The sequence below is a fragment of the Centruroides vittatus genome, unplaced genomic scaffold (assembly GCF_030686945.1).
Source record: "Centruroides vittatus isolate TY-2023 unplaced genomic scaffold, ASM3068694v2 contig_417, whole genome shotgun sequence".
In the NCBI taxonomy this organism is placed as follows: Eukaryota; Metazoa; Arthropoda; class Arachnida; order Scorpiones; family Buthidae; genus Centruroides; species Centruroides vittatus.
The window spans coordinates 2,740,905-2,855,768 of NW_027122227.1; the positions used below are offsets into that span (position 1 = coordinate 2,740,905).

General features: G+C 29.6%; 5 protein-coding genes and 2 long non-coding RNA genes across 8 annotated transcripts; 6 read left to right on the forward strand and 1 right to left on the reverse strand.

Annotated features, from left to right (window-relative positions):
• Nucleotides 1-3,185: 3,185 nt before the first annotated feature.
• Nucleotides 3,186-59,944, forward strand: Meltrin (meltrin). 2 transcript variants are annotated; one of them, XM_067272025.1, is made up of 20 exons: nt 3,186-3,316; nt 12,381-12,472; nt 29,228-29,380; nt 38,074-38,156; nt 38,632-38,738; nt 43,917-43,975; nt 44,064-44,153; nt 45,224-45,295; nt 45,383-45,552; nt 48,709-48,793; nt 51,241-51,371; nt 55,384-55,552; nt 55,639-55,734; nt 55,803-55,934; nt 56,055-56,227; nt 56,303-56,504; nt 56,637-56,714; nt 58,513-58,624; nt 58,711-58,849; nt 58,927-59,944. In XM_067272025.1, the coding sequence occupies exons 1-20, from the start codon at nt 3,226-3,228 to the stop codon at nt 59,612-59,614; spliced, it is 2,922 nt and encodes a 973-aa protein (XP_067128126.1). In that variant the 5' UTR covers nt 3,186-3,225; the 3' UTR covers nt 59,615-59,944. The 2 variants fall into 2 exon arrangements, with proteins under 2 accessions (XP_067128126.1, XP_067128127.1); XM_067272026.1 differs by having other exon boundaries at nt 3,222-3,237.
• LOC136976674 (biotinidase-like) lies at nt 14,230-21,419 on the reverse strand. The gene is made up of 3 exons (XM_067272033.1): nt 21,271-21,419; nt 17,753-17,960; nt 14,230-17,687 (listed from the first exon to the last, which is right to left on the reverse strand). The coding sequence occupies exons 2-3, from the start codon at nt 17,942-17,944 to the stop codon at nt 16,386-16,388; spliced, it is 1,494 nt and encodes a 497-aa protein (XP_067128134.1). The 5' UTR covers nt 17,945-17,960; nt 21,271-21,419; the 3' UTR covers nt 14,230-16,385.
• A 6,126-nt stretch (nt 59,945-66,070) lies between the features above and the next one.
• On the forward strand, nt 66,071-73,922 carry LOC136976723 (uncharacterized). Its single transcript, XR_010880972.1, has 2 exons — nt 66,071-66,190; nt 73,286-73,922. It is a non-coding gene; the product is annotated as an uncharacterized lncRNA (long non-coding RNA).
• Nucleotides 73,923-81,020: 7,098 nt separating this feature from the next.
• On the forward strand, nt 81,021-92,662 carry LOC136976665 (biotinidase-like). The gene is made up of 3 exons (XM_067272016.1): nt 81,021-81,127; nt 90,954-91,157; nt 91,223-92,662. Exons 2-3 carry the CDS (start codon nt 90,966-90,968, stop codon nt 92,522-92,524), a joined length of 1,494 nt encoding a protein of 497 aa, XP_067128117.1. The 5' UTR covers nt 81,021-81,127; nt 90,954-90,965; the 3' UTR covers nt 92,525-92,662.
• Nucleotides 92,663-93,221: 559 nt separating this feature from the next.
• Nucleotides 93,222-97,437, forward strand: LOC136976667 (uncharacterized). The gene is made up of 3 exons (XR_010880968.1): nt 93,222-93,252; nt 96,593-96,803; nt 96,868-97,437. It is a non-coding gene; the product is annotated as an uncharacterized lncRNA (long non-coding RNA).
• A 7,739-nt stretch (nt 97,438-105,176) lies between these two features.
• LOC136976666 (biotinidase-like) lies at nt 105,177-108,054 on the forward strand. Its single transcript, XM_067272017.1, has 3 exons — nt 105,177-105,278; nt 106,346-106,553; nt 106,618-108,054. Exons 2-3 carry the CDS (start codon nt 106,362-106,364, stop codon nt 107,917-107,919), a joined length of 1,494 nt encoding a protein of 497 aa, XP_067128118.1. The 5' UTR covers nt 105,177-105,278; nt 106,346-106,361; the 3' UTR covers nt 107,920-108,054.
• Nucleotides 108,055-112,762: 4,708 nt separating this feature from the next.
• LOC136976714 (biotinidase-like) lies at nt 112,763-114,317 on the forward strand. The gene is made up of 2 exons (XM_067272078.1): nt 112,763-112,951; nt 113,016-114,317. The coding sequence occupies exons 1-2, from the start codon at nt 112,763-112,765 to the stop codon at nt 114,315-114,317; spliced, it is 1,491 nt and encodes a 496-aa protein (XP_067128179.1).
• The last annotated feature ends 547 nt before the right edge of the window (nt 114,318-114,864 follow it).

Sequence of the window (114,864 nt, forward strand, 5' to 3'; positions counted from 1 at the left end):
AGTACAAATTTTATTGTGACATGCCGAGTTTCTTTATTAAGTTTATTCGCGAATAATAGAATAATTGAAAATTTACGAAAATAAGTGTACTATTATACAATTAATTAAATATGATCTGAAAGTGGATTAGAGTGATTTCTTCGATGTAATTGCCATGTTGATAGAAACAGTTAATGAAAGACTCAATTAGAGAAACTACTAATTTCAGTATCTAGTCTTTGAATTATTTTTAATCACTTAAAGCATTAAACTGTGAGGTCGCCGATCTGCGCGCAATATCAGGATATCTGAGCAGTTCTGAATCGTAAGTGGGTGCGTTTGGCACAAACTCCACAGTTACAAAACAATTGTCCCGATTTATTGTTACAACAAAAATATTTCTTACAGAAGTTCTGTTCTGCTAGACGAATACTAAAGGAAATCTTCTACAGTTCTGAATTCACGAGAAAGTTCCACGGATAATGCTGATCGGTGTCAATTACCCCGGAGAAATATCGTAGAAAGTCCTCGGTGGAGTCGTAATCCTTTCGTTGTTGTCGTTAAAGGTGATGTGAAGGTAGCAGTTTCAGGAGACACAATACAACGGGAGATTAGGAAGAGAAGCTCTCCGTATCCTTGAAAATCCGATTTTTATAATTTTCTCGGGTCCTAGATCGACCACTTCGATTCGTTGCTTTAGCTCATCTCCGCTTTCTAATTGGTTGTCGCTGGTTACCAACTGTCCATTCGATCCCAACCGAAGATGGTTGATCTTAGGACTTACATTATTCTATTGTTAAAATATGAGAACTACTCTGTTTTTTAAATTCAATTCAAACACGTCCTTTACGGTCATAGAATTTCTATCTTTTAACATTGATAGTTTTATAAAATTATTTTATAAATTGCCTTTTACATTTTTTTTTTGTGGTTCTGGAACACTTCCGGTGGCTCACAAAACTATTAATCATGAATATTTTAATTTGTTGTTTCACTTTTTATTTCCGAGGAAACTTTCTACAACGAAATCATGAAGGATGGCCACATGGCTGATCGGGAATCAAGTCCAGGCGAGCAACAGGAATTTTTATGGGCTGCTCGTCCCGGATATATAGAGTTTGTTCTTCACCTTCCGGTCTCTCCCTTTATGGACCTGGTCGAATCCACGACAGGTATAGAAAAAGGCCCTCTTAATGCCAACAGGGTGAAAAAAGAAAAAAATGAAAGAAAGAAAGAAAGAAAAAACAAAAACTTAATTATGAGAATGAAGATAAACAATGAACGAAACCAATTATAATCAGATAAAATGGTAAAATTTAGAAAAGCTTCTGACGTCTTTCCGTGATTACTTCTGAGTAACTTTATGCATTAAAAACATGTCAAAATGATTTCTGTTTGTCACATTGCAATTTCGAATTTCATTCATTATACCGAATAAATCAATATTCTTTTATATTAAGCTTGTATATTAAAATATACATTATATATCTTATGTTTCTCGTATAAAAAATTTTGATTTCGAAGTTATTTGAAATGATTTATGTTATTCTTCTAATATTTTCTCTTACGTAATTTCACCATGAATTTCATACCGGAAGATTTACGAGTGTTTATTATCACTATTTATTATATTGATCGTCGAGAAAATCAGATAAATAATATAGTAAATAGGCCTATATTAAATAATAAAATTTAATATACTATAGTCGTAAATTATTTTGTAACTTAAGTTTTTAACTTTGCTATCTGCTCGTACAGAGAGTACACGACTCATTTTGTATCCATCTTTTATATCTTAAAAGATGCAAAACTAATACCTTGTATGTCTTAAAAATACATTTAAGAATTAATTTTATTAATGAAAAAATTCGTTTATGTAGTTAAGAGAGCTCGGGGTTATAGCTGTCATAAAGAAATGTAATCTTTTTTATCAATTTTAATTTTAATTGAATATGATTTCTTAAATCATATTCAAGAAATGTTTTTGCTGCTTTTCGTTTATGTTAATAAAATACAATAACACAGTATACAACTAGTAATTTAAATTTATTTGTATCTTCTACCAAACTCAATTCCTGATTACGTGACTGAAGAAACTTACGTATCTTTTTGAGAAGAGTCGATTCAACTAAATATAGTTTTGATTATTGCTAATTGACTATTATTCTCAATACCATTTATTTTTCACCGGAAACTGTTGTCAACTGGTATTAAATTTAGAACTTTTCCAATTATGAATACATTTTCAATAGTCAAAAATATCACATCTGACATTTAAAACAATCTAAATCAATTCTAATTTTCAGAATGCAATTCTAAATATCATTTACGACGTATACGCGATTCTTAACAAAATATTAATTTTATTCTTTTTATTGTTACTATTTATTTTTATTGATTTACCATCATTTACTCCTCACATTAATCATTTAATATGCACACACAATTTATCTTTCAAAACACAGTAATTTTGTTTTTAAATAGAATTATCATTTAAATTTTGTTTTTTAAATAATTTTTTCTTTTATTTCATCATGTCATGAATGTATTTATAACGATAATAGTCATTAAAAGAAGTTTTTACTCAATTAGAATCTCAATTATTCCAGCTTCTGTATCTATGCAACGACGACGCTTTTACTCAACTTTTATAAACGAATTTAAATCCGACTGAATAAATATAATGTAGAAAGATTCAGTATAAATTTGTACACAATAATTGTTCGAGGATTGTAGTTTTTTTCATTCAAATTGCTCATTTTCGTATGTCATGCAACTAGTTTAAACAGGAAATGACGCGGTAACGAGGAATGTGGACTTAACCGACCACCCTTTTGATAACTGCAAGAAAGTATTTCGCCGATTTATTCGATTTTATACGGAGAAATCGTAAAGATAAAAAGATTACTCCACTCTACACGCCATCTTTCATAGTTTTTGTTTAGATGGCGAACATAAATCATTCGTTAAATTTTTAAAATAATTATTATTATTTAATAACCATTACAATGAACGAGTGTTATTCTCAGAATCGACCGCGACACGATTTCATTGGTTCGTGACACGCGATTTAACATTTTAAACTTATAAAAAGCTCTTTGAAAAGTTGTCAGGTATCCATTTTCCGATTAAATCTGGATGACGTCACTAATACGTCTCTCTCGGTGTGACGTGTCGACGCAGGCGTAAAAGCTTTTGACGTCAGATCGAGAGAGAAGTTCAGATGAGAGCCAGGGAGCGAAGGAAATGGAGTGGATGGTACGAAACCATGCTTTGTTAATGCGATTGGTTTGTTTCATTATCTTCTTAAGAATTTACCATACCGCCAAAAGTAAAGGTGAGTACGTAAATGGTTATATGTGCCGTCGTAAATAGAGTATGTACGATAGGATGTACGATGCCCCACCTCGAGCGGAGGACATGGTTCTCCCTTCTCCCATCTCTTGTCTGTTCTGATGAATTCGAGAAATAAACAAATCGATGTACTCATTCACTTTCCTCCTTTTTACGATATTAAATCAATTACTCTTTTTTCTCATCGATTTCATCGGTTTGTTTTGATAACCATTAATTCCCTTAACTCTACATATTTTTAATTGATTGACCTTTCTGATGTCAATTAGTATAAAAAGTTCATAAATATACATGAGTAAATTGCGTATTAATTGTCGATTATACGGAAATTGGCCATTAATTATTATTAATATCTTTTTAAAATTATCATTCTATGACTTGAAAAGTTTTTTCTCATTATTGTTTTCCTTGATAAAATTTTTCTTTTTTATGTTTAATAGAATTAAATGATATGTAATTGTCTTTGATTATATATAAGACTGAGTTTTTTTGTCAATTTTTCAGTATATATTTTTGAATTACTCATAAAATTGAATTATTTTTAAGTGGTTTAAAAGTGATGACTCTAATAAAAGTCTTGTCAGATAAATTATGGTGATAATATATACAACAGTGCTTTAATTTTATCACAAGATGATATGTTTATCTTCAGAAATTGTCATTTTTATTTTTACTTGTAAAAAGTCAAATGCTTATCAATTTAAATTAAAATATAAAAAAATACAAAAAAGTTGTTTTGATTTAACTTCTGTTGATTAGTTTTATTGTAAAAAGATTCCATTTAAACATGTTTATTTTATTTTTGTTAATAATTTATTCAATTTTACATTTATGTAAACATTGGAAAATTTTAACTGTTTTATACAGTTCTGTCGTTTGACAATTATTTTATTTTAAGCTTTAATGCTACTGTTTAAATTCGATTAGTAGTACACATTCTGATGTTTGAATAATTATTAGACTGCATTGTGAAATTTTATTACGGTACTTTATTTTAATGGTTATTTTTATTAAAATTAATTTACAATAAATATTGAAAGTATTTTACAATTGATATTAAATCTTACATTTACTGTTTTTTTTGTGTGCGTTTGTCTATGAAAAAATATTTGTTTTAAATGTATTTTCCACCAAAAAATTTATATGGATTTTCTTTGACGTAAAGACTAAATACGGTAACGTAGTACTGAACGAAAACAAATTTAAAAATATTTCCAGACAAAGATTTGCTTATTTATTGTATGATAATGACTGAATTCCAAATTATAATTATAAAATTCTAATTCTGAATGTTTCAAAGAATTTTGAAATTAAAAAAAGTAGTAAAAAAAAAAGATTAGTTTATTTTTATATAAGAGTAAAATATAGAGATGATGTAAATCTCTTTCAAATTGTTTCCTAAAGAATGTTCTAAAAAGACATGCAAATAATACAAGGCGTATTCTTAAATTTTCTTCACTAAATATATTATTAAATTTAAATAGAATGATAAATATATTTATATGATAAACTCATCAATATAAATTATGTAATGAAGGTTGTGAAAATTTAATCTTTTATTGATTTTAGCATTAACTTTTATAATTTATTTGTCAAAGAACAAATATATTCTAAAATAAATTTTTTCTTCTAATAAATGTAGGTGTACTATATATATTTTTGAATTTGTCAATTCCATCTTTAATATTTTTTTATTGCTTGAATATACATAAAACTGAAGAACTAATAATTTTATTATATCATTAATAGTATAAATGTATATCTGATGTTACTTCTTACAAAATTTATTATTTTTTGTTTACATATTCTAAATAAAAATAAATGATTATTTAAGATGTAAACTGGATATTTATATTTTTAATAAAGTTTATTTTATTGGATGTTTAATGACATACTTTATATTTTATGCATTCTTATCAAGATACATTTATTCAATGAATACAGATATTCTGGTTTTTTTCCTTCTCAAGATTCCACAAGGGCTTAATCATGGATAATGATCTGACATTAGGAGAGAATTTGGATGGTGATTCTCCTCTTGTCATCTTACACTCTTCATTGTAGTAATTAGGGAGTGTTTACTATTAAATGGTCTAGTTCCATCTAGTTTGAACTAATGTTTAATCATTGAAATCAGTTTTGTTGTTTTATGTTTTAATTCTTTATATTTAAAACAGTTTAACAAGAATCCATTAAATCTTTTAAACTGTCAAGATGTATACATTTTTTTTATTCTGTTAGTCTCAATATAGGAAATGAATATTTTATAGGAAATTCAATATATATTTGTTTTACTAATCAGGCATTAAGGTTAATTATTCTTCAGATTTAAAAAACATTTAGAAAAACAATTGTTCATTGTTTTGTTTGAATTAATTTTCATTGTAGATGTATTATATAAATCTCTGATTTTATATAATAGGTCATCTTTTTGTTGTTAATTATTGTCATTTAAAAGTCAGATTATTATCAGTATTATTATATTTATAGAATAAAAACTGTCAGTTCACTATTATTTTTATAATCGGACAAACTTCATTAAAGAGAGAAACAATCAAACAAAATATTCAGCAATTTAGAACTAAGTATCCTGTTTCTGTTTGAACTTTTACATTTAGAACCAGCTCATTTTTCACGAACCAATTATATATCAGTAATACTTTGTTATCTTTTTTTATACAGAAAATTAGAAGTAATTAATTATACTAATTTTAAAACAGGTTAATTTACTGATAGCATTGAAATTTGCCTTGGTTTAAGAATTAACCTTGTTCTTTAAAAAATTCATTGGATGTTTTTTTACACTTTTCATTCTTTGTACTTTAAACACAATAGGATTGTATTTTGAAAGTAATATTTATACTTCATGTAGCGTGAGGCAGAATAATTGTTTTTCAAAGAGGTTTATGAAGTCTCTCATGCATAATATGCTTGAACACGCTTATACAGTCCAGTCATTGCCCTATGTAAGATGACAAGATAAAGAAACGCATTTATTAGAATCATAAGTTTTGATTTATGTTATCTTGATTTGTGTTGATGAATGTATAGACTTTATTCCATCAATGATTGTAGAAATAGAAATATTTATGAAATGAATATTTGTTATAGAGTAATATAATTTAGCAGAAGGCTGATAAAAGTGAAGGGTCTCCAACAAGAAATTGGTTAAAGCTGTCTCATAAAAATTGATGGTTATGTAGAGTGATCATAAAACCAATTGAATGCTTTAAGTAATTTTAAATAAAATTTCTGATATTTTACTGGTCTTCTCATTTAAGATATCCAGAGAAAATAGTTGTTTTGCATAAAAAACATAAATTAGATAATTACATTACCATGTATTTCATGTATTTATAAAGTGACAAATTATTAATGGCTTATTATGTAAAATAGTTTATTGAAAATGAAAATAAATATTTCAGAAAAAGTAGATGAGATTTAAAATTTATATAATGAGATGGAATAAGTCCTACGTGTTTTACATATATGAGTGACTTTTGTCAAAAAAATTACAATGCCAATTAGATGACAAGCTTTCTATATTGTTTTGTCTTTGAGTTATAATATAGTGATAACTAGTTATTTTTATTTTTCGTTATTAAAACATAAGTATCATTAGATGAAATTTTAATTAAATATGTGCAGCTTATTACAGCTTAAGTCATTTTTGATAAAAGAATTATTTCCTCATTGAATTCTTTGTCAATCAGGAAAAGAGCATTTTGCTTCCCTTCATTCGCAAAAGCTGAAATTATCTTCTATTTTCTCGGAACTTCCCATATATGTCATAGTCGAACATTAAAATTTTTTAATTCTCTACGGTCTCTGTAATTCGTTGTCTTTAGCACTTATAAAGATGCCGAAGAATAGTGGCATGGAAAAGCGTCCGAAAAACAATTGGTCATCCCGCCTTCCACATCAAATATAATTGAAAGTAACGTTTAATTCGCCGCTACATCTATTTTGAACAGAAAATGACGTACAGGAAATTACTCTGGGGTAAGTTTGTGCGTGGGTGTCAGATTACATCCCCAGCTTCCTTCCCCTGCACGTGTTGGGCCATTGACCTAGTCTACCCATCATTGTCTGAAGAAAATACAGTTTTTTACGGATCATTATACTTGGAGGTCAATTTGGAACGTCTGTTCTCCAACAGACTCTTTAAACTGAGGAACTGTATTCGTGTTTATAAAAAAAAGAAGTACAATAGGGTTTCGGAACGATTTAATCAGTTAACTATTTAACTTATAAATCCCAGGGAAATTATATAATGTGAAGTGTTTAGAGTATTATATACCAGTTGTAATTTTGGTTAATAATATTCGCGCGGCAAGACTTCTTTGAAAGTAGTTCTCTTCCGAGAAAAATTTTGAAGTTAATTCACATTTAGGGATATAAAACGTTATAAACAATACAAACAGAACAGAAAACAAAAGTTTTTAGGAAATCCATTACATGATGGGATATTCAATCTCGTGCTTAATTAGTTGAAGTAACAAAACTAGCCCTTAATTTAGATTCCTGCTGTATCTAAATTAAGGATATTACTCAGCAAACAAGACCACATTGGTCTATATTTTTTCTACGAAATGTCGTACTGCTATTAATAATGTTTTTATTAATTTGAAAATGTCTGGAATCGTTAATAAATCTGAGGTGGCGTCGCCGCAGCTTTTGCGTGATGTCTTCGACCCATTTTAATTTTAATAAAACCGATTTCCATTTATCACTTCGTTCTCCAACCTGGAATCCAATATTAAATGTCTGTGATATTCCCCACAATGAATGAACACGAACAATCCAGCGGGTTGAAAAAAAAGATAAACAGTTTTTTCCTTTAAAAACTACAGATGGGATGTTCTGCACTTTTTGTAAGTATGCTACTTACGTTACATAAAAAATTGTTGTAGTGAAAACTGATATTTCCTAGGCATTTGTATGTATACGAATACGAATGTTGATAACCTTGATGAGAGGGTGTCTCCGTATCAGGGCCACAAGGGCCGGTGACTCCCACACATAAAATGACCTTGCAGATATTTGTAAGCTTCACCCTCAATATTTATATATTTTTTGTTTTTACCACATAATCGAACCTCGCCTCGTCCACCTGGTGAATTACGTAATATGAATTGTTTATGATACTATTTTTAGTGAGACATATGCATATCTATCTTAGAAATGTTCACTAGCGTTCTTTAATCTGTGTAAATTAAAGAAATTGTCTCCTCCCTCTGATGTTTGATCGCTTCCTGTACCATTCGTAACTAGACAGTGAGTCGGGGAAGAGTAATTGAACAATAAGTGCTTGTATGTGGTTCCATGGGAATTGTGTCACACCCCGACTATATAGAAAGACCTTGAAACATCGCCTTCTATCACAACTGTGGGTGGCAACAGATAGAGCGGAATTTGTTAGAAATCTCCCAAACTTGTCAACTCGAGTAGTAAAGTTCGATGACATACTATCAGGGTTTCGTTGTGGGTCCCACTTACAAATGACATTCTCACTAATATAGATCACTTACTGTTGGGACTTGAATCTTCTTTTTTATTCTTTTCCTATCTAAATCATATCTTTGGATCTTTAAGAAGTTTCGTAACTGATATGTGAAAGTAAATAAGTTGACCGAGAGATGTTACAGAAAATTATGACTAAGACCGTATTGATGTCACATCAGCGCACATTGTGGCTTGTAAACATATAAAAACGTTGATTATGAGATCTTTTTGACTTCTTTAAATGCATGCTACTATTATTTCACTTGTATAGGCATTTATATGATTGTGTTGTTTATTTTTAACATGTTAAAAACTATAAGAATTAATTAAATTATTAATAAATGATTAGAGATTTAGATGTTAGAATGTTCTATATTAAATGTAAGTTTTATGTAAATTTCTAAATGTGTCTTTGTATAAAATTGCTTTTAGTTTTTTCCTATATCTAATCATCATATCTGGTTTTGAAAGATGCTTTCACTATTTATGTGGGAAGCTCGATCTCAATAGATTACCCACTCAACGTGGTTACATAAATTTTAGAATCTTAACTAAACAGAGGCGTGCAACATAAATTCATTCTTTGAATTTCTAAAGAAATAAACAAAGACTATTTCTGGAACTTTTTAGATATTATTATCTTTTATATGATATACAATCTTATCCATCAGATTAACTTTAATACGTCAATGAAGAGTAAACTTTTCGTTGGCAGCTTTCTGATTTTTTTTCCTCAGGTATTCTTTTCTTAGTTGTATTCGTTGGCATCGATGATGCAAAGGGAGCGAAACCAGGTCAGACGTTTAATTTATCCTTCAGTTTAGTCTGTTGGGGAGTGTGTCCTTCTGTTTGCCTTAGTTGAATAGTCTTTAAAGTGATGGTGACAATGTCCTTGTTCCATAGATAACATTACTACAGCGAATGAATACTGGTGAGATAGAGGCGAAGCATTAAAATATCGAATAAAAATTTAATTTTGTTTGTTGACATACTTATAATTAGGTTAATAATTAGATTCTAGTATGTTACTATGTTTATTTTGTTTATGATTTGAGTTCACTTTCTAATGGTTATTCTTTAAGGTTTAAAGATATTCAATTCAGTAGAAAGAGAATGAATATTTACAGAAATTTAGAATTTATTTGTTAAAATTACATCGTTGTTTATATCCAGTTTTTTGTAGTCAAGTCAGTGTCTTTTTTTCTTTCTGCCTCCCAGTATATTTTTATTCTTCGTTTTTTTTTCATTGTTTGTCAGCTATAATTTTTCTATTTATGTTTTGTTATAATTTATAGTGTGTACTTTTGTGTAATCTGAAGATATTCTATCTTTTATTTAAGTACTTCTTTCTTCTTTTGTTTGATTTGGTTATCTTCTTCTTAATTAGCTTCATGAAATTATTATTAGTATTAAATATATATATATATATACATTTTTTATAGTTAAAATAATTACCATTTAATTTAAGAGCTAAATAAAGGATAATGATTTTTAGAAATATTTCTTGTAGCTTAAACAAATTTCAAGGAGTTAAAAGATTATTATGTCGATAATATAACATCGAAATTACACTTTAAACAATAGATCTATACAATTTGAGTAAGAAAATCTCTCTATTGGACTTATCAAGTTATCCAATAATTAGCGATTTTTAATAACAAACTGTGCCCATCAGGATGATTATTTTATCACATCGTACAAGTAATTTGTTGTTTTGAAATTGGACGAAAGTATTATATAAAATTCAAAATAATTCCATTTACAAATAGCAGAAATTGAACCATAATAAAAACCCGTTCTTAATTCAAGTTTAGATAGAAAATGTCATAATTTATTAGTAATGAAGAAAAATGTTTTGAACAGGTTTGGAAGGATAAATATAACAAGAAATTACTGATACATTATCTCTTCCTTGTAGTCATTTAAAATGTCGTTTAAGTAGGTTCCGGCTTGCTTATGAGTAATATTTTAAATTGGAAAGTCAAAAAGGTTTATTCAATATGTAAAACAAACTGGTTCGTTCTTTAGAAACGAAGCGTAGATGAAAAGTATTAAAAAACGGGATGGGCGTGAATTTAAACACAAAGTAAAAAAAGTACATACATAAAACACAAAAATAGAAAATATAGTCATTCTCTTCTACTTTTTGATACTCCGCCTGGAGTTAAGACTTACCTCTATGTTGTTGCCGATAAGATCTAATTTTTATCGCGAAAGTAGCTTAAATCGTACTACTCTTGTGGGTTAAAGAAAAATGTACGTAGAATATAGGATTCATCTGTCAAAATAACATTTTGAGTTTTATTTTTTTTTCCTTGAAAGCCTATACTTTACAACTGGTCAATACTCTTGGTCTCGAGTATCCAGTGGAATTACCTAGCCTATATCTTGACTTAATATCGATTGCCTGACATTGGCCAGCTGGGTGTTCTTATTTAAGAAAACGAAACAGATGATATTTGTTACAAAAGTAATGTGTGTTCTGCGAGTATTACTTATAAATAAATGCCTTTTTTTTCTTTTTTTATGTGTTCGGTCGACTGTAGTAAAGAGAGAGATCTTACAAATAAAAACACGTCTGGGTCAGCCATAGGTTTACGTTCTATTTTGACGGAAAAAGAATTTTAGAAATGTGTTACGAAAATTGTTGTAATAAATAAATTGATTTATAATCATATTTTGTTTCATTCCAATAACAAAATGCCAAATAATTTGCACGGAAATGATTTTTTTATGGTTGCATCTTTGTTTGTAATTATAAATTTTCTCATCGTTCCTCGTTGAAAAACAGGATATTTGTGAAGTATATTCTTACAAATATCCTGTTTTCCTTGTAGTAATAGCAATTAGAAATGTAATAATTTCATAAAACTCGAAATCCCAAAATTTTATTTTTAACTCAGCTTACATAATTAATTTTATTCCCTCTGGTTTTGGAAGCACTTTGAACTTTAAGTATCTTTTATAAATATTTTATAGTCACTTTGAAATTTAAAATATTACAATGCTGTACGAAATATTCGTTCATGTTATTCAAAAGTCTATAAATATGAAAATTACAGCAGCTTATAAAAATTTATAAGTTTTTACAAAGAAAAGTAGAAGTGTTTTATGAGACGAAGTGATTAAATGTTCCAAGGAAATTTATGAATAAAGTTATAGACTACTGAAGATCACTTAACTGAAAGTGATATGGTTGTGTCTCCATTCAATAAGGATTATAAAGTGGATAGAATAAGTAAGAAACAGGCGAAGGTAAGGACAAAAACTTTAAGTTAAATCAGGAAGATACAAAATCACACATACTATGAATTGCTGATGCTTGAGCTAACAAATTAATGATTTTATCAATGAATAACCTATTTTTGCATTGTAAGCATTTTTTATTTTTGAAGTATTTTTATTATTATTATTATCGCAAAACATAGATAAGAGAACAGAAAAGTTTAGTGCATTTGCAGTAGACCTAGATAATGCTTTTGTCTCTAACATATTCCGCACCAGTGCATATAGTTGTGACTAATGAATGGTTTTTTTTGCAGATGTCCGGTCGGAATTCCACAAACATTATGTCATCCATCCTAAAATTCACACCCTGGACGGAAGGGAGAAGCGGGATGTTTCAAACATTAAGGTATAATTTTTCTGCTGTTAAAATTGTATTTTAGAATGTAGCAACACAGGGGGAAAAATCTATAATATTTCATTCGATGATACAACTATGGTTTGTGCAGTATTGAATTCGGGGACGATGAGTCAGTAAACGGAGGTAGGGAGTCTAACGGTTTCTCATTTTTATCGATTTAAGAGAAAGAAGGAAAATTCAATAATTTTCAATGTGTAATTGATAAATGAATCGATATGAGCTTACTGTAGCTTGTATGGAATCAAAACCGACGAACATGATGGGTCACGTCATACTTTTCACACGTCAATGGCGCCTTAACTGAAACGGATAGGCATATACATTGTTTCGTGAGTTAAACGTTATAATCAAGTTAAAAGCACGAATAAAAAAATTCTGCGCATAAAATTGCAAATTCTTTTAAAATATCATTTTACCAAAATGTATAGAAAAGTGGAAGATTATTATTGTTAAAAACATTATTTTCTATCGAGGTGCTTTATAAATGCGTTTATTGAATCATGATTTGATGTGCTAGCGAATTTAAAGTTAGGATTATAGCCTTAGGGATGCAGTAACTGGAAAGCAAAATAAAAAAAGAACTAAAAAAGATTAGACGAGAGAAAGGTAACTAGAAAGAATACAAGCACGAATGACCATGAATATAATGTTTAAAAAATAACAGTTCTTCGAAAATTGAACTACGCTTTTGGACGTATTCTTCGTGACACGTTCACAGCTGGTGATGACGACAGACATGAACGTAACGTCACCAGTCACCCCGATCACCATTTCCTTGGAAGCGGGACGTTGTTTAGTGCAGGTGAGTCACGAGGAGTGACCTTCCTGAGATTGAGTTCAGCGACCTGTTCCGCCTTTACGGGAGTTTATTCGCAGTAGGTCACGAAACAACTTTGTAAAATAAAAAAAAAAGAGCGAGAGAGAAATTACTCGCACAAGTGGTTCTTTTTATAGGAAAATTAATGGCGCGAATACCTAAAGTTCCTTTCAGTTACGTAAAAATGCAGCGTATTTAATACTTCATTTTTGTATTCGATTCAATAAAATTACATGGAAATATTATACGAAATAAAATTGCATTGCATGTACTTGGAAAAAATATGGTAGTAGTATTTTCCCTTTAGGAATTGGCACATAGTCAAATTTTTATCATTAATTTGTGCTTTGAAATTCGTAACTATCTAAAGGAATATCTGGCACATGGAATACATACCGCAGCGCATTTTAGCGATATTTAGTAACTACATTGTAAGTTGTAGAATGTATACTCTTTCTCTTTATATAAACAATTTATATCTGTGTTTAAGAAATATACCGAAATTATAAGTTGTTAAACGACTTATTAACTTAAATTTCTCTAATTTATCGATGACTAATGTTCATCTAATAAGTCTATAATCGATTTGAAACTGCCTAAAGCTATGCCTAACAATCAGATGTAGGCATATTAACTACAAACGATAAACATTACATATTAAGCTATACAATCCTCTCAATTTAATAAAAATGCATATAAATTATGATATTTTAACTATAAAATATTAGAGTGGAAAAGAAAAAAAATAACTTTTATTTATTTTTTTGCATTCTTTAAATTAATATCTTGATGTTATCACGCATTGAATCGGCTGGAAGAAGAAGAAAAAATTCAGTACATAGTAATTAAAATATCCGTTCGTTGATCTTTGGTTTATATATTTACAGGTTCGTTTACATTCTTTGTATTTGCAATATGCCTTCAAGAAATTGTTTTACTTTTAATAATATAGTTACACGTTCGATACACGTATCGTCCCAACCAATGTTTTTCAGTTGTTAGATGTATTGAATTCTGCACTTAATGAAAAAAAAAGTATGATTAAGATATCTTCTTAAATTTTTCTGGAGAATGAAAGAGGTTTTGTTTTAATTAATGACAAGAAACGTTTCTTGAAAAGAAGTTTGAATATTCCTGCAGCGATTTTGTAATTTAATACGTAATTTATTTATTGTGAAGTATAATTAATGTTTCGTGGGAATTTCTAATAGTTTTTATTCTTATCGCAACATTTGTTTTATGATAATAGGTACTATTGATTATATATTCGATCTTTTATATTTGTAAGAACAAGCTAAAAGTTGAAGGAAAAAAAAAAAAAATTCTAACATTTCGCTATCTGCACACGAAATTGGCAATTTGAATAGATCAACTTGTTAAAATTCGTGGTCAGTTCAGAATATTGATTTTACAATTTCTGAAAGGCTTTCATTCAGAATGTTTTTTTCTTTTTTAAAACGAAATTTGATTCTAAGCTTCTCATTACTTATTTAGTCACGTCTCCGAATTGTGTATCTAACAAAAGTGCTGAACAATAGTGAAGAATTGCTAAGCCGATAGAAAATTTTTGCGCCCCTTTTATTTGCCGTTAATATCAATATCGTTAAAAGATGTGAGTGCAAATAATTGGCAATCAGTGATAGGATTTGAATTTAAATTATACTTAGAACAAATATTATATGTATAAATTTAATGAAAGAAAGGAATTCTGATATAATTTCACAAGATTTAAGGTAATTAGGGTACTTAATTAACACTTAAAGGATTAATTATTAGCTAATACTTGTAATTAGTTATTTAATCAGCATTAAAAGTGAAGCAGGCTTTGTACTAATTGATCGATTTTCCGATTATAAATTCACCATTATGTCCAGAGATAATGCACTGGTAGCGATCAAAATATATTTTGTGAACTTATCGTCATTAAAATTTTCATTCCAAAGCCGGTTAGAAAAATTTAATGAGTTTATTATCTACTTTCCATCAGTTTCTTTTCTACAAAAGTATTAAGATACAGTCCGAGCAATAATGATTTGAATGTACAGACGACCGTCTGGCTTTCTTCTCTCCTTTTTTTTCAAATTAAGAATAAAATTGAAAATATTCTCCCTAAATAGCAAATTCATTTTGTGTACCTTATTAAATAACCTAATCTTGTCCGCGTTTATACTGTATTAATTTTCTCTGAGATGCTTTTTTTTAAATTAATATGGCAAAGCATAGCTGCGTAAAGGTCGTCGACACTAGATTTTCTTAAATGTCAATGTTATTTCGATGTCAGTATTCAAGTTATATCTCATAGGAGACAATTGAAATGAGTGATGACAGGAAATAGCACAGTTTCGAAATTGTTACTTCATAATACAAATCATAACAACTGTAACCTGTTTCCTGAAGGAAAGACTGTCTTTGGTTTGCCCTTCTTTTTAAAAGTATAAATGAAATAATAAACAAAGCTAGGAGTATCAAAGTAGAAAAATGAATTTTCTTATTTTGATTTGCAAGAACCGAGTCTATTGATTGCTGAGAAAAAAGAGAGTCTAGAGCAAGTTTTGCACACGATCTGTATAAAGTATATTATCATTTATAATTATATTGGACAAATATAAGTAGTGATGCTGTTTCTCATTATTTATGTAGTCTGCTGAATCTAACTTACATTCTAATGAAGTGATATGCATTCTAGTTAATTTTACCAGAGAAGTTAGCTAGAATACAGATGACTTCATTCTAATTTTCTCCTGTGTTGCTTAATATTGATTCTTCTCTAACTTAATCAATTTTATTTTAAAGAGGACGTAAGATAATCCTGTTAACTGTAATGCAAATTACACTTTCTCTTTTTTTCTTTCTCTTTCAAAGTAGATTTAACAAAAGTTCGTTGTTGCAGTACTCTAGTGTAGAATCTCTATTTTTGATCAGTTCTCTCCTCCAGTAATGATTCTATTTTAAAATTTCACAACAGAACTTTATTGTAATTGCAAACTAATTTTTAGTTTTGCATTTAACATAAAATAAAACAACAGAGTAAAAATATTTCTAGATTATATACATAAAAAATAAGAAATCATAAAACTTTGAAAATTACTCCGGATCTCTATCATAAGATCTCCCGTATAAAGTAGCAAGTAAGAGGCTGTCAGATTCTGTTTTGAAATATAATCCATGTTCGTTGTAAACCCAGTCCTGTTTGGGAGCTAGTTGTAGGCCGCTAATAGAAATGCTGGGATAGACATATGGAGTGGTGAAATTAGCTTCGATTTTAAGCTCTTCAAAGACAGTGTTAGCTTTCGTAGGAAAGGTGGAACACGCCTTCCCTTCAAAAGAATCGCAACGCACAAGAAAACAAACTTCTATCCACCATGTATATCTTTCGGAACTGGTAAAAGTTCCATTGTAAACTGCCAAATAATAGTCTTCATCCGATAACTGTACTTTATAACTAGCGCTACAGCAAAGTCCATTATTACAAGCTTCCACGTGATTTTCCGCATTCACTTTAACTAAAGTAAAGTTGCTGAGGTCATAATCCTGGCATCTGAAGTCGTTATTGTTTGATGGGGGTCCTAGTATTTTCCTAGAACACACTCCAGAAGATATATTATTATCAGATTTTCCTGGTTCAAAATCACCAAATTCAATAATGATTGGAGGCGGAAATTCTTGAGGTGGAGTAACGCCTCTTTTTGGAACTTTAGAGATCAGTAGTCTGGATTGACCATCTGCGATATAAATGTAATTGCCAATTCCAGTATCTCCAAAAAACATTCCGCTTCCTAAAGTTCCATATTGTGGATGTTGCCTGTTAGCTGTTATAATGGTGACATTGTTTGTGATTCCCCAAGATTGTTGCATCTGAATATCGCTCATTCCTGGTAGAAAGAATTCGAACCATAGATAGGAAAATATAACAGCATCGGGTTTATATTTTTCAACCATTTGAACTGATTCTTTCCATACAATATCGAAGCAAATAAAAGTACCGATTAAGGCAAAATCAGTAGAAAATACAATAAATTCGGGTTTTGGAAGGACGTTAAGGCCATCTTCGAAATACAAATGAGTTTTACTATATCGTGCTATTAATAAACCACTTCTATTGAAGGCTACATTGGTATTGTAAAAATAGAATTTATCGTTAGGACAATCAGTAGAATTGTTGCAAGGAACTTTCGACAGAATATTAGCCAAAATAACCAAGTTATTTTGCTTAGCCATGCAACTTAACTTTTCTAAAATATATGAATTGTTGTATCTGTCGGGTTCCAAACAAGGATTCCATTGTTCAATTTTCGGATCGGGAACGTATTGGGCATCGTCAATTATAACTTCTCTTTTTGTGGATGAAAAGAGTCCATACTCAGGAAAAACCAGCAAGTCAACTTTCTGAAATTCAGTGAGCTTTAAGTATCAAACAAAAAAAGTAATTATCACATTTTGATTGCACTTACGTGTTGACCAGCTGTTGTTGCGGCTCTTTCATAAACGGCCAAATTTTTTTTAATGTATTCGGTAAGCGGATCTGTTTTGTAATTACCTTTTGCCACGTGTTCGTATACAGCGGCTTTGAAGTAGTCAGGGTCATCAACATCCTGACATTTGATTGCAACTATCAGTAACAGTCCAAACACTACGGAGAACATTGTAAGACGGAAGACCCTGTATGGGAATACATAGATATGATACTTGAAATTTATAATTTATATTATTAATGGCAGTTTAATAAACAGTGCAGTTGCGTAAGCACCAGGAATCAATTTGACTAATCGAGAAAGAATAAATAAACAAAAGATACAAAAATTATATATTTTTGTATTCGATGAGTTCTCCATTTTCTCACGCTTAGTTAAGTGTTTAAAGAAATATTATTTACTGTAAAGTAATTTTTAATTAGTGGTTCTGTTTTCTCGATACGTTTCGTTTCTGGAGAAAATAAATTTAAATTCAGATGTCTCAAGTTCTCTCGAGAAATTGAATTTATTAAATAATAAAATATATTGTTTAGAGCAGTGTTTCCCAATCGGCTTGTACTGTACGCGAAAAAATTTCACCGGCCGCAGAAAAATATTTTTATCGTAGAAACGTTGGCGCAGTTGATTTCGAGTGACATTTAAGTAGTAACTGAAGTTACTGTACTAAGTATTACAGTAACTCTCGGTAAGTATACATAAGTGTAATAAATAAGCATAATTCATAGTCTCTTATAAGTACCGGTTCACATAAAATTATGCATACTTTTAGCGGTTTGCGATGAGTAAAATGGTTGAGAGATACTGGTTTAGAGTATAGTTAAGTATACAAAAGGATATATAAAAATATATTTCATTATTATATTTTATAGGTATCTCGATAAATTTTACTCATTCTCATTTTTATTTAAGAAAACAATAATTCGAAAATGTTCGGGATCTAGGCCACTTTCTTTCTTGTCACAAATTAAATTAGAATGCTGAAGAGATGCTGTCTCTACACAGTGGCGGATACCATAGACAAAAAAAAAAAAAAAAAGTAAAAAAATAAAGTTTGTTCGAATTTCAAGAACGTTGTTTTTAAAAAACATTTTTTGCGTCAGTTTATCGGACCGTCCTTAATACGTCGTACACGTGTTAATAAAAGGCCCTCATTAATTAATCAAATATTTAAAGGTTTTGACTTTGCTCCCTCATTGGGTACTTCTGGATCCGCCACTGAGACTGCACGTATGGAGCGATATTCGAAGTATTCGTAGTATTGGAATTCACTTTTTTTATCAACATAATATTTCAGATATCGAATATCGAATTCTTTCAAGTATTCGAGTGTTTTCCCATCTCTTGTTTAACACAATAATTAATGTTATTATAAAAGCCGCAATATAGAAAGAAGCTGAAGCTGTAGCTACACAATAAAACCTTAAACATAATTTATTTTTGGGTTTGACAAAAATTTTCTATTAGTTATTTATAGTTACAATTAAAATGGGCGAATACCACCGGCGAATACTCGATTATGACGTTAAAACATAAATTCGATTACTACGAATACTTGGATATTGCGTCATATGTAAAGATAGCGCCTGTTGGGTGAAGTATCCGAAGAGGCGTTATAATATAATAATAATCTATTAATATTCTACAAGAAAAGAAGTAGATTAAATCAGGAAAGTGTTCGAATGCTTCTTTTCGTAAATAAAAGTCTAGAGTTTGTGAAAATAAGAACAATATATATTAATCTATTGCAGATGAAATAAGAATATCTAAAAAGAAGGCATTGTCAAAAAACAAAGTTCATTTCGTAGAGTTTAGGCAATTGTCTAATAATGTTGTATCGTTTATTTAATAATTCCACTTAATTGGCTTAAATACTATTTAAGTTTTTTGTTTATTTCTTTATATTACTAAATTATGTTATATAAGGTCATTAATTAAGTTTACTGAGTATTCGAATATTTGAAATCCGGTTAATATTCGAATTCGAAAAAATTGATATTTGCCATCTCTGGATAACACTATGTGTTACTTCAGTGTAACCAGAGATGGCAAATGTAAAAATCTTGTAAATGTAAAAATGTAAATGACAAATGTAAAAATTTTCAGAAAAATTATATTTCGTTGCATCTTCTTGTGTATATATAAATGAGGACGTTTGTTTGTTTGTTCGCTTTACATTTCTAGACCGTTCGACCAATGGCTACGAAACTCTACATTTACATACTTCTAACTTAGATATAAGTTTTAAATACAGTTTTATTAGCCTACAATAATTAAAAATATCTCGGATGTTATGAAAATCTTCTATATTCGAATTTAAATAAACTCAATTATATTTTAAATTAAATACTGTATTTAAAATGATGATAATGAATGTATATATTAAATACATCTCAATGAAAATTAGATGTAGGATTATTTAATGAAAATCATTTAAATTTCGAAAGTGTGCTTAAAAATTTTATAATACACATCGAAAAACGACATTGAAAACGAAATTTACTACAAACCATTCAAGAATTATCGTGTAAATTTTGCAAAAGATGTAGCTTTATTGATGTAAACATCAAATATCAAAACAAGTAAACCAGAGCGATAATTTATTATTTTATAGAAAAATAAACCTCGAATAATTACTAATTTCTGGAAAATTGGATTAAAATTGTGAGAAGAAGCGCTATTTTTAACTATGTTAAACTTCATTTACTTAAAACAAAGAAAAAATTCTTTCTTATACTTTGATGGTTGTGAAAAATAAATGTGCATTTTAAAAATTTTATAAATTATAACTCAGCTATTTAGTTTAAAACCTAGAATTTTATTTACACTTTTGAATTAAAACATCTCGGATATGTTAAGGCGAATGTTGTAAAAATATTAGCTTTACCCGCTCCATTTAATTATATCTGATAGTAAGTTTGTCACAAGTTTTAAACATCTACAGTACCCCCTTTTGTAAGAGAAAGATAATCGAATGATAGGCCTAGATAATACATTCCGTCATTGATTAGGATATGTATTGGTAAACAGAAACAGACAAGAAACTGGCTGGCTATAAATTCCGATGTTTCTAATACCTGATATTAACAAATGACTATTGGTTGATATTTAAATTTAATCTAATGCCTGAATAATTTTTTAATACGAACTTATTAAAATTTAGAAGTGCTTGATTAAAGAAAATATTGAACAGATTTTATCAAATTTGTACTAAAACTGTGTTAACTACATCGATACTTCTATACTTGCTTCTAAAATTGATTTTCATGTAACTAATTGTTCACAAATATGCATTTAACTTTTTGATAGGATACATAAAAAATCTATTTTAAAGAAAATAAATTTTAAAAATCGTATGAATATCATAGCTCAATTATATAAATTACGTGAAATTATACACGAAAATAGCTTGGACACAAATTAAACATAAACTACACAGAGTATGGGGGAGAGAAAATTTTAATGAAATTATCGCGGCGAGTTTAAGTATCTTAACTTACCGAGGAATCTGTTGTTTTCTTCTGTAAGAGTTCAGATAAATACCCACAACACAGACAGGTTCCAAGAATGACAAGAGATTCACAAATATAACCAATCGTATTTCATACAAATGACATCATCATAAATTATTAGTAAGTGTTGTGATAAAGCAACTTTTGCGAACAGGATGGAGAAAAAGTTGAAAGTAACCTGTTTAGTATTTGTAAACTACTTTCACTTTTGCTTTTTACAGACATACGCATATAAATATAAAGCTTATCACAGTTTGTTTTCCAGACAGCAGTAAAGAGTATGCATTTGTGTGAATGAGAAAAATTGCTTTGTTTTATAAATTCCAGATTAAATTTATTTAAAAAATATTATACTTTTAGAAGAGAATGACTAATGTTGTTATACTAAACAATACTTTAATCTCACAATTTAATTATTAGAATAATACAGTATTTTATGTCCGTTTAAAAAAACAGTATAATTGCTTTGAGAAGTTAATTCATATGAGTTTTTTAAAATATGATGTAATATTTTACCATTTTTTCAATTATAAAATTGTAAAATACTGAGAAGTATAAACTTGAATACTTTAAAAAATTCAGATAATTTAAATATCAATAATAAATATTTTGGATAATTGTTGATTAAAGCGGGTTTTTCCAAGTATGAAAGGATTTCATATGCAATGTTTAATTCTAGATAATATAGTATCTGTGTATGTAACAAAATATTTTATTTATTTATTTTTTTTCCACTGAACTTTTAACTACAAGATTTGTAGATACCAGAATAGTATATAAATAATAAAAATTACATTTACAATACATAAATAAGTATATCAAAGGTTACTTATGAAAATTCTGATAATCTGACAATAAATTTAAAAATAATGTAATTATCAATACTAGTTGTTAAGGGATAAGATTTTTAGGTTAGATTATTTCTTAATCTTTTATTTATATTTTCTAAGTGGCTTTTATAAAATAAAGGAGAATCTGTTTAATTAAAATCTTAACCAGTGCAGAATAATTCGTGTTGTGTGCGCCGTGTTAAAATGTTATCTGGTCTTAAAATTTAAAGCGTGTATTTTTTAAAAAAGTCTATTCTGCATTCTGTTTGCTTGTATGATGAATTGCTGAACGTTGATCATACATTTTGCCATGAAATAAAAGTAGTAAATTTACTATATTATGTCTCGAATATTTATTTGCTGGACAGCACACTGCAAAGAGTTACTTTTTTATTTATAAAACGTGCCAAGATCGTTAGAATTATATTTGAAATTTAGAAGTTGATAGAAATTAATTTTATAACGAATGAAATGGTTCAATATAAATATTAAAAGTTTACAAACAACAGAATAGGTATATAAATGTCAGTTTTGTTATAAATTTAATAAGCCCACTGTTGCTAGTTTGTTGTAAAAAATCAATACTGGAATTTAATTTAGTAGTTAATAAAGATAAGAGATGCTTGTAATTTCACAGCTTGTCATTTATCTTTGGAATATCTCATCTGACTTGTAACTTTAGAATATAAAAGATTATTTATGAATTTAAATGTTAAATATATATGCATAAACCCGTACTTGACTCGATGTCAGTTTAAATAGATGCGTGAAGGTGCCATTTTGAAATTCTATACATGTGAAATAGAAATATTCATTTAGTATTTTACAAAATATATAATAGCTTTTAAACAAAAAATATAATATGTTAATAAGAATGATAACGCAAATATTTAAAACGTTTTGCGCAAAATTCTTATTCTTACTTAATATTAATTATTTTAAATAATTATTTATTAATAAAAGGAAGATGGGTTGATTAAATACTTATCTAGAACTATTGATATACTGTAATGCTCTACGTAATGTAGGCTATGTGAAAAAACAACGCTAGGGATTACAGTTTATAGCTGTAATCCGTAGTGTTATTTTTCACATAGCCTACATTACATAAAGCATTACAATATATCATTGTTAGTTGTTATTTATACAAGAAGAAATTTGTAAACTTGAAAATGTAATAATAAATGAGAAGAATTAATCATGGAGAAATAAATGAACTATTTAGAACACTTGTCTTTTTTCGTAACGTTTCTGAATTTATATACTTTTATTCCCAATAATAATGAATGAGATTCTGCAAGTTTTCTCCTTATACGTAAAGGATGAGGAAAAAATTAAAAGATGCAAGTAGCGGTCAAAATGATTAATCTTTCTCGTTATCTGGAACTATAATTGTTGTAGAGAGTGCTATAACTCTGTAGCATAAGTTTTTCAAAGTAAATAGTAATATTAATGATAATAAATTTGCTTTATGTACAGTACATTTACAGTGTTATTTCTTTTTGAAATTACTTTCTAACGAACTGTTTATGACATACTTTCATTTCGCCCATTTATATTACTAGATTATGCAACGAATTGATTTTTCTCCCAGTTCTATGGATGTCGAAAGTATGGTATAGGAAATCAAATTAAATTTCATCCCGAATTAATTAGTTTAAAATTATATAAAAGTGAAACGGTTTCCATCTTAATGTTATATGTTTTTAAGAGCATTTTTACTCGATCGTCGGATCAAATTTACTTGTGTTTCTTTATACATATTTCCGATTAAAAGATATGTTGATACTCATCGTATCTAGTGTTGTTTTCGTTATCGTGTTGCAAATTAGTCTCGAAACTTCTGTAGAAGTAATTACGTAGAGGATACTTTATCCTCGCAACAACTAGTTTAGTAAAAATTGACTGAAATCCGAGACGTATGTATAAACTTGCTGCGAAGAAATTTTAACGTAATTTTTTAGCATGTTTATATAATGCATGCGTATATGTAAATTGAAAGAGATCAGCATAATTACTTCTTTAATGAATTTGGTTTTACCGAAATTAGTCGTCATGTTTTGAGTCGACTGAACTCAAATTGTCTTTAAATTAGCTTCGGTATAATAATAAGTAAATTTAAGATGCACAAGTCTTCCTAATTTACATTCGGATGTTATATTTAGAAAATGTTTTCGTTTTGTTCTGTTATGTTATAAGCGTATAATTGTTGGCAATTAATTAAGTTTGTTGTGTCAATGATCTTTAAGTTAAAGTGATGATTAAGAAATGAAATTTGTAATTACTGCACCAAACTTCTCGGTCTTGAATTGAAAATTTTAGTTTTGTGAGTCACATATATTAAAATTTCGAGGTAAAAAACAAAAACGACAAGGCTTACTCTTAAATCCGAATAAATACTGTACTGCTATTTTCAAATAAATATTAAGTTTATATATAAAGGCTATTTATATATGAACTAATTTGTAGAAACATCAAAATATCATAAATGTTTTTATAAAAAATAATTTAAATCTAATATAAGAATATTAGTAAAGTATTTGAGCGTGTTAATAGAAATTAATATTCTCCAAAATTACCACTTTTCGTTTAAAGCATTCGAGTAATTTTCTTAGTAATTATTTTAAATAACATACTTGTCGTTTTCTTACTTATTCTTATATTCTTTGATTATGTAATTTATAAAATGAATGCACGGAAGAATTATATCGATTATTCTAAAGGTAATCGATTTTTTCAGCTAAAATTTTCATTGATTATAATGAAGAAGAGTTCATTAAGTTTTGCCATTTTCACAACTATCATTAAATAAAATATTGGTTTCGTTTCTCGACGAAAATAATTATAGACTTTCCATAGCATTTCGGATGAGATATATAAAATTTACGCTAATGACTTGTTGCACGTGTGTTATATATTATTCACGATTGTGTAATAAATAGACGAAATACACGTTTAGTTTGCATAATCGTAATTTGTATTTACATATTCTTATAACATACTTTTTCTATTCATAAATAAAAGAATAATTAATTCATAATTTACGTTATCTAATGAAAAAGATGAAAAATACTAAAATAAAATTTAAATAAACAAATAAATTTGTTGGACCAAGTTACAATTTAATTTGTTGTCTGTAGGTTAAAACTCCGATCTGTCCATTGACTAACGTACAAATTTATCAAATGTAATATTTTTACTCGCTGTTCGTCGTATTTATTAAAAGAAATAGCTACGTAAATCTGAAGGAAAAAATTCGTGATTCGGTAATATAAAACGTGGATGTCGGTAAAATCCATAATCATTTTCGTCGAAGGAAAATACGTAAGATTAGAGATGTTTGTAATAACATATTATAAGGGCGGTGCTACCATGGTAACAGTGACATGTCTCATCTCATTACTTCGTAATTTGTTTGCTGCATTTTTGTTGTATTGTTTAAAATTTCATTCTAGGTCTACATTTTTTTCTGGTTTTTTTACAGGAAGAATATTTATTTATTACCGTGATTTACATTTTTAAAGCAAATTCGTGAAAAGATTATTATATTGTATTTAAAATGAAACGATTAAATAATAATGTCTTTCAATAAATTATTTTTGATGTACAAGTTTTGCGCAATTAGGAAAATACCCAATTTTTCAATTAACGATGAATGAATATTTAAATAACAGCGATACGTTGTAGTTTTATAATAATTAAACGCAAAACTTTCCAATGAAATTTCGCAGAATTTAAAGGATTTTCGTTTATTTATCTAAATAATTTGATATCAATAAAATGTTTCAAATATCAAAAAGTGTTTATATAGAACTCTTCACGTGATTTTGCTTAAATAGCGTGTGAATTCGATAATAACACGAACCGATTCGTCGCATTTACTATAATTATTCTCGTTAATGGATTTATTATTATTCGCTCTTCGAATTTATTTCTGTTATAAGACGAAAAGCGCTTTAGTTTGAATATTTTTAATGTTTATAACACGAATCAAACAGTTTTTTTATCGAACGTGTTTGACCCAAATACGAGTAAAAAATCTAACGAGCAAGTCGAACGTTCGGAAGGACAGATTGAACTTTGTTAATGCGATTCGCTGTAAAATGATAAGAATGGGAAAATGTTAAAGTTAAATTCTTCTCTAATTCTTTCTCTATTTTCCTTCTAAATATTTAACAATTATTGAGAATTATTGGTGCATTAATCGTTGAGATTTTTTAAAAAATCTTAATATGATCGTTAATTTTTATAATTATCTTTATGCTACTAGTAGCATATTGTACACACACGTATATCTGTATTCAGTGCTACATTTAGTTTATTGTTGTTTTATTGCCCGTTCGTTTTTAAGATGTGCTGTTACTGTATTTCAGTTCGAATGTTGTTGAAGAAATACTGACAGATAATTTTTAATATTTGATTTTATTTATTTTAATTGGATATTTAAACAAATTATAATATTTTAAAAATTTGTAGAAAATTTTAATGCATCTCGACCGAAAAAAATATATTCAGTTTTACTTGAGGTGTTTACTTCTAAGTTTAATTGGTTGTTTTGTTTTTTTAAACATATTATTACAGGAAGTTTAGCAATATTAAGTGGTGCGAAGAAATATTACTTCGGCTATTATTGTTTATTAGAGAAATTTATTTTCCTTTCTAAAATTTTCGAATAAAATTTACTTTTACTTTAAGATATGTTTAATTAAATCATACTCCTTTAACCTTTAAGTTAATATGATATTTAGTGTGGAATTTCAATCAGATTTAATTAGAGCCACAGGAATATTTAATTCCAAATTATCTACGATTTCCAATTATAATATCTTACGCTTGTGCATCTTACGATTATTAAAACACCTGGTGTAAAGTAATTTACGTGAACGTTTTAGAATTGCTAATCAAAGTTTCAAAGTTCTAAATGACAAACCACGAAACGTTGCACAATTAGATAGATATTTTGCCTCGTAAAATCGTGTATTTCTACTTTGATACGATTTCGTAACAGTAGGAAACGTTTTAATAGCAAATGAAGCACCAGTACGAATTAAATACTAAATCCCTTTTATAAAGCATTGTTTTCTTTTTATTGTTTTAAGGATGTTAATTTGTTAACAGATAATCAATTTAAATTCAAGTTTATGATTTCTGTGGTTCGTATCTTTAAATACTTTATATAGAATCTTTGATAACTCGATTTGAGATTTTGAAACGTCTCGTTCTCTACATTAGTCATATAAATGCGTAGTCTGTTCGATTAAATGAAATTTATAAAGACAGATGAGATTCATTTTCATATTTTTTTGTTATCAAAAAATGGTTGCCTCCACTAATTTCAGCAAATCTAACATCAATAAATCTATAAATGCAATTCATTTACCAACAATGTTTCAATTTAACTTAATTCAAAAACGACTAAAAGCTTTAAATGTTTTGTTAATTGCAACAACAATTGAATTATTGATGGAATTTCGTATATCACGATACACCTTCAGATAACTAATAAGAGTGAACAAATCTTAACAAGAGCTTACTCTTACAGTTTAAACACTTAAATTCACGAGCATTAATTTAGTCGAAAAAAAAATGTGTGTAAATAATAAGAATATAATAATATTTGATTGGAATAATGCACTTTCTTCTTAAGATTACGAAAGATAGAAATTTAACAGAGAGTGATTCTAAATATCTAAATAGTGTAGATGTTGTCATCGTCTGGCTGGACAAAAATACTTTTTCAATCGATTTATCCTAGTTTATACGTTTTAACATTAAATATTCAACGGCCAAAGTTTATAGAAGCGCAGTTCCAAGGAAAAGGAAAAGTAGTAATCGTTGGTCTGTAAGGTTTTATAGGGAGAAAAGTGACTCTAGAATGCAGCTCCACCCTTCCGTCTTCAATAATCGAATTAAACTAAATTAGTTAGAGAAAAATCTTTAAAAAAAAGCAAGAAATAATAAATTACTAGCGCCTTTCGATATTATAAGCGTTGTTATTGGAGTGAGACTCTTATTCGTCCCAAAGGTGGGCGACCAATTTAAGCAGATTACGAAATAATAGACAAAAGTTCGTGAAGCGTGAAGTGATAGAGAATGTGTGTGCAGTATAATGGAACAAATGAGAATTGTCCTTCCAAAAATAAATTTTCAAATAATTGACTTTTTCCTAATTATTTATATTAATCTTAATTTTACCGTAATTTAAAGTTAGGTAATGTATATTTCTACAGTACATAATGAGGATTCTAATAACTCTGAAACGCAACAAATAATAAGGTTTTAGTGCGTTATTTAGTTCTAGTTTGTAATAAAATACTGCTGCGATTAGTTTTTTTTAAAGCCACGAGTCATCGAACTTTTAAATTAATTTAATAAATTTGACCTGCTAACTGTTTAACAGTTTAAAAATTAATTGTACTTTGTAAGAATTACAATGTCTTACAACGTACAATTTTTATGAAAGTGTTTTTACACTTTATTGGTAACATTTCTGGTAGGTCAGTGTCAGTGTTATTATGCACTAATTAGGAATGAGGTACATTTTACTTTAAATAGAACAGTAAACGTTTATTTTTATACTTTAATATAATACACAAAGATAATTAGATGGAAATAGTTTTCTTTGTTAACAAGCATATAAATTGCAACTATCTGATAAGTTTTTAAATCTTTAAAAAATAGTTTGGATAAATTCTTCATGGATTTATGATACTATTTATGGAAGAATCAATCAATTCTGCTGCGAAATTGCCTTTATTTTGATTAATGAATCATGTGATAACTTTGGCATGTGATAACTTTTGTTAAAAAATAATTATAAAAAAGTTAATTGTTATCATTCTTTTTTTTCCTGTAGTTTAATGCATATTATTTTACAAAATATTGTTATAATTTAATCATTTATCATGTAACTCAAGAGAAATTATGAAGTTTTAAAATTATTTGAAAGTTTTTCCTAAAGTAATATTTAATTCTTTAAAAATGTTATATTGTTATGTTATTCATCCTTTCCTTTTTAAAATATTTATAAATTTTAATGAATTATTATAATGAGAACAGATGAGTGTGTATATATTTTTATTTATAAATTTTAATGTGAAAAAATTTCTTTTCAGGGAGAACATGAAGACAATTTGGTTATGACATTTGACAATTTAGGACGTCAAATTATTTTGGATTTGAAAATGAATACGGGTCTACTTCCTGATAGTTATTTTGAAAAATATCATCTGAATGCAAGTGTAGTTATAAAAAAACCTATGTTGAAAGTAAGTTGTGGTATCTACTGATATATTTTCCAAATTATATGGTATCATGTAATGTAAGTTTAACTTATCTTTTTTTTAAATTCTTAAATTTCAAGTAATGAAGAAAACCAAGTACTGTACATTTTAAAATTATAAAATTTTTGTATTATGCTTAGCAGAAATTTTTAAACTATTATTTCAAAAAATATTTTAAAAAAAATTAATCATTAATATACAGGGTGTTTTTCTTAAACTGACGGTACTCAGAGACATCTGTAGAGCAATCTAACAGCCAGACTGTTGCCAAATTTGGGAGAGTGACTAAGGACGACATGGGAAAGATATTCTGCAAAGAAAAAAGTACCCAAATTTGCCGGTAGGGGTGGATTTGGTGCTGTTGTAGCAAAACAGCTAAGAATTTGTTGAAGGTTCACAGACTGCACTTGTTGAAGGTTCACAGGGGACCGTTGCTGGTAGTAGCAGTGCCTAGGGAGTGTCACGACAATTGGAAATGATGCCTTCGACGGTATGGCAAGTTCTGCGAAAAGTTCTCAAGTTCTATCCATACAAGATAAGCCACCTGCAAGAATTAAAACCAAACGACCATGCTACGGTTGACATTTGCTCTGACATTTTACCTAAATTCAGGTAAAATGGCCCTCATCTCCCCAGAGAATTATCCACGGCCAAGCATCGTCCACATCTATTCTGGCAAGAAATGTCAGAGCAAATGTCAACCGTGTAGCATGGTCGTTTGGTTTTAATTCTTGCAAGTGGCTTATCTTGTATGGATAGAACTTGAGAACTTTTCGCAGAACTTGCCATACCGTTGAAGGCATCATTTCCAATTGTGCCACTCCCCAGGCGCTGCTACTACCAGCAACGGTCTCCTGTGAACCTTCAACAAGTGCAGTCTGTGAACCTTCAACAAATTCTTAGCTGTTTCGCTACAACAGCGCCAAATCCACCTCTACCGGCGAATTTGGGCACTACTTTTTTTATTCGCAGAATCTCTTTCCCATGTCGTCCTTAGTCACTCTCCCAAATTTGGTGACAATCCAGCTGTTAGATTGTTCTACAGATGTCTCTGAGTACAATCAGTTTAAAAAAAAACACCCTGTATATAGAAAATCACTTCAAAAAAACATCATTTATGATGAAAAACCTATTTATTTTTATATTTTGTTGAAATTTTTTTCCAGATTTAAAATAAAAGTGATACACTGTCGAGTACATGCTTTTGCATTTTAAATTTATGAACAATTTTTCTTCTTTTATGCAGTAAATATATTAACCATTGTGATATTTTGATAGTAATTTAATTTCAAATTTTATAAATATAAATAAATAAATAAATATTTGAATGGTCACTGAATTTATTATATAACAGTTTCTGCATTAAATTTTTCTAGTTTATGTTATTATAATAATGAATATGCTAAAAGTTGTGTAATAATGTATAACTATTATAAATTTATATTTATATATTACAACTTAATTGCAAGACTAATAAACATTTTAAGGCTTCTAATAATAAATTTTCATAATAAATTAAAATAAATGTAAAAGGAAACATTGTGCTGTAAATAGTTAAAATTTTTCTACATACCAATGACATCACATTGAAAGAAATGAATTCAGAAAGATGAGGAAAATTCAACTTTTAAATGTTGTTATTAAACATTTTATAAAACATGCATAACTTTACATAAGAAGATAAAATGTTTATTGAAAGTTTTTCTATAGATTTTTAATATTTGTATTTTAATAATACTGAATATATTTTCTTTCTTTTATGTTTCCTAAAAAGTTATATTGATATAATAAAGTTTTTCAATATCCTAAAAGATTTATATTGAAAATCTTTATTATATTTAATTAATTTCAAATTTTATATTTTTGTTACATTACATTTCAAATGTAATTAAATCTGAATAATTTAAGTTAAAAGTTAACTAAAGTACTTGTTAATATTTTAGTTTGTAATATAAACTTTTTATTGCATATTTAGGAATATTTGAAGATGGTTTTCTTTCTTACATTCATAAATTATTATATGTTGTATGATGATAATGATCATTTTCATAAACAAATAAAAATGCATATAATTAAGATTAGGAATTATATGTATATTATTTACACTATTTTATACAGTAGAACCCTTGTTATTCAAGGTAATGTGGCCCAATATTCTCTTGTATAACTGAAAATTCAGATGAAATGGATGATGACAGTCATTTCAGATTAAAAATTACAAACAAAAGATTTATATGGTATGTCATTTTTAAGCCTCTTTATAATTCAGTACCCACCAGTTGCTGAGTGGATAAAACCAATGGACACTAGGAGTTGGGCATGGATATGTGCCTTGTCAATGGGCTGGCCATGTGGAGTTTTCCAGGTTTTCTTTATGTTAGTAACATGTAAATAGGGGCCAGTTTCCCATAAAAGACTTCCTGGGAGGCATTTCCTTTTTTGGAAGATTGCCCGTAATTAAATAAATTTTTTATAATTTAGTGAATTTAATCATTATAAGAACATTTTTACACTATTTATTTTACAGTTAATAAGTTCAACAGTTTTAATAATAATTATTGTTGTTACACTTTAATACCTTGTATGAATGATTTATCTCACATCAAAATTGAATGATTAAAGGTAACAGAAAAAATAATTTTGCAATACATACAGTATTATTGTTTTATACTTTCTTATACTGTAGTTCATGTAATAAATTTATTACTCAATTAATGTTATATTTGAACTGATATGTAAATTCAACATATCTGTTATTATGTAACTTCAATTACTTAATTACATTCATACTAAAGTGTAACTATAATAATACACATTTTTATTATTATGACTAGTTGTATTAATACTATATAATATACTCCCGCAGCCACTTCGGTGGGTGTTTGCTTGCCATCTACACTTATCACTTCACTTTATCATAGACTATTATTCTCTTACCCATTCTGGGTACCCCTTATTCTTGTCTGAGCTTCAGGAGCTGTTCCATTTGATGGATGACGGGCTCGCCGTATATCTTTTTGCTTATTTTCAACTGTTTAACTCTATAGTAAATTAACACTTTACTTTCTTCAAAAATAGCTCTTAACTTATTAAACTAGCTTTCCTAAATTTCCCTGTTTATAAGGTGCCTTCTCTCTGTCACCTTCCGTCCCTTTGACTTGTGTAAGCGGATAGTCGGGTTTTTCTCCTTTATTCTGGATGGGCGTTATGCTTGGAATTTCGTGCTCTAGGCTTGCCTGTCCTGTAATTCTTTGGGACTGTTGCTTCGGTCGGGTGTACAGTCCTCCATGACTTCTATGCTAGTCCCTTCTTTTCGGATAGTGGCCTTGATCCCGGTATGGGTATCCCTCGGTTGATTGGCAGCGGCGGTTCTGCTCTGGGGTTGCCGTCTGCAGTCGGCAGTGGGCTTCCATCTTGCCTCCCGTGGCCTTCATCCACCCGTAGGTGCCTCCTTGGCATGGCGTTAGCGGGCAGCTGCACCTATCCACTGTTGCTATCGTCTCTCCTGTTTTATATATGTGCCTTTCTCTCTGCCTAACCCTGTTGGGCTTCTCTTAGCCCTCTGCTAGGCAAATAATAAAAAATAAATGACAAACTTCAAATCAATTTCAGGTCACTTCTACCATCCATCATGCAGAACTACACATCTGTTGGAGACTGAATGGTGAGAACTTGTCTTCAACTTCTCTATTAGCATCTTATCTTCTCATCTGGTAATATTTTCCAGCATGCCCCCTGATTAGTTTTGTTACCCCCTGTCTATTTAAACTATTTTGTTTTGGTTTTCCCTGCTAGCCAGGTGGAGTTTTTCCGGATTTCCTCCACCTTCTATCCCAAATGGGGGCTAGCTTCTGCCAAAGTCCTCCCAGAAGGCTGCTGTAATTACCCTTAGGGGTGTGGCAATTTCCCTAAAATACTATTCCAAATTCCGCTGGATATTATTATCGCTGGATTACTCACTGCTGCCTCTTTCTTTCCTCAGCTGCACTGAGTCACCCAGAAAAATCGGGTTAGGTCTGGTTGGTTACAAACTGCATACTGCAACTTTCCTATCAGTCTGTTTTCTTCTTAGTTTTGAATATTGTTGGTAAGTAAAATAACACCACAGAGAACACAACATGCAGAATAAAGTTTATTTTACAACCCATACACCTAAATTTATGAGCCCTCACAAGGGACTAGCTTTCTTGTAAGCCTTATATGGGACCTTTATGAGCCCACCTAGGGACACCTTTTACTAACCTACACAGACCTTCTACATAAACAACACACTGAGTAATTTTTGTGCTCATTTTAAGTGGTAAAGGGCCTAAAACCACAAAAAAAAAAATTACTATATAATAAATGATGTAAAAAAAGCTGTTTTTATATATGATTAATTCACTAAGCTATGAAAGGAGGCTTAAAAGTGATATAATATATAAATCTTTTATATTTGTAATTTTTAATCTGAGGTGGCCGTTGTCATTTTTATCCAAGTTTTAGGTTATTCAACATTACACCAGGCCACATTACCTCAGATGATCAAGGTTCTAGTGCAGCGCTGTCCAACTTATCATAGCCCGCGGGCCATATTTTCTTCACCAAACATTTCGGGGGCCAAGAAGGTTGATAAATGAAAAGTCAGTTTATGTTAATTAAAAAAATATTTTATTTATACTAAAAAGAAAACATTAAAATATTCGTAATATATTAATGAAAACATTGTGGCCGTAATTTTCACATAGTAAAATAATTTTAATATTAATAATAATAATTTAGTAACAAATTTATTCATAGTAAAATGTACTCGCGGGCCGTAAAAATAATTTGGCGGGCCGTATACGGCCCGCGGGCCGCCAGTTGGACAGCCCTGTTCTAGTGTATAAAATAACTTAGATATGGATTTTTACACAAGATATGTTAATAAGTCTTTTTACTTGACATACAGGAATTTTTGAATTGAGTCTGTTTTTTTTTTTCTAAAATTCAGTTTCTGATGATAACTGATGACATTTTGAAAATTTTAAATATTTTATTACATTTTTTTGTAAATTTAATATCAACAAACTGCATCATTATGTTCATAATTTTTTTCATATTGGTGTATGCCATCATTATTTTAGAATATTATAATAAACAATCAGTGAGATTTTAAAGAATACAGGTATATCTTAAGTTACATCGTTCTTGATTATAGGTCGTTTGTCAAAAAAGTATATGGAAAAATAAAAATCAAATGTAAGTCATTTTATTCGACTTTACGTCCGTCCGCCACAAATATTGAAGTCTTATTATCACTAGAAAAGCGTTAAAAGCACATAAAAATCATATTAAAATATGTACATTTACAGTAAATATTAATATGATCATCATAAATCCTAGAGAACGAAACATGAAAACATCTGTGTTTCTGTGTTGTCGTCTTATTTAGCGGTCTTTAAGTGCTCATTATTGGCGTTTTACACGGTAGTTCCAATATCTACCATTTGGCGTCATTGTCAGCGCCACTCAATATTGGTAAATTTAACATAAATTAGTTTATTTTCTACTATCGCAAAATAATTTTAATAATTGTATTTGTTATTTAACCTTAAAAAATCATCTTATTTTATAATGTCTTAGAGAAAGCACATTCACAGATAAAGAGTCTGTGATGTACTGTAAACATTGCCAAATTGTAAACATGTACTGTACGTGCATTCGTAAATTTAGAATACTTTTTTCTGTACTATATTAAAAACTAAAATGTATTTGTTTGTAAGCTTAAAATAGAATCTTATTAACCATATATTATTAAAAATGCATTTATAAATAAAATGCAGAACTGCAAATGGTAATTTGTGGTTTAGCCTAGTGGCAAGTAAATTCGACTCACGTCGCCTCTCCTGGAACCAATTACTGACGTAAGGCGAGGTATACCTGTATTTGATATAATGCTTATTAATCTTGTCTACTATATCAAATATATATAATTCATTAATTACTCTATTAATGTAAAGAAATTCTTCAGATTTCTTAAAAAGATTTACTTGTAAATCTAGAAAATTTAGAAATCTAATTATTGTAAGATTTTTCTCAAAAGATTTTAATATATTCATATTAAAAGTTGATTTTACAAAATTGATGTTTTGAAGAAAACTTTTCATTCTAGAATAATTCTTTTTAATTTTACAATAAAGATCAAGAATATTTTTATAGTGAAAAAAATTATGTAATTTATTTTGTTTATTTACAAGGGGAGATCATGATGTGTTCATCACAGTTTTCAATGATATTGTTTATGTTGATAAGTTTTAGCATGAACCTTTTATTGATTAAAGGGGAAAGAGTGCTTCTGAAATGCTTTCAAGAAAATTGAATTTAAAAAATTCTAGGTGATTTATGAGTATGCTTTGTGAAATGCTTCAGTGATGATTCCATTCCTCAACAGCAGGTAAAAACTGCATTAATTTGGAAAAAGTTTACTCACAGAAATATGAACCAGCAATCCCACAATTACCAGTCAGATCCACTGCTGCTAGACCACAGATTAAAAAGATTTTGCAAAAAAATTTTCATAAGTTGCTCAGGGTTATTTAACTTTAATATTCTTGAAAACATTTGAGAAGTGTCCTTTCTTCCTTTGCTTAATAAAGGTTTATACAAAAGTTTATCTACATAAACAATATCATTGAAAACTGTGATGACTAAATTGTGACCTCTCCTTTTTAGATAAATTCTTCATATGATGATTATTTCAGAATGTTTATAAGTTTAGATGATTTTATTAAACTTTTTTACTCAAATAATACAGCTTGTTCTGATTTTCTTCGTGAATTATATATTTTATTTTTGTGTGTGTGTATGCTGGTTTCTTCATAGTTGTGAATTTTAAATCCAAAAAATAAAAAACTAAATATATTACACTTGCATTATATATTGTTTGATAAGTATTATAATATAATTTACATACAGTAATTTACAGTAGCAAGCTTAAGAACACTTATACTTGCCACTGTACAATTATTACATTTTTGATGAATTATTAAAACTGTTTGAAAAATTATATTACTGCATAAAAACTGTTTTTCTTTTTGTTTCATGCTGTACTGTGGTGCACCAAGAGGAGGCCAAGGGGCCCTGGCAACCTCCAAAAAAAAGGAAAACAAACACTAGAAAATTTTATATAAATCTGTTCCTAATTAAAATTCATTTTTTATTTATATTGTGTTATATCTTCTAGTTCCTACTACTTATGAATTAGCAGTCACATAAGGTGGGGATTTTATTGAATTTGCATTAAAAATTTTTTATTCATTTACTCAGCTTCCCCAAGATTAAATCCTGAGTGTACCACTGATGCTGTTATTTAATTTTATATTTTTTAATAGAAGTTAAAGATTGATTCTTATTTATTTAAATATTGGTGCATTTTATATTAATATAATGCTAATATGAATGATATTTGAATAAGATTTGTGAACCATATTAATTAAGTGTAATAAAGCATTAAACTTTGTTTAGGTTTGGACAATTCTGTATATTTTGAAATGAAAATTTTTCATTAATTAATTAAGGATCAGATAAAAATACATTTATTGATATATGCAGAAATAAAGTTTTGAATATAAGTAATTTGTATTATTGATTTTACTTTAAGAAAATGGAGACAAATGTAATTATATAACAGAAAAATAGACAGACATAAAAATGTATTTCATAATATGCACAGCACTATATTGTTTTCGTTTAAAATTATGTTGAAACAATCTTTTCTGTCATGCTTTTATAATATAAGAATTCAAAACATTATATAAAAAACAAGCTGATAAAATTAAATGTTATGTAATGCTGATAGTTGCATATAAAGGACTAAAAATCATGCGTAAATCCAAGAAAAACATTTAAAAAAATATCAGGTGTACTCATTTGAAGTATGGTAATACTTTAAATTATCAAAATTTGAATTATCTAAGGAAATTTTAGTTTATTTAGCATACTAATAAAGTAAAACGAATATAATGATCACAAAAAATATTATGTTATTATCAATAATTAAAAAAAATTAAACTTTTATTGACAAAATTAAAGAAAATGGCCATTCAAATATGTATAACAAGATAATTTGTTTAATTACCGTTCTTTATTAACAGCTTTTTGTCATTTCTCTATATATTTTTATACATATTATTGCTATAATAAACTCAATTATTAAAAAAAAATTTATACACTAACAGTAATGATAATATTTATTACATTAATAAAAATTTCTCTAATTCTGTCAAAGTAATTGTATTTAAATACTATTAAATACTTTATTATATTCTATATTAAATGTAATATATTTTATTATATTGTATTATAAATAATTAATTTTGATATCAGCTTTAGGATAATTAGTAACATCAATTTTCTGTTTAAGTAAAAGTGTATTGTGACAAATTTTTATCTTTAACTCGTAATTTATCAGTAGTAAATCAAATTTTATTGCATAATTGAAAAGTATATAAATATTATATGATTATTTTTGTTCATATTGTTAATCAAATTAATTTAATAAATGATTGTTATAAAATATATTCTGAAAATTATTAAGAAATACTACTAAATTCAGATATATTTTGCACTGTATTTAAGTGACATTCCAATAATTTACAATTAAAATTAAATAAATTACTTTTGACTTTTAAGTCATAAGATTTTTTTACATTTTCAAGTCAAGAAGACATTGTCATTACCAAGGTCAAGTCAGAGGATATCCTAATTCTTGGGCAGCTATTAGTACTTGTAAGGGAATAAGGTGAGCTTTAAACTGTATATAAAAATTGCTTCTTGCCCTTATTGTTTAGTTTCAATCTTTAAGCATCTATAACAGCTTAATCTATACAGCTATAAGCATCTACACGAATAATTTTCCAAAAATATGATAAGTCCTTAAATTTTAGCTGTCATAGATACTTAAAAATTGAAGCTTTAAACTTGTTTTTAATGTTTTATAAGTTTAATTAAGCATATTTTTCAAATGTTAAGTCATCAATGGTTAAGTAATTTTCTAATGTAATTTTACTGACATCAAAAAGCAAATGCTATTGCTTAGGAAACTGTGGGAAAATTCTAAAGTAAAAAAAAAAGCATATGGTCATACAGTATGTGCATATGGATTATATTGATAACATCCTTTAAATGTATCAATGCACATGTGGCATTTAAGATGTTTTAAAAAACACAGCACACAAATTAAAGATTATCAGATGACATTTTAATTATCTTTTCAGTGGTATGGTATTTGATGGCAATGAAACGTATTATGTTCATCCTGTTAATGACAGCAGTCATCTTTTATTAAAAGCATCTGATTGGAAATCAAAAAATCTTACATGTGGTAAGTTTGTTTTAAAGATAATTACTGTTAAAAGATAACTAGTTTTAATTTTTTTTTATATGATGGAAATAAGATATTATAAGTGATATATTTATTCAATTTTATAATTTATAAAGATTTATTAAATACTATATTTATTTTTATCTTTTAGCATTAATGAAATTACTGTATTACAACAAGTTTTGAGTTTCATTTTAAGATATACTAAATAGATAAATATATTTTATTTAAATATACTTATCTTGTCAGAAGTTCTGTATGAATGTATCTTTATGATATCTCTGTATTTATAAAAAATCTACCACATTTTAAAATTTTTTGTTAAACAAAGAAGGCATTCTTAAATTTTAGATATAAAAGCATCATCTATATAACACATATACATTATTTTAAACACAATTTATTTCACAGTATACAATTGCTGTTATTATATTAATGAAAACAAAATAATTTTAGAAAAATGTAATATTTTTATAACTACAATTAATAAAAGTTACAATAAATTATTAATTAAAAATTTGATAGACTTTTCTCATTAGCAATGTGATTACGATTGTCAAATCAAAATTACATTCTCTGTCAAGTTAATGGATTTTAGTGAAACAAATATGATTAAATACTTTTGTTTGATTAGATTTTTGTAATGATTGCTAATGAATTATTATTTCTTTTTAAGTATTTATCAGTTTTTGAAAATAGAATATATAAAAACAGAATGTATATTGTTAAAATAAATTTTTGCTAATAATTTATGAGAAATATAAGAAGTCTATAGAATAAAAACTAATTTTATAATATATATATTGTTAGGAAGTTGTGAATGTGACCTTTACCCTTGAAATCGTCGTGCCCTCTCCTCTGCTATGCGAGGGGTGAGTGGAGTTATGTGAACTGTGTTAAGGGGAAGTGGTACTCTGGTCCTCACTACAGTTTGAACTTGTGTTGTGCTCTGATGAACATTCCTTTTTAGTCCTCTCATTCTTTGTCTTACCTCAACACCACCCTTCATCATATCTACATTCTGACATATATTAATTACAAATGAAATTTATGATTAATATCCACAATTTTTTGAATAAATATTTAATCTGCAAAATGAAATCTAATTATACTGTGTTGATCCATAATGTTGTATAATTATGTTAATGTTATCATATTAATATGATATCATCAATATAATCCATTAACATAACATAATTAGATTTCAATTTAAATATATTATAATTAAATTTAAATAATTTTGTGAGATAGTTTCATGTGACCATTAAATATGTTCTGGAATGAATTATATAAACTTATTTTTAAAAATTACACTTTAATAGATAATCATTCTCTACATTTCAGATTTAATATATATTAATATATCTATCTTTTTTATTTTAGATTAGTGTATATCTATTAAATATGATCGATTATTGTTTATATTTTAATTATACTTTATATCGGGTTATAAAGGTGAAAGTTAGACATTCTGAAAAAAAAAACTTTATTGACAATTAACTGAACAACAATTACAGTTCAGTCTTTTAGGTAATTACCACTAATATTAATCATATCTCATCACCTTTGCTGCAAACTTTCAATCCTGTAATCATGTAATGAAAGGTTTTTCTTGAAAGAAAATCTTGAGTGCCATTCTCAGATGGGTATTGTCCTTGAGCTATGTATATTGGCAATATTACCATATTGCCAATATACATAGATTACCATATTGCCAATATACATTGCAAGATGTGAAATAGATGGTAGTCAGTTGGTGGCAACTCAAACTGGTCGGCTTCTCTAAGATCATCTTTGCTCCGTGTGTTGGTGTATTATTGCAGTGGTATCAGACTTTGTCAATTTTTGCAGGTTATGAGAATACTCAAGTTGATGTGCTAATTCTCTGATGGTTAATTGTGGGTTTATTATCTAACAATTGCAGGAGAATGTTATCATCAGTGGTGGAGTCACTGTCTGGATGGGGTTTGTCTTTTAGCAAGAAATTCCTCCTTGTTCCAATTGTAACAGGTCTGCTTATTGATTGTCTTCACCAAATATCTTGCAGATGAAATTGTGAGCCTTTGTTGCATTGTGGCCATTTTTAAGGTGATGGAGTAACAGCACAAGAACATATTCTTTTGAAAGTTTCATATTGTCAGACATTGCCGACGCATGTATTTTCAATGAAATATGTGATGAAGTACCCTCATCTTATATTATAATTTATAAATCTTGGTAATAAGTAAATATTATGTTTGTAAAAATTAAAGTAATATTTTATATATTCATGTAAAGTATAGAAAAAATAAAATATTTACTGCCTCTCTTCCTACTTCTCTCTCTTCTTTTGAGATCAAAAGAAGAAAGAGAAAACAGATCATAATGAGTGAGATTTACAAGCTATGGGTATCTGAGAATTAAAGATAGCCAATAAGCAAATAATTAAGATATCAAATTGATGTGTTTGTCTGGAGATAGTGATATATTTAATTAACTAGGTATGTGGTCTGTTTATAAAATATATTAAAGTTTTGTTTTTAGTTGTTTAGTCAACATGAGGATTAAAAATGACAAATCATTTGCTAAGTATATAGTGTATTTCTGCAAAAATGTGAGAGTATGTAATATGGAAAAGTTCACAAATTGAAAATTGTGGCAAGAGTAAGAACTTAAATTCTGAAGTACTCAAGTGACCAAGAAAAACACATGCAAAAACTGGTGTTCAAAATGTTTCAGATTGGAAATATTTCTGTAGCTCCAATCTAGAGCAAGTGGATTTTCAAGGGAGGGAAGGGAAGTACAAGTTCAAGGGAAAAGTCAAATTTCCAAAGCAGCATTTGATTTGTCAAGCAATATATGAGGTTGGTAATGTGTCACTTCTTTACTTTGCGTGCAGTTCTGTGAATGGTAAAATGTACTTAGAAGAATGTTTCAAGAAGGAATCGTTATCATAAATATGTCATTTTCACAATATTGATAGTTTTATTTTGGCGTAACATAGGAACATGCCTTTATATGAAAGATACCATTTAGTAGTTGGAAAGGGTGAAGCTTGATTTTCAGCATAAAGATGAAAACACTTCAAACATTCCTCGAGTGTGTGGCATTGAAAAATTTTGGACTACCCTCAAAGATAAATACTAGGAAGGAAACAAAAGTGTTACCAAAGTTAGGTAGAAAATCAGTAAACAAGTCATAAAATATTCTGGAAACAAATTATGAAGGCTACCTGGAAAATATTCTGTCTGAGTTGAAAATGTAGGGTCCACTAATTGTTTGAACTAATATATTAGTATTTAGGTCAACTGATGCAGTTTATCTCATAATACAAGTTACGTGGGCAATTATTATAGGAAATACAATATTAATCTTTAAAAGCATTTTTATTAAAACAAAAAAACAAAAAAATTTTTTTTTCAAATTTTTTGAGGGATTTGGATGATTTGTTTTCAAGTGTCTTTTAAGAGCTTGAACCCTGCAAAAGTTTTGCTACAAATTATACAAAATGATAGGTGCTTGTGATTAACTATAATATGGAAATCTATATTTTAAAAATTCTGTAACTTTTTTTTTTACAATTGTTTTTTCATAATTTGTTTTTTGTTTTTATATACTTGAGAGGCATTGTTAATAAACACATACAAATTTACTAACTATTTATTGTTGATTATGATTGATAATTGATTGAGTGTTGTCTATATTTTTAAAGATTTTTTTAAGCAGAGGAATAATGCTTATGAAAAAAGTGTATACATGACTGCATAAAAATTAACGACCCCACTTGGAGTTATGACCTTATATTTGGGAAGCACTGTTACACACTGCTGTGTTCGTATAATGTGTGCAAAATGACTAAAAGTACAAAAAAAGTGAATAAAATAAGATAAAATAAATTGTTAAATAAGATTATCATTTCTGTACACTTTGGCTGTCTGTATTTGTGGATAAATGCCTTTCCCCATAATGCCAGCTTTTTGCAAAATTACACATTGAATAAATTGTTTCCAAAACATTAGGTTGTTATTTATAAATTGCATTTTATTCTTTAGATAACATTTAATTTTCTTTATAAAGAGAATGAATAAATTATTTCTAACCAGTGGATACATGACTTCTTACAGATAATTTATAATTTCATAACATTAATTTATTAAAAAAGTAATCTAAACTAAATTTATTATTTTAATACAGTTTGTTTGTTGTAATTATTAAAGGTAATTTTAATCTAATTTTGATGTAAAAATTTAAATTTAAATATTGGTTTTACATTATTTTAAAAGCAAAAATTAGAACAAGCTTTAAATAAATCTGAAAATGACAGTTAACAAAGAAATATTGACAGTATCTTTAAATATATATTTCAGTTTATACTTCTTGCCAATGGTATATACAAGATGGTCCTATTTAGAATTTGGTGTTAAAGCTAATTGAGATGATATCATCTGGATTGATAGCTAACTTAATAGTGAGGTTGAGGCCGAAGTTTTAAACACAAAAATGTGTATGTCAGACGTTCGGTGCCGCTTTCCTGTAAGCCTAGAAGTTTGACAATGGTGTTTGGAAAGTTAGTGGAATCATGCTCGACATTCCAAATGCCACTGTCAAACTTCTAGGCTTACAGGAAAGCGGCGCCGAACGTCCGACGTACACGTTTTTGCATTTAAAACGTCGGCCTCAACCTTGTTAATGAGAATGTAGGAAAGCAATTGAATCATTGGTGTAGCTAGGGCTTGTGGTGTTCAGAACTGTCCTTGAGCTTGCTGCCCCATGAAAAACATAACATAATATGCATTAAACATACTTAGAGAGAAAGTGTAAAAATTGTGTAACCACAGGGAAAAATTTGAAAAAAAAAAAAATAGTTAGCATTGTTGTTATCAATTAATTAAGCACAACTAAGTGCTTAAGTAAGTTGATGGTCAATAAGGCTACACTACAAATTTCTCTGTATTGTAAAATTATATTATCAAAAATATAATCAATTTCATTTAAAAACTTAATAAATAGAAACTAGTGTCATAAGAAAATTTTTTTTAGTTTAATTATATTTGTTCAGTGAGATTAATCAGAAGTTTTGTTATAAGAAAATTTTTCATAAGAACTTTTTAAATTTAAGACTTAACAAGGTTTGAAATTTAATGTTAATTTATATTATATTAAAGTTATAACTAAAATTAAAAATATTTAAAATTTTAGGTTATAACGTATCTTACAATGATAAATTAAGATCTCAAATATTGGATGGATTAAATAGAGTAAGTGCAGCAATTTACATAGTTTTAGATAATAAAATTAATTGACTGTTTTAACTTTGAATTTAATTTCTCATTTGACTTTTTTTAGCGTCGAAGATCAACAGTTTTGCAGCCTCCACCTGGCTCTGATAGTAATTCTAGATATGTTGAACTTATTCTTGTAAATGATTTTAAAGAAGTGAGTAAATATTCTAAAGAGATTTTTGAATATTGTGAGAGAATTTTTGTAATTGTAGTAAATAAATATTACTATTTAAAAAGCAATTTAATTTAACCAATATAAATCATTAATACCAGAGAAATTTAAAATACATTTAATGATAAATAAATAAAAATAAAAAAGTAAATTATAAATTACTATAAAATATATTTTATATATACATAATACTAGCATTTGGAGTTATTGTGATTGTGTTGTATTTGGTTAATTGAGGAAATATTTAAAAAGTATTAAATCATCTTATAAACAAATTATATTATATTAACTATATTTATATAAGAATATTTTCCTGAATTTTCTGAATTTACTTCAGTAAATTCAGAAAAAATGTTGACATGTTGTTATATTATGCTACAAATACATCTAAAGTGTATTTCAAATAATAATGGAAAGTTAAAAGATAATTTGTATCTTATTTAACAAGTTTGGAATTGTCAGAAATTGATTGTATTTTAGATTTGAGAGTATAACATTTTTGTAATCTATTGTCATCATTGATGACGTAGAAAGTTAGTTAATACTTGATTACTTAATACTGTTTCCTGTATTTCAAATAGTTTGAACTTTTTAACCTTATTTCATAAAAATTTCAAGCTTAGAAATATACTTTGCTTTATTATTAAAGAAAACTGTATGCTTTAGTGGTGATGATTTTTTTTCCTTGAATAGTAATTGTAAAAGTTTATTACAAAGTTTGAATAAATATAATAGATAAAATGTAAAAATTATAAAAATTTATTTAACTAATTCCATGTGTAGATAATTTTTTTGAATATGTTTAGAGAGTTTGAATTTTTTGTAACTGTCTCAATTGTACAGAATAGAGATTTTAAACTTAATTTAATCACAATTATATTATTACATTATATTATTTGTAATTTATTTACTTGTTTTAAATAAAGGGATGTATACAAAATAATTTGATTTATCAGATTTAAAATGTATTATTTTGAATTAATAAATATGTACATACATACATATATATTTATTTATAGATTATATAATTATTTCAATCAATATAATTTTAGTACAAGGAATTAAAAGAAGATGTTAACAGTGTATTTGAAAGAAGCAAAGAAATAGCAAATATTCTGAATGGTGTAAGGAAATTTTTTTCATTTATTAAATTAAAAGTTTTATTTTATTTAGAATACTATTTAATGTTTCATGCTTTATTCTTTTTTTAGTTATATACTCCATTAAACATCTATATAGCATTAGTTGGTGTCATTACTTGGACAGAAAAAGATCCTATTAGTATGTCTCCTGATGGAGATGCAACATTAACAAATTTTCTACATTATCGTCGTGAACGACTAGCAAGAGAACATCCAAATGATAATGCTCAATTGATAACGTGAGTAAAACGTGAAATAATTTTAAAAATTATTTTCCTTTTGTATGTTATCAAATTAATTAATGAAATTTTATTGTATTAATTAATGTAATTTAATGTATGTTAGAGAGTATAAAAAAAAGGAATTAAAAGAAAAGTTTTATTTTTAAATATTAAAATATGTTAGAAGTCACAATTTTCAAATTTTTGTTAAAAATCCATTGTAGTTACAATTATGAAATTAATGAAACAAAGTATAAGTGAAAAAAAATGGAATATTTGAGAAGAAATCATCTTAATTGCATTGAGTCAAAAATACAAAATGATGCCCTCAATGACAATTTTTTAAATATTTTATTTTACTTATACATTTTTTTAAAATCAAGTAATATTAATAGAATATAAAATAATAAATGCCAAAATAACAGATTAAATAAAAAGAGATTTTAATGTAGATTATATTTGTAATATTCTTTTTTTTAACTCTCTGCCCTGTGGGTGCTAAAAGGGCCTCTTTAAGCAAGTCCATTATGGGTTTGGCTAGGCCCACAATGGGGCAGCCATGTGGTGAGAGATGGGGCTCCACATATCCAGACGGACCACCCCCGAAAAATTCCTGGGAATTTTTTGCTCTATCTGGTTTGATCCCAGGTCTCCCAGAGTGGTAGGCTGCCACCTTGATCACTTGGCCATCTGCTTGTCTCTGTAATATACTTGATATTTGAATAAATTTGAGATAAGTTTGGAGCAGTAATTTAGCAAATATGGCTCTTGACAAGAATGATTACCTTAACAGATAGAATAAATACATTGTAAATAAATAATTTGTTAATGTTATTATTGTTGATTTTATTAAGAAACTTGTAGTGTCCAATGACACAAGTGTGAGAATTGATCACTTAGCCCTTATTTCCAGTGGAGAACCAAGATTTGCTAAAATAAACAGTCAATTTCTAAATAGTTCTCCAAGAGGCCAATACAGAAAGAGAAAATTGGAAATTACTTGCAGTTAACTGTATGAATTTTGGTCCCAAAAATATGAGAAATTTTCTCATTTTTTTGAATATGGTGCCAAGTTCAAATGTTAGTTTTGTTATTTCTGGCTTAATCTCAAAATTCAATGAAACCTCAAAAACATTTACATGAACCCAAATGGCATCTGTGCAAATTTTGGACCCTGTTGTGCTGTCATCTTTTGAGAAAATTTTTAAAAAATCAAAAATTTTTGACTAAATATTTTGAATGGATCTAATTGGATATTTCTAATGTTTTGGCTTTTTTTTTTTTTTTTTTTTTTTTTGCCTCCCTGTGGGCACTAAGAGGGCCTCTTATAGCAAGCCCATTATGGGTTCGGCCAGGCCCACAATGGGGCAGCCGGATGGTGAGGGACGGGGACCAACATATCTGGACGGACCACCCCCTGAAAAATTCCTGGCGATTTTTCAACTCGTCCGGATTTGATCCTGGGTCCCCCAGGGTGGCAGGCTGCTAATGTTGACTGCTCAGCCATCCGGCCGCTACCTAATGTTTTGGTTATTGATAGCATATATGATTATCATTATTCTGCTTTAATTTCAATTCAGTTTCTTTTAATTCCTTTAAAGTTATGCATATTTATAATTATTATTTTCTTACCTTTTTTAAAGACTTGGCACTACTAAATGAGGTACACCTGTTTTTTTTTTATCTTAAAGAAGCTCTTTTAATATGAAAACAATTATTTTTCATTTATAAAAGATATTTTTTCAATTTTCGTTAAGCAAGAATAGTAGCAGAAGCAGTTGAAATTTTTGTAGTTCAATTAAGATAGGATGGATATTCATATAGTTAACCAGTAGTACTCTTTGGCCACTTTAAAATACAAGCTTAAGTAGTAGTGACTAGAGTGAAGTATACATATATCTTTCATGGTTTTTGGAAAAATTATGACAACAGATAAATATGTGTAGTGTGTAAAAGATTTTACAAATTATTCTTAAAGATGCTTTTGATATGTTTAAACAAAGGAAATTTGTTTATTTTTTAAATGGATAAATTTGTAATTTTAATTTAAAATAATCACATCTACTTTCAAATTGATTTTTAAACACACATAATCTGCAGATTATTCACAGGAAATTATAGTACTGGCTTTATAAATATGTTATATATAAGTTTTATGGTACTGTCTTTTATATTTTTAATCAGTTAGATATAAAATTTCAGTGAATGCAGATCATTGTTACAGTTATGTGAATACTTTACTTGTTGAATAATGCTAATAAGAAAAACAAAAGTACTTTAATATTTCAGAATTTATTTTGATGCAGATTCATATGATAAATATAAGGGCCAATCATTTAATTCCCAGAATAATGCTAGATTTTTTTCTATATTTTTATCTTTTATATTTTCTGGAGATTTGTCCTGCTCAAAATACTTTCTCTTCATCTTTATGGACATTGTTCATTTTGGGCAGATGTCAAATAATTTGTGAGGCTCTCATGCCTTCTTGCCTTTCAGAACTTTTTCAATTATAGAAACTGAAAGAAGTCACTTGGGGCTAATTCCAGTGAATATGTAGGATTGGCAGGACCTCAGCCCAGTAATAATATTGGCTTCACAATATTGACAGTGATCTAGAGTGGTGAAGCAATCTGTTTATCATGTCATTGGCAAGTGTTTTTACAGTTTTTTACAAACAGCATGAGAAAGTTTCATTCTGAAAAGCTTGGTTTATGCTGGTTCAGAGTTCTTTCTCAGACATGCAAAAATATGTAAATACATATTTTATGCTCATGAGAAACTCCAATGAAATAAGAACTATGTTTCTCTACATGGTCCTTGCTTTAAAGTGATCAGCAAGGAGAAGCTATAATGATATTAAAAGATAAGCAAACAAAATTGAGACTAAAAGGAATTAATATCTATGATACCTGAATTAGTATCTGATTTTTATCTAAGGACACTGGTCCTAAGACTTCAGAGAGGGTGTAACTGACATGTTTTTACAGAAATGTATATAGGAAAAACCATAGGGACAATTTCATGAATTAAATGATTACGTGATTATGTATTTTCTCGTTTAATTTAATTGTTTTGATATCCATAGATGCTTTTGATTTATTTATTTATTAATTTCACTTTAATTCATATCTTATATTTAATTTTGATATAATTTTCAATTCATTTATTTAGGGCAATGACATTTGATGGAGGAGTTGTTGGAAAAGCATTAAAGGGACCAATCTGTACTTATGAATATTCTGGAGGAGTAAATATGGTATGAATATTCACCAAAATATTTCTGCAAAGCTGGCTGGAATAGTTTTTGCTTTTGCAATGCACTGTTACAAAGCATGTGAACATAACTTTAATTTCATTGCATTAACTAACTGTACCTTCAGTTTTTTTATTTTAATTTATTTTCTACCTTTTCCTTAACATTCTTCCTCAATTCTTAATCTGTCCCTTTCCAGTAATTGCTTTCTTGCCATCATCTGACTATCCTGTTTATTCTGGATCCAAATCTTCCCAAAGAAGTTTCTTAATTTCCTTAAAGGGCAATGCCAGAATAGCTTTGTTCCATTTGTATTATTACATTTGTAAGGTGAGCCTTCATTATAATTAGTTACAGTTTTGCATGATCTTAAAATTCCTTCTTGTTTAGTATGCATTTGCACTTTAATATCACTATTAAGTTAAAGTATATTGTTTTATTTCTCAGTAATTTTTAATTGCAGTTTTATATTTTTTAAATTATTTTTTGATATTTAAATTTGATAATAAGTTTAATATTAATTGCAAAAACATATTGAACATATCAAATTATACTTCTTGAAATTTATAATTAATATTGAAATTGCTAAATTATTCCTGAAATTTTCTTAATTATAAATTATTTAGTTCACATTATTTAAGTTAATAATAGAAGAAAGTATCTATTGAATATATCATGTAAATTTCCATAAATTTTATAAAAGAACAGTTCTATAATTTAAAATTATTAAGGTTTAAATTGGATGTGACTGAAACATTTAGAGCCAGAAATTGTCAAATAATAGAAAAATTGCTTTATTGGAATATAAAACTTGGAAAGAATTCAAATTTCAGTACTTTTGGACTTTCATTCATATTCAGGAAAACCCAGGAATTGTAATTCTTTCATTTATTTGCATACGTACAGTTCCTAGTATTTTTAAAAGTAATGAAATGCCTTCTAGTTTTAAGCATTTTAATCTGTTTAATATTTTCAAGGAATAACTTTAGAATAAATGAACAATTTTTTTAAGATTAAGACACATTGATATTAGACTCTTTTTTTAACCAGTTTTAGAAATTCAAAAATTTGAATCTAAATATGTTGGTTTAAAACTTTATTTCTTAGCATGATTTCATGACATTCATATGATCTGCAGAACTGTATTGTTAAGGATCTTGCTGCTAAAATAGCTTAATACATATATATATAAAATTGTTTATTGTGTAGTGAGTAGGAATCTCCAAGATTCAGACTCAACATTGGTGAGGAGTACAAGGGCCGTACAAAAGAAATATCACACAAATACAAATTAAAGGACAAAAAAAAATATTTATATATCTCACAAAGATTTGATAATTAATACACTAGTACACTAATTACTATGATTACAATGACACTTAGCCTAATAATGATAATTACAGTATATACAAAGGTGAGTACATGTTTGGATCACCATTATGTTCATTGAATCTTGTTTATTCCAACAACAAGAAAAAAAAACAGAAAAACTATACTTGAGTATGAATTATTTCCTTAATCTTCCTTCCTTAAACAACAGTCCTTCCATTCCAGATACAATCTTCCTCCCAATGCAAATGGATTTTCTCTTCATCCAAAAAAAAGGAAGTGTCTTCTTTCCTCACTAACCCTTCTGCTCAAGACCTCCTCACCTTTTACCTCAAAGCCTTCCTCTCATGTGTTTTCGACAAATCCTCTGACGAGTTGTACTTTCCTTTTTATAACCCCCCGCCATCCGGGGCTTCCACTTTAGTCACATGATGTCTTTACAACCAACTCCGAGCCAACGAGTGGTTGCTAAGGACGGAGGCATGCGACAAACGGAACCTTTTACAAATAAACAGGTATCGCAACAAGAAAGAAAATCCGATACAGAAATGGCACCGATATACAAAATATATAATTACAAAAAAAAAAGGAAACAATTTAGAGACGAAGCACTACAATTGAATAAGATGAGATTTATTCTTTGAAAGTACTAAATAGATTAAAATGTTAATAAAATTTATTATTTTTATGATTTAAATTGTAAGTTTGCAATTAATAAACTCATTGTACTTTAAAAACACAAAAAATAATAATATTAATTATGATGATTGGACAATTTTTTAAAAAAAAGTTTTGTTCTTGGTTAATATAATAAAGTTAAACTATAGTATTTTTATGGAATTTTATTTAACAGTCATTTAAAAAATTTAATGTCTGGTTAGTGATAGTTTTGTTTTATTTTGTATTTTTCTTTTTGTTGTATGTATGTATATTTCTGGAAGTTATAAGTGTCTTTAATCATTTTTATTTTAACCTAAAAATCTTTATTACATTTTAATTTTATTTGATAGTTGTAGCTAAGTAACTATATAACATTGACAAAAACACATTTTATTATTAAAATATGTTGTTATTGTATATGTTTAAACATATGGTTTATATATATTTCTTAATGAAAATAGGATCACAGTCACGTTGTGGGTTTAGTAGCAACTACTGTAGCTCATGAACTTGGACATAATTTTGGTATGGAACATGATTCTGATGAATGCATGTGTCCAGATGAAAAATGCATTATGGCTTCTGCTTCAAGGTGAGAATAAATTTTATTTTTGTAGTATAAAATAGTAATAATATATAAAGAAGAGCAAAAAAATAACATAAATTATTTATATATTTATTATTATAATTTAATAAAAAATATTACATATTTATTAGTTTCTTCCTGTGATGAAGAAGCATATAAATAAATAAATACATTGGAGTATCAATTATCCAAACACCAGTCAACTGAAACATTGGTTAACCGAAAGCATTCCAGTCAGACTGTGTCAGGACGTGTGTTGTGCTGAATCGAACGTTTTTGATACTAGATTAACTTTTAAAGTATAATTTTTTTTGTTTTTATATTTTTCAATATATTTATTTTGTTTGTACAAAATAAAGAAACAATTTTTAATGATACAATAGGCACGATTATTATTATAAAAATTTTCATTAGGCTTAACACCGATGAAAGTTCAATGCGAAGCAACACGCAACGGAGAAAAATTTCAACATGGGATATATTAATATACTATTATTGGGATATACTAATATACTATATTAATAATGTATTTTTTCGTACAAAATTGGTTATCCAAAAAATCGATTTTCTGAACAACTCCAGTCCTCAATTGATTCGGGTAATCGATGCTCTACTGTTTATATATATGTATGCTTCTTTATCACAAGAAGAAACTAATATACTTTAACATAATAGCAAAAAAGTTTAATTTTACATAATCCTTTTGATAATTTTATTTAGACATTATTAAAATATATATATACTAGCAGGTAGGCCCGGCATTGCTCAGGCAAAAGTAACGGTAGCAAAGATTAAGATTATTACATTATAGTTAGTTAACCTTACCCGTTTTCACAGAATGCAAGAATTGGGTCCCCCTGTTTCCAGACTAATTAGAGAATTTTTAGATAGGTCTAAAAATATGTTTGATTTCCCGCAAAAACGAAAAAAACTGCATCTGCGTCTTTCATGTTGCTTTCTCTTAACAATTCCATTGTTGACACTTCCATTGTTACTTAACACTTCCATTGTTGATGGAAGTGTTAAGCCTTAATCCTGTCCCTCTCCCCCGTGGGGAGGAATTTCGAAAAATCCCTTCTTAGTGTGCGTTCTTGTGACGTACCTTAACTGTGTACCAAATTTCAACTTTCAACTCCTAACCGTTTGGGCTCTGCACTGATTATTATTATTATCAACTCGTCTCGATTATATATATAGATATGTGTGTGGTGTAGGGCCTTTTGTTTGATGTTTGCTTTTCTACAAAAAATTTAAAGAGAGACAAAATGGAAAAATTTAGTCAAAGACAATTAAAACTGTTTCCCACGGACTTGTTTCCTAGTTGAAAGTGACACATTCAATGTGTCACCCAGAACCCATGAGAGAAATTTTAACTATTCGCCCCACTGTACTAAAATTCTAGCATAGTTATGGGAAAAACTCAAGAGAAACCCCCCCTAATAAAAGGGAAGAGGTGATGACAAGTGCAGGAGTCATCATCAACATCAACTCGTTGCCTAAGGTGTGCATTCTAAACCATCATTGAAAGTCATTGCCAGTTTCTCAATTGAGTCCTTCAATCATCAGATATCTGTGGATTTATCATTCCTTCATCATCTAGTTCATTCGTACGGATTACCTTCCTGATATGCCTGTTGTGCACCTGAAGTAAGAATTGCCCTCCAGAACTTTTTCCTGTTCAATCCATTTGGCTTACATCGTGTCAAGATTCTCAACAAGGTATTTATCCCCATGCGTATCTCATGTAAACTCTCTCTCTCTCTCTCTTGCAACCGCTAGATTGATAGGCTAAATGTATATCTATCTATCCCAATATATCTATTGTATTGTATCATGTACTCTTTTCCGTTGAAATTAAATTGTTATTTTTAACCTGGTATCTGAGTGATTTACTTCTTGTTTGCTGTCTCTCATCTTATTTCCATCCTGAATCTGATCACCTGTGTTTGCAGTCGCTTGTGTGACCGATCCAACACACCATTTTGGCTTCCGTGTCACCTGGGACACAGTGGTGTCAGTCCTGACAAGGTACCAAGGAGGTACTGTCCCTCCCCTCCGGTCATGTGTGTGTGTGTATTTTACTGGATTGAAATAACAGCACAGTGATTTTGAGATAAAATTTGCATGCAGTATAAAAATTAGAAATTTTGAAGTTACAATAGAAAAATATAAGAGAAATAAATTTTTTTACAGTCAGTTATCACGAAATATACTAAATTTATTTAATCTGGTGTTATTTATTAATTAAAAATTATTGAATAAATAGATTATAATATATTAATTGTATAAATGATGAAAATGTGATTTTGTAACTAAAAGAATTAATCTTTTATGTAAATATGGTTTTATTACTATTGTTGAATATATTGTATTTTCCTACAATTTTATTGTTTTGTAAAGGTTCTCTCATCATTTCATAGCAAACCACTTGTATGTAATGTAAGAAAATAAAATTTATTTTTATTATTTTCTTTACTGTTAAAATAAAATTTTCTCTTGTAACCTAAAGATATGTCTGTATTTTTCTCAAATACATTCCATTACATCTATACCACTGGCAAATTCCAATAATTGTAAATGATTGAAGTAATCAGGTATTATTAGATTTTCAAAATTTTTAGAAATCATCTGAAAATATGAAGGAAACTTATTAAATTTATTTAAACATGTTCAATATATAATACGTAGGTGTTTGACATTGAAAAATCACACACACACACACACACACACACACACAGTCAAACCTGTTTTTGTGTGGGGGATAGGGACTGCATAAAAAAAGTCTCACGTAGAAAATAACTCGAAACTGTACGAAATAACTAGGAATTGCTTTTTTAACTCCTTGGGCCTTTTTCTGCAACACCTAATGGGGAAAAAATCCTCTAAGAATTTTAATTTTTATATTAATTAATTATTTCCACTTAAATACGAATCTAACATTAAAAAGTTAAAAATAATCGTTAAATAATGATTTTATTTGATAAATATAGCTGCAGGAAGTGTTATTTCATTTAACAAGGCATGAAATTTCACACCTGCAGTCTAAAGCTGGAGGGGAGCTAACTTACTGCATCTGTTCAAATATAACATAATATTTATGGTTTTTATGCTATTAAAATAAGAGGGGACCGAAATAAACATATGAGAAAAAAATTTTTCTGAATAAAAAATGAAAAAACCTGCTGATGTCATAGAAAACAACCAATAGAGTTTTTAAAAATTTTACAGGAGTCAATTATGTTCCAATTTGATTGAAATTTTCATATACCACACAAAAAAAATCGCACAGAAAAAGACCGCACAAAAACAGGTTTGACTGTATATATTTATAGACTTCTTTTATTAATATTATATTGTCATAATGCAAATTGATAAAGTAAAACGTAATACTAAGAATATTATTTTTAGTTTGAAGATTATGTTTGTCTTCCTTTAATTGATAGAAGGAAATAAATGTTTTTAAATTTTTACCTGTCATCAACCTACGAATACATTGACAATTATAAAATATTATTAATATTACACATAAAAATAAAATTTATTGATTTGATAACTTGCTCTAATATTAAAATACTTCAAAAAAGACATCTAAAATAATCTGATAATATAAATTCTAAAAATTAAATAATATAGTAAATTAAAACAAAAACATTAGAAAATAATTATTTTATTGTATTTTTATTATTCTATTGGTATCAAATTGTATTTATTGTGATTCTTAAAATTTCATTTGATTTTGAAAATTACAGACCATATAATGAAATAATATTGAGTTATGGTTTTGCATAATATAAAGAAATTGAAAAATAATTTTATTTATAAATTATACAAATAAAATTATTAAAAATATTGACAGATTAAAATTGCCTTATTTGTGTTATGTAGTAATATATATAACTTACATATACAGTATATAGAAGCATAAACTGAATTTACTGTATTTAAGAGTTTATTTTAACTTTATATATAATTGTTTTATAATATAGTTATTTTTATATTTTATAAATTTTTTTTTTAGTGCAACAAGCCCTCATCATTGGTCCTCTTGTTCTCGGAAATATATTCATACTGCATTTTCTAAAGGCATGGATTATTGTTTAAGAAATATTCCCTCAACTATAGTAGGACCAATTTGTGGAAATGGATTTTTGGAAGAAGGAGAAGATTGTGATTGTGGATTACCAGAGGTTTGTTAAATTTCTAATAAAAATTTAAAAGTTTATTTGAAAAATGGATTGAATTTATATATATGATTTTTTATAACTAATTGTAGTTCTGTAATAATCCCTGTTGTAATGCAACTTCATGTCGACTCAATCCTAATGCAAATTGTGCCACTGGATTATGCTGTGATATTCAAACTTGTCAGGTATAGTAAAAATATTCAAAATAAAAATTATATATGCATAAAGGAATAAGAAATCTGACTTTTTCCAGGTGAAACCTGTTGCTACTCTTTGTCGTAATGCTTTGTCTGAATGTGATCTTCCAGAGTATTGTGATGGCCTTTCAGAATATTGTCCATTAGATGTTCGTGTACAAGATGGAACAGAATGCAGTGATGGAAATGTAAGACTAATATTTTATATATATATATATATATATATATAATATTATATTACTATTACTATATATATTATATATATATGACAAAAATAAAATACATAATAAAAATTTATTTACAAACAGGGTTATTGTTATGATAGTTCGTGCCAGTCACATAATAATCAGTGTCGACTTTTATGGGGCTCTACAGGCAAATCTTCCCATCTACAATGTTATGAACAGAATAGTAATGGAAACCTCAATGGAAATTGTGGTTTTGATAGAATTAATAAAAAATATAAGGCATGTCTTAAAAGGTATCAACATATGATTTTTGATTAAATTATATATATATATTTTCATATAATAAGATTTAATGATTTTAATTTTAGGGATGTACGTTGTGGAATGCTACAATGCACACATTTAAATGAAAAATTAGAATTTGGAATGCATTCCACTGCTATTGTCTCTCGATCTTTTATAAATGTTCAAGGAAAAATTTTAGCTTGCAGGACAGCATTAATTGATTTAGGATTAAATTCAATGGATCCTGGTCTTTCTCCAAATGGAGCTAAATGTGGCGAAGAAATGGTAAGATGATTATTATTACACTACAAAAAAATCAATAATATTAATATAAAGTATTTTATTATTATTGTATTATTGTTATGAATATATAGATATGTAGGATAATGTGTTTTAATACATCTTTATATATTGCAGGCTTGTCTTAACCAAAAGTGTGTGCCTATCTCTGAAATTAGAAGAAAGAATTGTCCACAAAATTGTAATGGGCATGGAGTAAGTCTTATTATTTATTTACAGTGTATATGAAGTAAAATATATTTTTATTTTCTAAATGATGTATAGCTAATGTTTTTAAGAATTAAAAAAACTGACAGGAACAATAATTCATTTGAAAGCAATGATAGCACTATTTTAAATCATTTATTTACTAATTTGATAAATTACAGAAGACTGGCCTTCCTTAAGCAATTTTTATTTAGCAAAATTAGTTTCCATTTTATGAAAATTAACTACATTTTTGTGACTAATTTTATATAAATTTTCTAATTATATTATATGACATCATTGTTGTATGGTAAAAAATTGTATTGATCATAAAAGTTTTATTCATAATTTAACAATCTTTTAGTTTGAAAGCTTGGATATGTTTGTTTTAATATCAATGTATAAAATATTAATTGTCAAAATTGCTGGATGTTTTTGAGTTTTTATTAATCGATTTTAGTAATAGGATTACAGTCAAACCTGTTTTTATGCGGTCTTTTTTTGTGCGATTTTTTATTTGTGTGATTTTTTTTAACCGATTTTTTATTTGTGCGGTATAGTCGGCGACTAGTCTCATGCGTTTTGTCATGTCTCACATTGACTTATTATAGCATAAATGAACTTATTATAGCAATATTATTTCATGAATATGCGAAAAATGAAATAATTTATTTTTTAAGTCAACCAAACACCACCTGGACAAAAATATGTAAAACAGACGATAGACGAGACGTTGCAGTCAAGTGCTGACATCTGTTGTCAATAAATTCTATTTCGTACGGTTTTGAGTTATTTTCTATGTGAGACTTTTTTTATGCGGTCCCTATTGACCGCATAAAAAAAATATTTTTTTAATTGTGTTGCGAAAACTATTTTTTATAGCCACTTCGTGAAGTTTCGTGCGAATTTTTTTATGCGATTTTTTTTATGCGGTCCTTATCCACCGCATAAAAACAGGTTTGACTGTATTAATAATTGGATTTGTTTAGCACTATAAATAGATTTATTGTTGGCTCTTATTATTACTAATGTTTAAATAATTTACTAATTTATAAATGATTAAGAAAGAATGGTTTAGAGCAGAATTCAAATTATAGTTTTGTAAATGGAGATGACAGGTAGTTTAGACAGTAAAGACATTAGTGTATTAGTCTGTGATTTGAATTCAAGTCTAAGTCACCATCTAGATTGTGGGCTTGGATGTATCTATGATGTAGATGACTAAAAACTGATCTTATTACTGTCCTCAAGAGAAAAAGAGTAAAAAAAATATAAATGTTGTTATGGTATAAGTCTGAGAGAGATTTGTGCCAGATTATAGTTTATAAACTTTAAATTCCCAGTACCATATAAATTTTATGGCTATGGCCATTTATTTTATACTAACAAGAATATAATATTATTATTTAATAAATGTTATTAAAGTCAATTAAAAAAAAATTATTTAATTATTTATATTAACAATTAACAAAAAGATAGAGAAAAATGTATCTAATCTGTTAGTAATGAATTTTTCCATTATGGTTCTAAATTAATAATCTTTCTAGAGTACCAAATTCTTTTAAATTATTAACAAAATTAATAAAAAAAATATATATTTTTAGCAATATTTAATATTGCTGAAAAACATGTTTATTAATATTACAGGAAAATATGATCCACTTTAGTGTTTATTAATGTTGATTTATATGTAATCACAAATGAGTAGATTAGATATGATTAATCTGTCAGTTTTAAATACTAATTACATTTTATTTTTATATAATTATTAATATTAATTATTCAATTGATTTTTTTTTACTTTTAGACCTGCAATAGCAATTACAATTGCCATTGTGAATTTGGATATGCCCCACCTCTTTGTGATTCTCCTGGACTTGGAGGAAGTATAGATAGTGGTCCTCCTTCAGATCCAAATGGTTAGTTTCTGATTTTGTTTTAAACATTTTATAATTCTATATTTATTATTATTATTTATTAATGCAATATTTGAAATTTTTTTCAGCTGGCCAGAGTTTCTTTATTGCAATGCTTATTATATTTCTTGGTATAATACCATTTGTGGCAGTTGTTGCATATGTCGTCTATCATTATCATCATCATTTAAAAAATTGGTGGTTTATGAAATTTCAGAAACCGACTGTGTAAGTGTTTTATGATTTTGTGTATATAAATTATTATTTTTGCTATTAATTGATTAAAATTAACATTGTTTTAATAGAAATGAAACAACAAATAAACCACCACCAAAGAAATTTAATTATCCTCATGGAACAATAACAAAATTGGAAATATCTGCACCATTTCTTCAGCATGGTCCTAATGATCCAATTGTGACAGTTCCTTTAGAGACAGCTCAGAAACAGATGCAGAATGGTCACCTGATATCAAATAGTGCTACCATTTCTCAAGATGCACCTGTTAGTCTGGCACCTACTAGACCAGCTCCTAGACCACCAGCCACCGTTCAGAGATCACAGTCTATGGCTGGCACATCATCCACAAGAAGAATCTCTCGTCCTCTGAGTGATGCTTCGTATGGTAAACGTAACTTACCTCCTCCTCCTCGTCCTCCACCACCAAAGCATGTGAAAGCAGGCATTCGCCCACAGTCTTTCAGTGCCGGAAGTAATAATAATACGCAAAGACTGTCGAATGTTAATACGCAAGAACTTCCACCAAAAGTTAAATCCACATCGACGCAGGGTCAAACCAAAAAAAATGTATCAAGTAATCCTTCTGCAGTAGTTTCAGAGAATAAATCAAACAGGCAACCCAGACCTAACAGTGCCTTAAAACCTGCTAGTTTGCATTCTGGAGTGGGAAGGACATCGAGTGGGCGTGTTTCTAGGGTTGCTTCTCTAACGCAAAAATTCGAACAACAAGCAAATATCCATAAGAACACATGAAAATAAAACACATCTGTATATATTCTATTAATGTCATATTTATGTTATACACACACATTTATTTTCAAGGAAGATTTTTAATATGCAGCAGATGCTTGTTATGCTATATAACATCTTAAAAATCTGCATGAAAACTCTAATTACAAAAAGAAAAGATACTTCTGTAAATACAGTTCCAATCATGCAACTTTCATTAATGTATTTTTATTTTATTGCCAAATTAACAGCACAGTTGCATGCTATGGACTTTTTGTAAATGTGTAATATATATTTGGTTGTGAAATATTTTATTCTATATTTACATACATTATATGTTGATTTGTGGACATTTTTCTAGTCTTTCAGTGATCAGTCTATACACAAAAAATATTTACAAATGTTAATAGTCATTTCTTAGTTAATACATAAGAATTGAGATTCATATTATTTTACAGTATTTAATTCAAGCTGCATCACTAAATTTAATTTATTAATTTAAAACTAATAGTGATGATATAAATATGATTCTTGAAACATGAAAGCATTTACATTGAAGCAAAGTTTAGTACTCCCAAATGAATTTTACAGACCAAAAAAATTTCCATATTTTTTTTTTTTAAATCCTAATTAGGATCTGTAAGATTAGTTATTCATCTGTATTAAATGTAAAATGAAACACTGTATATAAAATATTAAATGTGGTGTAAAAAAAGATATATATATATATATATATATATTGATAACAACACAAGAGTCTTCCAGTTGTCTTTAGTATCGATATTTTTATAACAAACATTCAAAGTTAGTATGATCATGCTTAAGAAAATTTAATTTATTCTCAAATGTGTGTTAATTTTACAAGTGAATGGCATTTTTATGTATTATTTTTGAATTAATAGGATTTAATAGAAATAAAATTATACATCTGCCTCTGATTGAAAGATCAATATATTTCTAATGGATGATATTTCAATCAAAAATTTTAAAACAAATCTATGCTATGATAGTACGTAATTCATTAGAAGCTGAGTACCTGATATGTATTCAGTGAAGTAATTTTTTTATAGTTTCTCAATGAAAGAAACCCATAAAAAGTAAAAAGTGATATTTTTAATAACTTGAAAAACTTATAACAACTAAACAAAAACTTTTATCATTATTTGTAGTTAAAAATTAAAACTTTCTGTCTATGAATATGGACTTTTCAACATTTACCAATTTGAGCTTTTGTTACTGTTTTAGGTCTCATTGCATCATCACCAACTTCTGGTAGTTTCTGTCAATTAATTTTCCAAATACTCTTTAATTTATGTTTTTTGTTGCAGAAAATAATTTGTAATGCTGCAATAATAGACTTCTAACACATTACTCATTCTTTTTATTCTGATTTTTTTCAACAAAGAAATCAATTATGGTTTTCCATAATTGATTTCTTTGTTTAAATGTTATTTTCATAAGTCTTTAGTATGGCAACTTCTACTATAGACTTTTGATTACCAAGCCCTCCAAAGAACAGTCTGAATTAATTTAATTCAATACTTATTGATTAGTTCTTCTGCCAGCCTATATCAACAGTCCAGTTCTAGTCACAACTGAAATCAATTGTTCTTTCTTTCACTTTTATACAAAGCCCACATATACTTTTCTATCACACCCGAGAAAGACCTAGTCTTGACTGTTGACTGTTTTTATTGAATGGATGTCCTAATTTTTTATAGTCTTGTTAACATTCCATTGCTCATTTTGCCATCACTCTCTCTCCAACAATTTTCATACTATTTAAAATCAAAGAAAACAGTCGTTTTTAATTGTTTTTACTAAATTATTTTTTGATTAGAATTTTTTGAGTATTTCAGTTGTCCTAATCCCTACTTTCTTAATATTTAGTATTATGCTAACCACCTTATTTTCCTTCTTAACTGTTGAAAAACTAGATCATCATTACTGTTAACACTAACATGATATCAATGCAATTTAAATTTTTATTTTGTTTCAAGTTTAGAAACTAGTCTCATATCTTTCTGTGCCAATTAGTCTAAATGAGAACTCTTAAGATGCTTTCATTGCATAAGTTTAATAAATTTGGAGATAAAATTCTCTCTTGGCAAATGTTTTTCTGATGCAAAGTAATTCTGTTTCCTCATATTATATTATGACTAACTTATTTAGAATTAGATGTTCTGATGTTCTACTGAATTCCAGAATATTATGTAGTTTACATAGTCAAAAGGCTTGCAATAGTTATGATTCATTTTGATCTCAAATGCCAATGAACTCTCTGCTTTCCTATCTGTTCAGTTGTTATTTCTCTTGCCATGAATAATTCTATCCTCTGTAAGATTTTGAGTAGCATTTCATTGGCATTTGAGAGATCTATAATCCAGTTGTTTTGTTTAAAAATTGGCAATATTGGCAGGGCATAGACTGAAAAAACTAGTTGATTTCTATGCAGAAAATTCTGTGTAAATGGTTTTATAATTAAACATCAATTTAGTACAATCATTTGTTTGTTTTTAAAATTAGCATTAAATCAAGTGTGGCACTAAACTGAAATACCTCACACAATAAGAATTGTGTGTCGTAGTAAAGTCTACACGAGTTTGATAGTCTGAAAATCAAATGATTTGATGATGATGATGTCAGTTTGCAAAGCAAAACTGTGCTCTTACAGATACTGAAGAGCTATATTTAATATTTATGGGGAGGATTTATTTACCAGTATTTTATGTATAAATGTATTTATGAGGGTGCTGCTATATCAAAATGGGATTGTATTTTAGGAGGAGTGCTTCCTGCAACTTCACCAATGAAATCTTTAGTAATGAAAATAGGCATCTTTTCTTTCTTCCATCCATTATTTATTCTATAGACATAGTTATAGTATTTCTCAATCACAGACTTATTTGCAAATTTGATGAGGTATTCTTAATCAACAGTACTCTTCATAAGAATTATTGTCATTTCATTTACTTCATTGTTTACACTTCCAAAGTAGAAAACTTTAGATATCATCTGACTTAATGTCCCATTTCTTCCTAATTAAAGTTTTTCTCTTAATATTTTTGTTTTGTTTCTTCTATTACATCGTTGAACTTTCTTTGATTCATAATTCTGATATTCAACATTTTTACTGTGTTTTGATGAAAAATTGTTACTAAAAAATGGTATCAAACTGTGAGATTCGTCGTTAACCATTTGCTTAACTGTGCTGAAATAAGTTGATATATTATAGATTGCAGGATAATTGGGTCCTTTATACACGGAATACATTTTTTATATTAGCTAAAATCTGATCATTCACTTTTGATCAACCGCAAATTATAAATACAACTGGATTTTGTACTCTTAAGTTATGAATATATGGATATAATTATATACAGAATTCATAATATGGTAGAAATAAACCAGCAACGAATTGTTCAACTTTCCCGGCAACATTTAAAATTATGGTAACGCCGCCATCTGTTATCATATTTTAAAAAATTTCTTTGTATTTTTAACTATTAGAAAATGATAAAAAGCTTAATTTTGAGGTAGGGATGAGTTTTATAAAAAATAACGAGTAAAATCGTCTTAAGTCTGACTCTACCGAAGATACACATGACCCCACCCTTCGACCTTTAACACCAAAAATTTAATAGCATCAATCTCTAATAAACCTTTCTGCAAAATTTCTGAAATTGTCGGCAAAAAGCACAGGAGTGAACAGAATCGTGTCCTACGTCAACATCCATGCATACAGAAATTATCCCGAATGTTTTTGTATTTCTCGACGTTTCAAGGTCCAAAACTAAAAAATCTTAGGCGGGCCATTTTTTGACTGATCGCCATACTTTCTCTATGTTGTTATGTAACAACCGGAAAAGTAAAGGGATCCGATATCACGTTTTATCGATAACTTATATATTATATATATATATAGGCCTAGTTTCTCTGATACTGTAGTCAGTTGGCAATCAAAATATAACTCCTGAAGAAATATTTCTGGAGCAACATTAAACTTATTTCAGAAGTCCGTTATTATCCTATGTTGATTATTTTTATTTATGTATTGAACTAGGTTTGATTCGAGACCTATGAGAGTTTTACAGATCATGGGAAATATGTTTCGTTATCCACTGATGCTGTAATTCAAATTTGAACAAATTATATTTTTCCTAATTATATTGTCATACATATGTAATAAAACAGTAAAATGCAAGTTTATTTACTTATTTTATCATTATCTATGTATTGAACAGATAAGCTATACTCACAACATTATGTACAAAACTTTCATTCACAATATGTAGCAATATAACAGTTTTAAACAGATCTCTATTTAAAATATGAATAAATTAAATCAAAAATAAAATTATTTTCAATTTATCCACATCCTCATCTGTAATTTAAAATTATCGAGTTAATTTTTTTTTTATAAACCAAATATCATATATAAAGAAAGAATAAGTATATGAAATTAAACAATTAACTAACGAATAAGATTTTTTTTACAGAAAAGTTACATAAAAACTTAAAACGGTAAAACTACCTACTAACCAAATAAATAAACCAACAATTTCTTGCTGTAATGCGACTCTAGCGCTAGCTATCGGCTACCTGATACATTAACCGTACTTTAGAGCAAGCTCAAGGACCAGTATATCTATCGACTATGCTACTACCATAGTTACTAGATAAACTAGTTGGGAAGATGCTATTATTTTCATCCTTCGTTTTTGTTCTAGGCACGACTGCTCGACGGCCGGATGGCCGAGCGGTAAAGGTGGCAGCCTACCGCTCTGGGGGATCCGAACGGGTCGAATAATCCCCAGGAATTTTTCGGGGGGGGGTCCGTTCGGATATGTCGCCCCGTCCCTCACCACCCGGTCGCCCCATTGTGGGCCTGGCCGAACCCATAATGGGCCTACTAAAAGAGGCCCTCTTAGTGCCCACAGGGCGGAAAGAGTTAAAAAAAAAAAAAAAAAAAAAAAAGGCACAACTGCTCCCGATAGGGCGGCCTTTAGGTCGTCCTGTAGGATAAATTGATAAGAGTTGCCTTAGCGCGTGTGCATTTTTAAAGGGGTTTTTGTATCGTTTTTAAGTATATCAGTTTTATTTTTTCAGTTTTTTGTAACACACGAATGTTGATTCGGCTTCAGATCGTCGGTTTTTACGAAGAGGCACGTGAATTAAGAATCGGTGGATTTCTAGCAAGTGGGATGTGAAAATGTCAGGCACAGAGTTATTGTAATAGCAAAAGTTGTACATTTTTACATCATTTGCAGACTACACTTTTTTTGCAAGGTGGAAAAACAAGATATTTGGTAAGAAATGTGGAGAAATCAGCAAGAAAGTTGTTCCGCTTATATTAAATTTGTAACCATAATAAAACTTTGAATAATTTTATGTAAATATTGCTAATAAACTGGACATTGAAGTATATACTATTCTTGAATAAATGCTCAGAGTTTTAAAACATTACTACTCAGACACCTTATACCTCTGAGAAATTATTAATTTAATAATGCAAACGTTTTCCACCTGTTCCACAGGTCATCTTCAAGCAATTTTTACTTTTGGAATGTTATCTCGTGCAAGTTCGAATATATGTGCGCACGATATTTCAAATTTTAAAAAAACCGTTGGAACATTCCATGTAAAATATAAAAAATAATAAAAACATTAATACGTATAAAATATAGATATATATTATGTTAGCTTTATTTTTTTTAACTCTTTCCGCCCTGTGGGCACTAAGAGGGCCTCTTTTAGTAGGCCCATTATGGGTTCGGCCAGGCCCACAATGGGGCGACCGGGTGGTGAGGGACGGGGCCCGACATATCCGAGCGGACCACCCCCGAAAAATTCCTGGGGATTTTCGACCCGTTCGGATTCGATCCCGGGTCCCCCAGAGCGGTAGGCTGCCACCTTGACCGCTCGGCCATCATTATATTAGCTTACGTCCCTTAACTTATTATTTAGCGGATCAATATGTTTATTTAATTAATTGTATTAATGTTTTTATTATTGTTTATATTTTATATTTTACATGGAATGTTCCAACGGTTTTTTAAAATTTGAAATATCGTGCGCACATATATTCGAACCTGCACGAGATAACATTCCAAAAGTAAAAATTGCTTGAAGATGACCTGTGGAACAGGTGGAAAACGTTTGCATTATTAAATTAATAATTTCTCAGAGGTATAAGGTGTCTGAGTAGAAATGTATATACTATTATTTATTTATTTAGCTTTCATTGTTCTAACACTAGAACGGTTTTATTTAAAAAAAAAAAAAAAACATTTCTAACTTTTGATTTTCTATTCATTTCTAACTTATCAGTTAAAAATATATAAAAAAATATACGTTTTCTATATACGCGACTCGCTTTTAGCCCGAATCCTGACCGCAGCGCTCCTAGTGAGCAAAATTGGCTCTAGGCAGAAAATTCTGTTCTGCTCCCAAACCAGTCTATCCAGTAATAGTATATTGTCGTTGAGGTAAACCATGCGCGTGTCGCCATCTGTTATCGAAAAACTATAACACGGCATTTCCGTGGTACGATCGATAAATGTTTCTTCGTTAATTTTGACACTTCTCTTCGATGTTCAGGTAATTGTATGTACTGTATTTTAATAGTCATTTTCACTCTATGTAGAAGAATTAAGTCAGCAAATGCATTTGTGTGTCACGTGTAGAATTTTAGATATTACCAATTGCAAGCTAAGTGCGCGTCGGCAAATTTTAATGGAATTTATTCCTTTTTTGGCCCTCTGCAAGTACGACGAAATTGAATTACGTAAATAATATAAAAATATCTAAAATATTCAGGATTGCGTGTCAATTACTTTTAATTCATGCGTCTAATAGCAGACATAAAAGGAATTGATGTGTTAAATGATTTGTCATATAAAGAAACGATAATTTCTATGCTAATGTTAACCAATCCGGAAGATTAATTACTGTAAATTGTTATAATCTTTCGGAAAGAAATGCCGTTGCTCGTTAATACATTGAGAATTTTTCACTCATGAGAATTAAAACTCGCATCACTGACGTCTATAAATGGATTTCATACGTAAACGACTCCATTACTCTAATGTGATGATAAAAATTAACGTCGACGAATTTAATTTATTTGATGGAAGAATTATCGAAATTTGATATTGTAAAAATTAGAAATAAAATCTGAATAAGCGTTATGCAGTCAATGGTATCATTACGTTATCATAATTATTCCATACTGTTAAATAGGTTTAGTGTCCTATTACTTTAAATACTCGTTTATAAATTTTTGAGGCTCTCGTATACAGTATTTATAGCTTTATTAAATCATACTTTACCTGAAGAAAATAATCTTAAAGTTAAAAAAAAAAAAAATTGCTCGATGTGATTACAATTAATTCCGCTTTTACCAATTAATTAATTCCTAGAAACCCGATCCAGCTCTATTTCTAATAAATCAATTTGAGGTTACGTTCTTGAAAATGACAGTTTTAAGTGAATAGTGTAACATAGAAATTGACAAAAATGGATTATAATAGTAAATTTATACAGTGGTAAAAGGGGAGGTTTATTGTTTTCCTTTAAAGTTATTTATTTATCTTTTCATCTACATAACACGAAATTTTATCATGTTAAAGCGCTCAATTGTGGGCCTATACACTATTATAATTTAATTCCTTCTATTTTTTCGTCGCAAACGTTTTTGTAGGTAAATTTTTTCTCGTAAAGCTTTTTAAGGGGTCATTCGAATATGATGTCATCAATCTTAACTTCTTTTTTGACTACCTATCTCTCGTCATATTTTGTCACCAGGTTTTAGATATCCCATGCCGATGTCACATTTGATCTATCATCCCTTAATATTAAAATGAAACATTTCTGGGGAAACGGATCTAAAGTTTATTAACCCCCTATCGATTTAATTATGTATATAAACAAACACCAAAAATAAAGCGAAAAAAAGCAATGTAAACATATGATCATAACGCGACAGATGCTTTTTCAGAGAGCGCATTTTTTCACTTCTCGTGTAGTTCGATGGTAGAAGCATCGTTCGATTCCCGGATCAAATTTTCTCGAATTTAGCGTTCGGATTCTGAAACGTTCGAGTTTAGAATTGTTCAAATTACGAGGTATTTAAATAAAATAGGATAAAGGAAAATAGTAATGAATGAGAACTTCACTCTTCGAAAAGCGTTTATCTTAAAACTTCTACATATATATGTACCGTACAGTACATAATGTTAAAAATATAGGGGAAGGTGGGGCAGGATGAGGACTTTAAGGTTTGAAAAGTCATAAGATGGCAACGACTTTAATGAGGACAATAATTAAAAATTTTTTTTTTTTAACATTTGGTAATATATAAAACAAAATTTAATTTTTGAAAAACGTTTTTAAAAACCAGAAAATTTAATATTTTAAAATTATATGTAAATGCACCATCTTGCCCCACCCATGGGGTAAGATGGGGATATTATTTTTATATACAAGAAGGACAAATTAAAATGGTTAAACTGTCGTTTTCTTCAATATTGGCACAAGAGCAGTGTGCCTATTTATCACAACGGCTACATTTATTATTATTTTCCGAATGAATAAATATAAAAGTTTGAACTTACTCGTATTTACTTTACCAGACGATAGTCACTTCGCGCATGCTCAGTTTCGCTATTTTGTAAGCAGACGATATTTTTTTCGTGGAAAAAATTTTTATTTCGATTGTTATCTCACATTTTATTTCTTGTTAAGATAGTATTTTTAAATTTAAAAATGTTTTCATAAATAAAATAAAACGTAAAAACAAATAATAAAGTAATACAGTATATACTGTATAAATTTATTACATTTAGATATGATTTAAAAGTGGAATATTTCATTTTCTATAAAAAGATCATTTTTAAAATTATTATTTTATATATTCGAAAAGGTTATATAGAATTATTAATGACAACGAATTTAAAACTACAGTAGAGCGTCGATAAGTGGAACCAATTGGGGACTGGGGTCCTTCCACTTAGTGATTTGTTCCAATTTCCGACTTTGTACGAAAAAATACATTAACCTGTCCGATGTTCAAATTTTTCTCCGTTGCGTGTCGCTTCGTGTTGAATTTTCGTCGATTTTAAGCCTAACGAAAATTTTTATAATAATCATCGAGGCTATCGTATCGTTAAAAATTATTTCTTCATTTTGTACAAACAAAATAAATATATTAAAGAATATAAAAAAACACACTAAAAATAAAAAATTTTTAGTTAAAAAACAAGTAAAAATTATACTCTTTCCATTTCCGACTTCGAGGATTCTATGAGCCAAAACAAGACAAACAAGTGGCAAGGAACAATCATTACTTTATTAATTTATCCATATGCATTTCGCCATCTAGGCCTCCTCAGTGGATACATCAGGATGTTATTCGTTGATTACGTTTTATACCCAACAACCGTTCCCAGCATGCATCAACAACCACTCCAGCATTCAAATTAAGTAAATTTACATGTTCGGCGATACAGAAATGTTCTACAATTTTTCTTTCTAAGTTATTTTCTATTCTATACAAAATTTTAGTATTTTTTATATTTATATTACAATTAAATTTATTGCAATGTAAAAACCATGCTGATTCCGTTCTTCTCAGTCTAATGGCTGCCTCATGTTCCTTTACTCTCAACTCCAATCTTCTTCCGGTTTCTCCAATGTAATAATTTGGGCTTCCACATGTACATGACATCCTATATACGACGCCGGCGATTTTAAATTGGTCTCCGGGCGAATTTTCACTGTTCATTATACTGATAATGTTAGACATCTTATTCTTTTGGTTCGCAACTATGCATACAGAAAATCTTTTAAAAATTGGTTTATATTTTTCAAAAACTTTAGCAACATAAGGAAACTTTGCATAAGAAATATCTTCTATGTTATTTTTAACATTAAATCTACGTTTTAAATATAAATTGTACCACTTACAAAGAATATGTTTCGGGTAGTCATTTAACTGAAATTTTTTGAACAATTGTTTTACTTCGATATCTATGTTTTCTTGCTGAGTTGTTCTATTTAGTATCTTTCTCAATTCCATATTAAAGACATTCTTTTTATTTTCTAAAGGACAGTAAGATTTAAAGTTAATAGTTTTACCATTATTACATAGTTTTTCATACTTACTAAATGATACACTTCTCTCTTCTCTTTTTATAGTGACATCTAAAAAATTCATTCTATTTTGTTGTTCATCTTCACTTGTAAACTTTAAGTTTTTATGTAATCTATTTGCATATTCCTCAATATGTTTGGATGAAACTATTTGAGAATCATAAACTATTATTATATCATCTACATATCGTGCATAATATTTAATACCTGTTAGACTTGAAATTCTTTCATCTATTTTATTCATATAATTATCAGCCAATTTTGGTCCTATAACCGATCCCATGGCAATACCTTTTTTCTGCCTATAATATTCTGTAGAGATTTTAAAGTAGTTATTATTAAATACAAATTTAACAAGCTCTATTATATATTCAGGAACGTTACATGTCTTGAGACTTTCTATTATCATTTCTAAAGTGATAGATGGATACATAGACTTTATATCCAAACTCATAATACGAAAAGATTTTTTATAGTTACCTTTTAACAATCCGTTAATTAATTCTTCTGTACTTTGTATACTATAGGTTGATTTTTCCATGTTCTGAAAGAAGTTTTTTAAAAAACCTTCTAAGTTATACAAAACAGTTCTTCTAAAATCCACAAGGGGTCTACAAGTATTACCAGGCTTATGCGTTTTGATTCTTACATTTAACTTAGGTTCTCTTACATTATTAAAGTCCAAAATATTTTTAACTTGGTTAGCTGGAATTTCATTCTTATATTTTTTAATTAATTTAGTAAGGTTGCTTTTAATTTCCTCAATAGGGTTTCTTGGTAATAATTCATAGTCATCCGATGAAATTATTTCTAATTTTTTGGATAACAATTCCTCCTTTATTAAAAAGGAGAATTGTTATCCAAAAAATTAGAAATAATTTCATCGGATGACTATGAATTATTACCAAGAAACCCTATTGAGGAAATTAAAAGCAACCTTACTAAATTAATTAAAAAATATAAGAATGAAATTCCAGCTAACCAAGTTAAAAATATTTTGGACTTTAATAATGTAAGAGAACCTAAGTTAAATGTAAGAATCAAAACGCATAAGCCTGGTAACACTTGTAGACCCCTTGTGGATTTTAGAAGAACTGTTTTGTATAACTTAGAAGGTTTTTTAAAAAACTTCTTTCAGAATATGGAAAAATCAACCTATAGTATACAAAGTACAGAAGAATTAATTAACGGATTGTTAAAAGGTAACTATAAAAAATCTTTTCGTATTATGAGTTTGGATATAAAGTCTATGTACCCATCTATCACTTTAGAAATGATAATAGAAAGTCTCAAAACATGTAACGTTTCTGAATATATAATAGAGCTTGTTAAATTTGTATTTAATAATAACTACTTTAAAATCTCTACAGAATATTATAGACAGAAAAAAGGTATTGCCATGGGATCGGTTATAGGACCAAAATTGGCTGATAATTATATGAATAAAATAGATGAAAGAATTTCAAGTCTAACAGGTATTAAATATTATGCACGATATGTAGATGATATAATAATAGTTTATGATTCTCAAATAGTTTCATCCAAACATATTGAAGAATATGCAAATAGATTACGTAAAAACTTAAAGTTTACAAGTGAAGATGAACAACAAAATAGAATGGATTTTTTAGATGTCACTATAAAAAGAGAAGAGAGAAGTGTATCATTTAGTAAGTATGAAAAACTATGTAATAATGGTAAAACTATTAACTTTAAATCTTATTGTCCTTTAGAAAATAAAAAGAATGTCTTTAATATGGAATTGAGAAAGATACTAAATAGAACAACTCAGCAAGAAAACATAGATATCGAAGTAAAACAATTGTTCAAAAAATTTCAGTTAAATGACTATCCGAAACATATCCTCTGTAAGTGGTATAAATTATATTTAAAACGTAGATTTAATGTTAAAAATAACATAGAAGATATTTCTTATGCAAAGTTTCCTTATGTTGCTAAAGTTTTTGAAAAATATAAACCAATTTTTAAAAGATTTTCTATATGCATAGTTGCGAACCAAAAGAATAAGATGTCTAACATTATCAGTATAATGAACAGTGAAAATTCGCCCGGAGATCAATTTAAAATCGCCGGCGTCGTATATAGGATGTCATGTACATGTGGAAGCCCAAATTATTACATTGGCGAAACCGGAAGAAGATTGGAGTTGAGAGTAAAGGAACATGAGGCAGCCATTAGACTGAGAAGAACGGAATCAGCATGGTTTTTACATTGCAATAAATTTAATTGTAATATAAATATAAAAAATACTAAAATTTTGTATAGAATAGAAAATAACTTAGAAAGAAAAATTGTAGAACATTTCTGTATCGCCGAACATGTAAATTTACTTAATTTGAATGCTGGAGTGGTTGTTGATGCATGCTGGGAACGGTTGTTGGGTATAAAACGTAATCAACGAATAACATCCTGATGTATCCACTGAGGAGGCCTAGATGGCGAAATGCATATGGATAAATTAATAAAGTAATGATTGTTCCTTGCCACTTGTTTGTCTTGTTTTGGCTCATAGAATCCTCGAAGTCGGAAATGGAAAGAGTATAATTTTTACTTGTTTTTTAACTAAAAATTTTTTATTTTTAGTGTGTTAATATTACCACCGATCCCATTGGTTTTAATAATCGAATTTATATTAATGATATAAAAAACATGAAAATTATACTTTAGAAGTAAATTTAGTATCAAAAACATTCGATTCAGCACGACACAGTCCGACTGAAAATCGTTCCACTTTCCGGCCATTCCACTTACCGACGTTCCACTTATCGACGCTCTACTGTAGTTGACTGCACTATATCGCAGTGCCTCTAGCCAGCAGCAGAATTCGTGGCCAACCTTGGGCAAGATGGGGTACCCCATCTTGGCCCAACGTGCACTTTTCATACTGACTGCAAACACGGGTCAACTTTATTTCAAAACTAAACAATTTCAGTCTTAAAGGTTACTTCGAATACCATAATATCTTCATCTAAAAGGTAATGTAAAAGTTCACAATGCTACTTATTTTGTAGAAACTTTGTAGCGGGCGTAAAATTAGATGAAGTATTGCTGAAACATGGAAAACTGTCTTACTTCCAAACAAAGAGAGCGATTCGGACGTTCTCTGGTCCCGTGATCCCTTTTCAGGTTGACATTTAGTTCCCCAAATAACAGCTAGATGAAAGCGCGTTAACCACGAATAAACAGACGTCCTCGTCTTACCCCATGGCCCCATCTTGCACCACCTTCCCCTACATATGTCTATGGATATAAATATTTACGTATATACAAGAAATAAGTATTATAATTATATTTTAATTAATTATAATTAATACTTTATATTTGTAATAAAGCAGAGTCATTTTGGATCTTTTTCATGAGTAGATTATAAAATACAGTACTGCATCAAAGCATTCCGTTGTCGAAAGTGTATGGTTATATGCCCCAATCACTTTTACGATTATAATTTGTGGACTTTTTTTACTCGAAATATTAATGAATATTGAAAATATACCAGTATTTTTTTTTATTTCTTTTTTTCAGGGAAAGATGTTTGATATCTTCGGAACTTGGCTTCGAACGGTGTTTGCTTTAATTTTTGCATATTTAGCTCCTCGTATCCTAGTGAAAATCTTGCATTTTATTGGATTCGAGAGAAAAGGAATTCGCAGAAATTCTGTGGCCAACAAGTATCTGCTATTGGTAACAAGAAACGGTCAACCCCCTAACACTCTGCTTTACACTTGCGAAAGAATTGGAACTAGTGGACTAGGTTTACACGGATGGCTATTTTGGGTCGTATTCGGAGCATATTTAGGAAGCCGCATAGCTATAATTTGCGAAAATTTTTATGATGATTTCTTTCAAGATACTCCGTCTTATTGGACATATCAATAACAAATTCTTTTACAAAACTAATTTTCAAAAATTATGAAGGACAAGCAAAGATTTCAGCATTCCGTAAACCGAACAAATTTGTATCTCATTTTATGATTACAATAAATTTGCTTATTTATTATTTAAGAACATGATTCATTTCTTTCTTCGTTCGGAATCTTTTGGGTATAGGAAAATCCTGACTTTGTTAGTTCGTTCTGACCTATTTTTACAGTTAATTGCCAAACGGCCGTCCATACGAAGGCGATAGATATAAACGACACACTAAAATTGAGTACTTAACGCAACGTAAACCTATGGTAACAATATCAGTCGGTTACTTTGGATCGAACATGGCGGATGCGTCGGTTCCCCCATTTAGGCACCCTATTTATATTATGGGTGGTGTTGCGAGGTGGTCAAGTGACCGAGTGATGTCGAAATGAGGTCGTATGCAGCGGTGCCCATAGATTATAAAAAAAGAGGACACAAGAAATAAAAAAGGGGGCATCATTGATTATTCAAGAAGCTTCAAAACCGATTCAATGCCGGATCAACACTTCTGCAAGCTGGCACTGGTTCTAAATTGCCCTTGAAAACAAGGAATATTTCTTATTTTCAAGGACAAGTTTCGGTTAACATACGACATTCACGGGACAATGGATAAATATCGTTCATTAGTTTCTTTTATAATTGCAAATAAATTAACAATTTATACGTTGTCGCTTTATAAAATACATTTATAGAATTTAATTTGTAAGGGTCTTTCGTTTTCTATTAAAATATTGCCTATCGTTATGAAATTATATCAAAGTAGAAATATAGGCCACGATTTCACCAGGCAAAATTTCTATCTAATTGTGCAATATTTTATCATTTATCATTTGATTAGCAATTTTTAAAACTTTCACGTGAATTACGTTACACCAGGTTCTTTAATAACCATAAGATGTATGAGTAAGAACTTATAATTGGAATTAAATATTCCTGTGGCTCTAATTAAATTTGATTGAAATTCCACACTAAATATCGTATTAACTTAAAGGTTAAAAGGTGTACGATTTAATTAAATATATCTTAAAGTAAATTTTATTCGAAAATTTTAGAAAGGAAAATAAATTTCTCTAATAAACAATAGCCGAAGTAATATTTCTTCGTACCACTTAATATTGCTAAACTTCCTGTAATAATATGTTTAAAAAAACAAAAGAACCAATTAAACTTAGAAGTAAACACCTCAAGTAAAACTGAATATATTTTTTTCGGTCGAGATCCAGTAAAAATTTTCTACAAATTTTAAAAATACTATAATTTGTTTAAATATCCAATTAAAACAAATAAGATCAAATACTAAAAATTATCTGTCAGTATTTCTTCAACAACATTCGAACTGAAATACAGTAACAGCATATCTTAAAAACGAACGGGCAATAAAACAACAATAAACTATATGTAGCACTGAATACAGATATACGCGTGTGTACAATATGCTACTAGAAGCATAAAGTTATTATAAAAATGAACGATCATATTAAGATTTTTTTTTAAAATCTCATCGATTAACGCACCAATAATTCTCAATAATTGTTAAATATTTAAACGGAAAACGGAGGAAGAATTAGAGAAACTGCGTAACATTTAACTTTAATATCTTCCCATTCTTATCATTTTACAGCGAATTTATCACATCGCATTAACAAAGTTCAATCTGTCCTTCCGAACGTTCGACTTACTCGTTAGATTTTTTACTCATATTTAGGTCAAACATGTTCGATAAAAAAACTGTTTGATTCGTGTTATAAACATTAAAAATATTCAAACTAAAGCGCTTTTCGTCTTATAACAAAAATAAATTCTGAAATATCATTATCGAATGATATTTCCGAGAGCGAATAATAATAAATCCATTAACGAGAATAATTATAGTAAATGCGACGGATCGGTTCGTGTGATTATCGAATTCACACGCTATTTAAGCAAAATCACGCGAAGAGTTCTATATAAACACTTTTTGATATTTGAAACATTTTATTGATATCAAATTATTTAGATAAATAAACGAAAATCCTTTAAATTCTGCGAAATTTCATTAGAAAGTTTTGCATTTAATTATTATAAAACTACAACGTATCGCTGTTATTTAAATATTCATTCATCGTTAATTGAAAAATTGGGTATTTTCCTAATTGCGCAAAACTTGTACATCAAAAATAATTTATTGAAAGACATTATTATTTAATCGTTTCATTTTAAATACAATATAATAATCTTTTCACGAATTTGCTTTAAAAATGTAAATCACGGTAATAAATTAATATTCTTCCTGTAAAAAAACCAGAAAAAATGTAGACCTAGAATGAAATTTTAAACAATATAACAAAAATGCAGCAAACAAATTACGAAGTAATGAGATGAGACATGTCACTGTTACCATGGTAGCACCGCCCTTATAATATGTTATTACAAACATCTCTAATCTTACGTATTTTCCTTCGACGAAAATGATTATGGATTTTACCGACATCCACGTTTTATATTACCGAATCACGAATTTTTTCTTTTAGATTTACGTAGCTATTTCTTTTAATAAATACGACGAACAGCGAGTAAAAATATTACATTTGATAAATTTGTACGTTAGTCAATGGACAGATCGGAGTTTTAATCTACAGACAACAAATTAAATTGTAACTTGGTCTAACAAATTTATTTGTTTATTTAAATTTTATTTTAGTATTTTTTATCTTTTTCATTTAAAAACTAATTAAATGAATAAATTCAATTAGTTTACATATTAGTAACCTTCATATTTTATAATATTTGTCTGAAAATAGTATAACAATATTTATTCGAGTTTGAGCATTACCCTTGTCGGTTTTGTTTTTTACTTCGAAATTTTGATACATGTGGCTAACAAAACTAAAATTTTCAATTCAAGACCGAGAAGTTTGGTGCAGTAATTACTAATTTCATTTCTTAATCATCACTTTAACTTAAAGATCATTGACACAACAAACTTAATTAATTGCCAACAATTATATGCTTATAACATAACAGAACGAAACGAAAACATTTTCTAAATACAGGGTGGGCCAGCGAAAACGAAACGGCAGAGTGTTCGTGTTCGTCCAAGCAAAGCGCTCGGACAGGTCGATCTTTTGCTCGAGGGGACATCTTTTGCAATAAAGTTTTTGCGATTCTGAATACAAAAGACAACAAAAAATTTTAAAAACTCATTTATTTTGTATTAACTAATCAAACATTTATTTCGAAAAAAATGTTTGTTTAGTTAATATTCAGAATCGCAAAAACTTTATTGCAAAAGATGTCCCCTCGAGAGTAAAATCGACCTGTCCGAGCGCTTTGCTTGGACGAACACGAACACTCTGCCGTTTCGTTTTCGCTGGCCCACCCTGTATAACATGTGAATGTAAATTAGGAAGACTTGTGCATCTTGAATTTACTTATTATTATACCGAAGCTAATTGAAAGACAATTTGAGTTCAGTCGACTCAAAACATGATGACTAATTTCGGTAAAATCACATTCATTAAAGAAGTAATTATGCTGATCTCTTTCAATTTACATATACGCATGCATTATATAAACATGCTAAAAAATTACGTTAAAATTTCTTCGCAGCAAGTTTATACATACGTCTCGGATTTCAGTCAATTTTTACTAAACTAGTTGTTGCGAGGATAAAGTATCCTCTACGTAATTACTTCTACAGAAGTTTCGAGACTAATTTGCAACACGATAACGAAAACAACACTAGATACGATGAGTATCAACATATCTTTTAATCGGAAATATGTATAAAGAAACACAAGTAAATTTGATCCGACGATCGAGTAAAATTGCTCTTAAAAACATATAACATTAAGATGGGAAGTGTTTCACTTTTATATAATTTTAAACTAATTAATTCGGGATGAAATTTAATTTGATTTCCTATACCATATTTTCGACATCCATAGAACTGGGAGAAAAATCAATTCGTTGTATAATCTAATAATATAAATGCGCAAAATGAAAGTATGTCATAAACAATTCGTTAGAAAGTAATTTCAAAAAGAAATAACACTGTAAATGTACTGTACATAAAGCAAATTTATTATCATTAATATTACTATTTTTATGAAAAAATAGACTACGTATTTATTGCAGTTCCTATAGTTCAAAACAGAGAGATTAACCAGTTTCGTTGCTACTTGTATCTTTTAATTTTTTCCTCATACTTTACGTAGAAAGAAAACTTGCAGAATCTCATTCATTATTATGAAATCGCTATTGGGAATAAAAGTATATAAATTCAGAAACGTTATGAAAAGAGACAAGTGTTCTAAATAGTTCATTTATTTCTCCATGATTAATTCTTCTCATTTATTATTACATTTTCAAGTTTACAAATTTCTTCTTGTATAAATAACAACTAACAATGATATATTGTATGCTTTTTTTTATTTAACTCTTTCCGCCCTGTGGGCACTAAGAGGGCCTCTTTTAGTAGGCCCATTATGGGTTCGGCCAGGCCCACAATGGGGCGACCGGGTGGTGAGGGACGGGGCCCGACATATCCGAACGGACCACCCCCCGAAAAATTCCTGAGGATTATTCGACCCGTTCGGATTCGATCCCAGGTCCCCCAGAGCGGTAGGCTGCCACCTTTACCGCTCGGCCATCCGGCCGTCAATAATGATATATTGTAATGCTTTATGTAATGTAGGCTACGTGAAAAATAACACTAGGGATTACAGCTATAAATTGTAATCCCTAGTGTTGTTTTTTCACATAGCCTACATTACATAAAGCATTACAGTATATCAACGGTTTGAGATAAATATTTAATCAACCCGTCTTCTTTTTATTAATAAAGAATTATTTAAAGCAGCGGTTCCCAACCTTTTTTCATTACGTACCACCGTGTCATTTCCAACTTCCCAACGAGGAACGCATGCGCAAATCTCGCACTGCCTATTTGTAGTGTGTGTAATCATTTTGAATTTTATTTTGACTCGGTTCTTGGTCACCTGAGTACCTACAAGTCTGTTTTTTTTTATGCGCGCATGATTTGAGCACCTAATACTCTGTGCCAAATTGCAACTTTTGACACGCACTCCTTCATACATCTAAGCTGGTAACACAGCAGGCAGTACGAAATTAATAAAAATACTGAATAAATAATGAAAAAATTACCGTTTGTAGAGAAAATCTGGAGAAACTAACTATGTCCTTTTCCTTGCTAACAATAAAAAATACTTTTTTCAAACAACACGTGGGGATATTGTAGAGAGATAATAATAATAACGGTAATATACCCACCATCAAACGTCCGTAGCATAATCACTAATCACACATAATGGTATCACCACTATCATTGACCAACTGCGCAACATTTATTGATCTGTTACATTGTACAATCGGCAACATAAGTTTTTATTTCTATTTTTGCATTTCGAAATGTATATTATAGTTTGTGATTTATAGTGCAAGGAACAATTTTTACCTAATAATTTTTTAATACTATTAATTTGTGATACATAATATATTATTTTTCCTGCCATAATAACTAACTTTTTTCTATACCGTTAAACAACCTATCGCGTACCGATGTACGCGGTTGGGAATCGCTGATTTAAAGTAATTAAAATTAAGTAAGAATAAGAATTTTGCGCAAAACGTTTTAAATATTTTCATTATCTTTCTTATTAACATATTTTATTTTTTGTTTAAAAGCTATTATATATGCATAAACCTATAATATCTTATATATAAAATTCTCGTGTCACAATGTTAGTTACCTTACTCCTCCGAAACGGCTTTACCGATTTTTACCAAATTTTATATGCATATTCAGTAGGTCTGAGAATCGGCTACTATCTATTTTTCATACCCCTACACCATTTCCCCCTTTCAAAAATATATTTATATATGGATTAAGGCTTTTATGTCCAACAGATGGCGCTAACTTCCGACGACCTAAGTTTGCTTTTCTGTCAGGCATTATGCTTTTCTGTGAGAATGGACTGAAGCAGATCATTTTCTATCTATCTACATAAATAAAATATAACGTTCGTTTGTTCCTACCGATTCCTTTGAAATTTTGACACAACGTTGCATTCGAATACGCACGTGTTTTTATATAATATACATGTCGAAATTTCCCCCAGTGGGGGGAGATGGACGGGATTAAGGCTTACCGTGAAGAACTCGGTTTCTATTATACTATTTTACATGCGGTTTTTTGCGTTTTTAATTGCGTTTTAATACGTTACGTCAACAGAATATACACTAAAAAGGGATTTTTCGATATTCCCCAGCGGGAAAAGTGACGGGATTAAGGCTTACTGTGAAGAACTCGGCTTTTATTATACTATTTTAGATGCGTTTTTGATTGCGTTTTAATAGGGTACGTCAAGAGAATGTACACTAAGAAGGGATTTTTTGAAATTTCCCCCACGGGGGAAGTGTTATACATTTATAATAGATACATTTTGAGCCACAGCAACGCGTAGCCGGGTCAGCTAGTTTAGTACATAATCACATTGCACTAATTTTATACATTGAGAAAATACCGACAGTATAAAAAATTTAGTCCCTAGTATTGATAATTACATTATTTCTAAATTTATTGTCAGATTACGCAGATTATCATAATTTTCATAAGTAACCCTTATGATATACTTATTTATGTATTGTAAATGTAATTTTTATTATTTATATACTATTCTGGTATCTACAAATCTTGTATTTAAAAGTTCAGTGGAAAAAAAAATAAATAAAATATTTTGTTACATACGCAGATACTATATTATCTAGAATTAAACATTGCATATGAAATCCATTTAAAATTGGAAAAACCCGCTTTAATCAACAATTACCCAAAATATTTATTATTGATATTTAAATTATCTGAATTTTTTAAAGTATTCAAGTTTATACTTCTCAGTATTTTACAATTTTATAATTCAAAAAATGGTAAAATATTACATCGTATTTTTAAAAACTCACATGAATTAACTTCTCAAAGCAATTATATTGTTTTTTTAAACGGACATAAAATACTGTATCATTCTAATAATTAAATTGTGAGATTAAAGTATTGTTTAGTATAACAACATTAGTCATTCTCTTCTAAAAGTATAATATTTTTTAAATAAATTTAATCTGGAATTTATAAAACAAAGCAATTTTTCTCATTCACACAAATGCATATTCTTTACTCTTGTCTGGAAAACAAACTGTGATAACCTTTACATTTATATGCATAAGTCTATAAAAAGTAAAAGTGAAAGTAGTTTACAAATACTAAACAGGTTACTTTCAACTTTTTCTCCATCCTGTTCGCAAAAGTTGCTTTATCACAACATTTACTAATAATTTATGATGATGTCATTTGTAAGAAATACGATTGGTTATATTTGTGAATCTCTTGTCATTCTTGGAACCTGTCTGTGTTGTGGGTATTTATCTGAACTCTTACAGAAGAAAACAACAGATTCCTCGGTAAGTTAAGATACTTAAAGTCGCCGCGATAATTTCATTAAAATTTTCTCTCCCCCATACTCTGTGTAGTTTATGTTTAATTTGTGTTCTAGCTATTTTCGTCTATAATTTCACGTGATTTATATAATTGAGCTATGATATTCATCCGATTTTTAAAATTTATTTTCTTTAAAATAGATTTTGTATGTATCCTATCAAAAAGTTAAATGCATATTTGTGAACAATTAGTTACATGAAAATCAATTTTAGAAGCAAGTATAGAAGTATCGATGTAGTTAACACAGTTTTAGTACAAATTTGATAAAATCTGTTCAATATTTTCTTTAATCAAGCACTTCTAAATTTTAATGAGTTCATATTAAAAATTTTTTCAGGCATTATATTAAATTTAAATATCAACCAATAGTCATTTGTTAATATCAGGTATTAGAAACATTGGAATTTATAGCCAGCCAGTTTCTTGTCTGTTTCTGTTTACCAATACATATCCTAATCAATGACGGAATGTATTATCTAGGCCTATTATTCGATTATCTTTCTCTTACAAAAGGGGGTACTGTAGATGTTTAAAACTTGTGACAAACTTACTATCAGATATAATTAAATGGAGCGGGTAAAGCTAATATTTTTACAACATTCGCCTTAACATATCCGAGATGTTTTAATTCAAAAGTGTAAATAAAATTCTCGGTTTTAAACTAAATAGCTGAGTTATAATTTATAAAATTTTTGAAATGCACATTTATTTTTCACAACCATCAAAGTATAAGAAAGAATTTTTTCTTTGTTTTAAGTAAATGAAGTTTAACATAGTTAAAAATAGCTCCTCTTCTCACATTTTTAATCCAATTTTCCAGAAATTAGTAATTGTTCGAGGTTTATTTTTCTATAAAATAATAAATTATCGCTCTGGTTTACTTGTTTTGATATTTGACGTTTACATCAATAAAGCTACATCTTTTGCAAAATTTACACGATAATTCTTGAATGGTTTGTAGTAAATTTCGTTTTCAATGTCGTTTTTCGATGTGTATTATAAAATTTTTAAGCACACTTTCGAAATTTAAATGATTTTCATTAAATAATCCTACATCTAATTTTCATTGAGATGTATTTAATATATACATTCATTATCATCATTTTAAATACAGTATTTAATTTAAAATATAATTGAGTTTATTTAAATTCGAATATAGAAGATTTTCATAACATCCGAGATATTTTTAATTATTGTAGGCTAATAAAACTGTATTTAAAACTTATATCTAAGTTAGAAGTATGTAAATGTAGAGTTTTGTAGCCATTGGTCGAACGGTCAAGAAATGTAAAGCGAACAAACAAACAAACGTCCTCATTTATATATATACAAGAAGATGCAACGAAATATAATTTTTCTGAAGATTTTTACATTTGTCATTTACATTTTTACATTTACAAGATTTTTACATTTGCCACCTCTGGTTACACTGTAATAACACATAGTGTTATCCAGAGATGGCAAATATCAATTTTTTCGAATTCGAATATTAACCGGATTTCAAATATTCGAATACTCAGTAAACTTAATTAATGACCTTATATAACATAATTTAGTAATATAAAGAAATAAACAAAAAACTTAAAAGTATTTAAGCCAATTAAGTGGAATTATTAAATAAACGATACAACATTATTAGACAATTGATTAAATTCTACGAAATGAACTTTGTTTTTTGACAATGCCTTCTTTTTAGATATTCTTATTTCATCTGCAATAGATTAATATATATTGTTCTTATTTTCACAAACTCTAGACTTTTATTTACGAAAAGAAGCATTCGAACACTTTCCTGATTTAATCTACTTCTTTTCTTGTAGAATATTAATAGATTATTATTATATTATAACGCCTCTTCGAATACTTCACCCAACAGGCGCTATCTTTACGTATGACACAATGCCGAAGTCTTCGTAGTAATATTCGCCCATCTCTAATTGTAACTATAAATAACTTTTTTTTTTTTTAACTCTTTCCGCCCTGTAGGCACTAAGAGGGCCTCTTTTACAAGGCCCATTATGGGTTCGGCCAGGCCCACAATGGAACGACCGGGTGGTGAGGGAACTATAAATAACTAGTAGAAGACTTTTGTCAAACCCCAAAAATAAATTATGTTTAAGGTTTTATTGTGTAGCTACAGCTACAGCTTCTTTCTCTATTGCGGCTTTTATAATATAACTAGCTGACCCGGCAAACGTTGTTTTGCCATATAAATTATTTCTAGGTAATTTTAGCTGACCCGTAATTTTAGTTGTTGTGGCTCAAAATGTATCTATTATAAATGTATAACACTTCCCCCGTGGGGGGAATTTCAAAAAATCCCTTCTTAGTGTACATTCTCTTGACGTACCCTATTAAAACGCAATCAAAAACGCATCTAAAATAGTATAATAAAAGCCAAGTTCTTCACAGTAAGCCTTAATCCCGTCACTTTTCCCGCTGGGGAATATCGAAAAATCCCTTTTTAGTGTATATTCTGTTGACGTAACGTATTAAAACGCAATTAAAAACGCAAAAAACCGCATGTAAAATAGTATAATAGAAGCCGAGTTCTAGATATACGTACTTAACACCTTACTCTTGCCGAGAAAAAATATATTTATTTGCAACAAACAAACAAACGTTTTCAGCCTGCTTCACAGGCCATCTTCAGGCTTGGAATACATTTGAAATTAAAATTCCATCCATGGAATACAAAAATTCAAATTCAAAATTAAATAAGGTACAATCAAAATAAAATATTGAATAACTAACATAAAGCAAAAAATAACAAAAAATATATAAAAATGTAACAAATGAATACGTAAGCATTAATAAATGCAAATTTCTAAGACATACAATAAAACCATTATATTGATTGGTTAGAGCCCTTATTAAACTTCTTAACCATAAACTTCCATGCAGAGGGAAGACTTTCTGCGTCCCTCGCATTAAGACAGCCTTCTTGTAATCTACTTCTAAAAATCTGCAACTTTTCCGCTGTCAAGGCTAATGATGGAGACGATAAAGGATTTATGATGGCCGCCTCATTCCATTTGACCGTAGCTCCTGGCGCTTGCGCCATTTGGGACAAAACTGTTGCATTAGACCCCTTTCTGATATTATAACTATGCTCCTTGATTCTAATTCCTAAACTTCTAGTGGTTACTCCGATGTAATCTTTTTTAACGCCCAATTGCATGTTTTCATACGGAATTTTATAAACTCCTGCTTTCTCTTCTGCCTTTATAACATCTTTATCATTCCTGAGGATTTTGTATAAATTAGGGGCCCTTTTTATAAGCATCTTCGAACTTTTTCTGTGTGCTATTTCTTTCATGACTGTATTCATACTTTCATTATATGTAAACTTTACAAATTTATTGGGAGCATTCTTAAAACATCCTTTCTTGATGTTGTGTTCATATTTCTTAATTATTCCTAGAATTGTACTTTTTTGGTAACCTAGGGTCCTGGCTACATTTATTATTCTATTTATTTCTTTCGTCCTGTCTTGTACTCTTTCGCAATACAAAAAGGCTCTTCTTATTAAAGCCCTGAAAGCTGCAATTTTATATTTATACGGATCCTTGGATTGGGAGGGAATATACAATGGGCTGTGGGATGGTTTAATAAAAACACTAGTGGACAAGTGGCCTTTTTTGAATGTGATATCGATGTCGAGAAAATGCAGATTCAAGGAACTTTTCTGCTCCAATCTTAAAGTAAGGCCATCATTGTTATCATTGATCTTATCTAAAAAATCCTTAATTCTGCTGTTACTTCTCCATAATATAAGTAGGTCATCAACGTATCTGCTGAAATACACGATATCATCCTTAAAACCATGAAAAATTCTTCTTTCCAGCCTCCTAACTACCAATTCGCATAGGATCCCTGAGAGTGGACTTCCCATAGGGACCCCTCTTCTCTGTCTGTAGACCTGTCCATTAAACACGAAACAAGACTCCCGGCAGACCAAACTAGTTAAACTCTCTACCTCTTCCGTATAACTAAGCAATTCCGAGTTATTGCTGTATAAGAAATCCAATAGTGCCTCCTCGCACGATTCTATCCTTACTGACGGATACATGCTCTCATAGTCGAAAACCGTTGCAACCTCATCCTCCATTAATGCTATACTTTGCAGATCCTTAACCACCTTCATAGGATCACGGGCAACAAGAGTATCCGTGTCTAGTTGCAAGGATAAGTATTCATGCAATTTCTTTTCTAACACAAACGTGGGACCCCTGCACTTCTCTACAACAGGTCTTATTTCTTTACCGGTTTTATGCACCTTCGCGAAAGCAAATAATCTAGGTGTTCCTGGCCTAGGGTTCCTGCATTTCTTGAGAAAAGGCAAAACTTTGGAAAGCTTAGAGACCTCCAGTTTCCTGACCCTTCTATCCAAGCTTCCAATAAGATTGCTGTTGATCTTTTCACACTCCGTCTTTTCGATGTAATCCATTAGTGCTTCGTTATATGTACTCCTTTTCATGATGACTAGTTGTTTACTTTTGTCAGCCCTAGTCAAGACCAAATCATTATGTTTTAACCAATTCTTCGTGAGCCGGATGTCACTACTCCTAAAATCCTGCTTACGGCCCCTCTGCCTGTTGTTGAGGACTGCTTTCCATCTGAAGTACTCTTTTTCTAAATCGTCTAGCCCAACAATGCCTCTTTCAATTTCCTGTACTGAGGTTTCCCAATCCATAGCCTCCACAGGCACAAAATTTGGGCCTTTTATTAGAAGCTTCTTAATTCTTCCTGGTACCTCAATTTGGTCCCACGCGCGGAAAGCAATAAGATTTTTCTTTGTACTTCTAACCTTTTGTTTACGTATAATCCATTTTAATTTCTTTACATAATTACTAGTAGAATTCTTCTGGACTGCTTCAGCTAGATCGACCACTCTTTTATTCACATCAACTAGTTTCTCTGGATCTTCAGGACTTCTTCAGGCAAGCCATACAAAACCTGAATTTCAGTGAACTGCATTCCGTAGGAACGCTGATTCGGTAGATTGACATAGGGAATACTCCATTCCTTAAACAAGCCTTTAAAAAATCCAATTTGCATTTAGCTTTAACCAACCTTAAAGTTAACTTCCTGTATCTTTTGCAAAGTTTCACCGGTGCCGCCATATCAATAATATTATAAAGCACTCAGCAAATCATTATAGATATACGTACTTAACACCTTACTCTTGCCGAGAAAAAATATATTTATTTGCAACAAACAAACAAACGTTTTCAGCCTGCTTCACAGGCCATCTTCAGGCTTGGAATACATTTGAAATTAAAATTCCATCCATGGAATACAAAAATTCAAATTCAAAATTAAATAAGGTACAATCAAAATAAAATATTGAATAACTAACATAAAGCAAAAAATAACAAAAAATATATAAAAATGTAACAAATGAATACGTAAGCATTAATAAATGCAAATTTCTAAGACATACAATAAAACCATTATATTGATTGGTTAGAGCCCTTATTAAACTTCTTAACCATAAACTTCCATGCAGAGGGAAGACTTTCTGCGTCCCTCGCATTAAGACAGCCTTCTTGTAATCTACTTCTAAAAATCTGCAACTTTTCCGCTGTCAAGGCTAATGATGGAGACGATAAAGGATTTATGATGGCCGCCTCATTCCATTTGACCGTAGCTCCTGGCGCTTGCGCCATTTGGGACAAAACTGTTGCATTAGACCCCTTTCTGATATTATAACTATGCTCCTTGATTCTAATTCCTAAACTTCTAGTGGTTACTCCGATGTAATCTTTTTTAACGCCCAATTGCATGTTTTCATACGGAATTTTATAAACTCCTGCTTTCTCTTCTGCCTTTATAACATCTTTATCATTCCTGAGGATTTTGTATAAATTAGGGGCCCTTTTTATAAGCATCTTCGCCTTTATAACATCTTTATCATTCCTGAGGATTTTGTATAGAATAAGGAGGCATGTTTATAAGATCTAATGCTTTCCCTAATTTATACAAAATCCTCAGGAATGATAAAGATGTTATAAAGGCAGAAGAGAAAGCAGGAGTTTATAAAATTCCGTATGAAAACATGCAATTGGGCGTTAAAAAAGATTACATCGGAGTAACCACTAGAAGTTTAGGAATTAGAATCAAGGAGCATAGTTATAATATCAGAAAGGGGTCTAATGCAACAGTTTTGTCCCAAATGGCGCAAGCGCCAGGAGCTACGGTCAAATGGAATGAGGCGGCCATCATAAATCCTTTATCGTCTCCATCATTAGCCTTGACAGCGGAAAAGTTGCAGATTTTTAGAAGTAGATTACAAGAAGGCTGTCTTAATGCGAGGGACGCAGAAAGTCTTCCCTCTGCATGGAAGTTTATGGTTAAGAAGTTTAATAAGGGCTCTAACCAATCAATATAATGGTTTTATTGTATGTCTTAGAAATTTGCATTTATTAATGCTTACGTATTCATTTGTTACATTTTTATATATTTTTTGTTATTTTTTGCTTTATGTTAGTTATTCAATATTTTATTTTGATTGTACCTTATTTAATTTTGAATTTGAATTTTTGTATTCCATGGATGGAATTTTAATTTCAAATGTATTCCAAGCCTGAAGATGGCCTGTGAAGCAGGCTGAAAACGTTTGTTTGTTTGTTGCAAATAAATATATTTTTTCTCGGCAAGAGTAAGGTGTTAAGTACGTATATCTATAATGATTTGCTGAGTGCTTTATAATATTATTGAAGCCGAGTTCTTCAAGGTAAGCCTTAATCCCGTTCATCTCCCCCCACTGGGGGGAATTTCGACATGTATATTATACAAAAACACGTGCGTATTCGAATGCAACGTTGTGTCAAAATTTCAATGGAATCGGTAGGAACAAACGAACGTTATATTTTATTTATATAGATAGATAGAAAATGATCTGCTTCAGTCCATTCTCACAGAAAAGCATAATGCCTGACAGAAAAGCAAACTTAGGTCGTCGGAAGTTAGCGCCATCTGTTGGACATAAAAGCCTTAATCCATATATAAATATATTTTTGAAAGGAGGGAAATGGTGTATAGGTATGAAAAATAGATAGTAGCCGATTCTCAGACCTACTGAATATGCATATGAAATTTGGTAAAAATCGGTAAAGCCGTTTCGGAGGAGTAAGATAACTAACATTGTGACACGAGAATTTTATATATAAGATAACATTAATTATTGTGTTAAACAAGAGGTGGGAGAACACTCGAATACTTGAAATAATTCGATATTCGATATCTCAAATATTATGTTGATAAAAAAAATTAATACCAATACTACGAATACTTTGAATATCGCTCCATACGTCTCAGTGGCGGATCCAGAAGTACCCAAAAAGGGAGCAAAGTCAAAGCCTTTAAATATTTTATTAATTAATGAGGGCCTTTTATTAACACGTGTACGACGTATTAAGGACGGTCCGATAAACTGATGCAAAAAATGTTTTTTAAGAACAACGTTTTGAAATTCGAACAAATTTTATTTTATTTTACTTTTTTTGTCTATGGTATCCGCCACTGTGTAGAGACAGCATCTCTTCAGCATTCTAATTTAATTTGTGACAAGAAAGAAAGCGGCCTAGATCCCAAACGTTTTGGAATTCTTGTTTTCTTAAATAAAAATGAGAATGAGTAAAATTTATCCAGATACCTATAAAATATAATAATGAAATATAATTTTATATATCCTTTTGTATACTTAACTATACTCTAAACCAGTGTCTCTCAACCATTTTACTCATCGCGAACCGCTAAAAGTATGCATAATTTTATGTGAACCGGTAATTATAAGCGACTATGAATTATGCTTATTTATTACTCTTATGTATGCTTATCTGGAGTTACTGTACGTACTTGGTTACGTATAGTAACTTTAGATTACTATCAATACTTAAATGTCGCCCGAAATCAACTGTGCCAGCGTCAGTACGATAAAACTATTTTTCTGCGGACCGGTGAAATTTTTTCGGGTACAAGAAGGTGGGAAACACTGCTTTAAACAAAATATATTTATTTTTTAATAAATGAATTTCTCGAGAGTACTTAAGTAATTTGGCATTAAATTTCTTTTCTCCAGAAACGAAACGTATCGAGAAAACAGGACCACTAATTAAAAATTACTTTACAGTAAATAATATTTCTTTAAACACTATTAATTAAAGCGTGAGAAAATGGATAACTCATCGAACAATACAAAAATATATACAGGTATCCCCCGTATAACACGGAAGTTATGTTACAAAAATTTGCCGTGTTATGCGAATCCGTGTTATACGAAACAAAGAACTAGTACAAAAAGGGGGCTTAAATCAAAAATTAAAAAACATGCTATTATATTTACGTAATTAAGATAAATATCTTTATTAAAATTTTCTCAAGAAGTGATACATATTAATATAAATTAAACAATACCAAAAGCAGAAGCATCGCGATCTGGCAACATGAAACAAGTTTCGAGAAGGAACACGTGTATCGACAGAAAGCGGGAAAGGAAAATTTACATACTGTACTTAGTGCGTACGCGCTCGAATGAAAAATGTCAAATGGGATATCTTTGGCAATTGACTAAATTCTACGAAATGAACTTTGTTTTTTGACAATGCCTTTTTTTTAGATATTCTTATTTCATCTGCAATAGATTAATATATATTGTTCTTATTTTCACAAACTCTAGACTTCTATTTACGAAAAGAAGCATTCGAACACTTTCCTGATTTAATCTACTTCTTTTCTTGTAGAATGTTAATAGATTATTATTATGTTATAACGCCTCTTCGAATACTTCACCCAACAGGCTCAATCTTTACGTATGACGCAATATCGAAGTCTTCGTAGTAATATTCGCCCATCTCTAATTGTAACTATAAATAACTTTTTTTTTTTTTAACTCTTTCCGCCCTGTGGGCACTAAGAGGGCCTCTTTTAGAAGACCCATTATGGGTTCGGCCAGGCCCACAATGGGGCGACCGGGTGGTGAGGGAACTATAAATAACTAGTAGAAAACTTTTGTCAAACCCCAAAAATAAATTATGTTTAAGGTTTTATCGTGTAGCTACAGCTACAGCTTCTTTCCCTATTGTGGCTTTTATAATAAAATAACATTAATTATTGTGTTAAACAAGTGATGGGAAAACACTCGAATACTTAAAAGAATTCGATATTCGATATCTCAAATATTACGTTGATAAAAAAGTGGATTCCAATACTACGAATACTTTGAATATCGCTCCATAGTGCAGTCTCAGTGGCGAATCATTATTATAATTTTCTTAAGAAGTGATACATATTAATATAAATTAAACAACACAAAAAGCAGAAGCGTCGAGATCTGGCAACACGAAACAAGTTTCGAGAAGGAACACGTGTACTGACAGAAGGTGGGAAAGGAAAATTTACATACTGTACTTAGTACGTACGCACTCGAATGAAAAATGTCAAATGGGATATCTTTGGCACTTAAAAGCTTTATCACGTTTATTGAACTGTTGTACGGAGATTTCCCTAATTTCAAATTAGATAAAATTCGCTTTTAATAGTTTTTATTACATTTCATGTTGTACGTGGGCTTTACCCAATTCTCGAACAGTGTCAGAGTGAATCCGTGCTATCTAAGTGCTATGTTATACGGGGGTTACCTGTAATTTCTGTATCTTCTGTTTATTTATTCTTTATCGATTAGTCTAATTGATTCTTCATGTATAGGCAACTGTAGTTTATTAAACTGCCATTATTAATATAAATTATAAATTTCAAGTATCATATCTATGCATTTCCATACAGGGTCTTCTTACAATGTTCTCCGTAGTGTTTGGACTGTTACTGATAGTTGCGGTCAAAGGTCAGGATGTTAACGACCTAGACTACTACACAGTCGCTGTATACGAACACGTGGCAAAAGGTAATTACAAAACAGATCCGATTAAGGAATACATAGAAAAAAATTTGGCCGCTTATGAAAGAGCCGCAACAACAGCTGGTCAATATGTAAGTGCAATCAAAATGTGATACTTACTTCTTTTGTTTCATAATTAAAACTTGCTATATTCCAGAATGTTGACTTATTGGCTTTTCCTGAGTATGGACTCTTTTCATCCACGAAAAGAGAAGTTATAATTGACGATGCCCAATACGTTCCCGATCCGAAAATTGAACAATGGAATCCTTGTTTGGAACCCGACAGATACAACAATTCATATATTTTAGAAAAGTTAAGCTGCATGGCTAAGCAAAATAACTTGGTTATTTTGGCTAATATTCTGTCGAAAGTTCCTTGCAACAATTCTACTGATTGTCCAGACGATAAATTCTATTTTTACAATACCAATGTAGCCTTCAATAGAAGTGGTTTATTAATAGCACGATATAGGAAAACTCATTTGCATTTCGAAATCGGCCTTAACGTCCTTCCAAAACCCGAATTTATTGTATTTTCTACTGATTTTGCCTTAATCGGTACTTTTATTTGCTTCGATATTGTATGGAAAGAATCAGTTCAAATGGTTGAAAAATATAAACCCGATGCTGTTATATTTTCAACTCTATGGTTCGAATTCTTTACACCAGGAATGAGCGATATTCAAGTGCAACAATCTTGGGGAATCACAAATAATGTCACCATTATAACAACAAACAGACAATATCCACAATACGGATCATTAGGAAGCGGAATGTTTTTTGGAGATACTGGAATTGGCAATTACGTTTATATCGCAGATGGTCAATCCAGACTACTGATCTCTAAAGTTCCAAAAAGGGGCGTTACTCCACCGCAAGAATTTCCGCCTCCAACCATTATTGAATTTGGTGATTTTACACCAGGAAAGTCTGATAATAATATATCTTCTGGAGTATGTTCTAGGAAAATACTAGGACCCCCATCAAACAATAACGACTTCAGATGCCAGGATTATGACCTAAGCAACTTTACTTTAGTTAAAGTGAATGCAGGAAATCACGTAGAAGCTTGTAACAATGGACTTTGCTGTAGCGCTAGTTATAAAGTACAGTTATCGGATGAAGACTATTATCTGGCAGTTTTGAATGGAACTTTTACAGCTTCTGAAAGATATACATGGTGGATAGAAGCTTGTTTTCTTGTGCGTTGCGATTCCTTCGAAGGGAAGGCGTGTTCCACCTTTCCTACAAAAGCTAGCACTGTCTTTGAAGAGCTGAAAATCGAAGCTAATTTCACTACTCCATATGTCTATCCCAGCATTTCTATTAGTGGCCTACAACTAGCCCCGAAAAAGAACTGGGATTATGACAATCATAAATTACATTTCAAAACAGAATCTGACAGCCTCTTAGTTGCTACTTTATACGGGAGATCTTATGATAGAGATCCGGAGTAATTTTCTACGTTTATTTCTTATTTTTTATATATAATCTAGAAAAAGTTTTTACTCGATTGTTTTAATTTATGTTAAATGTAAAACTGAAAATTAGTTTGCAATGACAATAAAGTTCTGTTGTGAAATTTTAAAATAGAATCATTACTAGAGGAATCACTACTTATTACTATTTTACAATTTTATTATTAAAAATGGCAAAATAAGACATCATACTTTAAAAAATTCATATGAATTTAACTTCTCAAAACAATTACATCGTGTTTTTGGATGGACAAAGAATAATGTATCTATGTTCTAATAATTAAATTATAATGAGATTAAAACATTGTGTAGTATAACAACATTAGTCATTCTCTTCTAAAAGAACAATATTTTTTAAATAAATTTAATCTGGAATTTATAAAACAAAACAAATTTTTTCTCATTCACACAAATGCATATTTTTTACTGATGTCTGGAAAACAAACTCTGATAAGCTTTATATTTATATGCATATGTCTATAAAAGCCAAAAGTGAAAGTAGTTTACAAATACTAAACAGGTTACTTTTAACTTTTGCAAACAGAATGGAGAAAAAGTTGCTTTTCCACATCATTTACGAATAATTTATGATGTCATTTGTATGAAATACGATTGGTTATATTTGTGAATCTCTTATCATTCTTGGAACCGGTCTGTGTTGTGGGTATTTATTTGAACACTTATAGAAGAAAACAACAGATTCGTAAGTTAGTAAGTTAAAATACTTAAACTCGTCGCGATAATTTCATTAAAATTTTTTCTTTCTCATACTCTGTGTAGTTTATGTTTAATTTGTGTCCTAGCTATTTTCGTGTATAATTTCACGTAATTTATATAATTGAGCTATGATATTAAAACGAATTTTCTTTTCTTTAAAATAGTTTTTGTATGTATCCTATCAACAAGTTTAATGCATATTTGTGAAGAATTAGTTATATGAAAATCAATTTTAGAAGTATCGATGTAGTTAATACAGTTTTAGTAAAAATTTGATAAAATCTGTTCAATATTTTCTTTAATCAAGCACTTCTAAATTTTAATAAGTTCATATTAAAAATTATTCAGGCATTAGATTAAATTTAAATAATTATCAATAGTCATTCGTTAATGTCAGGTAATAGAAACATTGCAATTTATAGGCAGCCTTTTTCTATCTGGTTCTATTTCCATCATCGATTAGTATATGCATTTGTATTGTATTGTCTAGTAATTCGGTGATTTCTGTATTATAAAGGGGTATTATAACTGTAGACAGGGCCAGACTGGAAACAAAATTCAGCCCTAACATCTTATTAAAATCGACCTTCTAAAAAAGTTTCATTAATTAAAGAAAAATAATACTAACTTTGTAATTAAATTAGTTTGAATATAATAGCCGTAGTTTAGAAGTATAAGAGTTATTGATCCTTATTCTTCCCACTAACAGATATTATAATTTTAACGACTGCTATTAAAATTATGCTTAAAATGTATATATAAAAGACGTTTCAAGAATTATGCATGTCTTGTGTAACTCCAGCACCATGTGGAGAACATCGGCCTTTCCACGACCGATTAACATGACATTCCATGACATTTGCAGGAATTGCCAGTTAGCCAGTCAAGCCCTAAACGGGGATGTTTCGAACTTGTGACAAATATTATCACGTTTATTTAAATGGAGCAGTTCCAGCTGATAATTTTACAATATTCGCCTTAACGTATAGGCCTAAAAGATTTCTTTAATTTAAGAATATAAATAAAATCATAAATTTTAAACTGAATAGCCAAGCTTCGATTTATAAACTTTTCGAAATGTCCTGAATTAGATTTACTTTTCACAAACATCAAATTATGGGATATAGTTTGTCCTTTATTTTAACTAAATGGAAATTTAATAATAATACACAAACACCTAATTACTTGCTGAGCTTGCTGATTTCTTTATTTTCTAACGTTTTCAACCTAATTTTTATAGGTCATCTTCAGGAAAAATTTATTACATTTCCAAATTCGAATATAAAGCTTTCGAATGCTCGCGACACTTAAAACTTTTCGAATCTTTACAAATTTTAACGGTTTAAATAATATTTCTCCCATTTTTCATCCATTTTTATTTCCCTTCTTCAATCCATTGTGAACTTTCATTTCTTAAAATTTAGTAAATTGCTTTACTTTATTAATATATTGAAACTAAGAAAAAAAGTTAAATAATAAGTATTCAATAAATTATTAGCTAAATAAGTTAGGCCTATAAAAGGTAATTATGTTCACTAAGTATCCCGTGTATTCGAGATCTGGTCAATATTCGGATTTGCGAAAATTGATAATCGTCCATTTTGTTTTAAAGCTGATTGAAAGTAAAAGGTTACAATACTTTAAAATTTTAAAATACCATAAAATGAAAAACTATTATAATAAGTCATTATAGTATAAGAAACCTGTACTATGTAATAATGAAATATATTTTTATATATTCTTTTGTATATGTAATAATACTGTAAACAGTATATTTTATTATTTAATAAATTAAAGTTTTCCAGAATTCTTGAGAAATCTGGCTTTAAATTTCTATTCTGAAAAAATGAAACTTATCGAGAAAACAGAAACACTAATTTAAAAAATCCATCAACGACTTGCGTAACTTTCCCGGCAAAAAATTTAAATTATTCTGGCGTCATCTGTTATGAGATTTTGTTATAAAACCTTTATATATTTTTAAATACTATAAAAGTAGGATTAGCTTCAAAAGTGTAAATGTTAATAAAGAATAAAATTTAAGTCCTACTCCTTTCGAGATATGACACATGATCCCTTCTATCTCCTCACCTTTTCGAACTTTCACCATAAAAAGTTAATCAAGGACCCTCACCATGCCAAATTTCATTTCTTAATTTTTACTCCATCCTGAGATATTAAGCGAAATAGATGCCAACACGCACACACACATCCACGGAACATTTTGCCGTTATTATTATTTTTATTATTAAACTTTTTTAGTTCCAGAGGTCTCAAAACATGAAGATTTGCAAAAAGCTTGGAGGGTCAAATTTGATGCGATATCAAAACTTTCCCTTATATATAACTGAAGAGAAATTAAAATAACTTAACATTAACTAATACTAGTATATATTTTTTGGTTAATGTTACCCTAGGTATACAAAATGGCGGCGCTTCCAGTCGCCATCTTGTTTGCACACGCAAATGTACAAACAACATGGCGACCGTCGACAATAACCTAAACGCGCCTATATTTAAACTTTTTCTAAAACTAAAACATTTTTAAAACGTAAATTTGCTACTTACCTTTTCCCCTGCTTTTGGTTACTTTTCCTACTCTTGGACCAGAAACGAAAAATAAAAAAGTCATCATACTACCTATAAATTCAATCGATGTGTGGACGAAGTGAATTGCGAGATTCTATACATCAGTGGTTCGAACAAAATTTGCCTGTATTGTACATAAATTTAACACGTTTAACACACATTTACACACTTTAAATGCACATTTAAACCACATTTAACACACATTAAACACATTAAGGACACGTTTAACATGATATTTACCATTGACAAACTTTCCTCCTCGATAACTTTAAAGACTTCGAGTAAATTGTATAAGTTTTAAAAAACACAGACAACTTTAAAAAATTAACAACGTGCATAATCCATCTGTCTACATCGTAACCAAAATTCGAAATTCACATTATTCCTAATGTTTCCAGAACGGAATTTTTTGATGGATATTTGCATACGAAGACATCATTACTATCAGCGCCATCTACATTTATTTTCTAAAAACACTTGCCATCGAGGTTACCGGAAGCGCCGCCATTTTGTATACCTAGGTTCACATTAACCTATTTTTTGAATACTGTTAATTAACGCGCGAGAAAATGATCGATTTCATTCCACAATACAAAATTATATAATTTCTATATCTATTATTTGTTTTTCTTGTTTATTAGTCTAATTGATTCTAAGCGCATAGTCAAATAAATCGTTTACTAACCTTCCATTCAAAATATAAATTACAAATTCCATCTCTATCTATATATTCCCATACAGGGTCTTCCGTCTTACAATGTTCTTTGTAGTGTTTGGACTGTTACTGATAGTTGCGATCAACTGTCAGAATGTTGATGACTCAAACTACTACACAGCTGCTGAATATATACGAACACGTGAAGCAAGGTAATTTCAAAACAGAACCGCCTAAGGAAACATTGAAAAAAATTTGGCCGCTTATGAAAGAGCTGCAACAACAGCTGGTCAATATGTAAGTGCAATCAAAATGTGATAATTATTTTTTTGTTTCATAATTGAAACTTGCTATATTCCAGAATGTTGACTTATTGGCTTTTCCTGAGTATGGACTCTTCTCATCCACGAAAAAAGAAGTTATAATTAACGATGCCCAATATGTACCCGATCCGAAAATTGAACAATGGAATCCTTGTTTGGAACCCGACAGATACAACAATTCATATATTTTAGAAAAGTTAAGTTGCATGGCTAAGCAAAATAACTTGGTTATTTTGGCTAATATTCTGTCGAAAGTTCCTTGCAACAATTCTACTGATTGTCCAGACGATAAATTCTATTTTTACAATACCAATGTAGCCTTCAATAGGAGTGGTTTATTAATAGCACGATATAGGAAAACTCATTTGCATTTCGAAATCGGCCTTAACGTCCTTCCAAAACCCGAATTTATTGTATTTTCTACTGATTTTGCCTTAATCGGTACTTTTATTTGCTTCGATATTGTATGGAAAGAATCAGTTCAAATGGTTGAAAAATATAAACCCGATGCTGTTATATTTTCAACTACATGGTTCGAATACAGTGAACTAGGAATGAATGCTGTTCAAGTGCAGCAATCTTGAGGAATCGGAAATAATGTCACCATTATAGCAAGCTAAACAGACAACAGTCCACAATACTGGATCTTTAGGAAGCGGAATGTTTTTTGGAGATACTGGAATTGGCAATTACGTTTATATCGCAGATGGTCAATCCAGACTACTCATCTCTAAAGTTCCAAAAAGAGGCGTTATTCCACCGCAAGATTTTCCGCCTCCAACCATCATTGAATTTGGTGATTTTGCACTAGGAACATCTGGTAACAATATATCTTCTGGAGTATGTTCTACGAAAATACTAGGACCCCCATCAAACTATAAAGATTTCAGATGCCAGGATTATGACCTCAGCAACTTTACTTTAGTTAAAGTGAATGCGGAAAATCACGTGGAAGCTTGTAATAATGGACTTTGCTGTAGCGCTAGTTATAAAGTACAGTTATCGGATGAAGACTATTATCTGGCAGTTTACAATGGAACTTTTACAGTTTTCAAAAGATATACATGGTGGATAGAAGCCTGTTTTTTTGTGCGCTGCGATTCTTTTAAAGGGAAGGCGTGTTCCACCTTTCCTACAAAAGCTAGCACTGTCTTTGAAGAGCTTAAAATCGAAGCCAATTTCACTACTCCATATGTCTATCCCAGCATTTCTATTAGCGGCCTACAACTAGCCCCCAAAAAGAACTGGGATTACGACACTCATAAATTGCATTACAAAACAAAATCTGACAGCCTCTTACTTGCTACCTTATTCGGAAGATCTTACGATAGAGATCCGGAATAATTTTTTCATCTTTATGATATCTTATTTTTTATATAATCTATAAATAGTTTTATACTTTCGGGAAAAAAAGGATTACGGAGAATTTCTTTCGGAGTGCTTCGAGCGGAATTTGTTTTAAAATTGTTATTTTCAGAGAAAAGAAATATTCAATTTAAAAAACAAAAGATGTCCTCAGTATCACAAGGCCAAAATAGGAGTGCATCAACATCTCTTTACAGATTTCCTGCAAATGATAAAATGAGAAATTATATTAGACTGTTATAAGTATAAATATATAGTTGCACTGAACATTTTAAATACGATTGGTTTTTCTATTTTGTATAAGATTAATCTTAGACAAAGATTTCGTGACAATTTCTACGGTATTATATATAAGAGTAACTATTTCATTAAACATGAAAATTTTGTAACAATTATAGTGATTATTGTACTTTGCTTTTACTTTCAAGCAAATGTTTCAAAAATGAATATATCTTATTCAATTGTTATAACAATTTTAGAATAACATAAAAATGCATAGGCTATTGCTTTGTATTGCAAAAAGTATAGTTTTCTATCATTTATTTTGTTTGCTCATTACTTTATATACAATATTTTTCGTAAGACTCGCACCTTGGGAGATTGGGCGGACAGCATCAGTGGCTAGTGTACTAGTTATATGTTGCATCATTTCGGGTATGCAATATTGTCAAACGGAAATTAATTGTACAAAATTCATAAGCTTGGTCGAATTTTCAATTCATGTAGGCCCAGCTGAATAACTGGTGGATGTGAGTATTAAACTTGTTTTTAGAAATAAATAAACAAAAATTGCGGAAGGAAAAATATTCGCCTCGGAATAGTTTGAAAAGAATTTATTACAAGGCTTTGCTGTCCTCCATATTCCACGATGCTGTCTGTGGACTGTGGAAGGATTTATATGTTGAGACCTTTGCTCCTTGTTGTTTATTACAAAATAATTAGGTTTTTGCTTGTTATAGTTGATGGGGTGAATCAAGTAGGAGTGTAAATAATAAAGAGGTCAAGGATTTGATGCGAGTAACAGTAGAAATAGTGTATCATTGATAATGTATTTGGGATAAGTGGAGGAATGCTAGAGATTTTCATAAGGATGGATATTTTAACTGACAGTCTCGGACCTCCTCCACTTCCCTTTGCCTGAGGCATCAGTTAAAAACACCGACTTAACACATTGTAGGCCTATACAATTTTCAAGCACTTAACTTACTTAATATATATTGTATGTTTTGATATACATGCGTCTCTCGTTTTTGTCACCCGTTCAGGACCATCAGAATTCAGTGATAAAAATCGAAAGGAGATAAAATATAATAAATTTGTACCAACACAAACACCGAAAGTATTGTTTTTAATTTTTTGAAAGTCTCGACGAAGCGACTTATTTTCTCATTTACTTAAATAACCATCACGAAATACCGTATTTACTCGCATATACGACGAGGTTTTTATTCATTTATCACAGCTTCATATTCCTAGATAGTCCTAATTTTTGCGGGACAATGTATGCATTTATGTTCATTTGATATTTTACTTGTGATTAAACGAAATAAAATTAGAATTGTATTAATAAATCTAATTTTCTTTATTTTGATCTTTAAAGTCACACCTCGTCCTATATGCGAGGTCGTCTTATATTCGAGTAAATACGGTATGTGAAATATGAAAAGTGTAAGTTTGAAGTTAGCTTATAGCAATAAAGTTCGCAATAAAGAAAGTCTGTTTTCTTTAAGAACTTTTGCTCAATTTTGCGTTAATACTTAACACCAGTTTAACAGTCCTGTTAATAATTTAAGTCCAAGTTGACAAATATAATAAGGATACTATGTACTTTTATTGAACCAAATAATACAGTAGACTAATTTAAACAGAATTTAGAATGCTATGTACAGTACTTATGAACTACACGCATTTAATATAACAAAGAAACAACAATATTTTACAAACTAAAAATCCTATAGTATATATATTAGCAAAGACAAATCCTATAGCACATATATAAGACAATAAAAAGCTTGCAGTAGACAACAGTAAATGCAAAAAAGTTTCACATTTTTACAAGTTTTCGACAGAAGAATAAATCTATGAAAATTCCTGCGATTATAGATGAACTAATATATAAAATATTAAATAATAAAATGATTAATAGGAATGTATATGCAAGGAATAATCCGCGGATATCCGTCTCTTCAGCGACAGAGAAGCGGAAAAATCACGAAATCCGGTGCAAAATCCAAACGGTTTACATTAAATATCGTGGCAACGCAACGATAAAACTCTAACAATTTGTTGCGATCGGTCGATTACTGTATTGTTATTGAGAACGGTTGGATTTTTGGTTCGTGCGATTAAGAATGATTTATTTCAAGCGTGTTTCTGAGTTTTGCATCATTTACAGCGATTTTATCGGAAAGTTCAGACCACGAACTTTCTAAATTTAGTTATTTTTAAACATTGTTAAGCCGAATGTCACAATTAGTCGCAATGATTTTCCGACAAACCTCCGTTCAGACAACAATTGATCGGTTTCGTCACAGAGTGGACAAATGGAGTCATACCACTTATTTTGGGAGATACTTTTCACCCTTTTTATTGCTAATTTTCGTTTAGTCGAAATTGAATCGAATTGTTAAAGCAAAACGAAAATTAATAAATACATTAAATTGTCATTTCCGTTATGCTTTATATACACATTATATCCCATACGAAATTCGCACCGCTATACTCTAAACTTTAATTAATTAGAATTTCTCTATTTTCACAAATATTTTTTGTGTTATGGCAATCGACAGAATTGTATAATTTGTATAAACCGATTTATTAAATTACTAGCAGATAGGCCCGGCGTTGCTCGGGCAAAAGTAATGATAGTGAAGATTAAGATTATTACGTTATAGTCACAGAAGAAAAAGAGTAATTTCATCAACAAACTAAATATTTCTAATGGAAGGTCGAATTTGAAAATCGAATATTGTAATATTGTTCGATTTTCACGACGTGTTCTGATTATATCGTTCGATTTTCATCGAATGTTCTAAAGAAGAAAAGTCGAGAAAAACCGAATTAATCTGTTTAAATTTGAAAATCGAATATTTATAACATATTACTCTTTTTTTTTTTTTCCTCCAGCGCCCGTAAATCTCGCATGTCATAGAAGTGTTAAGTAACAATGGAGAACAAGAGAAAGCTCTTGTTCTCCATTGTTACTTAACACTTCTATTGATACTTAACACTTCCAACAATGGAAGTGTTAAGTATCAATATTGATGAAAGTGTTAAGCCTTAATCCTGTCCCTCTCCCCGTGGGGAGAAATTTCGAAAAATTCCTTCTTAGTGTGCGTTTTTGTGACGTACTGTAACTATATACCAAATTTCAACTTTCAACTCTTAACCGTTTGGGCTCTTAATATTTCCATTGTTAAGTAACACTTCCATTGTTAACACTTCCATTGTTGACACTTCCATTATTACTTCACACTTCCATTGTTGCTTCACACTTCCGTTGTTACTTCACACTTCCATTGTTACTTAACACTTCCATTGTTGATGGAAGTGTTGAGACTTAATCCTGTCCCTCTCCCCCGTGAGGAGGAATTTCGAAAAATCCCTTCTTAGTGTGAGTTCTCGTGACGTACCCTAACTGCGTACCAAATTTCAACTTTCAACTTTTAACCGTTTAGGCACGTCTCGATAATGTATATAGAAGCTTTAATCCTGTCCCTCTCCCCCGTGGAGAAGAATTTCGAAAAATCCCTTCTTAGTGTGCGTTTTCGTGACGTACCCTAACTGTGTACCAAATTTCAACTTTCAACTCCTAACCGTTTCGGCTCTGCGCTGATTATTGATTATTATTATTATTATTATTATTATCAACTCGTCTCGATTATATATATAGATTGATTTCTGACTTTGAAATTTTTATTATAATTAAAACGATCTTCTATCATAAATCTTTATTGCATTTTGAAATTAATTTTACATAAAAAGTTTATATATTTCTTACAATTTAAATGAAATTAAGACGATAGGAATATTTTTTAATTAATGCAAATTGTATTTTCACAACAGTCGCTTCTTTTTCATTGCAGAATGAATGATTTCAAAGAGTTACGAAGGTGGCTCACTTCGGGAGACGATAAGCAGGAGGAAAGAGCCTCGTCCTCTGCTTCCTCCTCTTCCACTTCCCTTCGAGTGATTCGGGTGCTTTCGAAAGATGTTGAGCGGGAGTCGCCCACACAGGCGAAGAAATGGGCGGTTGTCATATCTCCGAACGAAAGCACTTCGTCTCTGGTCGAGTATCCGGGACGACGACATTCGGAAGTGGCGGAATGGAAGGTGGAGAGGCGGTCGCGCGAGGTTGGACTCGACTAATAAAAGTCGAAAGGAATCCTGAAGAAATTCGTCAAGAGTAAGAAGTCTTAGTGGAAAAGGGTTTTCTTTTTATGCAGTAAATAACCTCGGCGGAGAAAAAGTTTATCTTCCACCCAAGTCGACTTTTCCACGCGCAAATGACCTTTCACCAGACTACGACTCAATGAAGTGGACTCGGCTTTTCATCCGGCAAGGTTTCTTTCGTTTACTGTCAGTAAAGGAACAGTCCGAAGACTCGTTCTTCCACTTCGATTAAATTAAAGTCCACAGAACAACGACGGTGTGATGTTTATCGTCGCAAAGTAACGACGAAAACATAAGGCAGTGTTTCTCGAGTTTAAAGACTTTTGTTTAAACGACTATAACAGGCCGAGGCGATTTATATTATTCAGACATTTACACTGTATTTAAACCGTGTGCTACCGTTAACAAATTTCACAACAAATGGTAGAAAGTGACCAAGCGTATGCACTACAAGTCGACGTTAAACTTCAATAAAAAATCAAAGAAAACATACGAGTATTGTAGTCAGTATATGTGCAAACCTGAATAATAGTGACTTCAACGATTAAATTTGTAAATAGAATTGTCTTAATTGTAAATAAATTTTTATATTTAATAAAACGTAAATAATAAAATGATTAATTTTAATTTTTGAAATATGCTGTCTTATTCGTTGTGTTAGTTTTCGTTTTCCCACGCGAGTATCTTCCTGTTCAACTAAATATGAAAGTAATCAATGCTTTAAGTATAAAATGAAATGCTCCGTTATGACACTCCATTTTCCCCTAAAACCGAAGGCCAACTTTTGGATAGAATTATAATTTTTGCAAAGTTTGATTATCTGTTTATGGTCATTATCCACAATTGAATCAGATTTGCACCAGATTGACATACAGAGGATACCAGGAATTCTGGTTTTGATGGGAAAGGCATGATATTAACGGTTCGATTTCCATGACATTACTAGAGACTGATTTTAATCAGTCTCCAGTAATGTCGTGAAATGAACAATGAAAATGAAAATGAACAATTGAAATGAACAATGAACAATGTCGTGAAATGAACAATGAACAATGAAAATGAAAATGAACAATTGAAATGAACAATGAACAATGTCGTGAAATGAACAATGAACAATGAAAAAAATGAACTGTTTCCCGAGATATCGTTAATTATTTTTAAGATATAAAATAAACCTTAAAATTGAATGATATAATTCTTTTTTATTTTTAAGTAACTTAATACATCCTGCAACCTCCAAAATAATAATATTAATAATGCTGTGTAAGATGTGTATAAAAAAATTACTTTTGAATTACGTAGAAATTTCCACAAATAGAAAAAATTTATTAAAGTTTGTTGGAAACTGCTTACAACAAAACCTGCCTTTGAATTAAATTAAAAATTTAAAGAAAAACATGAACCTAGATCAAACTTCTAACTCAGAAGGTATTTTAAGCTAATAAGCATGCTTAAAATGAATAAATACAAATGTATTCTGACAGTTTATGACTTAATTATACTTTCTATTTGCAAAATTTCCTCAACCTTAACACAAAATAAGGAAAAAGTGAATTTTTAAGAAATTTGCGGGATTTCTCCGGATGGAAAAATTTCCCGAGTTACAAAACAGTCGGGATCCCGTTGAAGAAACCCTAGTGAATATCATACAATTGAAAGGAGCAGACTCGATATTGAAGTATTGATTGTTACTTTTTACCATATGACGTTTTTGGTTGTACAAATGACAAAAGGAAAATTGAGTATTATACATTGCTAATATACGCGATCGATAAAATTTCCGGGAGAGAATTCCTTCCCGCCCGTTCTCGAATTTTTTTTCGTTTTCCCGTTCCCGAATCGCAAGAAAAGTTGGTCGGGAAGGCGGAAAAATCGGCTCCTAGAATCCAGTGATACCCATAATGCAAAATAAATATACTTTAGACATTTTCATTATTTATGGCTACGTAAACTTACGTTGTGTTGCAATATTACACCACCAGATATACACGCGTGATAATAGAATCAGATAACACATGACCGGCTAATTTTAGTTCTTGTAAATGGAGCATATTTGATCATGGAGAATAAAAAAAAAGTTTGTATTTACACAACAAAATATTTATTTTCACAACCCAGGATTTGACTACAAAATCATCTTGAGATAAACTAACTAAAGAAATTTAATGTAGCTTACCTTAATATAACATTGTAGTCGAATCCCGGGTTGTGAAAATAAATATTTCTCTATGTAAACACAAACTGCTTCTGTTTTTCACGATGAATGTTTAGTATGACTGCATTACTCATTCTATTCTAAAAGTAATATATTTTAGAAAAAATAAAAGTAATAAATAGTAATATTTTTTAAATAAATTTAATCTGGAATTTATAAAACATATCAATTCTTTTCATTCTCACAAATGCATATTCTTTACTGGTGTCTGTAAAACAAACTGTGAGAAGCTTTATATTTATACATATTTGTCTATAAAAACCAAAAGAGTGAAAGTAGTTTACAAACACTAACAGGTTACTTTCGACCTTTGCGAACAGGATGGATAAAAAGTTGCAACATTTACGAATAATTTATCATGATGTCATTAGTATAAGATACGATTGGTTATATTTCTGAATCTCTATCATTCTTGGAGCCTGTCTGTGATGTGGATATTTATCTGAACACTTACAGAAGAAAACAACAGATCCCTCGGTAAGTTAAAATACTTCTTATTAAAAAATTATCCAGGAGTTAGATTAAATTTAAAATATTAAACAATAGTCTTTTGTTAATGTTAGGTAATAGAATCAGTGCAATTTATAAGCCAGCCAGTTTCTGTCTGGTTCTATTTTCGTCATGATTTGGATATGTATTGGTAACGTATTATCTACTAATTCTATTATCTCTCAGTTACAAAAGGACGTACTGTAGATATTTCAAATTTATAACAAACATATTATCAGATGTAATTAAATGAAGGCGTTAAAGCTGATAATTTTACAATATTCCCCTTAACATATCCAAAATTTTTTAATTGAAGAATGAAAATAAAATTTCTATGTTTTAAATTAAACAGCTGAGCTTTGATTTATAAAATTTTCGAAGTGTACAAGATTTGTTTTAACAAAATGTCAATTTAACATACTTAATAAACCAGCTACGAGTTGATTAACCTTTATTATTAAAAACTTTTTATATTTTTAATTATTTCAAAAATGAAGATAAGCTTAACTTTGAGGATAGGGATAGGTTTTAGTAAAAATTGTAAAGGCTAATAACGAGTAAAATTGTCATTAAGTCCGATCTTAATCGAGATGTGACATACAAAAATTAAGATTTTTACCATTTTATAGTACTGTAATTAAAAATATAAAACGTTTTATTTTTTTAACAAACTCTCATAAGAGATGGCGCCAAACAATTTATTTATTTGCTTAATAATACAGTAATAATAAAAAAATTATTTTTTAGTAAAAACTGATTACAGCCGAGAAAGTTACGCAAATCATGGCTCGATTATTATTTTCTTCTATTAAATCAAATTTCTCGAGCGTACTTGAGAAATCTGGCTTAAAAATCACCTCACAGAAAGTATTTCTTTAAACACTATTAATTAAAGCGTAAAAAATGGATTACTCATTCTATAATACAAAATTATCTAATTTTTGTATTATTTATTTATTTATTTATTTGTCGATTAGTCTAAATGATTCTTAGGCTACTACCATTCATAAACAAAACCATAAATTTCAAGTATCATATCTATTATTTCCATACAGGGTCTTCCGTCTTACAATGTTCTCAGTAGTGTTTGGACTGTTATTGATAGTTGCAATCAACTGTCAGGATGTCGATGACCCAGACTACTTCACAGCTGCTGTTCATGAACACGCGAGGAAAGGTAATTACGAAACAGAAACGACTAAAGAATTCATTGAAAAAAATCTGGCCGCTTTTGAAAGATCTGCAAAGACAGCTGGTCAACACGTAAGTGCAATCAAAATGTGATAATTACTTTTTTGTTTGATACTTAAAACTTGTTGAATTCCAGAAAGTTGATTTACTGGCTTTTCCTGAAGCTGCACTCTTTCCACCAACGAAAAGAGAATCTACAATTGACGATGCTCAATACGTTCCCGATCCGAAAATTGAACAATGGAATCCTTGTTTGGAACCCGACAGATACAACAATTCATATATTTTAGAAAAGTTAAGTTGCATGGCTAAGCAAAATAACTTGGTTATTTTGGCTAATATTCTGTCGAAAGTTCCTTGCAACGATTCTACTGATTGCCCGGATGACAAATTCTACGTTTACAACACCAATGTAGCCTTCAATAGAAGTGGTTTATTAATAGCACGATATAGGAAAACTCATTTGTTTTTCGAAGATGACCTTAACGTCCTTCCAAAACCCGAATTTATTGTATTTTCTACTAATTTTGCCTTAATCGGTACTTTTGTTTGCTTCGATATTGTATGGAAAGAATCAGTTCAAATGGTTGAAAAATATAAACCCGATGCTGTTATATTTACTACTCTATGGTTGGAATTCATTGAACCTGGAATGAACGCAGTTCAAGTACAACAATCTTGGGGAATCACAAATAATGTCACCATTATAACAAGTAACAGACAATATCCAAAGTATGGATCTTTAGGAAGCGGAATGTTTTTTGGAGATACTGGAATTGGCAATTACGTTTATATCGCAGATGGTCAATCCAGACTACTGATCTCTAAAGTTCCAAAACGAGGCGTTACTCCACCGCAAGAATTTCCGCCTCCAACCATTATTGAATTTGGTGATTTTACACCAGGAAAGTCTGATAATAATATATCTTCCGGAGAATGTTCTAGGAAAATACTAGGACCCCCATCAAACCATAACGACTTCAGATGCATCGATTACGACCTTAGCAACTTCACTTTAGTTAAAGTGAATGCGGGAAATCACGTGGAAGCCTGTAATAATGGACTCTGCTGTAGCGCTAGTTATAAAGTACAGTTATCGGATGAAGACTATTATCTAGCAGTTTTGAATGGAACTTTTATGACTTTCGAAAGATATACATGGTGGATAGAAGCTTGTTTTTTTCTGCGCTGCGATTCCTTCGAAGGGAAGGCGTGTTCCACCTTTCCTACAAAAGCTAGCACTGTCTTTGAAGAGCTTAAAATCAAAGCCAATTTCACTACTCCATATGTTTATCCCAGCATTTCTATTAGCGGCCTACAACTAGCCCCGAAAAAGAATTGGGATTACAACAATCATAAATTACATTTCAAAACAGAATCTGACAGCCTCTTAGTTGCTACTTTATACGGGAGATCATACGATAGAGATCCGAAGTAATTTTCTACGTTTTATTTCTTATTTTTTTATATATAATCTAGAAATGTTTTTTACTCGATTGTTTTAATTTATGTTAAATGTAAAACTAAAAATTAGTTTGCAATGACAATAAAGTTCTGTTGTGAAATTTTAAAATAGAGTCATTACTGGAGAAATCACTACTTATTACTATTTTACAATTTTATTATTAAAAATGGAAAAATAAGACATCATACTTTAAAAAATTCATATGAATTAACTTCTCTAAACAATTACATCGTGTTTTTGGATGGGCAAAGAATAATGTATCTGTGTTCTAATAATTACATTATAATCACATTAAAGTATTGTTTAGTATAACAACATTAGTCATTCTCTTCTAAAAGTATAATTTTTTTTTTAAAATAAGTTTAATCTGGAATAAACTTTAATAAAACAGAGCAATTTTTTTTTTCATTCACGTAAATGAATATGTCTATAAAAACCAAGGATGAAAGTAGTTTACAAATACTAAACAGGTTAGTTTCAACTTCTCCGAACAGAATGGAGGAAAAGTTGCAACATTTACGAATAATTTGTGTTAAGATGATGTCATTTGTAAGAAATACGATTGGTTATATTTGTGAATCTCTTATTATTCTTGAAACCTGTCTGGGTTGTGGGTATTTATTTGAACTCTTACAGAAGAAAACAACTGTTCCTCGGTAAGTTAAAATACTTAAACTCGTCGCTAAATTGTTTTCTCTCTCATACTCTGCATAATTTATGTTTAATTTGTGTCCTAGGTATTTTCGTTTATAATTTCACATAATTTATATAATTGATCTATGATATTAATACGATTTTTAAAATTTATTTTCTTTAAAATAGTTTTGTATATATCCTATCAAAAAAGTAATGTATATTTGTGAAGAAGTAGTTATATGAAAATCAATTTTAGAAGCAAGTATAGAAGTTTCGATGTAGTTAACACAGTTTTAGTACAAATTTGATAAAAATCTGTTCAATATTTTCTTTAATCAAGCACTTCTAAATTTTAATAAGTTCATATTAAAAATTATTCAGGCATTAGAGTAAATTTAAATAATTATCAATAGTCATTTGTTAATGTCAGGTAATAGAAACATTGCAATTTATAGGCAGCCGGTTTCTATCTGGTTCTATTTCCGTCATCGATTAGGATATGCATTTGTACTGTATTGCCTAGTAATTCGGTTATCTCTGTATTATAAAGGGGTATAACTGTAGACAGGGCCGGACTGGAAACAAAATTCAGCAATAACATCTTATTAAATTCGACCTTCTAAAAAAGCTTCGTTAATTAAAGAAGAATAGTACCGACTTTATAATTTGGTTAGTTTTAATATAATAGCCTTAGAAATATAAGAGGGTTATTGGTCCTTATTCTTCCTACTAACAGATATTATAATTACCATTATTAACACCTTCCGTTAAATTTATGCTTAAAATGTATATATAGAAGACGTTTCTAAAATTATGCATAACTTATATAACTCCAGCACCATGTTAACCGGTCGTGGAGAACATCGGCCTCTCTGATACTTGCAGGAATTGCCAGTTAGCCAGTCCAGCCCTAAATGTAATGTTTCGAACTTATGACAAATATTATCACGTGTAATTAAATGGAGCAGTTCCAGCTGATAATTTTACAATATTCGCCTTAACGTATAAAAAATTTCTTTAATTTAAGAATATAAATAAAATCATAAATTTTAAACTGAATTGCCAAGCTTCGATGTATAAACTTTTCGAAATGTCCTGTATTAGATTTACTTTTCACAAACATCAAATTATGGGATATAGTTTGTCCTTTATTTTAACTAAATGGAAACATTTAAAATATTTCTCCCATTTTTCATCCATTTTTATTTCCCTTTCTTCAATCTTATTGTGAACTTTCATTTCTTAAAATTTAGTAAATTGCTTTACTTTATTAATATATTGAAATCAAGGAAAAAAGTTAAATAATAAATTATTAAATTTTATTAATTTTCTAAATTTTAAAATACCATAAAATGACAAAAACAATTATAATAAGTCATTCCAGTATAAGAAACCTATACTATATAATAATGAAATATATTTTTATATATCCTTTTGTATATGTAATAATACTGTAAACAATATATTTTATTATTTAATAAATTAAAGTTTTCCAGAATTCTTGAGAAATCTGGCTTTAAATTTCTATTCTGAAAAAATGAAACTTATCGAGAAAACAGAAACACTAATTAAAAAATCCATCAACCGAACTTTCCCTGCAAAAAATTTAAATTGTACTGGTGTCATCCGTTATGATAAATAACTTTAAAATCTTTTTATATTATTAATCATTATAAATTGGCAAAAAGCTTAATTTTGGGCGTAGGGGTGAGTTTTATAAAAAAAAAAGAAAGTGTAAACGTTAATAACGAGTAAAATTTAAGTCCTACCCCTCTCGAAATATATATGACACATGATCCCCTCTATCTCCTCACTCTTTCGAACATTCACCATAAAAATTTAGCAGCATAAAGGCCCATCATATATAGGCCTAAGCCATCATGCCAAATTTTATTTCTTGATCTTTACTCCATCCTGAGATATTAAGAGAAATAGAACGCCAATACACACTAACACAAACACACACACATACATCCACGAATTTTTTTGCCTTTCTTGACTTCTTTGGATTCAGGAGGTCTCAAAACATGCAGATTTGCAAAAAGCTTGGAGGATCAAATTTAACACGATTCCAATACTTTCCCTTGTTATATATAATAGCAGAGAATGTAAAATCATTTGACATTAACTAATATTTTAAAAAAATACTGTTAACTAACGTGTGAGAAAATGGATCAATTTCATTCCACAATACAAAAATAAAATAATTTCTACAACGCTTAAACAAAAAATTAGAATAATCACCTAACTGAAAGTTTAGTGTACATTTTCTCATGAACAGCACAGAATACGAAACTTTTTTTACCCTACATAAACAATGTCTATGTATATTTATTAGACATTGTTTCACAATGTCTAATAAATACAATCCATTAATCACAAAAATTAACTCAAACGTTTTTTTGTTACAAATGGAAATAAAATGACAAAAAAATAGAATAACAGTTTGATCGTAACAAAAAATTCGAATATTATCTAAATATGGGTTAAATATATGAAATACAACAAAATAATCATAATATTCAATATTTTGTTGCGTTGCCTTTTGTTATAATCAGTGCTTGCAATCTGTCAGGCATGGTGCGAAGCATTAATCCGCACCATGCCTGACAGATTACAAACCCCACAAAATTTCAATGGGTTTAAGCAAGGCAGAATTGCAATCTGTCGTTCTTGTAACCAAAGTATTGTTAACTTTATGGTATGAGAGGATGCTCCACCTTGTTGAAATAGAAATGTTTTCTCAATTAAATTTTTTGCCGATGGTATCATAAATGTTTCTAAGATGTCTTGATATGTCTGTGCATTGACACGTTCTCGAAGAATGCGCAGTTGCCCTAAGCCGTTAGCATTCATGCATCCCCAGAGATCATGACAGATGATGTAAACTTCACGGATATCTTCATACAGTCTTTTTCGAAGGCCTCCTTGGTTCTCCATACACGTGGGGGTTGGTCACCACAGGAGAGACAAAACAAGGATTTGTCACTGAAGAGATTATTATTCCAGTCGTCTTGTTCCACATGAGCCTCTCTCTACCCCATCTGACACTCGCTTGTCGTTGCTTTTTCGTTAGAGATGGCTTCGTCTTGGGAATACGGAAGTTGAAGTGCAAGTCGTGCAACCTTCGGCATGTGGTTCGACTACTAACGTTCACTCCAGTTGCTCTCTATTGTGCATGCAAGTGTTTAACGTTCTTAAAGCGGTTTCGCACGACAATCCTTCTCAAGTTTCTCTCATCTCTCGCAGTCGTTGCTCGTTTACATCCACATTTCTGGCGTTTATTAGTTAAAACTTGAACACGGGTTTGTTGTTTCGGTACTCTAGAGACTGCTGGCAGCGAGCATTTTACATAATTCGCAATTTCTTTTTGTGTTCTTCCTACTTTGCACAAGGCTATGATAATATCTTTAGTTCTGTCGCTGATGTCGCGCTTACGCCCCATGTTGTACTGTTATACTACTCTGCCCAGCAATGTGGAAATTTGCATTACAGTTTGGTTTTTTATAGCTGTTTGTTTGGCTGTTTTTCCTAATATTCTAATTTTTTGTCATGGTCAAACTGTTATTCTACTTTTTTTGTCATTTCATTTTCATTTGTAACAAAAAAAAAAAAAAAAAAAACGATTGAAACAATTAATTTGCCTGATTAATGGATATAATAAATATACATAGAGATTAAATTAATATGCCTCAATGTCCTTAATTTATTATAATATTATTTTCGTCTACTAGTACGTATTTTCTATTATCAGGACTTATTAGACTGGTTTTAAGGATTCTGCAACACAGTTTCATAGATCAAATAAAATAAATTTCTGATCTGTGAAACTGTTGCAGAATCCTTAAAACCAGTCTAATAAGTCCTGATAATAGAAAATACGTACTAGTAGACGAAAATAATATTATAATACATAGATATAGTCATTGTTTATATAAGGTCAAAAAAGTTTCGTACTCTGTGTTGTTCATGAGAAAATGTACACTAAACTTTCAGTTAGGTGAATATTCTAATTTTTTGTCTAGGAGTTGTATGTCTTTTATTTATTTTTTCTTGTTGATTAGTCTAATTGATTCCAAGTGCAAAATCAACTAGATCGTTTACTACACTTCCATTAAGACTATGAATTACAAATTCCATCTATATCTATATATTCCCATACAGGGTCTTCCGTCTTACAATGTTCTCCGTAGTGTTTGGACTGTTACTGATAGTTGCGATCAACTGTCAGGATGTTGATGACTCAGACTACTACACAGCTGCTGTTCATGAACAAGTAAAGCACAATTACCAAACAGATCCGACTAAGAAAAACATTGAAAAAAATCTGGTCGCTTATGAAAGAGTTGCAACGACAGCTGGTCAACACGTAAGTGCAATCAAAATGTGATAATTACTTTTTTGTTTGATACTTAAACCTCACTGAATTTCAGAACGTTGATTTGCTGGTTTTTCCTGAGTATGGAATCTTTTCATCCACAAAAAGAGAAGTTATAATTGACAATGCCCAATATGTACCCGATCCGAAAATTGAACAATGGAATCCTTGTTTGGAACCCGACAGATACAACAATTCATACATTTTAGAAAAGTTAAGCTGTATGGCTAAGCAAAATAACTTGGTTATTTTGGCTAATATTCTGTCGAAAGTTCCTTGCAACGATTCTACTGATTGTCCTGACGATAAATTCTATTTTTATAACACCAATGTAGCCTTCAATAGGAGTGGTTTATTAATAGCACGATATAGGAAAACTCATTTGCATTCCGAAGTGGGCCTTAACGTCCTTCCAAAACCCGAATTTATTGTATTTTCTACTGATTTTGCCTTAATCGGTACTTTTATTTCCTTTGATATTGTATGGAAAGAATCAGTTCAAATGGTTGAAAAATATAAACCCGATGCTGTTATATTTTCAACAACATGGTTCGAATACAGTGAACTAGGAATGAATGCTGTTCAAGTGCAGCAATCTTGGGGAATCGCAAACAACGTCACCATTATATCAGCTAATAGGCAACGTCCACAATATGGATGTTTAGGAAGCGGAATGTTTTTTGGAGATACTGGAATTGGCAATTACGTTTATATCGCAGATGCTCAATCCAGACTACTCATCTCTAAAGTTCCAAAAAGGGGCGTTACTCCACCTCAAGAATTTCCGCCTCCAACCATTATTGAATTTGGTGATTTTGCACTAGGAACATCTGGTAACAATATATCTTCTGGAGTATGTTCTACGAAAATACTAGGACCCCCATCAAACTATAAAGATTTCAGATGCCAGGATTATGACCTCAGCAACTTTACTTTAGTTAAAGTGAATGCGGAAAATCACGTGGAAGCTTGTAATAATGGACTTTGCTGTAGCGCTAGTTATAAAGTACAGTTATCGGATGAAGACTATTATCTGGCAGTTTACAATGGAACTTTTACAGTTTTCAAAAGATATACATGGTGGATAGAAGCCTGTTTTTTTGTGCGCTGCGATTCTTTTAAAGGGAAGGCGTGTTCCACCTTTCCTACAAAAGCTAGCACTGTCTTTGAAGAGCTTAAAATCGAAGCCAATTTCACTACTCCATATGTCTATCCCAGCATTTCTATTAGCGGCCTACAACTAGCCCCCAAAAAGAACTGGGATTACGACACTCATAAATTGCATTACAAAACAAAATCTGACAGCCTCTTACTTGCTACCTTATTCGGAAGATCTTACGATAGAGATCCGGAATAATTTTTCCATCTTTATGATATCTTATTTTTTATATAATCTATAAATAGTTTTATACTTTCGGGAAAAAAAGGATTACGGAGAATTTCTTTCGGAGTGCTTCGAGCGTAATTGTTTTAAAATTGTTATTTTCAGAGAAAAGAAATATTCAATTTAAAAAACAAAAGATGTCCTCAGTATCACAAGGCCAAAATAGGAGTGCATCAACATCTCTTTACAGATTTCCTGCAAATGATAAGATGAGAAATTATATTAGACTGTTATAAGTATAAAAATATAGTTGCACTGAACATTGTTAAAGACGATTAGTTTTTCTTTTTTGTGTAAGATTAATTTTAGACGAAGATTTTGTGACAATTTCTACGGTATTAGTATTATATGTAAAAGTAACTATGTTATTAAACATGAAAATTTTGAAACAATTATAGTGATTATTGTACTTTGCTTCTACTTTCAAGCAAATGTTTCAAAAATGAATATATCTTATTCAATTATTATAAGAATTTCAGAATAACATAAAAATGTATATTGCTTCGTATTGCAAAAATTA

Bases quoted from the DNA above. Each gene is read 5' to 3' on its own strand.
- Meltrin (XM_067272025.1), top strand. From the start codon at position 3,226: ATGGAGTGGATGGTACGAAACCATGCTTTGTTAATGCGATTGGTTTGT. The intron at 3,317-12,380 runs GTGAGTACGTAA...TTTTTTTTGCAG, and splicing joins CCATACCGCCAAAAGTAAAG to ATGTCCGGTCGGAATTCCAC. The intron at 44,154-45,223 runs GTGAGTAAATAT...ATATAATTTTAG, and splicing joins TTGTAAATGATTTTAAAGAA to TACAAGGAATTAAAAGAAGA.
- LOC136976674 (XM_067272033.1), bottom strand. From the start codon at position 17,944: ATGTTCTCCGTAGTGTTTGGACTGTTACTGATAGTTGCAATCAAATGT. The intron at 17,688-17,752 runs GTAAGTGCAATC...ACTGAATTTCAG, and splicing joins CAACAACAGCTGGTCAACAC to AAAGTTGACTTGCTGGTTTT.
- LOC136976665 (XM_067272016.1), top strand. From the start codon at position 90,966: ATGTTCTCCGTAGTGTTTGGACTGTTACTGATAGTTGCGGTCAAAGGT. The intron at 91,158-91,222 runs GTAAGTGCAATC...GCTATATTCCAG, and splicing joins CAACAACAGCTGGTCAATAT to AATGTTGACTTATTGGCTTT.
- LOC136976666 (XM_067272017.1), top strand. From the start codon at position 106,362: ATGTTCTCAGTAGTGTTTGGACTGTTATTGATAGTTGCAATCAACTGT. The intron at 106,554-106,617 runs GTAAGTGCAATC...GTTGAATTCCAG, and splicing joins CAAAGACAGCTGGTCAACAC to AAAGTTGATTTACTGGCTTT.
- LOC136976714 (XM_067272078.1), top strand. From the start codon at position 112,763: ATGTTCTCCGTAGTGTTTGGACTGTTACTGATAGTTGCGATCAACTGT. The intron at 112,952-113,015 runs GTAAGTGCAATC...ACTGAATTTCAG, and splicing joins CAACGACAGCTGGTCAACAC to AACGTTGATTTGCTGGTTTT.